This window comes from Pseudophryne corroboree, unplaced genomic scaffold (assembly GCF_028390025.1).
Source record: "Pseudophryne corroboree isolate aPseCor3 unplaced genomic scaffold, aPseCor3.hap2 scaffold_179, whole genome shotgun sequence".
Classification (NCBI taxonomy): domain Eukaryota; kingdom Metazoa; phylum Chordata; class Amphibia; order Anura; family Myobatrachidae; genus Pseudophryne; species Pseudophryne corroboree.
This window is the reverse complement of record NW_026968428.1, coordinates 1,060,266-1,193,228: the sequence shown is the minus strand read 5'-3', so window position 1 is coordinate 1,193,228 and position 132,963 is coordinate 1,060,266. Positions and strand designations below refer to the sequence as shown.

Genomic DNA, 132,963 nt, shown 5'->3' with positions numbered 1-132,963 from the left:
AGGACACTAGAAAGAAAATTTTAAAGCCTCCTGTTAGGCCATCATCTACACGGCATAGCCCTGAATTTTCCAATGCGCAGCTCTTTGCAAAAGAGAGATATTGGCAAGGAAAAGCTGTCTTGTACCTTTGCATTTTTCTCCCAAACGAAGGACACTAGAATGAAAATTTTAAAGCCTCCTGTTAGGCCATCATCTACACGGCATAGCCCTGAATTTTCCAATGCGCAGCTCTTTGCAAAAGAGAGATATTGGCAAGGAAAAGCTGTCTTGTACCTTTGCATTTTTCTCCCAAACGAAGGACACTAGAAAGAAAATTTTAAAGCCTCCTGTTAGGCCATCATCTACTCGGCATAGCCCTGAATTTTCCAATGCGTAGCTCTTTGCAAAAGAGAGATATTGGCAAGGAAAGCTGTCTTGTACCTTTGCATTTTTCTCCCAAACGAAGGACACTAGAAAGAAAATTTTAAAGACTCCTGTTAGGCCATCATCTACACGGCATAGCCCTGAATTTTCCAATGCGCAGCTCTTTGCAAAAGAGAGATATTGGCAAGGAAAAGCTGTCTTGTACCTTTGCATTTTTCTCCCAAACGAAGGACACTAGAATGAAAATTTTAAAGCCTCCTGTTAGGCCATCATCTACACGGCATAGCCCTGAATTTTCCAATGCGCAGCTCTTTGCAAAAGAGAGATATTGGCAAGGAAAAGCTGTCTTGTACCTTTGCAATTTTCTCCCAAACGAAGGACACTAGAATGAAAATTTTAAAGCCTCCTGTTAGGCCATCATCTACACGTCATAGCCCTGAATTTTCCAATGCGCAGCTCTTTGCAAAAGAGAGATATTGGCAAGGAAAAGCTGTCTTTTACCTTTGCATTTTTCTCCCAAACGAAGGACACTAGAAAGAAAATTTTAAAGCCTCCTGTTAGGCCATCATCTACACGGCATAGCCCTGAATTTTCCAATGCGCAGCTCTTTGCAAAAGAGAGATATTGGCAAGGAAAAGCTGTCTTGTACCTTTGCATTTTTCTCCCAAACGAAGGAAACTAGAATGAAAATTTTAAAGCCTCCTGTTAGGGCTTCATCTACACGGCATAGCCCTGAATTTTCCAATGCGTAGCTCTTTGCAAAAGAGAGATATTGGCAAGGAAAAGCTGTCTTGTACCTTTGCATTTTTCTCCCAAACGAAGGACACTAGAAAGAAAATTTTAAAGCCTCCTGTTAGGCCATCATCTACACGGCATAGCCCTGAATTTTCCAATGCGCAGCTCTTTGCAAAAGAGAGATATTGGCAAGGAAAAGCTGTCTTGTACCTTTGCATTTTTTTCCCAAACGAAGGACACTAGAATGAAAATTTTAAAGCCTCCTGTTAGTGCTTCATCTACACGGTATAGCCCTGAATTTTCCAATGCGTAGCTCTTTGCAAAAGAGAGATATTGGCAAGGAAAAGCTGTCTTGTACCTTTGCATTTTTCTCCCAAACGAAGGACACTAGAAAGAAAATTTTAAAGCCTCCTGTTAGGCCATCATCTACACGGCATAGCCCTGAATTTTCCAATGCGCAGCTCTCTGCAAAAGAGAGATATTGGCAAGGAAAAGCTGTTTTGTACCTTTGCATTTTTCTCCCAAACGAAGGACACTAGAAAGAAAATTTTAAAGCCTCCTGTTAGGCCATCATCTACACGGCATAGCCCTGAATTTTCCAATGCGCAGCTCTTTGCAAAAGAGAGATATTGGCAAGGAAAAGCTGTCTTGTACCTTTGCATTTTTCTCCCAAACGAAGGACACTAGAATGAAAATTTTAAAGCCTCCTGTTAGGCCATCATCTACACGGCATAGCCCTGAATTTTCCAATGCGCAGCTCTTTGCAAAAGAGAGATATTGGCAAGGAAAAGCTGTCTTGTACCTTTGCATTTTTCTCCCAAACGAAGGACACTAGAAAGAAAATTTTAAAGCCTCCTGTTAGGCCATCATCTACACGGCATAGCCCTGAATTTTCCAATGCGTAGCTCTTTGCAAAAGAGAGATATTGGCAAGGAAAGCTGTCTTGTACCTTTGCATTTTTCTCCCAAACGAAGGACACTAGAAAGAAAATTTTTAAGCCTCCTGTTAGGCCATCATCTACACGGCATAGCCCTGAATTTTCCAATGCGCAGCTCTTTGCAAAAGAGAGATATTGGCAAGGAAAAGCTGTCTTGTACCTTTGCATTTTTCTCCCAAACGAAGGACACTAGAAAGAAAATTTTAAAGCCTCCTGTTAGGCCATCATCTACACGGCATAGCCCTGAATTTTCCAATGCGCAGCTCTTTGCAAAAGAGAGATATTGGCAAGGAAAAGCTGTCTTGTACCTTTGCATTTTTCTCCCAAACGAAGGACACTAGAATGAAAATTTTAAAGCCTCCTGTTAGGCCATCATCTACACGGCATAGCCCTGAATTTTCCAATGCGCAGCTCTTTGCAAAAGAGAGATATTGGCAAGGAAAAGCTGTCTTGTACCTTTGCATTTTTCTCCCAAACGAAGGACACTAGAAAGAAAATTTTAAAGCCCCCTGTTAGGCCATCATCTACACGGCATAGCCCTGAATTTTCCAATGCGTAGCTCTTTGCAAAAGAGAGATATTGGCAAGGAAAAGCTGTCTTGTACCTTTGCATTTTTCTCCCAAACGAAGGACACTAGAATGAAAATTTTAAAGCCTCCTGTTAGGCCATCATCTACACGGCATAGCCCTGAATTTTCCAATGCGCAGCTCTTTGCAAAAGAGAGATATTGGCAAGGAAAAGCTGTCTTGTACCTTTGCATTTTTCTCCCAAACGAAGGACACTAGATAGAAAATTTTAAAGCCTCCTGTTAGGCCACATCTACACGGCATAGCCCTGAATTTTCCAATGCGCAGCTCTTTGCAAAAGAGAGATATTGGCAAGGAAAAGCTGTCTTGTACCTTTGCATTTTTCTCCCAAACGAAGGACACTAGAAAGAAAATTTTAAAGCCTCCTGTTAGGCCATCATCTACACGGCATAGTCCTGAATTTTCCAATGCGCAGCTCTTTGCAAAAGAGAGATATTGGCAAGGAAAAGCTGTCTTGTACCTTTGCATTTTTCTCCCAAACGAAGGACACTAGAAAGAAAATTTTAAAGCCTCCTGTTAGGCCATCATCTACACGGCATAGTCCTGAATTTTCCAATACGCAGCTCTTTGCAAAAGAGAGATATTGGCAAGGAAAAGCTGTCTTGTACCTTTGCATTTTTCTCCCAAACGAAGGAAACTAGAATGAAAATTTTTAAAGCCTCCTGTTAGGGCTTCATCTACACGGCATAGCCCTGAATTTTCCAATGCGTAGCTCTTTGCAAAAGAGAGATATTGGCAAGGAAAAGCTGTCTTGTACCTTTGCATTTTTCTCCCAAACGAAGGACACTAGAAAGAAAATTTTAAAGCCTCCTGTTAGGCCATCATCTACACGGCATAGCCCTGAATTTTCCAATGCGCAGCTCTTTGCAAAAGAGAGATATTGGCAAGGAAAAGCTGTCTTGTACCTTTGCATTTTTTTACCAAACGAAGGACACTAGAATGAAAATTTTAAAGCCTCCTGTTAGTGCTTCATCTACACGGTATAGCCCTGAATTTTCCAATGCGTAGCTCTTTGCAAAAGAGAGATATTGGCAAGGAAAAGCTGTCTTGTACCTTTGCATTTTTCTCCCAAACGAAGGACACTAGAAAGAAAATTTTAAAGCCTCCTGTTAGGCCATCATCTACACGGCATAGCCCTGAATTTTCCAATGCGCAGCTTTCTGCAAAAGAGAGATATTGGCAAGGAAAAGCTGTTTTGTACCTTTGCATTTTTCTCCCAAACGAAGGACACTAGAAAGAAAATTTTAAAGCCTCCTGTTAGGCCATCATCTACACGGCATAGCCCTGAATTTTCCAATGCGCAGCTCTTTGCAAAAGAGAGATATTGGCAAGGAAAAGCTGTCTTGTACCTTTGCATTTTTCTCCCAAACGAAGGACACTAGAATGAAAATTTTAAAGCCTCCTGTTAGGCCATCATCTACACGGCATAGCCCTGAATTTTCCAATGCGCAGCTCTTTGCAAAAGAGAGATATTGGCAAGGAAAAGCTGTCTTGTACCTTTGCATTTTTCTCCCAAACGAAGGACACTAGAAAGAAAATTTTAAAGCCTCCTGTTAGGCCATCATCTACTCGGCATAGCCCTGAATTTTCCAATGCGTAGCTCTTTGCAAAAGAGAGATATTGGCAAGGAAAGCTGTCTTGTACCTTTGCATTTTTCTCCCAAACGAAGGACACTAGAAAGAAAATTTTAAAGCCTCCTGTTAGGCCATCATCTACACGGCATAGCCCTGAATTTTCCAATGCGCAGCTCTTTGCAAAAGAGAGATATTGGCAAGGAAAAGCTGTCTTGTACCTTTGCATTTTTCTCCCAAACGAAGGACACTAGAAAGAAAATTTTAAAGCCTCCTGTTAGGCCATCATCTACACGGCATAGCCCTGAATTTTCCAATGCGCAGCTCTTTGCAAAAGAGAGATATTGGCAAGGAAAAGCTGTCTTGTACCTTTGCATTTTTCTCCCAAACGAAGGACACTAGAATGAAAATTTTAAAGCCTCCTGTTAGGCCATCATCTACACGGCATAGCCCTGAATTTTCCAATGCGCAGCTCTTTGCAAAAGAGAGATATTGGCAAGGAAAAGCTGTCTTGTACCTTTGCAATTTTCTCCCAAACGAAGGACACTAGAATGAAAATTTTAAAGCCTCCTGTTAGGCCATCATCTACACGTCATAGCCCTGAATTTTCCAATGCGCAGCTCTTTGCAAAAGAGAGATATTGGCAAGGAAAAGCTGTCTTTTACCTTTGCATTTTTCTCCCAAACGAAGGACACTAGAAAGAAAATTTTAAAGCCTCCTGTTAGGCCATCATCTACACGGCATAGCCCTGAATTTTCCAATGCGCAGCTCTTTGCAAAAGAGAGATATTGGCAAGGAAAAGCTGTCTTGTACCTTTGCATTTTTCTCCCAAACGAAGGACACTAGAAAGAAAATTTTAAAGCCCCCTGTTAGGCCATCATCTACACGGCATAGCCCTGAATTTTCCAATGCGTAGCTCTTTGCAAAAGAGAGATATTGGCAAGGAAAAGCTGTCTTGTACCTTTGCATTTTTCTCCCAAACGAAGGACACTAGAATGAAAATTTTAAAGCCTCCTGTTAGGCCATCATCTACACGGCATAGCCCTGAATTTTCCAATGCGCAGCTCTCTGCAAAAGAGAGATATTGGCAAGGAAAAGCTGTTTTGTACCTTTGCATTTTTCTCCCAAACGAAGGACACTAGAAAGAAAATTTTAAAGCCTCCTGTTAGGCCATCATCTACACGGCATAGCCCTGAATTTTCCAATGCGCAGCTCTTTGCAAAAGAGAGATATTGGCAAGGAAAAGCTGTCTTGTACCTTTGCATTTTTCTCCCAATTACCACTTTAATAATAGGGTAAAGAAAATTAAGTGGATTTTTGAAAGAAAACAGTACTGTCAATATACTATTAAAACAAATTAAAATGGTAAAAGTTATTGTACTTTAAGTAAAATTAAAAGAGCTAAAATATCAATCCCAGTTTTGGATTACTTTAATTAAAAAAAATGCATATAGCAAAGGATAGTTTCAATCTGCCTACCTCTGGGTTATGGGCCCAGCATGCTTCCATTGCTGTACTCTGCTGCACATGTAAGTGCAAGAGATCCCGAAGCACTCACTCATCATGGGAAAGTACCAATGTGTTTCTTCGTTGGTTGATTTAAGAAACATCTTACAAAAACTCTCCAGATTATTGACTTTTTAAAGTTTTTCTAATAAACGTTCTAGATGAATGCTTATTAGCCTTTGTCAGTATGCACTTTTGCAAAGTGTCTCTGTGGCGCAATCAGTTAGTGTGTTTGGCTGCTAACCAAAAGGTTGGTGGTTCAATCCCACCCAGGGACGTAATTGAACTTGTGATAAGATTTTGGTGATCTTTAAGTAGTCAAGTCAAAATTTCAAACCCCCTCTTATGGTGTAGGGTACCTGGCCTTCTCTGATGTAATCAGAGTTAGATTTGATTAAGTGATTTTATAAAAAACAGCTAGGAAGCACAATTTAGCAGTGGGTTGCAGAGAAAAAAAAATATGCTTGCAGAAAAATCAAATTGAGTGATTAAACAGCTCTTCATTTTCTGGCTTTATTTTTATGCTAACAAATCTGTTCTCTGAAAAGTGTCCACAAAGCCAAGTCTCTGATTAACACCTTTGTAAGGATGGTTTTTCACCTATTACTAAATTAAACTTGCTTCATTGGAAAGGCAGCAAGATGTATCCTCATTTCAATGTCTACTGAAATAATACGGGTTGACACCAGGAAACATTAACGCCAATGCATCCTTGCTGCTTTCTCATGTGGAAGTCTGTTTAATGTGAAAACAAGGTGATATCTAATTAGCACACAGGTAAGGAATTAAGACAATCTTTATTTAAGGGGGAAGATGTTTCTCACAAAATCGTTGCCCCGATGCATCATTGAAATTCAAGCTGGAAAGATGATTTTAATATATCACTTGTACATTTTGTATTGCTCTTCTGGTGACAATGTAGTTTGTTTTTGTCAATTACCATTTTAATAATAGGGTAAAGAAAATTAAGTGGATTTTTGAAAGAAAACTATACTGTCAATATACTATTAAAACAAATTAAAATGGCAAAAGTTATTGTACTTTAAGTAAAAATAAAAGAGCAAAAATATCAATCCCAGTTTTTATTACTTAAATTAACAAAAAAAACTGCATATAGCAAAGGATAGTTTCAATCTGCCTACCTCTGGGTTATGGCCAGCATGCTTCCATTGCAGTACTCTGCTGCACATGTAAGTGCAAGAGATCCTGAAGCACTCACTCATCATGGGAAAGTACCAATGTGTTTCTTCGTTGGTTTATGGAAGAAACATCTTACAAAAACTCTCCAGATTATTAACTTTTTAAAGTTTTTTTAATAAACGTTCTAGATGAATGCTTATTAGCCTTTGTCAGTATGCACTTTCGCAAAGTGTCTCTGTGGCGCAATCAGTTAGTGTGTTTGGCTGCTAACCAAAAGGTTGGTGGTTCAATCCCACCCAGGGACGTAATTGACCTTGTGATAAGATTTTGGTGATCTTTTAGTAGTCAAGTCAAAATTTCAAACCCCCTCTTATGGTGTAGGGTACCTGGCCTTCTCTAATTTAATCAGAGTTAGATTTGATTAAGTGATTTTATAAAAAACAGCTAGGAAGCACAATTTAGCAGTGGGTTGCAGAGAAAAAAAAATATGCTTGCAGAAAAATCAAATTGAGTGATTAAACAGCTCTTCATTTTCTGGCTTTATTTTTATGCTAACAAATCTGTTCTCTGAAAAGTGTCCACAAAGCCAAGTCTCTGATTAACACCTTTGTAAGGATGGTTTTTTACCTATTACTAAATTAAACTTGCTTCATTGGAAAGGCAGCAAGATGTATCCTCATTTCAATGTCTACTGAAATAATACGGGTTGACACCAGGAAACATTAACGCCAATGCATCCTTGCTGCTTTCTCATGTGGAAGTCTGTTTAATGTGAAAATAAGGTGATATCTAATTAGCACACAGGTAAGGAATTAAGAAAATCTTTATTTAAGGGGGAAGATGTTTCTCACAAAATCGTTGCCCCAATGCATCATTGAAATTCAAGCTGGAAAGATGATTTTAATATATCACTTGTACATTTTGTATTGCTCTTCTGGTGACAATGTAGTTTGTTTTTGTCAATTACCATTTTAATAATAGGGTAAAGAAAATTAAGTGGATTTTTGAAAGAAAACTATACTGTCAATATACTATTAAAACAAATTAAAATGGTAAAAGTTATTGTACTTTAAGTAAAAATAAAAGAGCAAAAATATCAATCCCAGTTTTGATTACTTAAATTAACAACAAAAAAAACTGCATATAGCAAAGGATAGTTTCAATCTGCCTACCTCTGGGTTATGGGCCCAGCATGCTTCCATTGCAGTACTCTGCTGCACATGTAAGTGCAAGAGATCCTGAAGCACTCACTCATCATGGGAAAGTACCAATGTGTTTCTTCGTTGGTTGATGGAAGAAACATCTTACAAAAACTCTCCAGATTATTGACTTTTTAAAGTTTTTCTAGGAAACGTTTTAGATGAATGCTTATTAGCCTTTGTCAGTATGGACTTTTGCAAAGAGTCTCTGTGGTGCAATCAGTTAGTGTGTACGGCTATTAACCAAAAGGTTGGTGGTTCAATCCCACCCAGGGACGTAATTGACCTTGTTATCAGATTTTGGTGATCTTTAAGTAGACAAGTCAAAATTTCAAACCCCCTGTTATGGTGTAGGGTACCTGGCCTTTTCTGATGTAATCAGAGTTAGATTTGATTCAGTGATTTTATAAAAACAGCTAGGAAGCACAATTTAGCAGTGGGTTGCAGAGAAAAAGAAATATGCTGGCAAAAAAATCAAATTGAGTGATTAAACAGCTCTTCATTTTCTGGCTTTATTTTTATGCTAACAAATCTGTTCTCTGAAAAGTGTCCACAAAGCCAAGTCTCTGATTAACACCTTTGTAAGGATGGTTTTTCACCTATTACTAAATTAAACTTGCTTCATTGGAAAGGCAGCAAGATGTATCCTCATTTCAATGTCTACTGAAATAATACGGGTTGACACCAGGAAACATTAACGCCAATGCATCCTTGCTGCTTTCTCATGTGGAAGTCTGTTTAATGTGAAAACAAGGTGATATCTAATTAGCACACAGGTAAGGAATTAAGAAAATCTTTATTTAAGGGGGAAGATGTTTCTCACAAAATCGTTGCCCCAATGCATCATTGAAATTCAAGCTGGAAAGATGATTTTAATATATCACTTGTACATTTTGTATTGCTCTTCTGGTGACAATGTAGTTTGTTTTTGTCAATTACCATTTTAATAATAGGGTAAAGAAAATTAAGTGGATTTTTGAAAGAAAACAATACTGTCAATATACTATTAAAACAAATTAAAATGGTAAAAGTTATTGTACTTTAAGTAAAAATAAAAGAGCCAAAATATCAATCCCAGTTTTGGATTATTTTAATTAACAAAAAAAAATGCATATAGCAGAGGATAGTTTCAATCTGCCTACCTCTGGGTTATGGGCCTAGCATGCTTCCATTGCTGTACTCTGCTGCACATGTAAGTGCAAGAGATCCTGAAGCACTCACTCATCATGGGAAAGTACCAATGTGTTTCTTCGTTGGTTGATGGAAGAAACATCTTACAAAAACTCTCCAGATTATTGACTTTTTAAAGTTTTTTTAGGAAACGTTTTAGATGAATGCTTATTAGCCTTTGTCAGTATGGACTAGAGATGAGCGGGTTCGGTTTCTCTGAATCCGAACCCGCCAGAACTTCATGGTTTTTTTCTCGGATCCGAGCAGACTCGGATCCTCCCGCCTTGCTCGGTTAACCCGAGCGCGCCCGAACGTCATCATGACGCTGTCGGATTCTCGCGAGACTCGGATTCTATATAAGGAGCCGCGCGTCGCCGCCATTTTCACACGTGCATTGAGATTGATAGGGAGAGGACGTGGCTGGCGTCCTCTCCATTTAGATTAGGGTTGAGAGAGAGAGAGAGATTGACCTGAGGCTGTGATACTGTAGAAGAGAATGCAGAGTTTAGTGACTGACGACCACAGTGACCACCAGACAGTGCAGTTGTTTGTTTTATTTAATATATCCGTTCTCTGCCTGAAAAAAACGATACACACAGTGACTCAGTCACATACCATATCTGTGTGCACTGCTCAGCCCAGTGTGCTGCATCAATGTATATATATATCTGACTGTGCTCAGCTCACACAGCTTATAATTGTGGGGGAGACTGGGGAGCACTGCAGTGCCAGTTATAGGTTATAGCAGGAGCCAGGAGTACATAATATTATATTAAAATTAAACAGTGCACACTTTTGCTGCAGGAGTGCCACTGCCAGTGTGACTAGTGACCAGTGACCTGACCACCAGTATATATAATATTAGTAGTATACTATCTCTTTATCAACCAGTCTATATTAGCAGCAGACACAGTACAGTGCGGTAGTTCACGGCTGTGGCTACCTCTGTGTCGGCACTCGGCAGCCCGTCCATAATTGTATATACCACCTAACCGTGGTTTTTTTTCCTTTCTTTATAGTCATACTAGTTACGAGTATACTATCTCTTTATCAACCAGTCTATATTAGCAGCAGACACAGTACAGTGCGGTAGTTCACGGCTGTGGCTACCTCTGTGTCGGCACTCGGCAGCCCGTCCATAATTGTATATACCACCTAACCGTGGTTTTTTTTTCTTTCTTTATACATACATACTAGTTACGAGTATACTATCTCTTTATCAACCAGTCTATATTAGCAGCAGACACAGTACAGTGCGGTAGTTCACGGCTGTGGCTACCTCTGTGTCGGCACTCGGCAGCCCGTCCATAATTGTATATACCACCTAACCGTGGTTTTTTTTTCTTTCTTTATACATACATACTAGTTACGAGTATACTATCTCTTTATCAACCAGTCTATATATTAGCAGCAGACACAGTACAGTGCGGTAGTTCACGGCTGTGGCTACCTCTGTGTCGGCACTTGGCAGCCCGTCCATAATTGTATATACCACCTAACCGTGGTTTTTTTTTCTTTCTTTATACATACATACTAGTTACGAGTATACTATCTCTTTATCAACCAGTCTATATTAGCAGCAGACACAGTACAGTGCGGTAGTTCACGGCTGTGGCTACCTCTGTGTCGGCACTCGGCAGCCCGTCCATAATTGTATATACCACCTAACCGTGGTTTTTTTTTCTTTCTTTATACATACATACTAGTTACGAGTATACTATCTCTTTATCAACCAGTCTATATATTAGCAGCAGACACAGTACAGTGCGGTAGTTCACGGCTGTGGCTACCTCTGTGTCGGCACTCGGCAGCCCGTCCATAATTGTATATACCACCTAACCGTGGTTTTTTTTTCTTTCTTTATACATACATACTAGTTACGAGTATACTATCTCTTTATCAACCAGTCTATATATTAGCAGCAGACACAGTACAGTGCGGTAGTTCACGGCTGTGGCTACCTCTGTGTCGGCACTCGGCAGCCCGTCCATAATTGTATATACCACCTAACCGTGGTTTTTTTTTCTTTCTTTATACATACATACTAGTTACGAGTATACTATCTCTTTATCAACCAGTCTATATATTAGCAGCAGACACAGTACAGTGCGGTAGTTCACGGCTGTGGCTACCTCTGTGTCGGCACTCGGCAGCCCGTCCATAATTGTATATACCACCTAACCGTGGTTTTTTTTTCTTTCTTTATAGTCATACTAGTTACGAGTATACTATCTCTTTATCAACCAGTCTATATTAGCAGCAGACACAGTACAGTGCGGTAGTTCATGGCTGTGGCTACCTCTGTGTCGGCACTCGGCAGCCCGTCCATAATTGTATATACCACCTAACCGTGGTTTTTTTTTCTTTCTTTATAGTCATACTAGTTACGAGTATACTATCTCTTTATCAACCAGTCTATATTAGCAGCAGACACAGTACAGTGCGGTAGTTCACGGCTGTGGCTACCTCTGTGTCGGCACTCGGCAGCCCGTCCATAATTGTATATACCACCTAACCGTGGTTTTTTTTTCTTTCTTTATACATACATACTAGTTACGAGTATACTATCTCTTTATCAACCAGTCTATATATTAGCAGCAGACACAGTACAGTGCGGTAGTTCACGGCTGTGGCTACCTCTGTGTCGGCACTCGGCAGCCCGTCCATAATTGTATACTAGTATCCAATCCATCCATCTCCATTGTTTACCTGAGGTGCCTTTTAGTTGTGCCTATTAAAATATGGAGAACAAAAATGTTGAGGTTCCAAAATTAGGGAAAGATCAAGATCCACTTCCACCTCGTGCTGAAGCTGCTGCCACTAGTCATGGCCGAGACGATGAAATGCCAGCAACGTCGTCTGCCAAGGCCGATGCCCAATGTCATAGTACAGAGCATGTCAAATCCAAAACACCAAATATCAGTAAAAAAAGGACTCCAAAACCTAAAATAAAATTGTCGGAGGAGAAGCGTAAACTTGCCAATATGCCATTTACCACACGGAGTGGCAAGGAACGGCTGAGGCCCTGGCCTATGTTCATGGCTAGTGGTTCAGCTTCACATGAGGATGGAAGCACTCAGCCTCTCGCTAGAAAAATGAAAAGACTAAAGCTGGCAAAAGCAGTAGCACCGCAAAGAACTGTGCGTTCTTCGAAATCCCAAATCCACAAGGAGAGTCCGACTCCAATTGTGTCGGTTGCGATGCCTGACCTTCCCAACACTGGACGTGAAGAGCATGCGCCTTCCACCATTTGCACGCCCCCTGCAAGTGATGGAAGGAGCACCCGCAGTCCAGTTCCTGATAGTCAGATTGAAGATGTCAGTGTTGAAGTACACCAGGATGAGGAGGATATGGGTGTTGCTGGCGCTGGGGAGGAAATTGACCAGGAGGATTCTGATGGTGAGGTGGTTTGTTTAAGTCAGGCACCCGGGGAGACACCTGTTGTCCGTGGTAGGAATATGGCCGTTGACATGCCTGGTGAAAATACCAAAAAAATCAGCTCTTCGGTGTGGAAGTATTTCACCAGAAATGCGGACAACAGGTGTCAAGCCGTGTGTTCCCTTTGTCAAGCTGTAATAAGTAGGGGTAAGGACGTTAACCACCTCGGAACATCCTCCCTTATACGTCACCTGCAGCGCATTCATAATAAGTCAGTGACAAGTTCAAAAACTTTGGGTGACAGCGGAAGCAGTCCACTGACCAGTAAATCCCTTCCTCTTGTAACCAAGCTCACGCAAACCACCCCACCAACTCCCTCAGTGTCAATTTCCTCCTTCCCCAGGAATGCCAATAGTCCTGCAGGCAATGTCACTAGCAATTCTGACGAGTCCTCTCCTGCCTGGGATTCCTCCGATGCATCCTTGCGTGTAACGCCTACTGCTGCTGGCGCTGCTGTTGTTGCTGCTGGGAGTCGATGGTCATCCCAGAGGGGAAGTCGTAAGCCCACTTGTACTACTTCCAGTAAGCAATTGACTGTTCAACAGTCCTTTGCGAGGAAGATGAAATATCACAGCAGTCATCCTGCTGCAAAGCGGATAACTGAGGCCTTGACAACTATGTTGGTGTTAGACGTGCGTCCGGTATCCGCCGTTAGTTCACAGGGAACTAGACAATTTATTGAGGCAGTGTGCCCCCGTTACCAAATACCATCTAGGTTCCACTTCTCTAGGCAGGCGATACCGAGAATGTACACGGACGTCAGAAAAAGACTCACCAGTGTCCTAAAAAATGCAGTTGTACCCAATGTCCACTTAACCACGGACATGTGGACAAGTGGAGCAGGGCAGGGTCAGGACTGTATGACTGTGACAGCCCACTGGGTAGATGTATGGACTCCCGCCGCAAGAACAGCAGCGGCGGCACCAGTAGCAGCATCTCGCAAACGCCAACTCTTTCCTAGGCAGGCTACGCTTTGTATCACCGCTTTCCAGAATACGCACACAGCTGAAAACCTCTTACGGCAACTGAGGAAGATCATCGCGGAATGGCTTACCCCAATTGGACTCTCCTGTGGATTTGTGGCATCGGACAACGCCAGCAATATTGTGTGTGCATTAAATATGGGCAAATTCCAGCACGTCCCATGTTTTGCACATACCTTGAATTTGGTGGTGCAGAATTTTTTAAAAAACGACAGGGGCGTGCAAGAGATGCTGTCGGTGGCCAGAAGAATTGCGGGACACTTTCGGCGTACAGGCACCACGTACAGAAGACTGGAGTACCACCAAAAACTACTGAACCTGCCCTGCCATCATCTGAAGCAAGAAGTGGTAACGAGGTGGAATTCAACCCTCTATATGCTTCAGAGGTTGGAGGAGCAGCAAAAGGCCATTCAAGCCTATACAATTGAGCACGATATAGTAGGTGGAATGCACCTGTCTCAAGCGCAGTGGAGAATGATTTCAACGTTGTGCAAGGTTCTGATGCCCTTTGAACTTGCCACACGTGAAGTCAGTTCAGACACTGCCAGCCTTAGTCAGGTCATTCCCCTCATCAGGCTTTTGCAGAAGAAGCTGGAGACATTGAAGGAGGAGCTAACACGGAGCGATTCCGCTAGGCATGTGGGACTTGTGGATGGAGCCCTTAATTCGCTTAACAAGGATTCACGGGTGGTCAATCTGTTGAAATCAGAGCACTACATTTTGGCCACCGTGCTCGATCCTAGATTTAAAGCCTACCTTGGATCTCTCTTTCCGGCAGACACAAGTCTGCTGGGGTTGAAAGACCTGCTGGTGACAAAATTGTCAAGTCAAGCGGAACGCGACCTGTCAACATCTCCTCCTTCACATTCTCCCGCAACTGGTGGTGCGAGGAAAAGGCTCAGAATTCCGAGCCCACCCGCTGGCGGTGATGCAGGGCAGTCTGGAGCGACTGCTGATGCTGACATCTGGTCCGGACTGAAGGACCTGACAACGATTACGGACATGTCGTCTACTGTCACTGCATATGATTCTCTCAACATTGATAGAATGGTGGAGGATTATATGAGTGACCGCATCCAAGTAGGCACGTCACACAGTCCGTACTTATACTGGCAGGAAAAAGAGGCAATTTGGAGGCCCTTGCACAAACTGGCTTTATTCTACCTAAGTTGCCCTCCCACAAGTGTGTACTCCGAAAGAGTGTTTAGTGCCGCCGCTCACCTTGTCAGCAATCGGCGTACGAGGTTACATCCAGAAAATGTGGAGAAGATGATGTTCATTAAAATGAATTATAATCAATTCCTCCGCGGAGACATTGACCAGCAGCAATTGCCTCCACAAAGTACACAGGGAGCTGAGATGGTGGATTCCAGTGGGGACGAATTGATAATCTGTGAGGAGGGGGATGTACACGGTGATATATCGGAGGGTGATGATGAGGTGGACATCTTGCCTCTGTAGAGCCAGTTTGTGCAAGGAGAGATTAATTGATTCTTTTTTGGGGGGGTCCAAACCAACCCGTCATATCAGTCACAGTCGTGTGGCAGACCCTGTCACTGAAATGATGGGTTGGTTAAAGTGTGCATGTCCTGTTTTGTTTATACAACATAAGGGTGGGAGGGCCCAAGGACAATTCCATCTTGCACCTCTTTTTTCTTTTCTTTTTCTTTGCGTCATGTGCTGTTTGGGGAGGGTTTTTTGGAAGGGCCATCCTGCGTGACACTGCAGTGCCACTCCTAGATGGGCCCGGTGTTTGTGTCGGCCACTAGGGTCGCTAGTCTTACTCACACAGTCAGCTACCTCATTGCGCCTCTTTTTTTCTTTGCGTCATGTGCTGTTTGGGGAGGGTTTTTTGGAAGGGACATCCTGCGTGACACTGCAGTGCCACTCCTAGATGGGCCCGGTGTTTGTGTCGGCCACTAGGGTCGCTAGTCTTACTCACACAGTCAGCTACCTCATTGCGCCTCTTTTTTTCTTTGCGTCATGTGCTGTTTGGGGAGTATTTTTTTGAAGGGCCATCCTGCGTGACACTGCAGTGCCACTCCTAGATGGGCCAGGTGTTTGTGTCGGCCACTTGGGTCGCTTATCTTAGTCACACAGCGACCTCGGTGCAAATTTTAGGACTAAAAATAATATTGTGAGGTGTGAGGTGTTCAGAATAGACTGAAAATTAGTATAAATTATGGTTATTGAGGTTAATAATACTATGGGATCAAAATGACCGCAAATTCAATGATTTAAGCTGTTTTTTAGTGTTTTTTGAAAAAAACACCCGAATCCAAAACACACCCGAATCCGACAAAAAAAATTCGGTGAGGTTTTGCCAAAACGCGGTCGAACCCAAAACACGGCCGCGGAACCGAACCCAAAACCAAAACACAAAACCCGAAAAATTTCAGGCGCTCATCTCTAGTATGGACTTTTGCAAAGTGTCTCTGTGGCGCAATCAGTTAGTGTGTACGGCTATTAACCAAAAGGTTGGTGGTTCAATCCCACCCAGGGACGTAATTGACCTTGTTATCAGATTTTGGTGATCTTTAAGTAGACAAGTCAAAATTTCAAACCCCCTGTTATGGTGTAGGGTACCTGGCCTTCTCTGATGTAATCAGAGTTAGATTTGATTCAGTGATTTTATAAAAACACCTAGGAAGCACAATTTAGCAATGGGTTGCAGAGAAAAAGAAATATGCTGGCAAAAAAATCCAATTGAGTGATTAAACAGCTCTTCATTTTCTGGCTTTACTTCTATGCTAACAAAGTTGTTCTCTGAAAAGTGTCCACAAAGCCAAGTCTCTGATTAACACCTTTGTAGGGATGGTTTTTCACCTATTACTAAATTAAACTTGCTTCATTGGAAAGGCAGCAAGAAACACTAGACTAATTGGAGGTGCGCCCTAAAGCAAATTACAATGTTAGGATTAGGGGGTTCGGAAAGACCTCTAGTGTATACTGTCACGATCCGGGTATCTGGACGCCATTACTTACCTTTTAGATGCCTCCTAAGGCTTGCTCAGCGCTCCAGGACCGGATCCCATCTGTTATTCAGATGTCCTTATTCCTGCCTCCTCTCCTGTCACTCTGAGACGCTGTCACAGCGGCGCCATGTTACATCTTGAATGGCATCTCCCGCGGCCTCCGCCGCCGTCCCTGAGTTTCTGCATGCAGGATGTCAGAGTGGCGCTTATGTCAGCTGCGGCCTCCGCTGTTGCCCGCGTGGTTCAAATGTGCACTCATCAGTCTGGCGTCTCCTGTTTACTGTGGCCGGCGCCGCCATTGCTGTTAAAGTTCCCACATGGATTATCAAACCAATCTTCCCTCCAAGTGTCTGCATGGGCGCAGCCATGTTGGATTCTGTCACCTGTTTATTTCCACCAATCCGCTGTTTCCATTGTAATCTGCATAATTGCCTAGCCAATCCCTTCCTTGCTGCAGGTATAAGTATTCTGTGCCTGAGCAAGGAAGGCGTCAGTGCTTTGGTTGTCAAACCTAGTTCCAGTTTGTCTCTCTCCCGTGGTTGTTTTCCAGGTTCCAGTTACCATCTCCAAACCTCCACTAAAGAGACCCGCTCTAGTCTACCACCTGTGGTGCAGCCTGACTCTCCAGTCCTCTGGGACTCATCTGTTTCCAGTTACAGATTTACCTGCTTCCAGCCTAGCTTCCAGCAGAGATCAGCTCTTCTTAAAGTGCCGGTATCATTTCCGCAGATTACCACTCACCACCGGTACTATTATTTCACCGCTCTCAAACTCCATATATCAATCATATTTCATAGCTCTCAAGCTTCATTTATTATTTGGCTGGTTCCATCCAGCAATCCACTCCGTGCTTACATCAGTCTGGTTTCAGCCAGTACCCACAGCAGCCATTTTATCCACAGCAGCCCAGCTTTTCCTGGAACACCAGCTAGTACGATCCTGGGCTATCTCCATTGCTACAGTCGGGCCTGTTAAGGACTTTCCAACTAGAAGATAAGAACTGTCTCATACTACCAGAGCCCTGTGGTCCTTGCCCTCCTGTAGTACCCAGGAACTGTATTATTTCTCTGCTGATTTTATGTTTCTCTTTTATTACTGCTGTGATGCATGGAGTTTGTCAAAATAAACATCATTGACTTTTATCCTGGTTGTCGTGGGCACGCCTTCGGGCAATTCTTCTTCATTTAACTTACATGTCCAGGGGTCTGATACAACCTCCCAGGTTCCACTACACCTCAGCCCCTACAACTGAGGCTGCCTCCAGTCAGCTCAGGCCCTCAGTTGTAACATATACACTGTATATACATTTTAAGATAGGAAGGTACAAAAAACATATTCACATTGCATCTATGGGCTGGATTCAAATGTCCCTTTCCTCCCTCAATCGTGCCCGTCAGCAGCTATTCTATTCTATATAAGGAGCCACGCGTCACCGCCATTTTCACTTGTGCATTGGAGATGATAGGGAGAGGACGTGCAGCGTTTTCTCAGTTTCTGTGTTCAGTGTGCTGCAAATATCTGTGCTCAGTGTGCTTGCAAATATCTGTGCTCAGTGTGCTGAAAATATCTACGTTCTCTGCCTGAAAAATGCTCCATATCTGTGCTGCATTGTAGTATATAGTAGGAGGACAGGGCAGAATTTTGCTGACCACCAGTATATAATATATAGCAGTACGGTACAGTAGGCCACTGCTCTACCTACCTCCGTGTCGTCAAGTATACTATCCATCCATACCTGTGGTGTATTTTAGTAGTTGTGCGCACTATATATAGTAGGAGGACAGTGCAAAATTTTGCTGACCACCAGACTTCTACTTAAGTCCAATGGTGTAGGATGTGCAAAGCCGTTTGGCTGTGCATTTATTGATCTAAGCATGCATTTTTATCAAAGCGTGATAAAATTGACACATAACGCAGCGTTCAATCAGCGTTAATTTATCTTCAGCTGATATCGATTGTGAATTGACGTTTCTTCTCTTCTTGTCACCTACAGGTAATTACAATTGACTACAACCACCAATCTATTCTGCTGCACTATATCTATATATGCAAAGCTAATTCTGCTGGGTAATTACAATTGACTACAACCACCAATCTATTCTGCTGCACTATATCTATATATGCAAAGCTAATTCTTATCTTCAGCTGATATCGATTGTGAATTGACGTTTCTTCTCTTCTTGTCGCCTACAGGTAATTACAATTGACTACAACCACCAATATATTCTGCTGCACTATATCTATATATGCAAAGCTAATTCTGCTGGGTAATGCAAATTGAAACATTATTGCATAGTATGTGATTTTGAAGTACTTTTTTAAAGTTTTGAATGATATAGACCCAGTTTAATCTTTGTGGAATGCCTGGTTGTTGTTTTTAAGGTAATTCATTGCCTGGCATTTGAGGGGGTGGGGTGTGGTTACAGATTTCAATTATTGGTTTCACTTGTAATAGTCTTCTACTTAAGTCCAATGGTGTAGGCTGTGCAAAGCCATTTGGCTGTGCATTTATTGATCTAAGCGTGCATTTTTATAAAAGCGTGATAAAATTGACACATAACAGCAGTGTTCAATTAGCGTTCAATCGAAGTGAAAAAGAAGGAAAACAGAAGCACACCAATCTAACAAAACAAAGAAAACTGAAGAACTAATAACAAATGTGAGTCACTTACTCCTCAGATCACTCACCTCCTGATTGTTGCATCTGATTACATAGCACAGAACTACCTTACTTGGACATTTCATAAACCATCCATTTCACCTACAAATACCTGTATCTGTATTATTGTAATTTTGTTTTTTAAGCACAGCTGCACCAATGCAATTTTACCTGCAAACACTTAAAACATCTAACATAATTACCATTGCTTCTTAAACCTCTCACAATCCTTTCATTTCTTACACTCCAAATACATTTCTGCACCCACTTTATCTACGCTTTTGACTCATTTCATACTAAATCTACACCCCTTGAGCCTACACTGCTTTTCTCACCTGCATTTCTACAATTCTTCTGCTCGGATTCCCTTACAGTCTCCTCTCCTACTTCCACTTTCCCTCAACCTATTTACCTACTTAACACTATGTCAATGCTTTCTTATACTCCCCACATCACTCAGTGTATACCTAATAATGTATCTTTATCCTTCCCCCCTAGTCTCCTCCACCTCCTCCTCTGTCTCCCCTCCATCCCTCTGTTTCCTTCCCCCACCTTTCCTGTTACCCCACTTTCATTCACCTCTGCCCCATGGTCCTGCTACCCCACAACTCAGCCCTGCTCCCTCTCTCCCTTCCCTGTCACCTCCCCACACCCCCATCCACATCACACTGACCTCCCTCCCTGCCCACCTCCTGCAGTTTCCCCTCCTAGCTCAGGCACCCGTACCATCACTACTCTCTCATCCCTGCCCTCAAAGTTAATCCCACCTCATCGCTACAGCAACCCTGAAAATCTAATTCACATCTCTCCCACAAACTCATACCCCCTATCCTGCGCCCTCTGGAATGCCAGATCCGTTTGTAACAAACTGGTCCCCACTCATGACCTTTTCATTTCCAACTCCCTACACCTACTAGCCATTACTGAAACTTGGATTACGCCCTCTGACACTACTACTGCTGCTGCTTTCTCTGCTGGGGGCCTTACATTCACACACACACCCCGACCTGGGGGTCGCCATGGGGGTGGTGTTGGGGTCCTTTTACCTTCTAGTTACTCCTACCAACTCATACCACCAGAACCATCCCTTATATTCTCTACATTTGAGGTCCACTCCATATGTCTCTTCCAACCAGTCCATCTTAGAGTAGCTGTCATTTACCGCCCCCCTGGCACTGCTTCCAAATTCATCGACAACTTTGCTTCCTCACTTCCTCTCTTCTGACATTCCCACCATTATCCTAGGCGATTTCAACATCCCTATTGACATCCCCACACAATCCCCTGCCTCTAAACTCCTTAACCTCACCTCTTCACTTGGTCTCTCCCAGTGGACCTCCTCACCCTCCCATGTGAATGGGAGCTCACTGGATCTGGTCTTCACTCACCGCTGTGATATTTCTGATTTTTCCAACTCCCCATTTCCCCTCTCTGACCACCACCTGCTCTCCTTAAACCTATCTCTCTCGACTTCCCCATCTCTACCTCCTAAGGCTACCATCACTAAGCGTAACATTGAAGCTATTGACACCACATTCCTTTCCTCCCTGTTTGACTCACTTCTCTCTCCTATTCTCTCTCTCTCTCTCTCATGCCCTGAACAAGCCACTTCCACATACAATGCTTCCCTTACTTCTGCTCTTGACTCTGTTGCTCCACCAACCACTATTCACCCTCGCAAATTAACACCTCAACCCTGGCACACCAAATGCATCAGATATCTGCAAAAATGCTCACGTACTGCTGAGCGACACTGGAGGAAATCACGCTCTAAGGCAGACTTCCTCCATTTCAAACTTATGCTCTCATCCTTCAGTGCTGCCCTTTCTCTTGCTAAACAGTCATACTTCAAGAACCTCATCTCCTCCCAGTCTTCCAACCCCCGGCGCCTCTTTGCCACTCTCAACTCACTCCTCTGCCCACCTCCACCTCGTCTCCCTTCCTCACTCTCTGCTCTTGACTTTGCCACTTACTTCACATCCAAAATTGACTCCATACGTCAGGACATCACATCACACCAGACTATCAGTAACCAGCTTTCTCCCATCCCTTACCAACCCTACCCATCCCTCGCACCAACTCTGTCATCTTTCTCCCATGCATCTGGAGAGGAAGTCATGGCCCTCATTCGTTCCTGTCCCCTCACCACCTCCCCACTTGACCCTATCTCCTCCCGCCTCCTCTGCCACATCTCTTCTTCTGCTTGTTCCCAACTTTCCCACCTTCTCAATCTCTACCTCTCATCAGGCACTGTCCCCTCTGCCTTCAAGCGCGCTCTCATCTCTCCTATTCTTAAAAAACCTACCCTTGATCCAAACACTCTCTCCAACTACCGACCCATCTCTCTTCTCCCTTTTGCCTCCAAACTCCTTGAGCGTATTGTCTACAACCGCCTTACTTCCTTTCTTTCCTCACACTCACTGCTTGACCCATTCCAGTCTGGCTTCCGTCCTCTCCACTCCACTGAAACTGCCCTTACAAAAGTATGCAATGACCTCCATGCTGCTAAATCTAAGGGACACTACTCTCTACTTATTCTACTTGATCTCTCTGCTGCTTTTGACACTGTGGACCACCCTCTCCTACTGCAAATCCTTCACTCCATTGGTCTGCGTAACACTGCCCTCTCTTGGTTGTCGTCCTACCTTTCTGACCGTTCATTCTCTGTCTCCTCTCATGACTCCACCTCCCCCTCACTTCCACTAACTGTAGGGGTACCCCAAGGTTCTGTCCTTGGTCCTCTTCTCTCTCTATACGTCCTCACTAGGTAAGCTCATTAGTTCTTTTGGTTTCCAATATCATCTCTATGCTGATGACACTCAAATCTATCTTTCCTCTCCAGACCTCTCCCCTACTCTCCTCACTCGTATCTCCAACTGTCTCTCTGCTATCTCTTGCTGGATGTCCCAGCGCTTTCTTAAACTTAACATGTCTAAGACCGAGCTGATCATCTTCCCTCCCTCCCGCATAACCTCACCTCCTACAATCTCAGTATCTATTGATGGCACTACTATCTCCTCTACCCCCCAAATGCGCTGTCTTGGAGTAATCCTTGACTCCTCCCTCTCCTTCAAACCACACATTCAGCACCTCTCACAAACCTGCCGTTTTCATCTAAAAAATATTTCCAGGATCAGACCCTTTCTGACCCAGGATGCTACTAAGACTCTTATCCACTCACTGGTCATCTCCAGACTGGACTACTGTAATCTCCTCCTGACTGGCATTCCTGACAAATACCTCTCTCCACTCCAATCTATCCTCAATGCTGCTGCCCGGCTCATTTTCCTCTCCAAATGCACTACGTCCACCTCTCCTCTCTTACTAGTCCTTCACTGGCTCCCCTTCCCTTTCAGAATCCATTTCAAGCTTCTCACACTTGCTTACAAAACCCTCACCTACTCCTCTCCCATCTACATCTCTGATCTTATCTCGCTTTACACTCCCACCCGTCCTCTTCGCTCTGCTAATGCACGCCGACTCTCCTGCCTACGGATTACTTCCTCCCACTCCTACCTCCAAGATTTTTCACGTGCTGCACCACTTCTCTGGAATTCCCTACCTCTCCCCCTCAGACTCTCCACCTCTCTACAAAATTTCAAACGGGCTCTCAAGACCCACTTCTTCACCAAACCCAGCCAAATCTCATCCTAAACCTCTGTTCCACACTCTCTATGTACCCCATCTGTCTCACCCCTGTCTGTCTACCCCTCCCCTTTAGAATGTAAGCTCTCATGAGCAGGGCCCTCTTCCCTCATGTGCTTACTCTTTTCTTACTTTAATAATCTTCAGCTGCACCAAATCCAGCAGTCTTCTGCCACCTGATACTTATTCCAGTGTCATCTGCTGATGTAGCTATGTTTATTTACCCTGTACTTGTCCTATATTGTCATCAACTGTAAGTTGCTGTTTTCCTGTTTGATTATTTGTTTATGTACTCTGTAATTGGGTGCTGCGGAACCCTTGTGGCGCCATATAAATAAAGGATAATAATAATAAATAATATAATATATAGCAGTACGGTACAATAGGCCACTGCTCTACCTACCTCTGTGTCGTCAAGTATACTATCCATCCATACCTGTGGATTTTAGAAAAAAAACATATCTCGGCAGAGCAATCTATAAATCCATCATTTTTCAGACAGCAACAGTGGGTATTGTAATAGTCACCCAATCCATCACTTTTATAGGGTTACATGCATCCACATGCTACAGCCTGTCTCAATAATGCTGCATTCAGACTGCAAATGCCGGATCCTACCCGGTAAGACAAACGTGTACTTACCGGGTGGGATCCGGCATTTGCACTCCGCTGCTGGCTTTCCGACCCGGCAATATACCGGGTCGGTTGCCATAACAACGGAGCGCGCAGCAGCAGCAGGGGCGGGGGTGGAGGTAGCGTCGGGAGATGAGCTCATCTCCAGCGCCGCCTCTCCCTATCTTGTGAATGGGAACCGTGTCGCATCGACACGGCTCCCATTCACACCGCACCTGACCCGGTAATCAACCCGGGTAAAACCCTTCTTTTTTACCGGGTTGATTTACCGGGTCAGGCGACCCGCTAAATCGGCCAGTGTGCTTTCACATCGCACACTGACCCGGTTCGACACGGCAATATGCCGTGTCGGTACCGGGTTATTTGTGCGATGTGAAAGGGGTATAATTTTACTGTCACGGTGTGTGTGTTTGTGTTTTTATTTGGGTATTTTTTGTTGTTGTAGAACTACAGGTACCAGCGAGCCCGTTATTTCCCCGCCTGCTGGTACTTGAGGTTCTCAAAGTACCAGCAAGTGGGGGAGGCTTGCTGGGCCTTGTAGTTCCACAACAAAAAAACAATATTCTTTTTTTACACATATGGCTATCAGCCCGGCACCCACCACCCAGGGGCTGCCTCGGGCTTCACCCCTGGCCCTTGGGTGCCTCGAAGGGAGGAACCTCTTGATTTAAGGGGTCCCCACTCCTCCAGGGAACCCCGGCCAGGGATGACTAGTTGGAGGGGAAATGCCAGGGCCGCAGGGACCTACATAAAAGTGTCCCCCGGCTGTGGCATTATCTCTCTGGCTAGTGGAGCCCGGTGCTGGTTTTAAAAATATGGGGGACCCCTACATCTTTTGTCCCACGTATTTTTGGAACCAAGACCCGTCTAAGAGCCCGGTGCTGGTTGTCTAAATACGGGGAACCTCTGTCCAATTTTTCCTCCAGTATTTAAATAACCAGGACCGGCTCAAAGAGGCTGGTTATACTAAGGAGGGGGGACCTCACACATTTTTTTTAACCCATTCAGACCCTTCTCCTTTAAGTTAATGCAGAGAGAGGTAGATTTTGGGAGAAGGAATGTCCTAGCATAACTGTTAATTGCAGTGTAATACTGTAATTCAACTGTGCAGCATTTGTGGCTAAATGTCAAAGAAGCCAGTATTTACCCTGCATGCAAAACAATAAATGTATTTGCACATACCTCCCAACTAACCCAATTTTTGCAGGACAGTCACTTTTTTTGGGAATGTCCAGCTAACCCAAACAACCCCCCCCCCCCCCAGTGTCCCATAGTCATGGGGAAGGGGGGGGGTGGAAGGCTCCCTGTAGCTTGTTGCTCTGCAAATATGCACATTGTGGGTAATTCAGACCTGATCGCTAGGGTGCGTTTTTGCATCCCTGTGATCAGGTGGTTGCCGCCTACAGCGGAAGGGAAAATTTGCTGTGCAGGTGTGTGATCACATGTGCACAAGAGCTGCACAGCTCAGCACTTACTCAGCCATTGAGGTGACGTCACAAATCCTCCCACAAAACGCCGGGTCCCTCCAGTGTTTTTCCGGACACTCCCTAGAAACATTCAGTTGCCACCCACACAAACACCCTCTTCTTGTCAATCTTCTTGTGATCTCCGGACCGTCGCACCTACGCATTGTGGCGCATACGCATGTGCAGTGCAGACCTGATTGCCCGCTGGGTGAAAATAAATTGAAGCGATCTGGTCTGAATAAGCCCCAATGTCTATTCACGGGAGACAGAGGGGCTGGGGCATGGTCAGCAGCTCACAGAGCACCTATAATGACAAAAATGGGAGACATGGCTCATGATCGCGATATACCTGCGAAGGTACGCCCTCTACTGATTGACAGGCAGAGGCATTCGCATTTTCTGCGGGGCACCCGGAGAAAATGTAGGCACATGCACAGGATGGACCCTGCGTATATGTCCCCATCCTCTTCATAGTTTTTGCGGTTGGAACGAGCAGTGTGAAAACATCAATCGATGGGGGTAATTCCAAGTTGATCGCAGCAGGAATTTTGTTAGCAGTTGGGCAAAACCATGTGCACTGCATTTACGAACAGATGATTTTTTATATAAATTTTAAAATGTTAGTAAATGTGTGTGTTTTTTTCAACCTGGAAGCCCAACATCGATTAAGATCGATCTTAAATAGACCCCTGGGTTTTAAGGATAACCATATTGAGTCCAATGGTTAATTTACATTGACCGAAGTTCTAATTAAGTAGTGATGTGCACCGGAAATTTTTCGGGTTTTGGTTTTGGGTTCGGTTCCGCGGCCGTGTTTTGGGTTTGGACGCGTTTTGGCAAAACCTCACCGAAATTTTTTTGTCGGATTCGGGTGTGTTTTGGATTCGGGTGTTTTTTTCAAAAAACCCTAAAAAACAGCTTAAATCATAGAATTTGGGGGTCATTTTGATCCCATGGTATTATTAACCTCAATAACCATAATTTCCACTCATTTTCAGTCTTTTTTGAACACCTAACACCTCACAATATTATTTTAATTGGTATTTGGTACCGGGGACACAGTACCTCAATCAAGTCTATAGTTGGCTCTGAAATCAGCATTAAACTGGATCCACACTTAGATTATCTGTCCAATTTTTTTTTCTAGTTGAAACAAAATTATGCTAATATGTGGCAGCAAATGACAATTGACCATTTGCTCCCAAACACTGGAAAACATCCAAAAATGGTCATTTAGATAAATTGGTTAAATCCATTTCATTTAGCTAATTTATCCAAACTACCTTTATTGTATCTTTGTGGGTGAATGATGTGTGGGTCAGTGTTGAGGGTGGTGGAGGAGATGGGTAATAGGCACAGCAGGGTGTGGACAGTCAAATAGTGTGCTTAGAGGTGCAGATAAATAGGGATATCTAATAATTCACCCACTATTCTATAGAATTATTAGATATCCCTATTTATCTGCATTACTCACCTAACACTCAGCATTTATCTACATGCTGATGCTATTCATAGCACTTAGCTTGCAAGTATTTTACCCATAAGGAGACACATTAGATGTTCCCTCTCTTTTCATTAAAGACGTCCCCAGCAACCATACTGTACTATACTATAACAGGAATAATTACTGTGGGGGATTATACCATTTGATCTGGAATAAAGGGAAAATATTGTGGAAAGAGTTCTGTAAGTGTATTATATGTAGAACTATTGCCAGGTTCTGACATTTGTCAAGTGAATTACTAATATACATTCAACTAATATTACATAGTGTCCAGTAATTCAGTATCAGACTAATTGATATAGTCAATTTGGATCAATAATAAAGACACAACACAGGTAGCGAACCTTGATATTAATAAATGTATTTCCATTTATTATATATGGTAATTACATTATACAAACTTATTGTACTTTATTTCGTGTTTAGACAATTTTAACGAATTTATTAAAAGTTAATTTTTAAATCATCATTTGTGCGCCAGCAAAAGAGACATTCTTTTCTCTTCTCCTTTCCTGCATAACATTACTTGTCTCTGGTAGCACCCCCGAACGTCCTACAATTAATATTTAATATAACTGATGGACATTTATTGGGGCCTCTTCTTACAAATATTTAGAATTTAATAGCTGGTGCAGAACACATCCCCTTCCCCCCATTCCCTGTATATCTGGATTCACCAAGGAAATGCTGATGCTGACTCCAAGAAGAAAGGGAGTCTCTTCCCTATGAAGGTGAAGCCTTGTTTGGCGACGGCCTAGTTAATTTGATCTCGGCAGCTCCCGCAGGTAAGTCAACCTTCTTGCACTATGTTCCCTCTCAACGGATAAAGACGCATCATTATCTGATGCAGTCATTTCGGCCCAATAGATATGCAAGAAGTTAAGATTCCCCTTTCTTTGCAGGTAGAGGAAGGAGAAGAGGGAAGAGGTCTGTAGCCTCTTCAAGATTGCAGGAGCAGAGATTGTCCTCTGCTTCTGCCAAATCCACTGCATGACGCTAGGGCTTTCTTGCAGGAGCCCGCACCAGTGGGGGCACGTCTAAAACTCTTCAGTCAGTTCTGGATTCATTCGGACCTGGACTCGTGGGTTTTATAAATAGTGTCCCAAGGGTACAAACTGGGGTTTCAAGACGTTCCCCCTCACCGATTGTTCAAATCAGCCTTAGTCAGCAGGGAGAAGGTTTTTATTCAAGCCTCTTCGTGGTCCCGAAGCCGGACGGCTCAGTCAGACCAATCTGAAATCTGAAATCCCTCAATTTCTACCTAAAGAAATTCAATTTCAAGATGGAATCTCTCACGGTAGTGATCTCCAGTCCGGAGGAAGGAGATTTCATGGTTTTGGTAAACTTAAAGGATGCCTACTTACATGTTCCCATTTAGCCACTGCATCAAGCTACCTGAGGTTTGCAATTCAGGATTGTCATTACTAATTTCAGATGTTGCCATTTGGTCTGTCCACGGCTCCGAGGATTTTCACCAGGGTGATGGCGGAAATGATGGTTCTCCTTCGCAAGCAAGGAGTCACAATTATCCCGTACTTGGATGTTCTCCTGATAAAGGCGAGATCCAGGGACCAGTTGGTGCAAAACATTGCACTCTCCCTGACAGTTCTTCAACAACATGGTTGGCTCCTAAACTTGCCAAAATCGCAGTTGGTCCCAATGACGCGGTTGTTGTTTTTGGGAGTGATACTGGACACAGAAGAGGTTTTCCTCCAGTGGAAAGGCTATGGAGATCCAGAGTCTGGTCAAACAAATTCTGAAACCAGCAAGAGTGTTAATCCATCAATGCATTCGGTTGCTTGGGAAGATGGTTTTGGCCTACGAGGCCATTCAGTTTGGCAGGTTCCATGCCAGAGTGTTCCAGTGGGACCTGTTGGACAAGTGGTCCGGATACCACCTACACATGCACCGGAGGATAACCCTGTCTTCCAAGACCAGAATATCACTCCATTGGTGGCTGCACAGTTCTCACCTCCTAGAGGGGCGATGGTTCGGGATCCTGGACTGGATTCTAGGGACCACGGATGCAACCCTTTCGAGGTGGGGAGCAGTCACACAGGGGGAAAACGTCCAAGGAAGATGGTCAAGTCAGGAAAGTTGTCTCCACATAAATGTTCTGGAGTTAAGGGCCATTTAATAACAGCAGACACAGTACACACTGGGACGGGTGCCCAGCATCCTCTACGGACTAAGAGAAAAGGATTTACCGGTAGGTATTAAAATTCTAGTTTCTCTAATGTCCTAGAGTATGCTCGGGACTCCGTAAGGACCATGGGGATAGACGGGCTCCGCAGGAGACATGGGCACTTTAAGAAAGACTTTAGTTCTGGGTGTGCAGTGGCTCCTCCCTCTATGCCCCTCCTCCATACCTCAGTTTGATACTGTGCCCAGTTGAGACTGGGTGCTTTTCAGGAGCTCTCCTGAGCTTTCTGACAGAAAGTATTTTGTTAGGTTTTTAATTTTCAGGGAGCACTGCTGGCAACAGACTCCCTGCATCGAGGGACTGAGGGGAGAGAAGCAGCCCTACTCTCTGAGTTGCAAGGTCCTGCTTCTTAGGCTACTGGACACCATTAGCTCCAGAGGGATTGGTACGCAGGATCTCACCCTCGCCGTCCGTCCCAGAGCCGCGCCGCCGTCCCCCTCGCAGATTCAGAAGATTGAAGCCGGGTGAGTATGAGAAGAAAAGAAGACTTCAGAGGCGGCAGAAGAGTTCATGATCTTCACTGAGGTAACGCACATCACTGCAGCTGTGCACCATTGCTCCCATACACCTCACATACTCCGGTCACTGTAAGGGTGCAGGGCGCAGGGGGGGCGTCCTGGGCAGCAATATAAACCTCTTTTTGGCAAAAATATAACATATATACAGCTGGGCACTGTATATGTATGAGCCCCTGCCAATTTTACAGTTTAAGCGGGACAGAAGCCCGCCGCCGAGGGGCCGGGGCTTCTCCCTCAGCACTCACCAGCGCCATTTTTTCTCCACAGCACCGCTGAGAGGAAGCTGCCCGGACTTTCCCCTGCTTATACCACGGTAGACAAGAGGGTTGAAAAGAGAGGGGGGGCACATAATTCGGCGCAAATGACATACAGCAGCGCTACTGGACAAACATTAAGTTACTGTGTTATTCCTGGGTTATATAGCGCTGGGGTGTGTGCTGGCATACTCTCTCTCTCTGTCTCTCCAATGGGCCTTGTGGGGAAACTGTCTTCAGAAAAAGCATTCCCTGTGTGTGTGGTGTGTCGGTACACGTGTGTCGACATGTCTGAGGAAGAAGGCTATATTAGAGAGGAGCGGGAGCAAATGAATGTGGTGTCTCTGCCGACACCTGATTGGATGGATATGTGGAATGTTTTAAATGCTAGTGTAAACTCATTGCACAAAAGATTAGACAAGGCTGAAGCTTTGGGACAGTCAGGGTCTCAACCCATGCCTGATCCTATGTCGCAGGGACTGTCAGGGTCTCATAAGTGCCCACTATCCCAGATTGTTGACACAGATACCGACACAGATTCTGACTCCAGTGTCGATTACGTTGATGCAAAGTTACAGCCAAAATTGGCAAAATCCATTCGATATAGGATTATGGCAATAAAAGATGTTTTGCACATCACAGAGGAACCCCCTGTCCCTGACAAGAGGGTACATATGTACAAGGGAAAGAAGCCTGAGGTAACCTTTCCCCCCTCACACGAGCTGAACGAGTTATGTGAAAAAGCTTGGGAATCTCCAGATAAAAGACTGCAGATTTCCAAAAGGATTCTTATGGCGTATCCTTTCCCATCAACGGATAGGTTACGATGGGAATCCTCCCCTAGGATGGACAAAGCATTAACACGCACAGCTACAGCTGGAAAATCAAATTTTTTACCTTATGTTCCCTCACAGCATAAGAAAGCTCCGCATTATCAAATGCAGTCCTTTCGGTCACAAAGAAACAAGAAAGTGCGAGGTGCGTCCTTTCTTGCCAGAGGTAGGGGCAGAGGAAAAAAGCTGCACAACACAGCTAGCTCCCAGGAACAGAAGTCCTCCCCGGCCTCTACAAAATCTACTGCATGACGCTGGGGCTCCACTGGCGGAGTCCGGCCCATGTGATGTTATGCAGCCGCTCTGACCACGCCTCCTGTTTCTCCGTTGCCGACCCAATATTGAAACCCTGCCCCCGCACCGCTCCATCTCCGACTTGGAAATGGAGTGTTGTTGACCCCCCTCCCCCCCCCTGCACCGATTGACAGGCAGAGGCGATCGCATTATCTGCGGGGTGCCGCAGAAAATGCAGGCGGATGCGTATGCTCTTAGCAATTTTTGCAGTTGGATTGCTTATTGCGATTGCAATCCAACCTGAATCAGGCCCTATTACCTATCACAATGCACTGCGGGTAGTACAAAATGGGGTTAATACTAATACCTAACAAAATACTTTCTGTCAGAAAGCTCAGGAGAGCTCCTGAAAAGCACCCAGTTTCCACTGGGCACAGTATCAAACTGAGGTATGGAGGAGGGGCATAGAGGGAGGAGCCACTGCACACCCAGAACTAAAGTCTTTCTTAAAGTGCCCATGTCTCCTGCGGAGCCCGTCTATCCCCATGGTCCTTACGGAGTCCCCAGCATCCTCTAGGACGTTAGAGAAAATAGGATTTTAATACCTACCGGTAAATCCTTTTCTCTTAGTCCGTAGAGGATGCTGGGCACCCGTCCCAGTGCGTACTGTGTCTGCAGTTATTAAATGGCCCTTAACTCCAGAACATTTATGTGGAGACAACTTTCCCGATTTGACCATCTTCCTTGGATGTTTTCCCCCTGTGTGACTGCTCCCCAGCCTCGGAGGGTTGCATCCGTGGTCCCTAGGATCCAGTCCTGGATCCCGAACCATCGCCCCTCTAGGAGGTGAGAACTGTGCAGCCGCCAATGGAGTGATATTCTGGTCTTGGAAGACAGGATTATCCTCCGGTGCATGTGTAGGTGGGATCCGGACTACTTGACCAACAGGTCCCACTGGAACACTCTAGCATGGAACCTGCCAAACTGAATGGCCTCGTAGGCCGCAACCATCTTCCCCAGCAACCGAATGCATTGATGGATTAACACTCTTGCTGGTTTCAGAATTTGTTTGACCAGACTCTGGATCTCCATAGCATTTCCACTGGAAGAAAACCTCTTCTGTGTCCAGTATCACTCCCAAAAACAACAACCGCGTCATTGGGACCAACTGCGATTTTGGCAAGTTTAGGAGCCAACCATGTTGTTGAAGAACTGTCAGGGAGAGTGCAATGTTTTGCAACAACTGGTCCCTGGATCTCGCCTTTATCAAGATATCATCCAAGTACGGGATAATTGTGACTCCTTGCTTGCGAAGGAGAACCATCATTTCCGCCATCACCCTGGTGAAAATCCTCGGAGCCGTGGACAGACCAAACGGCAACGTCTGAAATTAGTAATGACAATCCTGAATTGCAAACCTCAGGTAGCTTGATGCAGTGGCTAAACGGAACATGTAAGTAGGCATCCTTATGTCTACCAAAACCATGAAATCTCCTTCCTCCGGACTGGAGATCCCTACTCTGAGAGATTCCATCTTGAAATTGAATTTCTTTAGGTAGAAATTGAGGGATTTAAGATTTCAGATTGGTCTGACTGAGCCTTCCGGCTTCGGGACCACGAAGAGGCTTGAATAAAAGCCTTCTCCCTGCTGACTAATGCCGATTTGAACAATCGGTGAGGGGGAACGTCTTGAAACCCCAGTTTGTACCCTTGGGACACTATTTGTAAAACCCACGAGTCCAGGTCCAAATTAATCCAGAACTGACTGAAGTGTTTTAGACGTGCCCCCACTGGTGTGGGCTCCTCCAAGAGAGCCCCAGCGTCATGCAGTGGATTTGGCAGAAGCAGAGGACGATCTCTGCTCCTGCGATCTTGAAGAGGCTACAGACCTCTTCCCTCTTCTCCTTCCTCTACCTGCAAAGAAAGGGGAATCTTAACTTCTTGCATATCTATTGGGCCAAAATGACTGCGTTAGATAATGATGCGTCTTCATCCGTTGAGAGGGAACATAGGGCAAGAAGGTTGACTTACCTGCGGGAGCTGCCGAGATCAAATTAACTAGGCCGTCGCCAAACAAGGCTTCACCTTCATAGTGAAGAGACTCCCTTTCTTCTTGGAGTCAGCATCAGCATTCCCTTGGTGAATACACAATGCCCTCCTATCCGAGACTGCCATGAAATTGGCCCGTGAACTCAAGAGTCCTATATCCCTTGCAGTCGTAAGTATGCTGCAGTGTCCTTGATATGATCTAACGTAAGGAGCATCCCATGTCTCCAGGATATCTATATCGGATGACAAGGTATTCGACCAATTCTTGAATACTACTACTCACCCATGCGCATGTAATGGCAGGTCTAAGTAATGTACCCGTGGTAGTTCGCATTGTGCGTTGGAAGGCACAAAGTAAGCAGACAGGAGAAGTCAGGATAGTGCGCAAGGGCATAGAAGGGAGCGGCTCAAGAAAAGAGAAGTGGAAACAGACAGCAAACTAGGCTGGAGAGAGACCTGAGACAAAGAGATCTGAATAATACGAGAGCCGACCAGGGGAAACACAAATTATGCAGTCAAGTTTCCCACATTTGGGGAAATCGCAGGAGCAGCACACCCAGAGTGCAATGGGTGAGCCTTGCCCTGGGAGAAGCACCTTCATGATCATAGTATCTCACCTGGCAGGTAAGTAGGAGTTGGGCTAGAGCTGGGGAGGGTCGCTGCTCAGGCACCTCCCTGTCAAGTGAAGGAGATCCAACTGAGGCAGCACAAGGAAACTCTCGAAAGAAGAACAAGGCTAGAGGAAGATCTGAGACAAAGAAATCTGACTTTTACCAGAGCTGACCAGAGGAAAGCACAAACACAGTCCCCCACTACCACAAATAATGCAGTCAAGTTACCCACATTTGGGGAAATCACAGGGGTCAGCATACCCAGAATGCAATGAATGAACCTCACCCTGGGAGAACAATCTTCATGACCATGGTATCTCCTATGCAAAATAAGTATGATTTGGGATAGGGCTGGGGAGGGCCGCTGCTCAGGCACATCTCTGTCAAGTAAAGGAGATTCAACTGAGGCAGCACAAGGGAACTCTCATCTGGGGACAACAACTGCAGGGAGAACACATATTTTCAGATGAACATGGGAGGGCAGAAGGCTGACTAATACTGAAGCACCACCAAACAACAAACCAAATGCAACAACTAGTACAAGCATTCCTGGGGGAAGGTCTGCAGAAGACGGATTTGCATACGGTGATGTCATCCAAGCAGTGGGCCAAAGTTGGCTGGAACCCTCAACTGCATATGAAAAGAGAAAAGGGGTATGCAGGGCATGGCGGCCTTCTGCGGCGCTTGGATGACCCCTAGTTTGCATTAAACACCCCCACCCTCCTTCGGTGTGGGGCTCATGTTGGCCATGCCCCAGCCCCTGAAGCATTCAAGCTGATTTCTTGCAGCAGCTGGGCACTGTAACAGCTCCAGAGCTGCTCTGTAAGGCAAGTAAAAGGGTGTGGGCCCTGCAGCACTACCTGTAGTTTGCATTGTGCATTGTAAGGCACTAAGTAAGCAGATAGGAGGAGAAGTCAGGATAGTGCACAAGGGTATAGAAGGGAGGGGCTAAAGAAAAAAGAAGTGGAAACAGACAGCAAACTAGGCTGGAGAGAGACCTGAGACAAAGAGATCTGAATTATATGAGAGCTGACCAGGGGAAACACAAATTATGCAGTCAAGTTTCCCACATTTGGGGAAATCACAGGGGCAGCACACCCAGAGTGCAATGGGTGATCCTTGCCCTGGGAGAAGCACCTTCATGATCATAGTATCTCACCTGACAGGTAAGTAGGAGTTGAGCTAGAGCTGGGGAGGGTCGCTGCTCGGGCACCCCCCTGTCAAGTGAAGGAGATCCAACTGAGGCAGCACAAGGGAACTCTCGAAAGAAGAACAAGGCTAGAGGAAAATCTGAGACAAAGAAATCTGACTTTTACCAGAGCTGACCAGAGGAAAGCACAAACACAGTCCCCCACTACCACAAATAATGCAGTCGAGTTTGCCACATTTGGGGAAATCACAGGGGTCAGCATACCCAGAATGCAATGAATGAACCTCACCCTGGGAGAACAATCTTCATGACCATGGTATCGGCTATGCAAAATAAGTATGATTTGGGATAGGGCTGGGGAGGGCCGCTGCTCAGGCACATCTCTGTCAAGTAAAGGAGATTCAACTGAGGCAGCACAAGGGAACTCTCATCTGGGGACAACAACTGCAGAGAGAACACATATTTTCAGATGAACATGGGAGGGCAGAAGGCTGCCTAATACTGAAGCACCCCCAAACAACAAACCAAATGCAACAACTAGTGCTAGCATTCCTGGGGGAAGGCTGCAGCAGATGGATTTGCATATGGTGATGTCATCCAAGCAGTGGGTCAAAGTTGGCTTCAACCCTCGTCTGCATATGAAAAGAGAAAAGGGGCGTGCAGGGCATGGCAGCCTTTTGCAGCACTTGGATGACCCCTAGTTCGCATTAAACATCTCCACCCTCCTTCGGTGTGGGTCTCATGTTGGCTATGCACCATCCCCTAAAGTATTCAAGCTGATTTCTTGCAGCAGCTGGGCACTGTAACAGCTCCAGAGCTGCTCTGTAAGGCAAATAAAAGGGTGTGGGACCTGCAGCACTACCTGTAGTTTGCATTGTGCGTTGGAAGGCACAAAGTAAGCAGACGGGAGAAGTCAGGATAGTGCGCAAGGGCATAGAAGGGAGCGGCTCAAGAAAAGAGAAGTGTGAACAGACAGCAAACTAGGCTGGAGAGAGACCTGAGACAAAGAGATCTGAATTATACGAGAGCCGACCAGAGGAAACACAAATTATGCAGTCAAGTGTCCCACATTTGGGGAAATCACAGGAGCAGCACACCCAGAGTGCAATGGGTGAGCCTTGCCCTGGGAGAAGCACCTTCCTGATCATAGTATCTCACCTGGCAGGTAAGTAGGAGTTGGGCTAGAGCTGGGGAGGGTCGCTGCTCGGGCACCCCCATGTCAAGTGAATGAGATCCAACTGAGGCAGCACAAGGGAACTCTCGAAAGAAGAACAAGGCTAGAGGAAGATCTGAGACAAAGAAATCTGACTTTTACCAGAGCTGACCAGAGGAAAGCACAAACACAGTCCCCCACTACCACAAATAATGCAGTCGAGTTTCCCACATTTGGGGAAATCACAGGGGTCAGCATACCCAGAATGCAATGAATGAACCTCACCCTGGGAGAACAATCTTCATGACCATGGTATCTTCTATGCAAAATAAGTATGATTTGGGATAGGGCTGGGGAGGGCCGCTGCTCAGGCACATCTCTGTCAAGTAAAGGAGATTCAACTGAGGCAGCACAAGTGAACTCTCATCTGGGGACAACAACTGCAGGGAGAACACATATTTTCAGATGAACATGGGAGGGCAGAAGGCTACCTAATACTGAAGCACCCCCAAACAACAAACCAAATGCAACAACTAGTGCAAGCATTCCTGGGGGAAGGCCTGCAGCAGATGGATTTGCATATGGTGATGTCATCCAAGCAGTGGGTCAAAGTTGGCTTCAACCCTCATCTGCATATGAAAAGAGAAAAGGGGCGTGCAGGGCATGGCAGCCTTTTTCGGCGCTTGGATGACCCCTAGTTCGCATTAAACACCTCCACCCTCCTTCGGTGTGGGGCTCATGTTGGCTATGCCCCAGCCCCTGAAGCATTCAAGCTGATTCCTTGCAGCAGTTGGGCACTGTAACAGCTCCAGAGCTGCTCTGTAAGGCAAGTAAAAGGGCGTGGGACCTGCAGCACTACCTGTAGTTCGCATTGTGCGTTGGAAGGCACAAATTAAGCAGACGGGAGAAGTCAGGATAGTGCTCAAGGGCATAGAAGGGAGCGGCTCAAGAAAAGAGAAGTGGAAACAGACAGCAAACTAGGCTGGAGAGAGACCTGAGACAAAGAGATCTGAATTATACGAGAGCCGACCAGGGGAAACACAAATTATGCAGTCAAGTTTCCCACATTTGGGGAAATCACAGGAACAGCACACCCAGAGTGCAATGGGTGAGCCTTGCCCTGGTAGAAGCACCTTCCTGATCATAGTATCTCACCTGGCAGGTAAGTAGGAGTTGGGCTAGAGCTGGGGAGGGTCGCTGCTCGGGCACCCCCCTGTCAAGTGAAGGAGATCCAACTGAGGCAGCACAAGGGAACTCTCGAAAGAAGAACAAGGCTAGAGGAAGGTCTGAGACAAAGAAATCTGACTTTTACCAGAGCTGACCAGAGGAAAGCACAAACACAGTCCCCCACTACCATAAATAATGCAGTCAAGTTTCCCACATTTGGGGAAATCACAGGGGTCAGCATACCCAGAATGCAATGAATGAACCTCACCCTGGGAGAACAATCTTCATGACCATGGTATCTCCTATGCAAAATAAGTATGATTTGGGATAGGGCTGGGGAGGGCCGCTGCTCAGGCACATCTCTGTCAAGTAAAGGAGATTCAACTGAGGCAGCACAAAGGAACTCTCATCTGGGGACAACAACTGCAGGGAGAACACATATTTTCAGATGAACATGGGAGGGCAGAAGGCTACCTAATACTGAAGCACCCCCAAACAACAAACCAAATGCAACAACTAGTGCAAGCATTCCTGGGGAAGGTCTGCAGAAGACGGATTTGCATACGGTGATGTCATCCAAGCAGTGGGCCAAAGTTGGCTGGAACCCTCATCTGCATATGAAAAGAGAAAAGGAGTATGCAGGGCATGGCGGCCTTTTGCGGCGCTTGGATGACCCCTAGTTCGCATTAAACACCCCCACCCTCCTTCGGTGTGGGGCTCATGTTGGCCATGCCCCAGCCCCTGAAGCATTCAAGCTGATTTCTTGCAGCAGCTGGGCACTGTAACAGCTCCAGAGCTGCTCTGTAAGGCAAGTAAAAGGGTGTGGGCCCTGCAGCACTACCTGTAGTTTGCATTGTGAATTGTAAGGCACAAAGTAAGCAGACGGGAGGAGAAGTCAGGATAGTGCACAAGGGTATAGAAGGGAGGGGCTCAAGAAAAAAGAAGTGGAAACAGACAGCAAACTAGGCTGGAGAGAGACCTGAGACAAAGAGATCTGAATTATATGAGAGCCGACCAGGGGAAATACAAATTATGCAGTCAAGTTTCCCACATTTGGGGAAATCACTGGGGCAGCACACCCAGAGTGCAATGGGTGATCCTTGCCCTGGGAGAAGCAACTTCATGATCATAGTATCTCACCTGGCAGGTAAGTAGGAGTTGGGCTAGAGCTGGGGAGGGTCGCTGCTCGGGCACCCCCCTGTCAAGTGAAGGAGATCCAACTGAGGCAGCACAAGGAATCTCTCGAAAGAAGAACAAGGCTAGAGGAAGATCTGAGACAAATAAATCTGATTTTTACCAGAGCTGACCAGAGGAAAGAACAAACACAGTCCCCCACTACCACAAATAATGCAGTCGAGTTTCCCACATTTGGGGAAATCATATGGGTCAGCATACCCAGAATGCAATGAATGAACCTCACCCTGGGAGAACAATCTTCATGACCATGGTATCTCCTATGCAAAATAAGTATGATTTGGGATAGGGCTGGGGAGGGCCGCTGCTCAGGCACATCTCTGTCAAGTAAAGGAGATTCAACTGAGGCAGCAGAAGGGAACTCTCATCTGGGGACAACAACTGCAGGGAGAACACATATTTTCAGATGAACATGGGAGGGCAGAAGGCTACCTAATACTGAAGCACCCCCAAACAACAAACCAAATGCAACAACTAGTGCAAGCATTCCTGGGGGAAGGCCTGCAGCAGATGGATTTGCATATGGTGATGTCATCCAAGCAGTGGGTCAAAGTTGGCTTCAACCCTCGTCTGCATATGAAAAGAGAAAAGGGGCGTGCAGGGCATGGCAGCCTTTTTCGGCGCTTGGATGACCCCTAGTTCGCATTAAACACCTCCACCCTCCTTTGGTGTGGGGCTCATGTTGGCTATGCCCCAGCCCCGAAGCATTCAAGCTGAGTTCTTGCAGCAGCTGGGCACTGTAACAGCTCCAGAGCTGCTCTGTAAGGCAAATAAAAGGGTGTGGGACCTGCAGCACTACCTGTAGTTCGCATTGTGCATTGGAAGGCACAAAGTAAGCAGACGGGAGAAGTCAGGATAGTGCGCAAGGGCATAGAAGGGAGCGGCTCAAGAAAAGAGAAGTGGAAACAGACAGCAAAGTAGGCTGGAGAGAGACCTGAGACAAAGAGATCTGAATTATACGAGAGCCGACCAGGGAAAACACAAATTATGCAGTCAAGTTTCCCACATTTGGGGAAATCACAGGAGCAGCACACCCAGAGTGCAATGGGTGAGCCTTGCCCTGGGAGAAGCACCTTTCTGATCATAGTATCTCACCTGGCAGGTAAGTAGGAGTTGGGCTAGAGCTGGGGAGGGTCGCTGCTCGGGCACCCCCCTGTCAAGTGAAGGAGATCCAACTGAGGCAGCACAAGGGAACTCTCGAAAGAAGAACAAGGCTAGAGGAAGATCTGAGACAAAAAAATCTGACTTTTACCAGAGCTGACCAGAGGAAAGAACAAACACAGTCCCCCACTACCACAAATAATGCAGTCAAGTTTCCCACATTTGGGGAAATCACAGGGGTCAGCATACCCAGAATGCAATGAATGAACCTCACCCTGGGAGAACAATTTTTATGACCATTGTATCTCCTATGCAAAATAAGTATGATTTGGGATAGGGCTGTGGAGTGCCGCTGCTCAGGCACATCTCTGTCAAGTAAAGGAGATTCAACTGAGGCAGCACAAGGGAACTCTCATCTGGGGACAACAACTGCAGGGAGAACACATATTTTCAGATGAACATGGGAGGGCAGAAGGCTACCTAATACTGAAGCACCCCCAAACAACAAACCAAATGCAACAACTATTGCAAGCATTCCTGGGGGAAGGCCTGCAGCAGATGGATTTGCATATGGTGATGTCATCCAAGCAGTGGGTCAAAGTTGGCTTCAACCCTCGTCTGCATATGAAAAGAGAAAAGGGGCGTGCAGGGCATGGCAGCCTTTTTCGGCACTTGGATGACCCCTAGTTCGCATTAAACACCTCCACCCTCCTTCGGTGTGGGGCTCATGTTGGCTATGCCCCAGCCCCTGAAGCATTCAAGCTGATTTCTTGCAGCAGCTGGGCACTGTAACAGCTCCAGAGCTGCTCTGTAAGGCAAGTAAAAGGGCGTGGGCCCTGCAACACTACCTGTAGTTCGCATTGTGCGTTGGAAGGCACAAATTAAGCAGACGGGAGAAGTCAGGATAGTGCGCAAGGGCATAGAAGGGAGCTGCTCAAGAAAAGAGAAGTGGAAACAGACAGCAAACTAGGCTGGAGAGAGACCTGAGACAAAGAGATCTGAATTATACGAGAGCCGACCAGGGGAAACACAAATTATGCAGTCAAGTTTCCCACATTTGGAGAAATCACAGGAGCAGCACACCCAGAGTGCAATGGGTGAGCCTTGCCCTGGGAGAAGCACCTTCATGATCATAGTATATCACCTGGCAGGTAAGTAGGAGTTGGGCTAGAGCTGGGGAGGGTCGCTGCTCGGGCACCCCCCTGTCAAGTGAAGGAGATCCAACTGAGGCAGCACAAGGGAACTCTCGAAAGAAGAACAAGGCTAGAGGAAAATCTGAGACAAAGAAATCTGACTTTTACCAGAGCTGACCAGAGGAAAGAACAAACACAGTCCCCCACTACCACAAATAATGCAGTCGAGTTTCCCACATTTGGGGAAATCATACGGGTCAGCATACTCAGAATGCAATGAATGAACCTCACCCTGGGAGAACAATCTTCATGACCATGGTATCTCCTATGCAAAATAAGTATGATTTGGGATAGGGCTGGGGAGAGTCGCTGCTCGGGCACCCCCCTGTCAAGTGAAGGAGATCCAACTGAGGCAGCACAAGGAATCTCTCGAAAGAAGAACAAGGCTAGAGGAAGATCTGAGACAAATAAATCTGACTTTTACCAGAGCTGACCAGAGGAAAGAACAAACACAGTCCCCCACTACCACAAATAATGCAGTCGAGTTTCCCACATTTGAGGAAATCATACGGGTCAGCATACCCAGAATGCAATGAATGAACCTCACCCTGGGAGAACAATCTTCATGACCATGGTATCTCCTATGCAAAATAAGTATGATTTGGGATAGGGCTGGGGAGGGCCGCTGCTCAGGCACATCTCTGTCAAGTAAAGGAGATTCAACTGAGGCAGCACAAGGGAACTCTCATCTGGGGACAACAACTGCAGGGAGAACACATATTTTCAGATGAACATGGGAGGGCAGAAGGCTACCTAATACTGAAGCACCCCCAAACAACAAACCAAATGCAACAACTAGTGCAAGCATTCCTGGGGGAAGGCCTGCAGCAGATGGATTTGCATATGGTGATGTCATCCAAGCAGTGGGTCAAAGTTGGCTTCAACCCTCGTCTGCATATGAAAAGAGAAAAGGGGCGTGCAGGGCATGGCAGCCTTTTTCGGCGCTTGGATGACCCCTAGTTCGCATTAAACACCTCCACCCTCCTTCGGTGTGGGGCTCATGTTGGCTATGCCCCAGCCCCGAAGCATTCAAGCTGAGTTCTTGCAGCAGCTGGGCACTGTAACAGCTCCAGAGCTGCTCTGTAAGGCAAATAAAAGGGTGTGGGACCTGCAGCACTACCTGTAGTTCGCATTGTGCATTGGAAGGCACAAAGTAAGCAGACGGGAGAAGTCAGGATAGTGCGCAAGGGCATAGAAGGGAGCGGCTCAAGAAAAGAGAAGTGGAAACAGACAGCAAAGTAGGCTGGAGAGAGACCTGAGACAAAGAGATCTGAATTATACGAGAGCCGACCAGGGAAAACACAAATTATGCAGTCAAGTTTCCCACATTTGGGGAAATCGCAGGAGCAGCACACCCAGAGTGCAATGGGTGAGCCTTGCCCTGGGAGAAGCACCTTCCTGATCATAGTATCTCACCTTGCAGGTAAGTAGGAGTTGGGCTAGAGCTGGGGAGGGTCGCTGCTCGGGCACCCCCCTGTCAAGTGAAGGAGATCCAACTGAGGCAGCACAAGGGAACTCTCGAAAGAAGAACAAGGCTAGAGGAAGATCTGAGACAAAAAAATCTGACTTTTACCAGAGCTGACCAGAGGAAAGAACAAACACAGTCCCCCACTACCACAAATAATGCAGTCGAGTTTCCCACATTTGGGGAAATCACAGGGGTCAGCATACCCAGAATGCAATGAATGAACGTCAACCTGGGAGAACAATTTTCATGACCATGGTATCTCCTATGCAAAATAAGTATGATTTGGGATAGGGCTGTGGAGTGCCGCTGCTCAGGCACATCTCTGTCAAGTAAAGGAGATTCAACTGAGGCAGCACAAGGGAACTCTCATCTGGGGACAACAACTGCAGGGAGAACACATATTTTCAGATGAACATGGGAGGGCAGAAGGCTACCTAATACTGAAGCACCCCCAAACAACAAACCAAATGCAACAACTATTGCAAGAATTCCTGGGGGAAGGCCTGCAGCAGATGGATTTGCATATGGTGATGTCATCCAAGCAGTGGGTCAAAGTTGGCTTCAACCCTCGTCTGCATATGAAAAGAGAAAAGGGGCGTGCAGGGCATGGCAGCCTTTTTCGGCGCTTGGATGACCCCTAGTTCGCATTAAACACCTCCACCCTCCTTCGGTGTGGGGCTCATGTTGGCTATGCCCCAGCCCCTGAAGCATTCAAGCTGATTTCTTGCAGCAGCTGGGCACTGTAACAGCTCCAGAGCTGCTCTGTAAGGCAAGTAAAAGGGCGTGGCCCTGCAACACTACCTGTAGTTCGCATTGTGCGTTGGAAGGCACAAATCAAGCAGACGGGAGAAGTCAGGATAGTGCGCAAGGGCATAGAAGGGAGCGGCTCAAGAAAAGAGAAGTGGAAACAGACAGCAAACTAGGCTGGAGAGAGACCTGAGACAAAGAGATCTGAATTATACGAGAGCCGACCAGGGGAAACACAAATTATGCAGTCAAGTTTCCCACATTTGGAGAAATCACAGGAGCAGCACACCCAGAGTGCAATGGGTGAGCCTTGCCCTGGGAGAAGCACCTTCATGATCATAGTATATCACCTGGCAGGTAAGTAGGAGTTGGGCTAGAGCTGGGGAGGGTCGCTGCTCGGGCACCCCCCTGTCAAGTGAAGGAGATCCAACTGAGGCAGCACAAGGGAACTCTCGAAAGAAGAACAAGGCTAGAGGAAAATCTGAGACAAAGAAATCTGACTTTTACCAGAGCTGACCAGAGGAAAGAACAAACACAGTCCCCCACTACCACAAATAATGCAGTCGAGTTTCCCACATTTGGGGAAATCATACGGGTCAGCATACTCAGAATGCAATGAATGAACCTCACCCTGGGAGAACAATCTTCATGACCATGGTATCTCCTATGCAAAATAAGTATGATTTGGGATAGGGCTGGGGAGAGTCGCTGCTCGGGCACCCCCCTGTCAAGTGAAGGAGATCCAACTGAGGCAGCACAAGGAATCTCTCGAAAGAAGAACAAGGCTAGAGGAAGATCTGAGACAAATAAATCTGACTTTTACCAGAGCTGACCAGAGGAAAGAACAAACACAGTCCCCCACTACCACAAATAATGCAGTCGAGTTTCCCACATTTGAGGAAATCATACGGGTCAGCATACCCAGAATGCAATGAATGAACCTCACCCTGGGAGAACAATCTTCATGACCATGGTATCTCCTATGCAAAATAAGTATGATTTGGGATAGGGCTGGGGAGGGCCGCTGCTCAGGCACATCTCTGTCAAGTAAAGGAGATTCAACTGAGGCAGCACAAGGGAACTCTCATCTGGGGACAACAACTGCAGGGAGAACACATATTTTCAGATGAACATGGGAGGGCAGAAGGCTACCTAATACTGAAGCACCCCCAAACAACAAACCAAATGCAACAACTAGTGCAAGCATTCCTGGGGGAAGGCCTGCAGCAGATGGATTTGCATATGGTGATGTCATCCAAGCAGTGGGTCAAAGTTGGCTTCAACCCTCGTCTGCATATGAAAAGAGAAAAGGGGCGTGCAGGGCATGGCAGCCTTTTTCGGCGCTTGGATGACCCCTAGTTCGCATTAAACACCTCCACCCTCCTTCGGTGTGGGGCTCATGTTGGCTATGCCCCAGCCCCGAAGCATTCAAGCTGAGTTCTTGCAGCAGCTGGGCACTGTAACAGCTCCAGAGCTGCTCTGTAAGGCAAATAAAAGGGTGTGGGACCTGCAGCACTACCTGTAGTTCGCATTGTGCATTGGAAGGCACAAAGTAAGCAGACGGGAGAAGTCAGGATAGTGCGCAAGGGCATAGAAGGGAGCGGCTCAAGAAAAGAGAAGTGGAAACAGACAGCAAACTAGGCTGGAGAGAGACCTGAGACAAAGAGATCTGAATTATACGAGAGCCAACCAGGGGAAACACAAATTATGCAGTCAAGTTTCCCACATTTGGAGAAATCACAGGAGCAGCACACCCAGAGTGCAATGGGTGAGCCTTGCCCTGGGAGAAGCACCTTCATGATCATAGTATATCACCTGGCAGGTAAGTAGGAGATGGGCTAGAGCTGGGGAGGGTCGCTGCTTGGGCACCCCCCTGTCAAGTGAAGGAGATCCAACTGAGGCAGCACAAGGAATCTCTCGAAAGAAGAACAAGGCTAGAGGAAGATCTGAGACAAATAAATCTGACTTTTACCAGAGCTGACCAGAGGAAAGAACAAACACAGTCCCCCACTACCACAAATAATGCAGTCGAGTTTCCCACATTTGGGGAAATCATACGGGTCAGCATACCCAGAATGCAATGAATGAACCTCACCCTGGGAGAACAATCTTCATGACCATGGTATCTCCTATGCAAAATAAGTATGATTTGGGATAGGGCTGGGGAGGGCCGCTGCTCAGGCACATCTCTGTCAAGTAAAGGAGATTCAACTGAGGCAGCACAAGGGAACTCTCATCTGGGGACAACAACTGCAGGGAGAACACATATTTTCAGATGAACATGGGAGGGCAGAAGGCTACCTAATACTGAAGCACCCCCAAACAACAAACCAAATGCAACAACTAGTGCAAGCATTCCTGGGGGAAGGCCTGCAGCAGATGGATTTGCATATGGTGATGTCATCCAAGCAGTGGGTCAAAGTTGGCTTCAACCCTCGTCTGCATATGAAAAGAGAAAAGGGGCGTGCAGGGCATGGCAGCCTTTTTCGGCGCTTGGATGACCCCTAGTTCGCATTAAACACCTCCACCCTCCTTCGGTGTGGGGCTCATGTTGGCTATGACCCAGCCCCGAAGCATTCAAGCTGATTTCTTGCAGCAGCTGGGCACTGTAACAGCTCCAGAGCTGCTCTGTAAGGCAAATAAAAGTGTGTGGGACCTGCAGCACTACCTGTAGTTCGCATTGTGCGTTGGAAGGCACAAAGTAAGCAGACGGGAGGAGAAGTCAGGATAGTGCACAAGGGTATAGAAGGGAGGGGCTCAAGAAAAAAGAAGTGGAAACAGACAGCAAACTAGGCTGGAGAGAGACCTGAGACAAAGAGATCTGAATTATACGAGAGCCGACCAGGGGAAACACAAATTATGCAGTCAAGTTTCCCACATTTGGGGAAATCACAGGAGCAGCACACCCAGAGTGCAATGGGTGAGCCTTGCCCTGGGAGAAGCACCTTCCTGATCATAGTATCTCAACTGGCAGGTAAGTAGGAGATGGGCTAGAGCTGGGGAGGGTCGCTGCTCGGGCACCCCCCTGTCAAGTGAAGGAGATCCAACTGAGGCAGCACAAGGAATCTCTCGAAAGAAGAACAAGGCTAGAGGAAGATCTGAGACAAATAAATCTGACTTTTACCAGAGCTGACCAGAGGAAAGAACAAACACAGTCCCCCACTACCACAAATAATGCAGTCGAGTTTCCCACATTTGGGGAAATCATACGGGTCAGCATACCCAGAATGCAATGAATGAACCTCACCCTGGGAGAACAATCTTCATGACCATGGTATCTTCTATGTAAAATAAGTATGATTTGGGATAGGGCTGGGGAGGGCCGCTGCTCAGAAACATCTCTGTCAAGTAAAGGAGATTCAACTGAGGCAGCACAAGGGAACTCTCATCTGGGGACAACAACTCCAGGGAGAACACAAATTTTAAGATGAAAATGGGAGGGCAGAAGGCTGCCTAATACTGAAGCACCCCCAAACAACAAACCAAATGCAACAACTAGTGCAAGCATTCCTGGGGGAAGGCCTGCAGCAGATGGATTTGCATATGGTGATGTCATCCAAGCAGTGAGTCAAAGTTGGCTTCAACCCTCGTCTGCATATGAAAAGAGAAAAGGGGCGTGCAGGGCATGGCGGCCTTTTGCGGCGCTTGGATGACCCCTAGTTCGCATTAAACGCCTCCACCCTCCTTCGGTGTGGGGCTCATGTTGGCTATGCCCCAGCCCCTGAAGCATTCAAGCTGATTTCTTGCAGCAGCTGGGCACTGTAACAGCTCCAGAGCTGCTCTGTAAGGCAAGTAAAAGGGTGTGGGCCCTGCAGCACTACCTGTAGTTCGCATTGTGCGTTGGAAGGCACAAATTAAGCAGACGGGAGAAGTCAGGATAGTGCGCAAGGGCATAGAAGGGAAAGGCTCAAGAAAAGAGAAGTGGAAACAGACAGCAAACTAGGCTGGAGAGAGACCTGAGACAAAGAGATCTGAATTATACGAGAGCCGACCAGGGGAAACACAAATTATGCAGTCAAGTTTCCCACATTTGGAAAAATCTCAGGAGCAGCAGACCCAGAGTGCAATGGGTGAGCCTTGCCCTGGGAGAAGCAACTTCATGATCATAGTATCTCACCTGGCAGGTAAGTAGGAGTTGGGCTAGAGCTGGGGAGGGTCGCTGCTCGGGCACCCCCCTGTCAAGTGAAGGAGATCCAACTGAGGCAGCACAAGGAATCTCTCGAAAGAAGAACAAGGCTAGAGGAAGATCTGAGACAAATAAATTTGACTTTTACCAGAGCTGACCAGAGGAAAGAACAAACACAGTCCCCCACTACCACAAATAATGCAGTCGAGTTTCCCACATTTGGGGAAATCATACGGGTCAGCATACCCAGAATGCAATGAATGAACCTCACCCTGGGAGAACAATCTTCATGACCATGGTATCTTCTATGTAAAATAAGTATGATTTGGGATAGGGCTGGGGAGGGCCGCTGCTCAGGCACATCTCTGTCAAGTAAAGGAGATTCAACTGAGGCAGCACAAGGGAACTCTCATCTGGGGACAACAACTGCAGGGAGAACACATATTTTCAGATGAACATGGGAGGGCAGAAGGCTACCTAATACTGAAGCACCCCCAAACAACAAACCAAATGCAACAACTAGTGCAAGCATTCCTGGGGGAAGGCCTGCAGCAGATGGATTTGCATATGGTGATGTCATCCAAGCAGTGGGTCAAAGTTGGCTTCAACCCTCGTCTGCATATGAAAAGAGAAAAGGGGCGTGCAGTGCATGGCGGCCTTTTGCGGCGCTTGGATGACCCCTAGTTCGCATTAAACGCCTCCACCCTCCTTCGGTGTGGGGCTCATGTTGGCTATGCCCCAAGCCCCTGAAGCATTCAAGCTGATTTCTTGCAGCAGCTGGGCACTGTAACAGCTCCAGAGCTGCTCTGTAAGGCAAATAAAAGGGTTTGTGACCTGCAGCACTACCTGTAGTTCGCATTGTGCGTTGGAAGGCACAAAGTAAGCAGATGGGAGAAGTCAGGATAGTGCGCAAGGGCATAGAAGTGAGCGGCTCAAGAAAAGAGAAGTGGAAACAGACAGCAAACTAGGCTGGAGAGAGACCCGAGACAAAGAGATCTGAATTATATGAGAGCCGACCAGGGGAAACACAAATTATGCAGTCAAGTTTCCCACATTTGGGAAAATCGCAGGAGCAGCACACCCAGAGTGCAATGGGTGAGCCTTGCCCTGGGAGAAGCACCTTCATGATCATAGTATCTCACCTGGCAGGTAAGTAGGAGTTGGGCTAGAGCTGGGGATGGTCGCTGCTCGGGCACCCCTCTGTCAAGTGAAGGAGATCCAACTGAGGCAGCACAAGGGAACTCTCGAAAGAAGAACAAGGCTAGAGGAAGATCTGAGACAAAGAAATCTGACTTTTACCAGAGCTGACCAGAGGAAAGCACAAACACAGTCCCCCACTACCACAAATAATGCAGTCGAGTTTCCCACAATTGGGGAAATCACAGGGGTCAGCATACCCAGAATGCAATGAATGAACCTCACCCTGGGAGAACAATCTTCATGACCATGGTATCTCCTATGCAAAATAAGTATGATTTGGGATAGGGCTGGGGAGGGCCGCTGCTCAGGCACATCTCTGTCAAGTAAAGGAGATTCAACTGAGGCAGCACAAGGGAACTCTCATCTGGGGACAACAACTGCAGGGAGAACACATATTTTCAGATGAACATGGGAGGGCAGAAGGCTGCCTAATACTGATGCACCCCCAAACAACAAACCAAATGCAACAACTAGTACAAGCATTCCTGGGGGAAGGTCTGCAGAAGACGGATTTGCATACGGTGATGTCATCCAAGCAGTGGGCCAAAGTTGGCTGGAACCCTCATCTGCATATGAAAAGAGAAAAGGGGTATGCAGGGCATGGCGGCCTTTTGCGGCGATTGGATGACCCCTAGTTCGCATTAAACACCCCCACCCTCCTTCGGTGTGGGGCTCATGTTGGCCATGCCCCAGCCCCTGAAGCATTCAAGCTGATTTCTTGCAGCAGCTGGGCACTGTAACAGCTCCAGAGCTGCTCTGTAAGGCAAGTAAAAGGGTGTGGGCCCTGCAGCACTACCTGTAGTTCGCATTGTGCGTTGGAAGGCACAAAGTAAGCAGACGGGAGGAGAAGTCAGGATAGTGCACAACGGTATAGAAGGGAGGGGCTCAAGAAAAAAGAAGTGGAAACAGACAGCAAACTAGGCTGGAGAGAGACCCGAGACAAAGAGATCTGAATTATATGAGAGCCGAACAGGGGAAACACAAATTATGCAGTCAAGTTTCCCACATTTGGGGAAATCACAGGGGCAGCACACCCAGAGTGCAATGGGTGATCCTTGCCCTGGGAGAAGCAGCTTCATGATCATAGTATCTCACCTGGCAGGTAAGTAGGAGTTGGGCTAGAGCTGGGGAGGGTCGCTGCTCGGGCACCCCCCTGTCAAGTGAAGGAGATCCAACTGAGGCAGCACAAGGGAACTCTCGAAAGAAGAACAAGGCTAGAGGAAGATCTGAGACAAAGAAATCTGACTTTTACCAGAGCTGACCAGAGGAAAGTACAAACACAGTCCCCCACTACCACAAATAATGCAGTCGAGTTTCCCACATTTGTGGAAATCACAGGGGTCAGCATACCCAGAATGCAATGAATGAACCTCACCCTGGGAGAACAGTCTTCATGACCATGGTATCTCCTATGCAAAATAAGTATGATTTGGGATAGGGCTGGGGAGGGCCGCTGCTCAGGCACATCTCTGTCAAGTAAAGGAGATTCAACTGAGGCAGCACAAGGGAACTCTCATCTGGGGACAACAACTGCAGGGAGAACACATATTTTCAGATGAACATGGGAGGGCAGAAGGCTACCTAATACTGAAGCACCCCCAAACAACAAACAAAATGCAACAACTAGTGCAAGCATTCCTGGGGGAAGGCCTGCAGCAGATGGATTTGCATATGGTGATGTCATCCAAGCAGTGGGTCAAAGTTGGCTTCAACCCTCGTCTGCATATGAAAAGAGAAAAGGGGCGTGCAGGGCATGGCAGCCTTTTGCGGCGCTTGGATGACCCCTAGTTCACATTAAACACCTCCACCCTCCTTCGGTGTGGGGCTCATGTTGGCTATGCCCCAGCCCCTGAAGCATTCAAGCTGATTTCTTGCAGCAGCTGGGCACTGTAACAGCTCCAGAGCTGCTCTGTAAGGCAAATAAAAGTGTGTGGGACCTGCAGCACTACCTGTAGTTCGCATTGTGCGTTGGAAGGCACAAAGTAAGCAGACGGGAGAAGTCAGGATAGTGCGCAAGGGCATAGAAGGGAGCGGCTCAAGAAAAGAGAAGTGGAAACAGACAGCAAACTAGGCTGGAGAGAGACCTGAGACAAAGAGATCTGAATTATATGAGAGCAGACCAGGGGAAACACAAATTATGCAGTCAAGTTTCCCACATTTGGGGAAATCGCAGGAGCAGCACACCCAGAGTGCAATGGGTGATCCTTGCCCTGGGAGAAGCAACTTCATGATCATAGTATCTCACCTGGCAGGTAAGTAGGAGTTGGGCTAGAGCTGGGGAGGGTCGCTGCTCGGGCACCCCCCTGTCAAGTGAAGGAGATCCAACTGAGGCAGCACAAGGGAACTCTCGAAAGAAGAACAAGGCTAGAGGAAGATCTGAGACAAAGAAATCTGACTTTTACCAGAGCTGACCAGAGGAAAGCACAAACACAGTCCCTCACTACCACAAATAATGCAGTCCAGTTTCCCACATTTGGGGAAATCACAGGGGTCAGCATACCCAGAATGCAATGAATGAACCTCACCCTGGGAGAACAATCTTCATGACCATGGTATCTCCTATGCAAAATAAGTATGATTTGGGATAGAGCTGGGGAGGGCCGCTGCTCAGGCACATCTCTGTCAAGTAAAGGAGATTCAACTGAGGCAGCACAAGGGAACTCTCATCTGGGGACAACAACTGCAGGGAGAACACAAATTTTCAGATGAACATGGGAGGGCAGAAGGCTGCCTAATACTGAAGCACCCCCAAACAACAAACCAAATGCAACAACTAGTGCAAGCATTCCTGGGGGAAGGCCAGCAGCAGATGGATTTGCATATGGTGATGTCATCCAAGCAGTGGGTCAAAGTTGGCTTCAACCCTCGTCTGCATATGAAAAGAGAAAAGGGGCGTGCAGGGCATGGCAGCCTTTTTCGGCACTTGGATGACCCCTAGTTCGCATTAAACACCTCCACCCTCCTTCGGTGTGGGGCTCATGTTGGCTATGCCCCAGCCCCTGAAGCATTCAAGCTGATTTCTTGCAGCAGCTGGGCACTGTAACAGCTCCAGAGCTGCTCTGTAAGGCAAGTAAAAGGGCGTGGGCCCTGCAACACTACCTGTAGTTCGCATTGTGCGTTGGAAGGCACAAATTAAGCAGACGGGAGAAGTCAGGATAGTGCGCAAGGGCATAGAAGGGAGCTGCTCAAGAAAAGAGAAGTGGAAACAGACAGCAAACTAGGCTGGAGAGAGACCTGAGACAAAGAGATCTGAATTATACGAGAGCCGACCAGGGGAAACACAAATTATGCAGTCAAGTTTCCCACATTTGGAGAAATCACAGGAGCAGCACACCCAGAGTGCAATGGGTGAGCCTTGCCCTGGGAGAAGCACCTTCATGATCATAGTATATCACCTGGCAGGTAAGTAGGAGTTGGGCTAGAGCTGGGGAGGGTCGCTGCTCGGGCACCCCCCTGTCAAGTGAAGGAGATCCAACTGAGGCAGCACAAGGGAACTCTCGAAAGAAGAACAAGGCTAGAGGAAAATCTGAGACAAAGAAATCTGACTTTTACCAGAGCTGACCAGAGGAAAGAACAAACACAGTCCCCCACTACCACAAATAATGCAGTCGAGTTTCCCACATTTGGGGAAATCATACGGGTCAGCATACTCAGAATGCAATGAATGAACCTCACCCTGGGAGAACAATCTTCATGACCATGGTATCTCCTATGCAAAATAAGTATGATTTGGGATAGGGCTGGGGAGAGTCGCTGCTCGGGCACCCCCCTGTCAAGTGAAGGAGATCCAACTGAGGCAGCACAAGGAATCTCTCGAAAGAAGAACAAGGCTAGAGGAAGATCTGAGACAAATAAATCTGACTTTTACCAGAGCTGACCAGAGGAAAGAACAAACACAGTCCCCCACTACCACAAATAATGCAGTCGAGTTTCCCACATTTGAGGAAATCATACGGGTCAGCATACCCAGAATGCAATGAATGAACCTCACCCTGGGAGAACAATCTTCATGACCATGGTATCTCCTATGCAAAATAAGTATGATTTGGGATAGGGCTGGGGAGGGCCGCTGCTCAGGCACATCTCTGTCAAGTAAAGGAGATTCAACTGAGGCAGCACAAGGGAACTCTCATCTGGGGACAACAACTGCAGGGAGAACACATATTTTCAGATGAACATGGGAGGGCAGAAGGCTACCTAATACTGAAGCACCCCCAAACAACAAACCAAATGCAACAACTAGTGCAAGCATTCCTGGGGGAAGGCCTGCAGCAGATGGATTTGCATATGGTGATGTCATCCAAGCAGTGGGTCAAAGTTGGCTTCAACCCTCGTCTGCATATGAAAAGAGAAAAGGGGCGTGCAGGGCATGGCAGCCTTTTTCGGCGCTTGGATGACCCCTAGTTCGCATTAAACACCTCCACCCTCCTTCGGTGTGGGGCTCATGTTGGCTATGCCCCAGCCCCGAAGCATTCAAGCTGAGTTCTTGCAGCAGCTGGGCACTGTAACAGCTCCAGAGCTGCTCTGTAAGGCAAATAAAAGGGTGTGGGACCTGCAGCACTACCTGTAGTTCGCATTGTGCATTGGAAGGCACAAAGTAAGCAGACGGGAGAAGTCAGGATAGTGCGCAAGGGCATAGAAGGGAGCGGCTCAAGAAAAGAGAAGTGGAAACAGACAGCAAAGTAGGCTGGAGAGAGACCTGAGACAAAGAGATCTGAATTATACGAGAGCCGACCAGGGAAAACACAAATTATGCAGTCAAGTTTCCCACATTTGGGGAAATCGCAGGAGCAGCACACCCAGAGTGCAATGGGTGAGCCTTGCCCTGGGAGAAGCACCTTCCTGATCATAGTATCTCACCTTGCAGGTAAGTAGGAGTTGGGCTAGAGCTGGGGAGGGTCGCTGCTCGGGCACCCCCCTGTCAAGTGAAGGAGATCCAACTGAGGCAGCACAAGGGAACTCTCGAAAGAAGAACAAGGCTAGAGGAAGATCTGAGACAAAAAAATCTGACTTTTACCAGAGCTGACCAGAGGAAAGAACAAACACAGTCCCCCACTACCACAAATAATGCAGTCGAGTTTCCCACATTTGGGGAAATCACAGGGGTCAGCATACCCAGAATGCAATGAATGAACGTCAACCTGGGAGAACAATTTTCATGACCATGGTATCTCCTATGCAAAATAAGTATGATTTGGGATAGGGCTGTGGAGTGCCGCTGCTCAGGCACATCTCTGTCAAGTAAAGGAGATTCAACTGAGGCAGCACAAGGGAACTCTCATCTGGGGACAACAACTGCAGGGAGAACACATATTTTCAGATGAACATGGGAGGGCAGAAGGCTACCTAATACTGAAGCACCCCCAAACAACAAACCAAATGCAACAACTATTGCAAGCATTCCTGGGGGAAGGCCTGCAGCAGATGGATTTGCATATGGTGATGTCATCCAAGCAGTGGGTCAAAGTTGGCTTCAACCCTCGTCTGCATATGAAAAGAGAAAAGGGGCGTGCAGGGCATGGCAGCCTTTTTCGGCACTTGGATGACCCCTAGTTCGCATTAAACACCTCCACCCTCCTTCGGTGTGGGGCTCATGTTGGCTATGCCCCAGCCCCTGAAGCATTCAAGCTGATTTCTTGCAGCAGCTGGGCACTGTAACAGCTCCAGAGCTGCTCTGTAAGGCAAGTAAAAGGGCGTGGCCCTGCAACACTACCTGTAGTTCGCATTGTGCGTTGGAAGGCACAAATTAAGCAGACGGGAGAAGTCAGGATAGTGCGCAAGGGCATAGAAGGGAGCGGCTCAAGAAAAGAGAAGTGGAAACAGACAGCAAACTAGGCTGGAGAGAGACCTGAGACAAAGAGATCTGAATTATACGAGAGCCGACCAGGGGAAACACAAATTATGCAGTCAAGTTTCCCACATTTGGAGAAATCACAGGAGCAGCACACCCAGAGTGCAATGGGTGAGCCTTGCCCTGGGAGAAGCACCTTCATGATCATAGTATATCACCTGGCAGGTAAGTAGGAGTTGGGCTAGAGCTGGGGAGGGTCGCTGCTCGGGCACCCCCCTGTCAAGTGAAGGAGATCCAACTGAGGCAGCACAAGGGAACTCTCGAAAGAAGAACAAGGCTAGAGGAAAATCTGAGACAAAGAAATCTGACTTTTACCAGAGCTGACCAGAGGAAAGAACAAACACAGTCCCCCACTACCACAAATAATGCAGTCGAGTTTCCCACATTTGGGGAAATCATACGGGTCAGCATACTCAGAATGCAATGAATGAACCTCACCCTGGGAGAACAATCTTCATGACCATGGTATCTCCTATGCAAAATAAGTATGATTTGGGATAGGGCTGGGGAGAGTCGCTGCTCGGGCACCCCCCTGTCAAGTGAAGGAGATCCAACTGAGGCAGCACAAGGAATCTCTCGAAAGAAGAACAAGGCTAGAGGAAGATCTGAGACAAATAAATCTGACTTTTACCAGAGCTGACCAGAGGAAAGAACAAACACAGTCCCCCACTACCACAAATAATGCAGTCGAGTTTCCCACATTTGAGGAAATCATACGGGTCAGCATACCCAGAATGCAATGAATGAACCTCACCCTGGGAGAACAATCTTCATGACCATGGTATCTCCTATGCAAAATAAGTATGATTTGGGATAGGGCTGGGGAGGGCCGCTGCTCAGGCACATCTCTGTCAAGTAAAGGAGATTCAACTGAGGCAGCACAAGGGAACTCTCATCTGGGGACAACAACTGCAGGGAGAACACATATTTTCAGATGAACATGGGAGGGCAGAAGGCTACCTAATACTGAAGCACCCCCAAACAACAAACCAAATGCAACAACTAGTGCAAGCATTCCTGGGGGAAGGCCTGCAGCAGATGGATTTGCATATGGTGATGTCATCCAAGCAGTGGGTCAAAGTTGGCTTCAACCCTCGTCTGCATATGAAAAGAGAAAAGGGGCGTGCAGGGCATGGCAGCCTTTTTCGGCGCTTGGATGACCCCTAGTTCGCATTAAACACCTCCACCCTCCTTCGGTGTGGGGCTCATGTTGGCTATGCCCCAGCCCCGAAGCATTCAAGCTGAGTTCTTGCAGCAGCTGGGCACTGTAACAGCTCCAGAGCTGCTCTGTAAGGCAAATAAAAGGGTGTGGGACCTGCAGCACTACCTGTAGTTCGCATTGTGCATTGGAAGGCACAAAGTAAGCAGACGGGAGAAGTCAGGATAGTGCGCAAGGGCATAGAAGGGAGCGGCTCAAGAAAAGAGAAGTGGAAACAGACAGCAAACTAGGCTGGAGAGAGACCTGAGACAAAGAGATCTGAATTATACGAGAGCCAACCAGGGGAAACACAAATTATGCAGTCAAGTTTCCCACATTTGGAGAAATCACAGGAGCAGCACACCCAGAGTGCAATGGGTGAGCCTTGCCCTGGGAGAAGCACCTTCATGATCATAGTATATCACCTGGCAGGTAAGTAGGAGATGGGCTAGAGCTGGGGAGGGTCGCTGCTTGGGCACCCCCCTGTCAAGTGAAGGAGATCCAACTGAGGCAGCACAAGGAATCTCTCGAAAGAAGAACAAGGCTAGAGGAAGATCTGAGACAAATAAATCTGACTTTTACCAGAGCTGACCAGAGGAAAGAACAAACACAGTCCCCCACTACCACAAATAATGCAGTCGAGTTTCCCACATTTGGGGAAATCATACGGGTCAGCATACCCAGAATGCAATGAATGAACCTCACCCTGGGAGAACAATCTTCATGACCATGGTATCTCCTATGCAAAATAAGTATGATTTGGGATAGGGCTGGGGAGGGCCGCTGCTCAGGCACATCTCTGTCAAGTAAAGGAGATTCAACTGAGGCAGCACAAGGGAACTCTCATCTGGGGACAACAACTGCAGGGAGAACACATATTTTCAGATGAACATGGGAGGGCAGAAGGCTACCTAATACTGAAGCACCCCCAAACAACAAACCAAATGCAACAACTAGTGCAAGCATTCCTGGGGGAAGGCCTGCAGCAGATGGATTTGCATATGGTGATGTCATCCAAGCAGTGGGTCAAAGTTGGCTTCAACCCTCGTCTGCATATGAAAAGAGAAAAGGGGCGTGCAGGGCATGGCAGCCTTTTTCGGCGCTTGGATGACCCCTAGTTCGCATTAAACACCTCCACCCTCCTTCGGTGTGGGGCTCATGTTGGCTATGACCCAGCCCCGAAGCATTCAAGCTGATTTCTTGCAGCAGCTGGGCACTGTAACAGCTCCAGAGCTGCTCTGTAAGGCAAATAAAAGGGTGTGGGACCTGCAGCACTACCTGTAGTTCGCATTGTGCGTTGGAAGGCACAAAGTAAGCAGACGGGAGGAGAAGTCAGGATAGTGCACAAGGGTATAGAAGGGAGGGGCTCAAGAAAAAAGAAGTGGAAACAGACAGCAAACTAGGCTGGAGAGAGACCTGAGACAAAGAGATCTGAATTATACGAGAGCCGACCAGGGGAAACACAAATTATGCAGTCAAGTTTCCCACATTTGGGGAAATCACAGGAGCAGCACACCCAGAGTGCAATGGGTGAGCCTTGCCCTGGGAGAAGCACCTTCCTGATCATAGTATCTCAACTGGCAGGTAAGTAGGAGATGGGCTAGAGCTGGGGAGGGTCGCTGCTCGGGCACCCCCCTGTCAAGTGAAGGAGATCCAACTGAGGCAGCACAAGGAATCTCTCGAAAGAAGAACAAGGCTAGAGGAAGATCTGAGACAAATAAATCTGACTTTTACCAGAGCTGACCAGAGGAAAGAACAAACACAGTCCCCCACTACCACAAATAATGCAGTCGAGTTTCCCACATTTGGGGAAATCATACGGGTCAGCATACCCAGAATGCAATGAATGAACCTCACCCTGGGAGAACAATCTTCATGACCATGGTATCTTCTATGTAAAATAAGTATGATTTGGGATAGGGCTGGGGAGGGCCGCTGCTCAGAAACATCTCTGTCAAGTAAAGGAGATTCAACTGAGGCAGCACAAGGGAACTCTCATCTGGGGACAACAACTCCAGGGAGAACACAAATTTTAAGATGAAAATGGGAGGGCAGAAGGCTGCCTAATACTGAAGCACCCCCAAACAACAAACCAAATGCAACAACTAGTGCAAGCATTCCTGGGGGAAGGCCTGCAGCAGATGGATTTGCATATGGTGATGTCATCCAAGCAGTGAGTCAAAGTTGGCTTCAACCCTCGTCTGCATATGAAAAGAGAAAAGGGGCGTGCAGGGCATGGCGGCCTTTTGCGGCGCTTGGATGACCCCTAGTTCGCATTAAACGCCTCCACCCTCCTTCGGTGTGGGGCTCATGTTGGCTATGCCCCAGCCCCTGAAGCATTCAAGCTGATTTCTTGCAGCAGCTGGGCACTGTAACAGCTCCAGAGCTGCTCTGTAAGGCAAGTAAAAGGGTGTGGGCCCTGCAGCACTACCTGTAGTTCGCATTGTGCGTTGGAAGGCACAAATTAAGCAGACGGGAGAAGTCAGGATAGTGCGCAAGGGCATAGAAGGGAAAGGCTCAAGAAAAGAGAAGTGGAAACAGACAGCAAACTAGGCTGGAGAGAGACCTGAGACAAAGAGATCTGAATTATACGAGAGCCGACCAGGGGAAACACAAATTATGCAGTCAAGTTTCCCACATTTGGAAAAATCTCAGGAGCAGCAGACCCAGAGTGCAATGGGTGAGCCTTGCCCTGGGAGAAGCAACTTCATGATCATAGTATCTCACCTGGCAGGTAAGTAGGAGTTGGGCTAGAGCTGGGGAGGGTCGCTGCTCGGGCACCCCCCTGTCAAGTGAAGGAGATCCAACTGAGGCAGCACAAGGAATCTCTCGAAAGAAGAACAAGGCTAGAGGAAGATCTGAGACAAATAAATTTGACTTTTACCAGAGCTGACCAGAGGAAAGAACAAACACAGTCCCCCACTACCACAAATAATGCAGTCGAGTTTCCCACATTTGGGGAAATCATACGGGTCAGCATACCCAGAATGCAATGAATGAACCTCACCCTGGGAGAACAATCTTCATGACCATGGTATCTTCTATGTAAAATAAGTATGATTTGGGATAGGGCTGGGGAGGGCCGCTGCTCAGGCACATCTCTGTCAAGTAAAGGAGATTCAACTGAGGCAGCACAAGGGAACTCTCATCTGGGGACAACAACTGCAGGGAGAACACATATTTTCAGATGAACATGGGAGGGCAGAAGGCTACCTAATACTGAAGCACCCCCAAACAACAAACCAAATGCAACAACTAGTGCAAGCATTCCTGGGGGAAGGCCTGCAGCAGATGGATTTGCATATGGTGATGTCATCCAAGCAGTGGGTCAAAGTTGGCTTCAACCCTCGTCTGCATATGAAAAGAGAAAAGGGGCGTGCAGTGCATGGCGGCCTTTTGCGGCGCTTGGATGACCCCTAGTTCGCATTAAACGCCTCCACCCTCCTTCGGTGTGGGGCTCATGTTGGCTATGCCCCAAGCCCCTGAAGCATTCAAGCTGATTTCTTGCAGCAGCTGGGCACTGTAACAGCTCCACAGCTGCTCTGTAAGGCAAATAAAAGGGTTTGTGACCTGCAGCACTACCTGTAGTTCGCATTGTGCGTTGGAAGGCACAAAGTAAGCAGATGGGAGAAGTCAGGATAGTGCGCAAGGGCATAGAAGTGAGCGGCTCAAGAAAAGAGAAGTGGAAACAGACAGCAAACTAGGCTGGAGAGAGACCCGAGACAAAGAGATCTGAATTATATGAGAGCCGACCAGGGGAAACACAAATTATGCAGTCAAGTTTCCCACATTTGGGAAAATCGCAGGAGCAGCACACCCAGAGTGCAATGGGTGAGCCTTGCCCTGGGAGAAGCACCTTCATGATCATAGTATCTCACCTGGCAGGTAAGTAGGAGTTGGGCTAGAGCTGGGGATGGTCGCTGCTCGGGCACCCCTCTGTCAAGTGAAGGAGATCCAACTGAGGCAGCACAAGGGAACTCTCGAAAGAAGAACAAGGCTAGAGGAAGATCTGAGACAAAGAAATCTGACTTTTACCAGAGCTGACCAGAGGAAAGCACAAACACAGTCCCCCACTACCACAAATAATGCAGTCGAGTTTCCCACAATTGGGGAAATCACAGGGGTCAGCATACCCAGAATGCAATGAATGAACCTCACCCTGGGAGAACAATCTTCATGACCATGGTATCTCCTATGCAAAATAAGTATGATTTGGGATAGGGCTGGGGAGGGCCGCTGCTCAGGCACATCTCTGTCAAGTAAAGGAGATTCAACTGAGGCAGCACAAGGGAACTCTCATCTGGGGACAACAACTGCAGGGAGAACACATATTTTCAGATGAACATGGGAGGGCAGAAGGCTGCCTAATACTGATGCACCCCCAAACAACAAACCAAATGCAACAACTAGTACAAGCATTCCTGGGGGAAGGTCTGCAGAAGACGGATTTGCATACGGTGATGTCATCCAAGCAGTGGGCCAAAGTTGGCTGGAACCCTCATCTGCATATGAAAAGAGAAAAGGGGTATGCAGGGCATGGCGGCCTTTTGCGGCGATTGGATGACCCCTAGTTCGCATTAAACACCCCCACCCTCCTTCGGTGTGGGGCTCATGTTGGCCATGCCCCAGCCCCTGAAGCATTCAAGCTGATTTCTTGCAGCAGCTGGGCACTGTAACAGCTCCAGAGCTGCTCTGTAAGGCAAGTAAAAGGGTGTGGGCCCTGCAGCACTACCTGTAGTTCGCATTGTGCGTTGGAAGGCACAAAGTAAGCAGACGGGAGGAGAAGTCAGGATAGTGCACAACGGTATAGAAGGGAGGGGCTCAAGAAAAAAGAAGTGGAAACAGACAGCAAACTAGGCTGGAGAGAGACCCGAGACAAAGAGATCTGAATTATATGAGAGCCGAACAGGGGAAACACAAATTATGCAGTCAAGTTTCCCACATTTGGGGAAATCACAGGGGCAGCACACCCAGAGTGCAATGGGTGATCCTTGCCCTGGGAGAAGCAGCTTCATGATCATAGTATCTCACCTGGCAGGTAAGTAGGAGTTGGGCTAGAGCTGGGGAGGGTCGCTGCTCGGGCACCCCCCTGTCAAGTGAAGGAGATCCAACTGAGGCAGCACAAGGGAACTCTCGAAAGAAGAACAAGGCTAGAGGAAGATCTGAGACAAAGAAATCTGACTTTTACCAGAGCTGACCAGAGGAAAGTACAAACACAGTCCCCCACTACCACAAATAATGCAGTCGAGTTTCCCACATTTGTGGAAATCACAGGGGTCAGCATACCCAGAATGCAATGAATGAACCTCACCCTGGGAGAACAGTCTTCATGACCATGGTATCTCCTATGCAAAATAAGTATGATTTGGGATAGGGCTGGGGAGGGCCGCTGCTCAGGCACATCTCTGTCAAGTAAAGGAGATTCAACTGAGGCAGCACAAGGGAACTCTCATCTGGGGACAACAACTGCAGGGAGAACACATATTTTCAGATGAACATGGGAGGGCAGAAGGCTACCTAATACTGAAGCACCCCCAAACAACAAACAAAATGCAACAACTAGTGCAAGCATTCCTGGGGGAAGGCCTGCAGCAGATGGATTTGCATATGGTGATGTCATCCAAGCAGTGGGTCAAAGTTGGCTTCAACCCTCGTCTGCATATGAAAAGAGAAAAGGGGCGTGCAGGGCATGGCAGCCTTTTGCGGCGCTTGGATGACCCCTAGTTCACATTAAACACCTCCACCCTCCTTCGGTGTGGGGCTCATGTTGGCTATGCCCCAGCCCCTGAAGCATTCAAGCTGATTTCTTGCAGCAGCTGGGCACTGTAACAGCTCCAGAGCTGCTCTGTAAGGCAAATAAAAGTGTGTGGGACCTGCAGCACTACCTGTAGTTCGCATTGTGCGTTGGAAGGCACAAAGTAAGCAGACGGGAGAAGTCAGGATAGTGCGCAAGGGCATAGAAGGGAGCGGCTCAAGAAAAGAGAAGTGGAAACAGACAGCAAACTAGGCTGGAGAGAGACCTGAGACAAAGAGATCTGAATTATATGAGAGCAGACCAGGGGAAACACAAATTATGCAGTCAAGTTTCCCACATTTGGGGAAATCGCAGGAGCAGCACACCCAGAGTGCAATGGGTGATCCTTGCCCTGGGAGAAGCAACTTCATGATCATAGTATCTCACCTGGCAGGTAAGTAGGAGTTGGGCTAGAGCTGGGGAGGGTCGCTGCTCGGGCACCCCCCTGTCAAGTGAAGGAGATCCAACTGAGGCAGCACAAGGGAACTCTCGAAAGAAGAACAAGGCTAGAGGAAGATCTGAGACAAAGAAATCTGACTTTTACCAGAGCTGACCAGAGGAAAGCACAAACACAGTCCCTCACTACCACAAATAATGCAGTCCAGTTTCCCACATTTGGGGAAATCACAGGGGTCAGCATACCCAGAATGCAATGAATGAACCTCACCCTGGGAGAACAATCTTCATGACCATGGTATCTCCTATGCAAAATAAGTATGATTTGGGATAGAGCTGGGGAGGGCCGCTGCTCAGGCACATCTCTGTCAAGTAAAGGAGATTCAACTGAGGCAGCACAAGGGAACTCTCATCTGGGGACAACAACTGCAGGGAGAACACAAATTTTCAGATGAACATGGGAGGGCAGAAGGCTGCCTAATACTGAAGCACCCCCAAACAACAAACCAAATGCAACAACTAGTGCAAGCATTCCTGGGGGAAGGCCAGCAGCAGATGGATTTGCATATGGTGATGTCATCCAAGCAGTGGGTCAAAGTTGGCTTCAACCCTCATCTGCATATGAATAGAGAAGAGGGGCGTGCAGGGCATGGCGGCCTTTTGCGGCGCTTGGATGACCCCTAGTTCGCATTAAACACCTCCACCCTCCTTCGGTGTGGGGCTCATGTTGGCTATGCCCCAGCCCCTGAAGCATTCAAGCTGATTTCTTGCAGCAGCTGGGCACTGTAACAGCTCCAGAGCTGCTCTGTAAGGCAAGTAAAAGGGTGTGGGCCCTGCAGCACTACCTGTAGTTTGCATTGTGCGTTGGAAGGCACAAAGTAAGCAGACGGGAGGAGAAGTCAGGATAGTGCACAACGGTATAGAAGGGAGGGGCTCAAGAAAAAAGAAGTGGAAACAGACAGCAAACTAGGCTGGAGAGAGACCTGAGACAAAGAGATCTGAATTATATGAGAGCCGACCAGGGGTAACACAAATTACGCAGTCAAGCTTCACACATTTGGGGAAATCGCAGGATCAGCACACCCAGAGTGCAATGGGTGATCCTTGCCCTGGGAGAAGCACCTACATGATCATAGTATCTCACCTGGCAGGTAAGTAGGAGTTGGGCTAGAGCTGGGGAGGGTCGCTGCTCGGGCACCCCCCTGTCAAGTGAAGGAGATCCAACTGAGGCAGCACAAGGAAACTCTCGAAAGAAGAACAAGGCTAGAGGAAGATCTGAGACGAAGAAATCTGACTTTTACCAGAGCTGACCAGAGGAAAGCACAAACACAGTCCCCCACTACCACAAATAATGCAGTCGAGTTTCCCACATTTGTGGAAATCACAGGGGTCAGCATACCCAGAATGCAATGAATGAACCTCACCCTGGGAGAACAATCTTCATGACCATGGTATCTCATATGCAAAATAAGTATGATTTGGGATAGGGCTGGGGAGGGCCGCTGCTCAGGCACATCTCTGTCAAGTAAAGGAGATTCAACTGAGGCAGCACAAGGGAACTCTCATCTGGGGACAACAACTGCAGGGAGAACACATATTTTCAGATGAACATGGGAGGGCAGAAGGCTACCTAATACTGAAGCACCCCCAAACAACAAACAAAATGCAACAACTAGTGCAAGCATTCCTGGGGGAAGGCCTGCAGCAGATGGATTTGCATATGGTGATGTCATCCAAGCAGTGGGTCAAAGTTGGCTTCAACCCTCGTCTGCATATGAAAAGAGAAAAGGGGCGTGCAGGGCATGGCAGCCTTTTGCGGCGCTTGGATGACCCCTAGTTCGCATTAAACACCTCCACCCTCCTTCGGTGTGGGGCTCATGTTGGCTATGCCCCAGCCCCTGAAGCATTCAAGCTGATTTCTTGCAGCAGCTGGGCACTGTAACAGCTCCAGAGCTGCTCTGTAAGGCAAATAAAAGTGTGTGGGACCTGCAGCACTACCTGTAGTTCGCATTGTGCGTTGGAAGGCACAAAGTAAGCAGACGGGAGAAGTCAGGATAGTGCGCAAGGGCATAGAAGGGAGCGGCTCAAGAAAAGAGAAGTGGAAACAGACAGCAAACTAGGCTGGAGAGAGACCTGAGACAAAGAGATCTGAATTATATGAGAGCTGACCAGGGGAAACACAAATTATGCAGTCAAGTTTCCCACATTTGGGGAAATCGCAGGAGCAGCACACCCAGAGTGCAATGGGTGATCCTTGCCCTGGGAGAAGCAACTTCATGATCATAGTATCTCACCTGGCAGGTAAGTAGGAGTTGGGCTAGAGCTGGGGAGGGTCGCTGCTCGGGCACCCCCCTGTCAAGTGAAGGAGATCCAACTGAGGCAGCACAAGGGAACTCTCGAAAGAAGAACAAGGCTAGAGGAAGATCTGAGACAAAGAAATCTGACTTTTACCAGAGCTGACCAGAGGAAAGCACAAACACAGTCCCCCACTACCACAAATAATGCAGTCGAGTTTCCAACATTTGGGGAAATCACAGGGGTCAGCATACCCAGAATGCAATGAATAAACCTCACCCTGGGAGAACAATCTTCATGACCATGGTATCTCCTATGCAAAATAAGTATGATTTGGGATAGAGCTGGGGAGGGCCGCTGCTCAGGCACATCTCTGTCAAGTAAATGCGATTCAACTGAGGCAGCACAAGGGAACTCTCATCTGGGGACAACAACTCCAGGGAGAACACAAATTTTCAGATGAACATGGGAGGGCAGAAGGCTGCCTAATACTGAAGCACCCCCAAACAACAAACCAAATGCAACAACTAGTGCAAGCATTCCTGGGGGAAGGCCTGCAGCAGATGGATTTGCATATGGTGATGTCATCCAAGCAGTGAGTCAAAGTTGGCTTCAACCCTCGTCTGCATATGAAAAGAGAAAAGGGGCGTGCAGGGCATGGCGGCCTTTTGCGGCGCTTGGATGACCCCTAGTTCGCATTAAACGCCTCCACCCTCCTTCGGTGTGGGGCTCATGTTGGCTATGCCCCAGCCCCTGAAGCATTCAAGCTGATTTCTTGCAGCAGCTGGGCACTGTAACAGCTCCAGAGCTGCTCTGTAAGGCAAGTAAAAGGGTGTGGGCCCTGCAGCACTACCTGTAGTTCGCATTGTGCGTTGGAAGGCACAAATTAAGCAGACGGGAGAAGTCAGGATAGTGCGCAAGGGCATAGAAGGGAGCGGCTCAAGAAAAGAGAAGTAGAAACAGACAGCAAACTAGGCTGGAGAGAGACCTGAGACAAAGAGATCTGAATTATACGAGAGCCGACCAGGGGAAACACAAATTATGCAGTCAAGTTTGCCACATTTGGAAAAATCACAGGAGCAGCACACCCAGAGTGCAATGAGTGAGCCTTGCCCTGGGAGAAGCACCTTCATGATCATAGTATCTCACCTGGCAGGTAAGTAGGAGTTGGGCTAGAGCTGGGGAGGGTCGCTGCTCGGGCACCCCCCTGTCAAGTGAAGGAGATCCAACTGAGGCAGCACAAGGAATCTCTCGAAAGAAGAACAAGGCTAGAGGAAGATCTGAGACAAATAAATCTGACTTTTACCAGAGCTGACCAGAGGAAAGAACAAACACAGTCCCCCACTACCACAAATAATGCAGTCGAGTTTCCCACATTTGGGGAAATCATACGGGTCAGCATACCCAGAATGCAATGAATGAACCTCACCCTGGGAGAACAATCTTCATGACCATGGTATCTCCTATGCAAAATAAGTATGATTTGGGATAGGGCTGGGGAGGGCCGCTGCTCAGGCACATCTCTGTCAAGTAAAGGAGATTCAACTGAGGCAGTACAAGGGAACTCTCATCTGGGGACAACAACTGCAGGGAGAACACATATTTTCAGATGAACATGGGAGGGCAGAAGGCTACCTAATACTGAAGCACCCCCAAACAACAAACCAAATGCAACAACTAGTGCAAGCATTCCTGGGGGAAGGCCTGCAGCAGATGGATTTGCATATGGTGATGTCATCCAAGCAGTGGGTCAAAGTTGGCTTCAACCCTCGTCTGCATATGAAAAGAGAAAAGGGGCGTGCAGGGCATGGCAGCATTTTTCGGCGCTTGGATGACCCCTAGTTCGCATTAAACACCTCCACCCTCCTTCGGTGTGGGGCTTATGTTGGTTATGTCCCAGCCCCGAAGCATTCAAGCTGATTTCTTGCAGCAGCTGGGCACTGTAACAGCTCCAGAGCTGCTCTGTAAGGCAAGTAAAAGGGTGTGGGCCCTGCAGCACTACCTGTAGTTTGCATTGTTCATTGTAAGGCACTGAGTAAGCAGACGGGAGGAGAAGTCAGGATAGTGCACAAGGGTATAGAAGGGAGGGGCTCAAGAAAAAAGAAGTGGAAACAGACAGCAAACTAGGCTGGAGAGAGACCTGAGACAAAGAGATCTGAATTATATGAGAGCTGACCAGGGGAAACACAAATTATGCAGTCAAGTTTCCCACATTTGGGGAAATTGCAGGAGCAGCACACCCAGAGTGCAATGGGTGAAACTTGCCCTGGGAGAAGCACCTTCATGATCATAGTATCTCACCTCGCAGGTAAGTAGGATTTGGGATAGAGCTGGGGAGGGTCGCTGCTCGGGCACCCCCCTGTCAAGTGAAGGAGATCCAACTGAGGCAGCACAAGGAAACTCTCGATAGAAGAACAAGGCTAGAGGAAGATCTGAGACAAATAAATCTGACTTTTACCAGAGGAAAGAACAAACACAGTCCCCCACTACCACAAATAATGCAGTCGAGTTTCCCACATTTGGGGAAATCATAGGGGTCAGCATACCCAGAATGCAATGAATGAACCTCACCCTGGGAGAACAATCTTCATGACCATGGTATCTCCTATGCAAAATAAGTATGATTTGGGATAGGGCTGGGGAGGGCCGCTGCTCAGGCACATCTCTGTCAAGTAAAGGAGATTCAACTGAGGCAGCACAAGGGAACTCTCATCTGGGGACAACAACTGCAGGGAGAACACATATTTTCAGATGAACATGGTAGGGCAGAAGGCTGCCTAATACTGAAGCACCCCCAAACAACAAACCAAATGCAACAACTAGTGCAAGCATTCCTGGGGGAAGGCCTGCAGCAGATGGATTTGCATATGGTGATGTCATCGAAGCAGTGGGTCAAAGTTGGCTTCAACCCTTGTCTGCATATGAAAAGAGAAAAGGGGCGTGCAGGGCATGGCGGCCTTTTGCGGCGCTTGGATGACCCCTAGTTCGCATTAAACACCTCCACCCTCCTTCGGTGTGGGGCTATGCCCCAGCCCCTGAAGCATTCAAGCTGATTTCTTGCAGCAGCTGGGCACTGTAACAGCTCCAGAGCTGCTCTGTAAGGCAAGTAAAAGGGTGTGGGCCCTGCAGCACTACCTGTAGTTTGCATTGTGCGTTGGAAGGCACAAAGTAAGCAGACGAGAGAAGTCAGGATAGTGCGCAAGGGCATAGAAGGGAGCAACTCAAGAAAAGAGAAGTGGAAACAGACAGCAAACTAGGCTGGAGAGAGACCTGAGACAAAGAGATCTGAATTATACGAGAGCCGACCAGGGGAAACACAAATTATGCTGTCAAGTGTCCAACATTTGGGGAAACCGCAGGAGCAGCACACCCAGAGTGCAATGGGTGAGCCTTGCCCTGGGAGAAGCACCTTCATGATCATAGTATCTCACCTGGCAGGTAAGTAGGAGTTGGGCTAGAGCTGGGGAGGGTCGCTGCTCGGGCACCCCCCTGTCAAGTGAAGGAGATCCAACTGAGGCAGCACATGGAAACTCTCGAAAGAAGAACAAGGCTAGAGGAAGATCTGAGACAAATAAATCTGACTTTTACCAGAGCTGACCAGAGGAAAGCACAAACACAGTCCCCCACTACCACAAATAATGCAGTCGAGTTCCCACATTTGGGGAAATCACAGGGGTCAGCATACCCAGAATGCAATGAATGAACCTCACCCTGGGAGAACAATCTTCATGACCATGGTATCTCCTATGCAAAATAAGTATGATTTGGGATAGGGCTGGGAAGGGCCGCTGCTCAGGCACATCTCTGTCAAAAATTTATAAAGTCTATACATATATATAACCAAATGTCAATATATATATATATAGAACCCAGCGCTCCTATCAAAACTTATCTATTTCACCAATTTGTTGCTTATTTAATCTTTATACATCTATTAATTTTCACCATATATTATAAAATGCTGCTCCCATAGGTAGTACTGTTTTACCAATAATAAACCAAATTTTAAAGATAATCACACTTGTTATCAAGGGAGCGCAAAAAATAAAATATACAAGCTCTTTATTTTTAAAAAATATATATAGACAGAAGAAACCCACATTCAATAAAATACAATGGAGTCAACATATATAGGCACCACTATCCATATCTAAATGTAATAAGGATCTATTTCATATTGCCCTTGATGAAAACGGAATGTTTATTAAAGTGTCCAAAAAATCCTCCTGGATACAGCTGTTGTTATTTAATCGTTACTTTCCAATTGTAATTGATACATTAAATTCCTTCTTGTGGATGAACAGCAACAGTTGTAACCAACGCCTCTTATTTACTGCAGTTAAAGTTCATATGTAACTCACGTGAGTAATGAAAGAAAACAGGGGGAGAGCGCTGTGATGGTTGGTGAAACACAGCGGTATGCTACGACCCCCGTTAACCGTGGCTGGATCTTATTGGCACTCGCGGTCGGGATATTTCTCCCTGCCGTGGGGTAGAGACCTCCTTTTGCTCGGTCTCAAATTGCTTTTTCCCCTTCACCGCTGCCTTTACATCAGACGTCCGCCGTGATGTAGCTCGTTCATGAACGGGCTTATATCTCAGCAATCAGAGTGTCCGGAAATCACCTTTCTTACGCGTTTCTCCGCTGTTATCCAAGAGCGGTTTCGTCAGAGGATACATCAGCAGCCTAGCAGGCTCTTTTTAAAATGCACCGGACCAATAGCATTACTAATTAGTTGATTGGATACATACATGTACTAATTGGATGCATACATGTAATGACTCACATATGGAACAACTTTCTAATTGCAATTGCACATATAAAGGCATTTCATAATATAAAAATAAGCAACATGGTGATTAAAAATAATAATAAAATAAGCAACAAGGTGGTTTAAAAAATAACAGAAAATATATAATCTATATACAGATTAACCTATAATCTTTCAATCAATACCTCATATCTATAATCACATATACATAATTCAGAGACTCAGCACTAAGGATCCCCATTTACTTATATAAAACCTTTTAGGGTAACATAAATCCATGCCACTACTAAAGCAGTTCTTGTGGCGCAGGGGAAACATCACCTGCACTCTATGCAGCTAGTCCCATGTTCGAATCCAACCCGCTCAGCTTAACATCCATATTATTTATTTACTTTTAATGGGATCATTCGATCAATTCATTTTTACCTTTAATTTTTGTTAATATTATTTCTATATTTCATTATTTTAACCCCTGGAATAATTACATTGCTGTTTAAACAACAAAAAGAATTGAAGAAAAAATAAATATTAAACAGACAATTTAAGGATTCGAAGATTTAAAGATTGGAAGATTTTAAAATTTAAAACAGGGAGGGGGGGAGGGAGGGGGGCCTTTTGGGAGAATGAGGGAAAAAAAATAAAAGTAGAAAAAAAAATATATATATATAGAACCAAGAGAAAGTGTAAAAAGAGGATGGAGGAAGAAATCTGATGTTCATCATTACTAGTGGATTTTACTAAAGAACTTTAAAGGAACACACACAACAGGATTATACAGTTTCATCCTAAGAGGAAAGCTGTTTCCAAAATAGCTACTTCTAATAATTTTGTTTATTTATTAAACATACAATAAATGGATATTCAATAAATAATATATTAGGTAAATCAATAGATAAAATCTTCAGAGACTGCCAATGTTGTTCAGTTCGATGCTCTCATTCAGACCATCAGGTGTAAGGGTACCCAATGAAAAAATCCAAAATGCCGCCCTTGTCAAGTAAAGGAGATTCAACTGAGGCAGCACAAGGGAACTCTCATCTGGGGACAACAACTGCAGGGAGAACACATATTTTCAGATGAACATGGGAGGGCAGAAGGCTGCCTAATACTGAAGCACCCCCAAACAACAAACCAAATGCAACAACTAGTACAAGCATTCCTGGGGGAAGGCCTGCAGCAGATGGATTTGCATATGGTGATGTCATCCAAGCAGTGGGTCAAAGTTGGCTTCAACCCTCGTCTGCATATGAAAAGAGAAAAGGGGCGTGCAGGGCATGGCGGCCTTTTGCGGCGCTTGGATGACCCCTAGTTCGCATTAAACACCTCCACCCTACTTCGGTGTGGGGCTCATGTTGGCTATGCCCCAGCCCCTGAAGCATTCAAGCTGATTACTTGCAGCTGGGCACTGTAATAGCTCCAGAGCTGCTCTGTAAGGCAACTAAAAGGGTGTGGGCCCTGCAGCACTACCTGTAGTTCGCATTGTGCTTTGGAAGGCACAAAGTAAGCAGACGGGAGAAGTCAAGATAGTGCGCAAGGGCATAGAAGGGAGTGGCTCAAGAAAAGAGAAGTGTAAACAGACAGCAAACTAGGCTGGAGAGAGACATGAGACAAAGAGATCTGAATTATACGAGAGCCGACCAGGGGAAACACAAATTATGCAGTCAAGTTTCCCACATTTGGGGAAATCACAGGAGCAGCACACCCAGAGTGCAATGGGTGAGCCTTGCCCTGGGAGAAGCACCTTCATGATCATAGTATCTCACCTAGCAGGTAAGTAGGAATTGGGCTAGAGCTGGGGAGGGTCGCTGCTCGGGCACCCCCCTGTCAAGTGAAGGAGATCCAACTGAGGCAGCACAAGGGAACTCTCAAAAGAAGAACAAGGCTAGAGGAAGATCTGAGACAAAGAAATCAGACTTTTACCAGAGCTGACCAGAGGAAAGCACAAACACAGTCCCCCACTACCACAAATAATGCTGTCAAGTTTACCACATTTGGGGAAATAACAGGGGTCAGCATACCCAGAATGCAATGAATGAACCTCACCCTGGGAGAACAATCTTCATGACCATGGTATCTCCTATGCAAAATAAGTATGATTTGGGATAGGGCTGGAGAGGGCCGCTGCTCAGGCACATCTTTGTCAAGTAAAGGAGATTCAACTGAGGCAGCACAAGGGAACTCTCATCTGGGGACAACAACTGCAGGAGGTACACATATTTTCAGATGAACATGGTAGGGCAGAACGCTGCCTAATATGGAAGCACCCCCAAACAACAAACCAAATGCAACAACTAGTACAAGCATTCCTGGGGAAGGCCTGCAGCAGATGGATTTGCATATGGTGATGTCATCCAAGCAGTGGGTCAAAGTTGGCTTCAACCCTCGTCTGCATATGAAAAGAGAAAATTGGCATGCAGGGCATGGCGGCCTTTTGCGGTGCTTGGATGACCCCTAGTTCGCATTAAACACCTCCACCCTCCTTCGGTGTGGGGCTCATGATGGCTATGCCCCAGCCCCTGAAGCATTCAAGCTGATTTCTTGCAGCAGCTGGGCACTGTAACAGCTCCAGAGCTGCTCTGTAAGGCAAGAAAAAGGGTGTGGGCCCTGCAGCACTACCTGTAGTTTGCATTGTGCGTTGGAAGGCACAAAGTAAGCAGACGGGAGAAGTCATGATAGTGCGCAAGGGCATAGAAGGGAGCAACTCAAGAAAAGAGTAGTGGAAACAGACTGCAAACTAGGCTGGAGAGAGACCTGAGACAAAGAGATCTGAATTATACGAGAGCCGACCAGGTGAAACACAAATTATGCAGTCAAGTGTCCAACATTTGGGAAACCGCAGGAGTAGCACACCCAGAGTGCAATGGGTGAGCCTTGCCTGGGAGAAGCACCTTCATGATCATAGTATCTCACCTGGCAGGTAAGTAGGAGCTGGGCTAGAGCTGGGGAGGGTCGCTGCTCGGGCACCCCCCTGTCAAGTGAAGGAGATCCAACTGAGGCAGCACAAGGGAACTCTCGAAAGAAGAACAAGGCTAGAGGAAGATCTGAGACAAAGAAATCTGACTTTTACCAGAGCTGACCAGAGGAAAGCACAAACACAGTCCCTCACTACCACAAATAATGCTGTCCAGTTTCCCACATTTGGGGAAATCACAGGGGTCAGCATACCCAGAATGCAATGAATGGACCTCACCCTGGAAGAATAATCTTCATGACCATGGTATCTCCTATGCAAAATAAGTTTGATTTGGGATAGAGCTGGGGAGGGCCGCTACTCAGGCACATCTCTGTCAAGTAAAGGCGATTCAACTGAGGCAGCACAAGGGAACTCTCATCTGGGGACAACAACTGCAGGGAGAACACATATTTTCAGATGAACATGGGAGGGCAGAAGGCTGCCTAATACTGAAGCACCCCCAAACAACAAACCAAATGCAACAACTAGTGCAAGCATTCCTGGGGAAGGCCTGCAGCAGATGGATTTGCATATGGTGATGTCATCCAAGCAGTGGGTCAAAGTTGGCTTCAACCCTCGTCTGCATATGAAAAGAAAAAAGGGATGTGCAGGGCATGGCGGCCTTTTGCGGCGCTTGGATGACCCCTAATTCGCATTAAACATCTCCACCCTCCTTCGGTGTGGGGCTCATGTTGGCTATGCCCCAGCCCCTGAAGCATTCAAGCTGATTTCTTGCAGCAGCTGGGCACTGTAACAGCTCCAGAGCTGCTCTGTAAAGCATGTAAAAGGGTGTGGGCCCTGCAGCACTACCTGTAGTTTGCATTGTGCGTTGGAAGGCACAAAGTAAGCAGACAGGAGAGGTCAGAATAGTGTGCAAGGGCATAGAAGGGAGCGGCTCAAGAAAAGAGAAGTGGAAACAGACAGCAAACTAGGCTGGAGAGAGACCTGAGACAAAGAGATCTGAATTATACGAGAGCCGACCAGGGGAAACACAAATTATGCAGTCAAGTTTCCCACATTTGGGGAAATCACAGGGGCAGCACACCCAGAGTGCAATGGGTGAGCCTTGCCCTGGGAGAAGCACCTACATGATCATAGTATCTCACCTGGCAGGTAAGTAGGAGTTGGGCTAGAGCTGGGGAGGGTCGCTGCTCGGGCACCCCCCTGTCAAGTGAAGGAGATCCAACTGAGGCAGCACAAGGGAACTCTCGAAAGAAGAACAAGGCTAGAGGAAGATCTGAGACAAAGAAATCTGACTTTTACCAGAGCTGACCAGAGGAAAGCACAAACACAGTCCCCCACTACCACAAATAATACAGTCAAGTTTCCCACATTTGGGGAAATCACAGGGGTCAGCATACCCAGAATGCAATGAATGAACCTCACCCTGGGAGAACAATCTTCATGACCATGGTATCTCCTATGCAAAATAAGTATGATTTGGGATAGGGCTGGGGAGGGCCGCTGCTCAGGCACATCTCTGTCAAGTAAAGAAGATTCAACTGAGGCAGCACAAGGGAACTCTCATCTGGGGACAACAACTGCAGGGAGAACACATATTTTCAGATGAACATGGGAGGGCAGAAGGCTGCCTAATACTGAAGCACCCCCAAACAACAAACCAAATGCAACAACTAGTGCAAGCATTCCTGGGGAAGGCCTGCAGCAGATGGATTTGCATATGGTGATGTCATCCAAGCAGTGGGTCAAAGTTGGCTTCAACCCTCGTCTGCATATGAAAAGAAAAAAGGGATGTGCAGGGCATGGCGGCCTTTTGCGGCGCTTGGATGACCCCTAATTCGCATTAAACATCTCCACCCTCCTTCGGTGTGGGGCTCATGTTGGCTATGCCCCAGCCCCTGAAGCATTCAAGCTGATTTCTTGCAGCAGCTGGGCACTGTAACAGCTCCAGAGCTGCTCTGTAAAGCATGTAAAAGGGTGTGGGCCCTGCAGCACTACCTGTAGTTTGCATTGTGCGTTGGAAGGCACAAAGTAAGCAGACAGGAGAGGTCAGAATAGTGTGCAAGGGCATAGAAGGGAGCGGCTCAAGAAAAGAGAAGTGGAAACAGACAGCAAACTAGGCTGGAGAGAGACCTGAGACAAAGAGATCTGAATTATACGAGAGCCGACCAGGGGAAACACAAATTATGCAGTCAAGTTTCCCACATTTGGGGAAATCACAGGGGCAGCACACCCAGAGTGCAATGGGTGAGCCTTGCCCTGGGAGAAGCACCTACATGATCATAGTATCTCACCTGGCAGGTAAGTAGGAGTTGGGCTAGAGCTGGGGAGGGTCGCTGCTCGGGCACCCCCCTGTCAAGTGAAGGAGATCCAACTGAGGCAGCACAAGGGAACTCTCGAAAGAAGAACAAGGCTAGAGGAAGATCTGAGACAAAGAAATCTGACTTTTACCAGAGCTGACCAGAGGAAAGCACAAACACAGTCCCCCACTACCACAAATAATACAGTCAAGTTTCCCACATTTGGGGAAATCAAAGGGGTCAGCATACCCAGAATGCAATGAATGAACCTCACCCTGGGAGAACAATCTTCATGACCGTGGTATCTCCTATGCAAAATAAGTATGATTTGGGATAGGGCTGGGGAGGGCCGCTGCTCAGGCACATCTCTGTCAAGTAAAGAAGATTCAACTGAGGCAGCACAAGGGAACTCTCATCTGGGGACAACAACTGCAGGGAGAACACATATTTTCAGATGAACATGGGAGGGCAGAAGGCTGCCTAATACTGAAGCACCCCCAAACAACAAACCAAATGCAACAACTAGTGCAAGCATTCCTGGGGGAAGGCCTGCAGCAGATGGATTTGCATATGGTGATGTCATCCAAGCAGTGGGTCAAAGTTGGCTTCAACCCTCGTCTGCATATGAAAAGAGAAAAGGGGCATGCAGGGCATGGCGGCCTTTTGTGGCGCTTGGATGACCCCTAGTTCGCATTAAACACCTCCACCCTCCTTCGGTGTGGGGCTCATGTTGGCTATGCCCCAGCCCCTGAAGCATTCAAGCTGATTTCTTGCAGTAGCTGGGCACTGTAACAGCTCCAGAGCTGCTCTGTAAGGCAAGTAAAAGGGTGTGGGCCCTGCAGCACTACCTGTAGTTCGCATTGTGCGTTTCAAGGCACAAAGTAAGCAGATGGGAGTAGTCAGGATAGTGCGCAAGGGCATAGAAGGGAGCGGCTCAAGAAAAGAGAAGTGGAAACAGACAGCAAACTAGGCTGGAAAGAGACCTGAGACGAAGAGATCTGAATTATACGAGAGCCGACCAGGGGAAACACAAATTATGCAGTCAAATGTCCCACATTTGGGGAAATCGCAGGAGCAGCACACCCAGAGTGCAATGGGTGAGCCTTGCCCTGGGAGAAGCACCTTCATGATCATAGTATCTCACCTGGCAGGTAAGTAGGAGTTGGGCTAGAGCTGGGGAGGATCGCTGCTCAAGCACCCCCCTGTCAAGTGAAGGAGATCCAACTGAGGCAGCACAAGGGAACTCTCAAAAGAAGAATAAGACTAGAGGAAGAAATGAGACAAAGAAATCTGACTTTTACCAGAGCTGACCAGAGGAAAGCACAAACACAGTCCCCCACTACTACAAATCATGCAGTCAAGTTTCCCACATTTGGGGAAATCACAGGGGTCAGCATACCCAGAATGCAATGAATGAACCTCACCCTGGGAGAACAATCTTAATGACCATGGAATCTCCTATGCAAGATAAGTATGATTTGGGATAGGGCTGGAGAGGGCCGCTGCTCAGGCACATCTCTGTCAAGTAAAGGAGATTCAACTGAGGCAGCACAAGGGAACTCTCATCTGAGGACAACAACTGCAGGGAGAACACATATTTTCAGATGAACATGGGAGGGCAGAAGGCTGCCTAATACTGAAGCACCCCCAAATAACAAACCAAATGCAACAACTAGTGCAAGCATTCCTGGGGGAAGGCCTGCAGCAGATGGATTTGCATATGGTAATGCCATCCAAGCAGTGGGTCAAAGTTGGCTTTAACCCTCGTCTGCATATGAAAAGAGAAAAGGGGCGTGCAGGGCATGGCGGCCTTTTGCGGCGCTTGGATGACCCCTAGTTCGCATTAAACACCTCCACCCTCCTTCGGTGTGGGGCTCATGTTGGCTATGCCCCAGCCCCTGAAGCATTCAAGCTGATTTCTTGCAGCAGCTGGGCACTGTAACAGCTCCAGAGCTGCTCTGTAAGGCAAGAAAAAGGGTGTGGGCCCTGCAGCACTACCTGCAGTTTGCATTGTGCATTGGAAGGCACAAAGTAAGCAGACGGGAGAAGTCAGGATAGTGCGCAAGGGCATAGAAGGGAGCGGCTCAAGAAAAGAGAAGTGGAAACAGACAGCAAACTAGGCTGGAGAGCTCTTCTGTCTATATTTTGCAAACCTGCTCTTGTCCTCTCCAGCTGCTCCATGTAGATTTGACGTCTGGAAAGGTGCATAACCCAATGACAAGCAAACACACTCCTGCATGAGTTTTCTCTCTCACTAGCTGGATGATACACAATCATTTGCATGTGCTCCACCTCCGACACACCACCCACCCAACCACCCAGTGACCAGAGCCACCCACAAGCCAACTGGCTACGTGATTTAATTTGCACAGTGTAGTCATCCAGGCAGCATGCCCTTCTCAATGGAAGGATCTCTGGTTCCATGGAATCTTCCACATTGGAATGCTGCGGAACAAAAAGGATTTAAATATTCAGCTTGCTAGCATTCAATGTACCTGCGGCTTGGCTCTAGCACATGGGTCTTCATCCTGTGGCCCTCCAGCTGCTGTGAAACTACACATCCCAGCATGCCCTGCCACAATTTTGCTATTAAGGTATGCTAAAACTGAGGCAGGGCATGCTGGCATGTGTAGTTCCACAGCAGCTGGAGGGTCACAGGTTGAAGACCCATGTTCTAGCATGCCTGTTCTATGATGCATGTACCGTGATGTCACAATCAGCTTGGAATGGGGTGCCTAGCAGGCATTTTCTGACAGACACTTGAGGGAGACACACATCAGGAGATGCAGCATATCGGAGGTCTTCGATGCCTTTCCAGCAAATGCACACCACCTGCTGCTGGTCTGGACACAAAACAATACCCACAATCGAAGTCCCAAAATGCCCAACTACTGGATTCATGTAAGTAGTGAATTTAGGAATGAATTTAGAAGTAGGAAATTAAGTTAGTTCACAAGTACATTCAAATTCAGATCTAAAGTCTAGGTAGGCCTCACGTCCTGGCAGCCCCCAGCACTTAAAAATGCCTTGATTAGAGGTAGAGAATTAAATGTAGATAAAAAGTAGACACAAAATAAGACTCCACAGAGCAGTTATCAGGTGTCTTTATCAATTGTTGCATTTAAAAAATCAAGCAATTAGGGAACACAATGTTGCAACAATGTAACCCTATTTGCAAAATAGTACTAAATAAGTTTGTCGATGTAAGACATTTGCAAAGGCGCATCCAAAACACGCTGGAAAATGCAACTGAATCTGTTTTTGGAGGCTAGAATAGGAAATGTGCATCGGTCCTACAAGTACTGAAAGCTCTTCTACCATCTCCCTTTTCTGAAAAGCCATTTAATATATGGTTCCCAGATAGGGGACATATCAGATATTGCCTTTCAAAAGCAGCAAATATCATACCACTTCTATTGCCATCAAAGATAAAAATTGATTGTTTTCAGATATTGGATTGAAAAAGCAGTCTTTATTGACATAAAGAAGCAAAAAAACATACATAAACATTACACACATAAGTACTGTGTTGCAGCACAGATAAAACACAATACAAATGCTGTCGGTATAGTACAGTTCAAGAACTACAGCACAGGCCAGCCTACACTATAAATCATGAACTGCACTATACATTTAAACAATACAATAATACAACAGTTAATAAGGCTATGGGTGTGGAATGTAAGAGGGTGAGGGAATCACAAGCCCGAAGCTTTATTGAAAGACAGACACATATAAAGGGAGGATTAATAAATACAAAGATATCCTTTACTATAGAATGTAGTACAATCCGGTCTTTCAACTCTTCCACAACTTAAAAACGGATAGTGTTCCCAAGCCTTGTATCCTGGAATATCTTCAGTCTCTCGCCAATGAAGAAAACAATCCCTCCAGCAGACTCTTCAACCACGATACAAGATCGCAGCCAAAAGGGCGAGAAGCAACTACACTTGCGTTTAAAAAAAATAGCTAAAACTTAGTGGAGGAAAGTGCAGTGCACCAAAACATAAGCTGACACAATCATGGAGAATGTGCCAGCATATATGCTCTTCTATCTGTATTTTGCAAACCTGCTCTTTTCCCCTCCAGCTGCTCTATGTAGATTTTACATCTGGCAAGGTGCATAACCCACTGACAAGCAGGCACACTCCTGCATGAGTTTTCTCTCTCACTAGCTGGATGATACACAATCATTTGCATGTGCTTCACCTCCGACACACCACCCACCCAACCACCCAGTCACCAGAGCCACCCACAAACCAACTGGCTCCGTGATTTAATTTGCACAGTGTAGTCATCCAGGCAGCATGTCCTTCTCAATGGAAGGATCTCTGGTTCCATGGAATCTTCCACATTGGAATGCTGCGGAACAAAAAGGATTTAAATATTCAGCTTGCTAGCATTCAATGTACCTGCGGCTTGGCTCTAGCACATGGGTCTTCATCCTGTGGCCCTCCAGCTGCTGTGAAACTACACATCCCAGCATGCCCTGCCACAGTTTTGCTATTAAGGTATGCTAAAACTGAGGCAGGGCATGCTGGGATGTGTAGTTCCACAGCAGCTGGAGGGTCGCAGGTTGAAGACCCATGTTCTAGCATGCCTGTTCTATGATGCATGTACCGTAATGTCACAATCAGCTTGGAATGGGGTGTCTAGCAGGCATTTGCTGACAGACACTTGAGGGAGACACACATCAGGAGATGCAGCATATCGGAGGTCTTCGATGCCTTTCCAGCAAATGCACACCACCTGCTGCTGGTCTGGACACAAAACAATGCCCACAATCGAAGTCCCAAAATGCCCAACTACAGGATTCATGTAAGTAGTGAATTTAGGAATGAATTTAGAAGTAGGAAATTAAGTTAGTTCACAAGTACATTCAAATTCAGATCTAAAGTCTAGGTAGGCCTCACGTCCTGGCAGCCCCCAGCATTTAAAAATGCCTTGATTAGAGGTAGAAAATTAAATGTAGATAAGAAGTAGACACAAAATAAGACTCCACAGAGCAGTTATCAGGTGTCTTTATCAATTGTTGCATTTAAAAAATCAAGCAATTAGGGAACACAATGTTGCAACAATGTAACCCTATTTGCAAAATAGTACTAAATAAGTTTGTCGATGTAAGACATTTGCAAAGGCGCATCCAAAACACGCTGGAAAATGCAACTGAATCTGTTTTTGGAGGCTAGAATAGGAAATGTGCATCGGTCCTACAAGTACTGAAAGCTCTTCTCCCATCTCCCTTTTCTGAAAAGCCATTTAATATATGGTTCCCAGATAGGGGACATATCAGATATTGCCTTTCAAAAGCAGCAAATATCATACCACTTCTATTGCCATCAAAGATAAACATTGATTGTTTTCAGATATTGGATTGAAAAAGCAGTCTTTATTGACATAAAGAAGCAAAAAAACACACATAAACATTACACACATAAGTACCGTGTTGCAGCACAGCCAAAACACAATACAAATGCTGTCGGTATAGTACAGTTCAAGAACTACAGCACAGGCCAGCCTACACTATAAATCATGAACTGCACTATACATTTAAACAATACAATAATACAACAGTTAATAAGGCTATGGGTGTGGAGTGTAAGAGGGTGAGGGAATCACAAGCCCGAAGCTTTATTGAAAGACAGACACATATAAAGGGAGGATTAATAAATACAAAGACTTTACTATAGAATGTAGTCCAATCCGGTCTTTCAACTCTTCCACAACTGAAAAACGGATAGTGTTCCCAAGCCTTCCATCCTGGAATATCTTCAGTCTCTCGCCAATGAAGAAAACAATCCCTCCAGCAGACTCTTCAACCACGATACAAGATCACAGCCAAAAGGGCGAGAAGCAACTACACTTGCGTTTAACCAAAATGGCTAAAACTTAGTGAAGGAAAGTGCAGTGCACCAAAACATAAGCTGACACAATCATGGAGAATGCGCCAGCATATATGCTCTTCTATCTATATTTTGCAAACCTGCTCTTGACCCCTCCAGCTGCTCCATGTAGATTTGACGCCTTGCAAGGTGCATAACCCACTGACAAGCAGGCACACTCCTGCATGAGTTTTCACTCTCACTAGCTGGATGATACACATTCATTTGCATGTGCTCCACCTCCGACACACCGCCCACCCAACCACCCAGTCACCAGAGCCACCCACAAGCCAACTGGCTCCGTGATTTAATTTGCACAGTGCAGTCATCCAGGCAGCATGTCCTTCTCAATGGAATAATCTCTGGTTCCATGGAATCTTCCGCATTGGAATGCTGCGGAACACAAAGGATTTAAACATTCAGCTTGTCAATGTACCTGCGGCTTGGCTCTAGCACATGGGTCTTCATCCTGTGGCCCTCCAGCTGCTGTGAAACTACACATCCCAGCATGCCCTGCCACAGTTTTGCTATTAAGGTATGCTAAAACTGAGGCAGGGCATGCTGGGATGTGTAGTTCCACAGCAGCTGGAGGGTCGCAGGTTGAAGACCCATGTTCTAGCATGCCTGTTCTATGATGCATGTACCGTGATGTCACAATCTGCTTGGAATGGGGTATCTAGCAGGCATTTGCTGACAGCCACTTGAGGGAGACACACATCAGGAGATGCAGCATATCGGAGGTCTTCGATGCCTTTCCAGCAAATGCACACCACCTGCTGCTGGTCTGGACACAAAACAATGCCCACAATCGAAGTCCCAAAATGCCCAACTACAGGATTCATGTAAGTAGTGAATTTAGGAATGAATTTAGAAGTAGGAAATTAAGTTAGTTCACAAGTACATTCAAATTCAGATCTAAAGTCTAGGTAGGCCTCACGTCCTGGCAGCCCCCAGCATTTAAAAATGCCTTGATTAGAGGTAGAGAATTAAATGTAGATAAGAAGTAGACACAAAATAAAACTCCACAGAGCAGTTATCAGGTGTCTTTATCAATTGTTGCATTTAAAAAATCAAGCAATTAGGGAACACAATGTTGCAACAATGTAACCCTATTTGCAAAATAGTACTAAATAAGTTTGTCGATGTAAGACATTTGCAAAGGCGCATCCAAAACACGCTGGAAAATGCAACTGAATCTGTTTTTGGAGGCTAGAATAGGAAATGTGCATCGGTCCTACAAGTACTGAAAGCTCTTCTCCCATCTCCCTTTTCTGAAAAGCCATTTAATATATGGTTTCCAGATAGGGGACATATCAGATATTGCCTTTCAAAAGCAGCAAATATCATACCACTTCTATTGCCATCAAAGATAAACATTGATTGTTTTCAGATATTGGATTGAAAAAGCAGTCTTTATTGACATAAAGAAGCAAAAAAACATACATAAACATTACACACATAAGTACCGTGTTGCAGCACAGCCAAAACACAATACAAATGCTGTCGGTATAGTACAGTTCAAGAACTACAGCACAGGCCAGCCTACACTATAAATCATGAACTGCACTATACATTTAAACAATACAATAATACAACAGTTAATAAGGCTATGGGTGTGGAGTGTAAGAGGGTGAGGGAATCACAAGCCCGAAGCTTTATTGAAAGACAGACACATATAAAGGGAGGATTAATAAATACAAAGACTTTACTATAGAATGTAGTCCAATCCGGTCTTTCAACTCTTCCACAACTGAAAAACGGATAGTGTTCCCAAGCCTTCCATCCTGGAATATCTTCAGTCTCTCGCCAATGAAGAAAACAATCCCTCCAGCAGACTCTTCAACCACGATACAAGATCACAGCCAAAAGGGCGAGAAGCAACTACACTTGCGTTTAACCAAAATGGCTAAAACTTAGTGAAGGAAAGTGCAGTGCACCAAAACATAAGCTGACACAATCATGAAGAATGCGCCAGCATATATGCTCTACTATCTATATTTTGCAAACCTGCTCTTGTCCCCTCCAGCTGCTCCATGTAGATTTGACGCCTGGCAAGGTGCATAACCCACTGACAAGCAGGCACACTCCTGCATGAGTTTTCACTCTCACTAGCTGGATGATACACATTCATTTGCATGTGCTCCACCTCCGACACACCGCCCACCCAACCACCCAGTCACCAGAGCCACCCACAAGCCAACTGGCTCCGTGATTTAATTTGCACAGTGCAGTCATCCAGGCAGCATGTCCTTCTCAATGGAATAATCTCTGGTTCCATGGAATCTTCCGCATTGGAATGCTGCGGAAGAAAAAGGATTTAAACATTCAGCTTGCTAGCATTCAATGTACCTGCGGCTTGGCTCTAGCACATGGGTCTTCATCCTGTGGCCCTCCAGCTGCTGTGAAACTACACATCCCAGCATGCCCTGCCACAGTTTTGCTATTAAGGTATGCTAAAACTGAGGCTGGGCATGCTGGGATATGTAGTTCCACAGCAGCTGGAGGGTCGCAGGTTGAAGACCCATATTCTAGCATGCCTGTTCTATGATGCATGTTCCGTGATGTCACAATCAGCTTGGAATGGGGTGTCTAGCATGCATTTGCTGACAGCCACTTGAGGGAGACACACATCAGGAGATGCAGCATATCGGAGGTCTTCGATGCCTTTCCAGCAAATGCACACCACCAGCTGCTGGTCTGGACACAAAACAATGCCCACAATTGAAGGCTCAAAATGCCCAACTACAGGATTAATGTAAGTAGTGAATTTAGGAATGAATTTAGAAGTAGGAAATTAAGTTAGTTCACAAGTACATTCAAATTCAGATCTAAAGTCTAGGTAGGCCTCACGTCCTGGCAGCCCCCAGCATTTAAAAATGCCTTGATTAGAGGTAGGGAATTAAATGTAGATAAGAAGTAGACACAAAATAAGACTCCACAGAGCAATTATCAGGTGTCTTTATCAATTGTTGCATTTAAAAAATCAAGCAATTAGGGAACACAATGTTGCGACAATGTAACCCTATTTGCAAAATAGTACTAAATAAGTTTGTCGATGTAAGACATTTGCAAAGGCGCAAACAAAACACGCTGGAAAATGCAACTGAATCTGTTTTTGGAGGTTAGAATAGATGCAGGATCAAGTAGCTCAATGGGTCGGGTGTTTGATTAGAATTCAACAGGTTATAGGTTTGAATCCTGGGTATGATAGTTTGAGGTGTTATTTAATAAAGTATGTTTATACAGGTTGAGTATCCCATATCCAAATATTCCGAAATACGGAATATTCCGAAATACGGACTTTTTTGAGTGAGAGTGAGATAGTGAAACCTTTGTTTTTTGATGGCTCAATGTACACAAACTTTGTTTAATACACAAAGTTATTAATAATATTGTATTAAATGACCTTCAGGCTGTGTATATAAGGTGTATATGAAACATAAATGAATTGTGTGAATGTAGACACACTTTGTTTAATGCACAAAGTTATAAAAAATATTGGCTAAAATTACCTTCATGCTGTGTGTATGAGGTGTATATGTAACATAAATGCATTCTGTGCTTAGATTTAGGTCCCATCACCATGATATCTCATTATGGTATGCAATTATTCCAAAATACGGAAAAATCCCATATCCAAAATACCTCTGGTCCCAAGCATTTTGGATAAGGGATACTCAACCTGTATATTAGTCACACATGGCTTACTTGTACAAATGGCATGTCACCAGTTAGTGCTGACTGCTGATATGCCATTTGCACAAACACGCCATGTGTGACTGTATATGCATTTAAGGAGGGCACCCCGGCAATACCACAAACCATTGAGTGTCAAGTATACTAGATATATCTTCATATCTCATGTGCTTTCTCTGAGACCAATCTTGTTATGCCCCTTCCCCACAAGGCATGCGCCTTTTGTCCATATTGCACAAATGGGGTGGGTGGGGGCATATAATTCTCTGTCACAGGGCACCAAAAAGTCTAGTTATGGCTCTGGTATGCATTATGTAATCTGGCAGACCATATCTCCAACACTGGCTGGTTGGAATAGAAATCCGGTTATCTATGTGAGCAAATGACCATCAACGATTTACTCTCAAACACTAGAAAATGGACAAAAATGGTCCCCTAAACAAATTGGTTAAATTTTGGGTTTAACCAATTTGTGTAATGACCATTTTTGACCACTTTTCTAGTGTTTGGGAGCAAATGGTTAATTGAGATTTGCTCCTATACATTACCAGATTTTCATTCCATCCATCCAGACTGGATAGATAGCCTGACAGATAATTGTGTAGTGTACGCCCAGGATAACTGTCAGTTGTGCTTTCTTTTATGACGGCACATAAATGGGTGGGCAGATCCAGAGCAAGCACTGCCCACTCATGCATAGTTGTCAACTGATGTGAAGTTCCAGGGGGCAATCTCAGTTATAAAGAAAAGTATCTGGAAATTGTCCCTAGTTTAAAAAATAAAAAAAAATTGATCAACTCCATTTATTTAGTATGATATCCCAGGTGATAGGATGCCGGCAGTCAGAACAACATACTTTATTAAATAACACATCTCAAACTACCATACCCAGGATTCAAACCTATAACCTGTTGAATTCTAATCAAACACCCTACCAATTGAACTATTTGATCCTGCATAAAAATTGTGAACATTATATGAAGCTATTGGTACTTTGAAAAAAAAAAAGTATCAGCATTACAACGCAGCAGATCCATGCAGTTTGCAGCCACACACTACATGTATCTGCTCAGCCACAATGCTGACTATTTCTTCACAAAGTACAAGGTGAGCTCCAAACAGAATTCTCTAGCTTAGAATTATGCCAAACCTAGAAGTCGGGCCCCCCACCCTGGGATCCCCCAGAGGGTGGCCTGCACCGTCATGCGGCAGGCTTGTCCGTTTTGGAAGCAGGCTGATGGGCAGCCCAGGCTTGCTTCAGTCTGGGCTTGGCAGGTCTGGAAGCATGAGCTTGCTTTGGGTATGCCTGACCTTGGGTACGCTTTACCTTGAGGATGAAAGGGCCAAGGGAAAGTACTTTTAGCCTTCTGCGTGGTAGGAGTCATACGAGGTAGGCAAGCTGTTTTAGCAGTAGCCAGATCAGCTACAATCTTATTGAGGTCTTCTCCAAAGAGAGTGTCTCCCTTGAAAGGAAGCACCTCCAGGGTTTTCTTGGAATCCATATCCACCGACCAGGATCTCAACCAGCTGTATAAAGTATTACCTTGGAACTGGCTCTCCACTCCCCATTATCTGGTTATCATGGCTTCCTCCGCCAGTGTCCAGACTCGCTTGCTGAAGCTCGGCCACTTCTTCCTAGCAGCAGGCTCCTGGATCACTGGGCAGCAGAGGTGCTTGGGAGCCGGAAGGGGGTGGAGCAATCAGGCAGGCAGTTGCAGTGCTGCCCAGCTATCTGTGGTGTGAGAAGAAGCAGGGGCACCCCACCGCTGGCAGTGCTGCAGCTAGTGGTGGTGGCAGCGGCGAGGCTGCTGGGCTGGGTCTTGAAAAAGGTGGAAAGAAGGGTGTTACGGCATGGAATGTACAAACTGCGAGACCCTGCTGGTAGCGCCTTTGTCTATTTAGTAGGAAGGGCACGTAACAGCCGGAGGGCAATGGAGGAAGCCCCTTTAGGGCTGGAGCCCGGCGGCAACTGACTCCGTTGTCTCTGGCAGTTCCGCCCCTGGACTAGAGGAATGGTCAAGAACATGGCAACATTTAATGCCAAAAAATGCAAAATCATACACGTCTCAAAAATACAAAGGCTAACTATAATATTAAGGGCATTATAATGGCAAGAGGAAAGCTATCTAAGTATTACTATTTCAGGTGAGCAATGTAACAAAGCAATAGGAAAGGCAAGTCAGATGCTTGTTTGCATAGGTTAAAGAACCAGTAGCAGAAAAAAGTAATACAGGTTGAGTATCCCATATCCAAATATTCCGAAATACGGAATATTCCGAAATACGGACTTTTTTGAGTGAGACTGAGATAGTGAAACCTTATTGTATTAAATGAACTTCAGACTGTGTGTATAAGGTGTATATGACACATAAATGAATTCTGTGAATGTACACACACTTTGTTTAATGCACAAAGTTATAAAAAATATTGGCTAAAATGACCTTCAGGCTGTGTGTATATGGTATATATGAAACATAAATGCATTCTGTGCTTAGATTTAGGTCCCATCACCATAATATCTCGTTATGGTATGCAATTATTTCAAAATACAGAAAAATCCGATATCCAAAATTCCTCTGGTCCCAAGCATTTTGGATAAGGGATACTCAACCTGTAATGCCACTGTATAGGTCCTTGGTACAGCCACATTTAGAATCTTGTGTTCAGTTCCAGAAGCCATATCTCAAGCGCCTTGAGTCCTGTTGGAGAAAGAGCACTATATAAATAAATAGTATCAAAATTTGTTTCACGGCACCCCTAGGCCAACGTTTTTTTTATTGAGAAATTCAGAAAAAAATATAAAATTAAGTAAATTGTGTTTATTGCATGTCATCCTCAGGTTCAGTTATGTTGTGAGGGAATGGTTTTGCCAATTTAATAAAGTATAAATAATTTTAATTGGTCCTGGACCACCAAACTATGCTACCAGTGCAAGAACCCCAGTTTGGAAACTACTGCCATAAAATAAACCTTTTTTGTTTTTTTTTAAACTACATGTAATACACCTTAGATCTCAGTTCCTAAAAGGTTTTAAACCCTTGCATACAGTAAACTACACATATTTAAAAATCCTACACCGGGCACAAGTGCTCACGGGCCAATTTCATGGCAGTCTCGGATAGGAGGGCATTGTGGATTCACCAAGGGAATGCTGATGCTGACTCCAAGAAGAAAGGGAGTCTCTTCCCTATGAAGGTAAAGCCTTGTTTGGCGACGGCCTAGTTAATTTGATCTCGGCAGCTCCCGCAGGTAAGTCAGCCTTCTTGCCCTATGTTCCCTCTCAACGGATGAAGACGCATCATTATCTGACGCAGTCATTTCGGCCCAATAGATATACAAGAAGTTAAGATTCCCCTTTCTTTGCAGGTAGAGGAAGGAAAAGAGGGAAGAGGTCTGTAGCCTCTTCAAGATCGCAGGAGCAGAGATCGTCCTCTGCTTCTGCCAAATCCACTGCATGACGCTGGGGCTCTCTTGCAGGAGCCCACACCAGTGGGGGGCACCAGGGGCGGAACTACTGGCAGGGCAGGCAGTGCATTGCACTGGGGCCCCGCCGCACTCAAGGGCCCACAGCCGCCGGCATTACAATGAGTCACAATGACTCATTGTATCATGCCGCAGCCGCACACCAGCGCTCCCGTCGGGTCTGCGTCCTGCGACTCCCGCCGCCCGCCCGTCGTAACGAACAGATCAGGCCAGGGCACTACGGGCAGCAGCCGCAGCACCAGACACGCTGCCGCCTCTGTAACACACGAAGAGGGAGGAGGGTCGCTTGGAGATGAGAGGAGCAGCGGCACGGGGGGGAGGAGGAGGAGGAGGGAGGTGAAGGAAGGAGCCGCAGCAGCGCTTTGTTACTGGTGGAGGCGCTGCTGTTGCTGCCCCTCTGCTTCACTATAGGCTGTCTTCCGAGAACAGCCTATAGTGAAGCAGAGGGGCAGCAGCAGCAGCGCCTCCACCAATAACACAGCGCTGCTGCGGCTCCCTCCTCCACCTCCCTCCTCCTCCTTCTCTACTGCCCGGGAATCGTCAAGCTGCACGAGGAGCCTGAGCCAGCGGAGAGGGTAAGTATAATTCTTCTTTCTTTCTTTCTTTCTTTCTTTCTTTCTTTCTTTCTTTCTTTCTTTCTTTCTTTCTTTCTTTCTTTCTTTCTTTCTTTCTTTCTTTCTTTCGTTCTTTCTTTCGTTCTTTCTTTCATCTCTTTCTTTCTTTGTTGGGACTGCCTGCCGCTATGTGTAAAAAGGGGGAATCTGCCTGCCGCTATGTGTAAAAAGGGGGAATCTGCCTGCCGCTATGTGTTAAAAGGGGGACTGCCTGCCGCAATGTGTAAAAAGGGGGAATCTGCCTGCCGCTATGTGTAAAAAGGGGGAATCTGCCTGCAGCTATGTGTAAAAAGGGGGACTGCCTGCCGCAATGTGTAAAAAGGGGGAATCTGCCTGCCGCAATGTGTAAAAAGGGGGAAGCTGCTTGCCGCAATGTGTAAAAAGGGGGAATCTGCCTGCCGTAATGTGTAACAAGGGGGATGCTGTCTGCCGTAATGTGTAACAAGGGCACGCTGTCTGCCATAATGTGTAACAAGGGCAAGCTGTCTGCTGTAATGTGTAACAAGGGCAAGCTGTCTGCTGTAATGTGTAAAAAGTGTACGATGTCTGCCATTATGTGTAACAAGGGCAGGCTGACTGCTGTTATGTGAAAAAAGTGTACGCTGTCTGCCGCTATGTTTAACAAGGGCAGGCTGTCTGCCGTTATGTGTAAAAAGTGTACGCTGTCTGCCGCTATGTTTAACAAGGGCAGGCTGTCTGCCGTTATGTGAAAAAAATGTACGCTGTCTGCCGCTATGTGTAACAAGGGCACGCTGTCTGCCGTTGTGTAAAAAAGGGGGATGCTGTCTGCCGTAATGTGTAAAAAGGGGACGTTGTCTGCTGTAATGTGTAAAAAGAGGACGCTGTCTGCTGTAATGTGTAAAAAGAGGAATCTGTCCGCCGTAAGCTGTAAAAGGGTCTCTACCTGGTGTAGTGGTGCTACTGTGCGGCGTAATTTGAATAATGGAGACTACTGTGCACCGTTTATGAATTGGTATTATTTTGTGGCCACACCCCTTAACCACGAAGCCACGCCACTATGTATTTTTGCGCGCGCCTACGGCGCGCACTGCCCCTGTTTTGCATGCAGGGGTGGAGCTCCAATGCCGTTTCTTGCACACACTGCTAAAATGTCTAGTTACGGCACTGTTGCTAGGTATCCACTTCCCTGAGCAGGCGCCCCTCACCAGATCCTCTCCAGGGGTGAGGGGGTGGACTTGGATGGGATGGGATGGGGGGGGGGGCCCAAGCCATTTTGTCGCACATGGGCCCACTGCTCGCTAGTTCCGCCACTGGGGGGCACGTCTAAAACTCTTCAGTCAGTTCTGGATTAATTCGGACCTGGACTCGTGGGTTTTACAAATAGTGTCCCAAGGGTACAAACTGGGGTTTCAAGAAGTTCCCCCTCACCGATTGTTCAAATCCGCCTTAGTCAGCAGGGAGAAGGTTTTTATTCAAGCCTCTTCGTGGTCCCGAAGCCGGACGGCTCAGTCAGACCAATCTGAAATCTGAAATCCCTTAATTTCTACCTAAAGAAATTCAATTTCAAGATGGAATCTCTCAGGGTAGTGATCTCCAGTCCGGGGGATAAAGGAGATTTCATGGTTTTGGTAGACATAAAGGATGCCTACTTACATGGTCCCATTTAGCCACTGCATCAAGCTACCTGAGGTTTGCAATTCAGGATTGTCATTACCAATTTCAGACGTTGCCGTTTGGTCTGTCCACGGCTCCGAGGATTTTCACCAGGGTGATGGCGGAAATGATGGTTCTCCTTCGCAAGCAAGGAGTCACAATTATCCCGTACTTCGATGATCTCCTGATAAAGGCGAGATCCAGGTACCAGTTGGTGCAAAACATCTACTCTCCCTGACAGTTCTTTAACAACATGGTTGGCTCCTAAACTTGCCAAAATCGCAGTTGGTCCTAATGACGCGGTTGTTGTTTTTGGGAGTGATACTGGACACAGAAGAGGTTTTCTTCTAGTCGAATGGCTCTGGAGATCCAGAGTCTGGTCAAACAAATTCTGAAACCAGCAAGAGTGTTAATCCATCAATGCATTCGGTTGCTGGGGAAGATGGTTGCGGCCTACGAGGCCATTCAGTTTGGCAGGCTCCATGCCAGAGTGTTCCAGTGGGACCTGTTGGACAAGTGGTCCGGATCCCACCTACACATGCACCGGAGGATAATCCTGTCTTCCAAGACCAGAATCTCACTCCATTGGTGGCTGCACAGTTCTCACCACCTAGAGGGGCGATGGTTTGGGATCCAGGACGGGATCCTAGGGACCACGGATGCAACCCTCCGAGGCTGGGGAGCAGTCACACAGGGGGAAAACATCCAAGGAAGATGGTCAAGTCAGGAAAGTTGTCTCCACATAAATGTTCTGGAGTTAAGGGCCATTTAATAACTGCAGACACAGTACGCACTGGGACGGGTGCCCAGCATCCTCTACGGACTAAGAGAAAAGGATTTACCAGTAGGTATTAAAATCCTATTTTCTCTAACGTCCTAGAGGATGCTGGGGACTCCGTAAGGACCATGGGGATAGACGGGCTCCGCAGGAGACATGGGCACTTTAAGAAAGACTTTAGTTCTGGGTGTGCACTGGCTCCTCCCTCTATGCCAATCCTACAGACCTCAGTTTGATACTGTGCCCAGTGGAGACTGGGTGCTTTTCAGGAGCTCTCCTGAGCTTTCTGACAGAAAGTATTTTGTTAGGTTTTTAATTTTCAGGGAGCACTGCTGGCAACAGACTCCCTCATCGAGGGACTGAGGGGAGAGAAGCAGCCCTACTCTCTGAGTTGCAAGGTCCTGCTTCTTAGGCTACTGGACACCATTAGCTCCAGAGGGATTGGTACGCAGGATCTCACCCTCGCCGTCCGTCCCAGAGCCGCGCCGCCGTCCCCCTCGCAGAGCCGGAAGATAGAAGCCGGGTGAGTATGAGAAGAAAAGAAGACTTCAGAGGCGGCAGAAGACTTCATGATCTTCACTGAGGTAACGCACAGCACTGCAGCTGTGCGCCTTTGCTCCCATACACCTCACATACTCCGGTCACTGTAAGGGTGCAGGGCGCAGGGGGGGCGCCCTGGGCAGCAATATAAACCTCTTTCGCAAAAATATAACATATATACAGCTGGGCACTGTATATATGTATGAGCCCCCACCAATTTTACAGTTTAAGCGGGACAGAAGCCCGCCTCCGAGGGGGCGGGGCTTCTCCCTCAGCACTCACCAGCGCCATTTTTTCTCCACAGCACCGCTGAGAGGAAGCTCCCCGGACTCTACCCTGCTTATACCACGTCAGACAAGAGGGTTGAAAAGAGGGGGGCACATAATTCGCAAATTACATACAGCAGCACTACTGGGCAAACATTAAGTTACTGTTTTATTCCTGGGTTATATAGCGCTGGGGTGTGTGCTGGCATACTCTCTCTCTCTGTCTCTTCAAAGGGCCTTGTGGGGAAACTGTCTTCAGAAAAAGCATTCCCTGTGTGTGTGGTGTGTCGGTACACGTGTGTCGACATGTCTGAGGTAGAGATGAGCGGGTTCGGTTTCTCTGAATCCGAACCCGCACGAACTTCATGTTTTTTTCACGGGTCCGAGCAGACTCGGATCCTCCCGCCTTGCTCGGTTAACCCGAGCGCGCCCGAACGTCATCATGACGCTGTCGGATTCTCGCGAGACTCGGATTCTATATAAGGAGCCGCGCGTCGCCGCCATTTTCACACGTGCATTGAGATTGATAGGGAGAGGACGTGGCTGGCGTCCTCTCCATTTAGATTAGGGTTGAGAGAGAGAGAGAGAGATTGACCTGAGGCTGTGATACTGTAGAAGAGAGTGCAGAGTTTAGTGACTGACGACCACAGTGACCACCAGACAGTGCAGTTGTTTGTTTTATTTAATATATCCGTTCTCTGCCTGAAAAAAACCATACACACAGTGACTCAGTCACATACCATATCTGTGTGCACTGCTCAGCCCAGTGTGCTGCATCAATGTATATATATATCTGACTGTGCTCAGCTCACACAGCTTATAATTGTGGGGGAGACTGGGGAGCACTGCAGTGCCAGTTATAGGTTATAGCTGGAGCCAGGAGTGCATAATATTATATTAAAATTAAACAGTGCACACTTTTGCTGCAGGAGTGCCACTGCCAGTGTGACTAGTGACCAGTGACCTGACCACCAGTATATATAATATTAGTAGTATACTATCTCTTTATCAACCAGTCTATATTAGCAGCAGACACAGTACAGTGCGGTAGTTCACGGCTGTGGCTACCTCTGTGTCGGCACTCGGCAGCCCGTCCATAATTGTATATACCACCTAACCGTGGTTTTTTTTTCTTTCTTTATAGTCATACTAGTTACGAGTATACTATCTCTTTATCAACCAGTCTATATTAGCAGCAGACACAGTACAGTGCGGTAGTTCACGGCTGTGGCTACCTCTGTGTCGGCACTCGGCAGCCCGTCCATAATTGTATATACCACCTAACCGTGGTTTTTTTTTTTCTTTCTTTATACATACATACTAGTTACGAGTATACTATCTCTTTATCAACCAGTCTATATTAGCAGCAGACACAGTACAGTGCGGTAGTTCACGGCTGTGGCTACCTCTGTGTCGGCACTCGGCAGCCCGTCCATAATTGTATATACCACCTAACCGTGGTTTTTTTTTCTTTCTTTATACATACATACTAGTTACGAGTATACTATCTCTTTATCAACCAGTCTATATATTAGCAGCAGACACAGTACAGTGCGGTAGTTCACGGCTGTGGCTACCTCTGTGTCGGCACTCGGCAGCCCGTCCATAATTGTATATACCACCTAACCGTGGTTTTTTTTTCTTTCTTTATACATACATACTAGTTACGAGTATACTATCTCTTTATCAACCAGTCTATATATTAGCAGCAGACACAGTACAGTGCGGTAGTTCACGGCTGTGGCTACCTCTGTGTCGGCACTCGGCAGCCCGTCCATAATTGTATATACCACCTAACCGTGGTTTTTTTTTCTTTCTTTATACATACATACTAGTTACGAGTATACTATCTCTTTATCAACCAGTCTATATTAGCAGCAGACACAGTACAGTGCGGTAGTTCACGGCTGTGGCTACCTCTGTGTCGGCACTCGGCAGCCCGTCCATAATTGTATATACCACCTAACCGTGGTTTTTTTTTCTTTCTTTATACATACATACTAGTTACGAGTATACTATCTCTTTATCAACCAGTCTATATATTAGCAGCAGACACAGTACAGTGCGGTAGTTCACGGCTGTGGCTACCTCTGTGTCGGCACTCGGCAGCCCGTCCATAATTGTATATACCACCTAACCGTGGTTTTTTTTTCTTTCTTTATACATACATACTAGTTACGAGTATGCTATCTCTTTATCAACCAGTCTATATATTAGCAGCAGACACAGTACAGTGCGGTAGTTCACGGCTGTGGCTACCTCTGTGTCGGCACTCGGCAGCCCGTCCATAATTGTATACTAGTATCCAATCCATCCATCTCCATTGTTTACCTGAGGTGCCTTTTAGTTGTGCCTATTAAAATATGGAGAACAAAAATGTTGAGGTTCCAAAATTAGGGAAAGATCAAGATCCACTTCCACCTCGTGCTGAAGCTGCTGCCACTAGTCATGGCCGAGACGATGAAATGCCAGCAACGTCGTCTGCCAAGGCCGATGCCCAATGTCATAGTACAGAGCATGTCAAATCCAAAACACCAAATATCAGTAAAAAAAGGACTCCAAAACCTAAAATAAAATTGTCGGAGGAGAAGCGTAAACTTGCCAATATGCCATTTACCACACGGAGTGGCAAGGAACGGCTGAGGCCCTGGCCTATGTTCATGGCTAGTGGTTCAGCTTCACATGAGGATGGAAGCACTCAGCCTCTCGCTAGAAAAATGAAAAGACTAAAGCTGGCAAAAGCAGTAGCACCGCAAAGAACTGTGCATTCTTCGAAATCCCAAATCCACAAGGAGAGTCCGACTCCAATTGTGTCGGTTGCGATGCCTGACCTTCCCAACACTGGACGTGAAGAGCATGCGCCTTCCACCATTTGCACGCCCCCTGCAAGTGATGGAAGGAGCACCCGCAGTCCAGTTCCTGATAGTCAGATTGAAGATGTCAGTGTTGAAGTACACCAGGATGAGGAGGATATGGGTGTTGCTGGCGCTGGGGAGGAAATTGACCAGGAGGATTCTGATGGTGAGGTGGTTTGTTTAAGTCAGGCACCCGGGGAGACACCTGTTGTCTGTGGTAGGAATATGGCCGTTGACATGCCTGGTGAAAATACCAAAAAAATCAGCTCTTCGGTGTGGAAGTATTTCACCAGAAATGCGGACAACAGGTGTCAAGCCGTGTGTTCCCTTTGTCAAGCTGTAATAAGTAGGGGTAAGGACGTTAACCACCTCGGAACATCCTCCCTTATACGTCACCTGCAGCGCATTCATAATAAGTCAGTGACAAGTTCAAAAACTTTGGGTGACAGCGGAAGCAGTCCACTGACCAGTAAATCCCTTCCTCTTGTAACCAAGCTCACGCAAACCACCCCACCAACTCCCTCAGTGTCAATTTCCTCCTTCCCCAGGAATGCCAATAGTCCTAGATGGGCCCGGTGTTTGTGTCGGCCACTAGGGTCGCTTATCTTACTCACACAGCTACCTCATTGCGCCTCTTTTTTTCTTTGCGTCATGTGCTGTTTGGGGAGGGTTTTTTGGAAGGGACATCCTGCGTGACACTGCAGTGCCACTCCTAGATGGGCCCGGTGTTTGTGTCGGCCACTAGGGTCGCTTATCTTACTCACACAGCGACCTCGGTGCAAATTTTAGGACTAAAAATAATATTGTGAGGTGTGAGGTATTCAGAATAGACTGAAAATTAGTGGAAATTATGGTTTTTGAGGTTAATAATACTTTGGGATCAAAATGACCGCCAAATTCTATGATTTAAGCTGTTTTTTAGGTTTTTTGGAAAAAAACACCCGAATCCAAAACACACCCGAATCCGACAAAAAAAATTCGGTGAGGTTTTGCCAAAACGCGGTCGAACCCAAAACACGGCCGCGGAACCGAACCCAAAACCAAAACACAAAACCCGAAAAATTTCCGGCGCTCATCTCTAGTCTGAGGAAGAAGGCTATATTAGAGAGGAGCGGGAGCAAATGAATGTGGTGTCTCCACCGACAGCTGATTGGATGGATATGTGGAATGTTTTAAATGCTAGTGTAAACTCATTGCACAAAAGATTAGACAAGGCAGAAGCTTTGGGACAGTCAGGGTCTCAACCCATGCCTGATCCTATGTTGCAGGGACTGTCAGGGTCTCATAAGCGCCCACTATCCCAGTTTGTTGACACAGATACCGACACGGATTCTGACTCCAGTGTCGATTACGATGATGCAAAGTTACAGCCAAAATTGGCAAAATCCATTAGATTTATGATTATGGCAATAAAAGATGTTTTGCACATCACAGAGTAACCCCCTGTCGCTGACAAGAGGGTACATATGTACAAGGGAAAGAAGCCTGAGGTAACCTTTCCCCCCTCACACGAGCTGAACGAGTTATGTGAAAAAGCTTGGAAATCTCCAGATAAAAGACTGCAGATTTCCAAAAGGATTCTTATGGCGTATCCTTTCCCATCAATGGATAGGTTACGATGGGAATCCTCCCCTAGGGTGGACAAAGCATTAACACGCTTATCCAAGAAGGTAGCCCTCCCGTCCCAGGATACGGCTACCCTCAAAGAGTGTGCTGACCGCAAACAGGAGATTACCCTGAAGTCCATTTATACACATTCAGGTACCTTACTCAGACCGGCAATTGCGTCAACCTGGGTGTGTAGTGCTGTAGCGGCATGGATAAATGCCTTATTTGAAGGGATGGATAGCCTAGACAAGGATACTATTTTATTGACCCTGGGGCATATAAGAGATGCTGTCCTATATATGTGTGTATGCAAACTACCGGTGGTGCTGCAGGGCCCTCACCCTTTTACTTGTCTTGTAGAGCAGCTCTGAAGCTGTTACAGTGCCCAGCTGCTGCAAGAAATCAGCTTGAATGCTTCAGGGGCTTGGGCATGGCCAACATGAGCCCCACACCGAAGGAGGGTGGGGGTGTTTAATGCAAACTTGGGGTTATCCAAGCGCCGCAAAAGACCGCCATGCCCCGCATGCCCCTTTTCTCTTTTCATATACAGATGAGGGTTCCAGCCAACTTTGGCCCACTGCTTGGATGACATCACCGTATGCAAATCCGTCTGCTGCAGACCTTCCCCCAGGAATGCTTGCAATAGTTGTTGCATATGGTTTAATGTCTGAGGGTGCTTCAGTATTAGGCAGCCTTCCGCCCTCCCATGTTCATCTGAAAAGATGTGGTCTCCCTGCAGTTGTTGTCCCCAGACGAGAGTTCCCTTGTGCTTCCTCAGTTAAATCTCCTTAACTTGACGAGGGTGTGCCCGAGCAGCCGCCCTCCCCAGCCCTTTCCCAACACATACTTATCTTGCATATGAGATCTCTTGATCATGAAGATAGTTCTCACAGGTTGAGATTCATCCTGGCTCCGCTCCCCGCTGGAGAGCGCTGATGGGGACAGCAGCGGGGCTTCAGCAGCAGGGTGAGTATGTGTGGCCAGAGACCTCCCTTCCCATGTGCAGGCCTGCAGAGTGTGCCGCGCAGGATGGGGCATGTGACACTCTCCCTCCCTGGGGCTCTTCCAGATGTAGCTCCTCAGCAGTATTTTTCCCGGGCTGCGCGGCGCTCTCCCCGACTGGCATCCGCCCTGGAACACTGCCTTCCTCAACGCAACATCAGCAGGGGGCCCGGGCCTCATCACCATCCCAGGTCTTTCTCATGTATGTATCATGTATGTGTGTGTGATATATGTATGAATCATATATGTTTGTGATCTATCTATCTATCTATCTATCTATCTATCTATCTATCTATCTATCTATCTATCTATCGTATGTGTGTATATATGTATCTATCATGTATGTATGTATGTATGTATCTATCTTGTATGTATGTGTTCTATCTATCTATCTATCTATCTATCTATCTATCTATCTATCGTGTGTGTGATATATGTATGTATCTATCATGTATGTGTTATATGTATGTATCACACCTTCCTCTATACATATACATACATACATACATACATACATACATACATACACACACCTATATCTGTACTTACACTGACATACACACACCAACATCTATACATAAACACGCTGACCCCTAAACGTACACCAACGTACCCACATGTGAATCTATACATACATGTGCTGACACCTGGACATACACTGATGTACCCACACCTAACATCTATACATACACATGCTAACACCTGGACGTATACAGACGTACCCACATTTGCATCCATGCATATATAGATGTAGGTGTGTGTACGTCAGTGTACGTCCAGGTGTCAACGCGTGTATGTATAGATGCAGGTGTGGGTACGTCTGTGTATGTCCAGTTGTCAGAATGTGTATGTATAGATGCAGGTGTGGGAACGTCAGTGTAGGTTCAGGTGTCAGCGCGTGTATGTATAGATGCAGGTGCTTGTATGTCCAGATGTCAGTGCATGTATGTATAGATGCAAGTGTGGGTACGTCGGTGTATGTCCATTTGTCAGCGCGTGTATATATAGATGCAGGTGCTTGTATGTTGGTGTATGTCCAGGTGTCAGCATGTGTATGTATAGATGCAGGTGTGGGAATGTTGGTGTATGTCCAGGTGTCAGGGCGTGTATGTATGGATATTAGGTGTGGGTACATCAGTGTATGTCCAGGTGTTAGCGCATGTATGTATAGATGCAGGATAATAATCGCACAGCGTGCCCCCCACCAACCACAAACCTCCCCCACCCCCCTGTATGACATAAACACCGCTAATTCCACTTACACACAACAATTTCAGTTTGCGACCAGGAGCCGGCAATGTATGTGCACCCAAATGAAGCCACTGTACATGCCCTGCAGGCTGCTATGTACTGCACAGGTGCAACAAATTTAAATGCCCTATCTTTAAAATGGGGCATATTTTACTAAATTAAAAAAACCTGTAACTTTCTGTAAAACCTTAACCCCAAAAGGCACTACACTAACATCGGGGTGTAGAGTTGGATGTTGATCCAAGGCACCAACAGGCTAAAGCTTTGACTGTTCCCAGGATGCCTTGCACCGCCTCCTCTATAACCCTGCCCAGTGGCGTAACTAGACCTTTGTGGACCCCATAGCAAAATTCTGAATGGGCCCACCAGCACTCAACAAGAATGAGTGGCGTTTGGGGTCAGAAAAGTAGAGGGGAAGGGGTCTGACAGAGTAGGGGGCAGGACATGAATGAATAGAAACTGAGGTGTCCATTATATAAAGAAATACAGTATGTGTGTCTGTGTGTATATCACACACACACATGTAAGGGAAATTCAAATGCCCTCAATTATTGCGCCCATTACACTCTGGTTTAGGTGCACAAAGCACCTAAACCTGAATAAAGTAATGGGCGCGATCGTGAAAAGACACCGTTTGGTTGCCCAAATGGGTCTCTTTGCACACATTTCAGCTTGTTTCCCCTGGGGGTAGCGAGCTGAAATAAACATGTCGCACCCGTTGGCAGCAACATTAGAATAGCTGCTGACGGGCACGATTGAGGGAGGAAAGGGACATTTGAATCCAGCCCATAGATGCAATGTGAATATGTAATTTGTACCTTCCTATCTTAAAATGTATATAGTAGTGTATACACTAAAGGTCTTTCCGAACCCCCTAATCCTAACATTGTAATTTGCTTTAGGGCGCACCTCCAATTAGTCTAGTGTTTCGTATTTTCACATTAAATACTTTCTTGCATTGGTTGGTTAAAGATTAGATCGTATATTTTTCTAGATATAGCTGTGCATAGTCTACAAGGCTACATGCTTCTCCCCTAACTAGAGATGTGCAGCGGGCATTTTTCGTGTTTCATGTTTTGGTTTTGGTTTCGGATCCGCAGTTGTGTTTTGTATATGGACGCGTTTTGGCAAAACCACCCTTTCGGGTTTTGGATTCGGGTGATTTTTTTTTAAAACCTCAAACAGCTAAAATCATAGAATTTGGGGGTAATTTTGATCCTATAGTATTAAGCTCAATAACCATAATTTCTACTCCTTTGTTTCCAGTCTATTCTGAACACCTCACACCTCCCAATATTATTTTTAGTCCTAAAATTTGCACCAAGGTCCCTGGATGACTAAGCTATGCGACCCAAGATGGCAGCACAAACACCTGGCCCATCTAGGAGTGGCACTGCAGTGTCAGACAGGATGGCACTTAAAAAAATAGCCCCAAACAGCACATGATGCAAAGATAAATAAAAAAAGAGGCGCAAGATGAAATTGTAGTGTGTCTCTCCTGCTCAGTGTCAGTTCTCAGTAGTATCCTCATCAGTGCTCAGTATCACTGCTCATTGTCTTGTGCTGCATTGTGGTGCTCAGTATACTAGAGTACATTACTAACAGTCCAGTGCTGCATCTTGCTGCTCAGTGTCAGTTCTAGTATCCTCATCAGTGCTCAGTATCACTGCTCATTGTTTTGTGCTGCATTGTGGTGCTCAGTATACTACAGAACATTACTAACAGTCCAGTGCTGCATCTGGCTGCTCAGTGTCAGTTCTAGTAATCTCATCAGTGCTCCGTATCACTGCTCATTGTCTTGTGGTGCTCAGTATACTACAGTACATTACTAATACTCCAGTGTCTTGTGCCGCATATGGCTGCTGTAGGGTGCTGTGGTAGTGTCCTGTCACTGTGCATATGTCATCATTCCAGTCACAGTGATATCTGGTATCTATCTAGTGGTATCTAATTCCAGACATTACCACCGTCTAATTCCAGATATATTACTGGCATATAATTCCACACATTAAAATATGGAGAACAAAAAGGTGGAGGGTAAAATAGGGAAAGATCAAGATCCACTTCCACCTAGTGCTGAAGCTGCTGCCACTAGTCAAGGCAGAGACAATTCAATGCCATCAACATTATGTAATGATTATACGATACATTATATATCATATCATTGTATGGTTGTAAAATACAACTTAAAAACTTTAATGAATAAATACATAAAGTAGCTTTTATGTAACCTTTTTAAACCTATTAGCATAGACCGAATCTCATCGTGTGTATAGGCCTTTAGTTCAACAACAGCATGGGACCAGTTAGTGTGTTTTGACCACTGAACAGCACCTGGTGTTATATAGTAAGCACCACTATGGCATAGTATACAGCATTATGGGCCTGATATGAGTGTGACCAGCGGTGATGTGGAATGCAGTAGGAGGTGCTGTTTAGTAAGCACCACTTCTATATTCACCATGCAGTATATTGTGTGAATATAGAAGTGTTGGCTGTGTTATGTATTAGAGTAATTATTGCAGCTCCCAGCTAAAATTGCAACAATGTAATTTAGTGACAAACTGCAGAGATTAACCCTTTCTGTGGCTGCTGCACAACCTCTATTCATATCGCTGAATTCAATTAGGGAGATGTTCTCACCCCGCGAGCAAGCGCAGGTATATGCCACACTTATGGTAACATTGGATTTGCAGATATTTTCTTGCAGGGGTGTTTCTAAACAATTTGGCTTCAAATGCGTGCCCCCCGCCACCATTGGCATTAAAAATTGTGCCCCTCCCCCATATATATATATATAAAAAAAACTATACTTGCGTGAGCGCTCCGGACGGGATGGGGGGGCGTGACCTCGCAAAAATGGGTATGGTCTCCATAAAATGGGCGTAGCCTTGCAGGCAAAGACTACCTTACACCCCAGTTCTTGACCCTGCACCAATAGACCTCGGCCACCACAGGGAAAAAAGTACAGTAATTTCCACCATGTTAAGCCCCACACATTAATGCCCTTTGGAACATATTATGTCACTGACCACAATATCTGTGATACACTATGCCCTACAGTAAAGCTTCTAATTACTTTTACAAAAACTGCTCAATGCCAAGAGTTTCACGTGCTGGGTGTTATGCTCATTGCCAGGGGTTTCACTCTCTGGGTGTCATGCTCATTGCCAGGGGGAACGCAGTAGGAGGTGTTATATAGTAAGCACCACTATGGCATAGTATATAGCATTATATATATTGTGAGCACTGGTGATGTTGAGTGCAGTAGAGCTGCTGCTGGGTAATTACAATTGACTACAACCACCAATATATTCTGCTGCACTATATATATGCAAAGCTAATTCTGCTGGGTAATTACAACTGACTACAACCACCAATATATTCTGCTGCACTATATCTATATTTGCAAAGCTAATTCTGCTGGGTAATTACAATTGACTACAACCACCAATATATTCTGCTGCACTATATCTATATATGCAAAGCTAATTCTGCTGAGTAATTACAATTGACTACAACCATCAATATATTCTGCTGCACTATATCTATATATGCAAAGCTAATTCTGCTGGGTAATGCAAATTGAAACATTATTGCATAGTATGTAATTTTGAAGTACTTTTTTAAAGTTTTGAATGATGTAGACCCAGTTTAATCTTTGTGGAATGCCTGGTTGTTGTTTTTAAGGTAATTTATTGCCTGGCATTTAAGGGGGTGGGGTGTGGTTACAGATTTCAATTATTGGTTTCACTTGTAATAGTCTTCTACTTAAGTCCAATGGTGTAGCCTGTGCAAAGCCGTTTGGCTGTGCATTTATTGATCTAAGCGTGCATTTTTATCAAAGCGTGATAAAATTGACACATAACAGCAGCGTTCAATCAGCGTTAATTTATCTTCAGCTGATATTGATTGTGAATTGACGTTTCTTCTCTTCTTGTCACCTACAGGTAATTACAATTGACTACAACCACCAATATATTCTGCTGCACTATATCTATATATGCAAAGCTAATTCTGCTGGGTTATGCAAATTGAAACATTATTGCATAGTATGTGATTTTGAAGTACTTTTTTAAAGTTTTGAATGATATAGACCCAGTTTAATCTTTGTGGAATGCCTGGTTGTTGTTTTTAAGGTAATTTATTGCCTGGCATTTGAGGGGGTGGGGTGTGGTTACAGATTTCAATTATTGGTTTCACTTGTAATAGTCTTCTACTTAAGTCCAATGGTGTAGGCTGTGCAAAGCCGTTTGGCTGTGCATTTATTGATCTAAGCGTGCATTTTTATCAAAGCGTGATAAAATTGACACATAACAGCAGTGTTCAATCAGCATTAATTTATCTTCAGCTGATATCGATTGTGAATTGACGTTTCTTCTCTTCTTGTCACCTACAGGTAATTACAATTGACTACAACCACCAATATATTCTGCTGCACTATATCTATATATGCAAAGCTAATTCTGCTGGGTAATGCAAATTGAAACATTATTGCATAGTATGTAATTTTGAAGTACTTTTTTAAAGTTTTGAATGATATAGACCCAGTTTAATCTTTGTGGAATGCCTGGTTGTTGTTTTTAAGGTAATTTATTGCCTGGCATTTGAGGGGGTGGGGTGTGGTTACAGATTTCAATTATTGGTTTCACTTGTAATAGTCTTCTACTTAAGTCCAATGGTGTAGGCTGTGCAAAGCCGTTTGGCTGTGCATTTATTGATCTAAGCGTGCATTTTTATCAAAGCGTGATAAAATTGACACATAACAGCAGCGTTCAATCAGCGTTAATTTATCTTCAGCTGATATTGATTGTGAATTGACGTTTCTTCTCTTCTTGTCACCTACAGGTAATTACAATTGACTACAACCACCAATATATTCTGCTGCACTATATCTATATATGCAAAGCTAATTCTGCTGGGTTATGCAAATTGAAACATTATTGCATAGTATGTGATTTTGAAGTACTTTTTTAAAGTTTTGAATGATATAGACCCAGTTTAATCTTTGTGGAATGCCTGGTTGTTGTTTTTAAGGTAATTTATTGCCTGGCATTTGAGGGGGTGGGGTGTGGTTACAGATTTCAATTATTGGTTTCACTTGTAATAGTCTTCTACTTAAGTCCAATGGTGTAGGCTGTGCAAAGCCGTTTGGCTGTGCATTTATTGATCTAAGCGTGCATTTTTATCAAAGCGTGATAAAATTGACACATAACAGCAGTGTTCAATCAGCATTAATTTATCTTCAGCTGATATCGATTGTGAATTGACGTTTCTTCTCTTCTTGTCACCTACAGGTAATTACAATTGACTACAACCACCAATATATTCTGCTGCACTATATCTATATATGCAAAGCTAATTCTGCTGGGTAATGCAAATTGAAACATTATTGCATAGTATGTGATTTTGAAGTACTTTTTTAAAGTTTTGAATGATATAGACCCAGTTTAATCTTTGTGGAATGCCTGGTTGTTGTTTTTAAGGTAATTTATTGCCTGGCATTTGAGGGGGTGGGGTGTGGTTACAGATTTCAATTATTGGTTTCACTTGTAATAGTCTTCTACTTAAGTCCAATGGTGTAGGCTGTGCAAAGCCGTTTGGCTGTGCATTTATTGATCTAAGCATGCATTTTTATCAAAGCGTGATAAAATTGACACATAACAGCAGTGTTCAATCAGCATTAATTTATCTTCAGCTGATATCGATTGTGAATTGACGTTTCTTCTCTTCTTGTCACCTACAGGTAATTACAATTGACTACAACCACCAATATATTCTGCTGCACTATATCTATATATGCAAAGCTAATTCTGCTGGGTAATGCAAATTGAAACATTATTGCATAGTATGTGATTTTGAAGTACTTTTTTGAAGTTTTGAATGATATAGACCCAGTTTAATCTTTGTGGAATGCCTGGTTGTTGTTTTTAAGGTAATTTATTGCCTGGCATTTGAGGGGGTGGGTGTGGTTACAGATTTCAATTATTGGTTTCACTTGTAATAGTCTTCTACTTAATTCCAATGGTGTAGGCTGTGCAAAGCCATTTGGCTGTGCATTTATTGATCTAAGCGTGCATTTTTATCAAAGCGTGATAAAATTGACACATAACAGCAGTGTTCAATCAGCGTTCAATCGAAGTGAAAAAGAAGGAAAACAGAAGCACACCAATCTAACAAAACAAAGAAAACTGAAGAACTAATAACAAATGTGAGTCACTTACTCCTCAGATCACTCACCTCCTGATTGTTGCATCTGATTACATAGCACAGAACTACCTTACTTGGACATTTCATAAACCATCCATTTCACCTACAAATGCCTGTATCTGTATTATTGTAATTTTGTTTTTTAAGCACAGCTGCACCAATGCAATTTTACCTGCAAACACTTAAAACATCTAACATAATTACCATTGCTTCTTAAACCTCTCACAATCCTTTCATTTCTTACACTCCAAATACTTTTCTGCACCCACTTTATCTACGCTTTTGACTCATTTCATACTAAATCTACACCCCTTGAGCCTACACTGCTTTTCTCACCTGCATTTCTGCAATTCTTCTGCTCGGATTGCCTAACAGTCTCCTCTCCTACTTCCACTTTCCCTCAACCTATTTACCTACTTAACACTATGTCAAGGTTTTCTTATACTCCCCACATCACTCAGTGTCTACCTAATAATGTATCTTTAGCCTTCCCCCCTAGTCTCCTCCACCTCCTCCTCTCTCCCCTCCTCTGTCTCCCCTCCATCCCTCTGTTTCCTTCCCCCACCTTTCCTGTTACCCCACTTTCATTCACCTCTGCCCCATGGTCCTGCTACCCCACAACTCAGCCCTGCTCCCTCTCTCCCTTCCCTGTCACCTCCCCACACCCCCATCCACATCATACTGACCTCCCTCCCTGCCCACCTCCTGCAGTTTCCCCACCTAGCTCAGGCACCCGTACCATCACTACTCTCTCATCATCCCTGCCCTCAAAGTTAATCCCACCTCATCGCTACAGCAACCCAGAAAATCTAATTCACATCTCTCCCACAAACTCATACCCCCTATCCTGTGCCCTCTGGAATGCCAGATCTGTTTATAACAAACTGGTCCCCACTAATGACCTTTTCATTTCCAACTCCCTACACCTACTAGCCATTACTGAAACTTGGATTACGCCCTCTGACACTACTTCTGCTGCTGCTCTCTCTGCTGGGGGCCTTACATTCCCACACACACCCCGACCTGGGGGTCGCCATGGGGGTGGTGTTGGGGTCCTTTTACCTTCTAGTTACTCCTACCAACTCATACCACCAGAACCATCCCTTATATTCTCTACATTTGAGGTCCACGCCATATGCCTCTTCCAACCAGTAGCTGTCATTTACCGCCCCCCTGGCACTGCTTCCAAATTAATCGACAACTTTGCTTCCTGGCTTCCTCACTTCCTCTCTTCTGACATTCCCACCATTATCCTAGGTGATTTCAACATCCCTATTGACATCCCCACACAATCCCCTGCCTCTAAACTCCTTAACCTCACCTCTTCACTTGGTCTCTCCCAGTGGACCTCCTCACCCTCCCATGTGAATGGGAGCTCACTGGATCTGGTCTTCACTCACCGCTGTGATATTTCTGATTTTTCCAACTCCCCATTTCCCCTCTCTGACCACCACCTGCTCTCCTTCAACCTATCTCTCTCGACTTCCCCATCTCTACCTCCTAAGGCTACCATCACTAAGCGTAACATTGAAGCTATTGACACCACATTCCTTTCCTCCCTGTTTGACTCACTTCTCTCTCCTATTCTCTCTCTCTCATGCCCTGAACAAGCCACTTCCACATACAATGCTTCCCTTACTTCTGCTCTTGACTCTGTTGCTCCACCAACCACTATTCACCCTCGCAAATTAACACCTCAACCCTGGCACACCAAATGCATCAGATATCTGCAAAAATGCTCACGTACTGCTGAGCGACACTGGAGGAAATCACGCTCTAAGGCAGACTTCCTCCATTTCAAACTTATGCTCTCATCCTTCAGTGCTGCCCTTTCTCTTGCTAAACAGTCATACTTCAAGAACCTCATCTCCTCCCAGTCTTCCAACCCCCGGCGCCTCTTTGCCACTCTCAACTCACAGCTCTGCCCACCTCCACCTCGTCTCCCTTCCTCACTCTCTGCTCTTGACTTTGCCACTTACTTCACATCCAAAATTGACTCCATACGTCAGGACATCACATCACACCAGACTATCAGTAACCAGCCTTCTCCCACCCCTTACCAACCCTCCCCATCCCTCGCACCAACTCTGTCATCTTTCTCCCATGCATCTGGAGAGGAAGTCATGGCCCTCATTCGTTCCTGTCCCCTCACCACCTCCCCACTTGACCCAATCCCCTCCCGCCTCCTTTGCCACCTCTCTTCTTCTGCTTTTTCACCATATGCAAATCCATCTGCTGCAGGCCTTCCCCCAGGAATGCTTGCACTAGTTGTTGCATTTGGTTTGTTGTTTGGGGGTGCTTCAGTATTAGGCAGCCTTCTGCCCTCCCATGTTCATCTGAAAATGTGTTCTCCCTGCAGTTGTTGTCCCCAGATGAGAGTTCCCTTGTGCTGCCTCAGTTGAATCTCCTTTACTTGACAGAGATGTGCCTGAGCAGCGGCCCTCCCCAGCCCTATCCCAAATCATACTTATTTTGCATAGGAGATACCATGGTCATGAAGATTGTTCTCCCAGGGTGAGGTTCATTCATTGCATTCTGGGTATGCTGACCCCTATGATTTCCCCAAATGTGGGAAACTCGACTGCATTATTTGTGGTAGTGGGGGACTGTGTTTGTTCTTTCCTCTGGTCAGCTCTGGTAAAAGTCAGATTTATTTGTCTCAGATCTTCCTCTAGTCTTGTTCTTCTTTCGAGAGTTTCCTTGTGCTGCCTCAGTTGGATCTCCTTCATTTGACAGGGGGGTGCCCGAGCAGCGACCCTCCCCAGCTCTAGCCCAACTCCTACTTACCTGCCAGGTGAGATACTATGATCATGAAGGTGCTTCTCCCAGGGCAAGGCTCACCCATTGCACTCTGGGTGTGCTGCTCCTGCGATTTCCCCAAATGTGGGAAACTTGACTGCATAATTTGTGTTTCCCTGGTCGGCTCTCGTATAATTCAGATCTCTTTGTCTCAGGTCTCTCTCCAGCTTAGTTTGCTGTCTGTTTCCACTTCTCTTTTCTTGAGCCGCTCCCTTCTATGCCCTTGCGCACTATCCTGACTTCTCCCGTATGCTTAATTTGTGCCTTCCAACGCACAATGCGAACTACAGGTAGTGCTGCAGGGCCCACACCCTTTTACTTGCCTTACAGAGCAGCTCTGGAGCTGTTACAGTGCCCAGCTGCTGCAAGAAATCAGCTTTAATGCTTCAGGGGCTGGGGCATAGCCAACATGAGCCCCACACCGAAGGAGGGTGGAGGTGTTTAATGCGAACTAGGGGTCATCCAAGCGCCGCAAAAAGCCGCCATGCCCTGCATACCTCTTTTCTCTTTTCATATGCAGACGAGGGTTGAAGCCAACTTTGACCCACTGCTTGGATGACATCACCATATGCAAATCCATCTGCTGCAGGCCTTCCCCCAGGAATGCTTGCACTAGTTGTTGCATTTGGTTTGTTGTTTGGGGGTGCTTCAGTATTAGGCAGCCTTCTGCCCTCCCATGTTCATCTGAAAATATGTGTTCTCCCTGCAGTTGTTGTCCCCAGATGAGAGTTCCCTTGTGCTGCCTCAGTTGAATCTCCTTTACTTGACAGAGATGTGCCTGAGCAGCGGCACTCCCCAGCCCTATCCCAAATCATACTTATTTTGCATAGGAGATACCATGGTCATGAAGATTGTTCTCCCAGGGTGAGGTTCATTCATTGCATTCTGGGTATGCTGACCCCTATGATTTCCCCAAATGTGGGAAACTCGACTGCATTATTTGTGGTAGTGGGGGACTGTGTTTGTTCTTTCCTCTGGTCAGCTCTGGTAAAAGTCAGATTTATTTGTCTCAGATCTTCCTCTAGCCTTGTTCTTCTTTCGAGAGTTTCCTTGTGCTGCCTCAGTTGGATCTCCTTCATTTGACAGGGGGGTGCCCGAGCAGTGACCCTCCCCAGCTCTAGCCCAACTCCTACTTACCTGCCAGGTGAGATACTATGATCATGAAGGTGCTTCTCCCAGGGCAAGGCTCACCCATTGCACTCTGGGTGTGCTGCTCCTGCGATTTCCCCAATTGTGGGAAACTTGACTGCATAATTTGTGTTTCCCTGGTCGGCTCTCGTATAATTCAGATCTCTTTGTCTCAGGTCTCTCTCCAGCTTAGTTTGCTGTCTGTTTCCACTTCTCTTTTCTTGAGCCGCTCCCTTCTATGCCCTTGCGCACTATCCTGACTTCTCCCGTATGCTTAATTTGTGCCTTCCAACGCACAATGCGAACTACAGGTAGTGCTGCAGGGCCCACACCCTTTCACTTGCCTTACAGAGCAGCTCTGGAGCTGTTACAGTGCCCAGCTGCTGCAAGAAATCAGCTTGAATGCTTCAGTGGCTGGGGCATAGCCAACATGAGCCCCACACCGAAGGAGGGTGGAGGTGTTTAATGCGAACTAGGGGTCATCCAAGCGCCGCAAAAGGCCGCCATGCCCTGCATACCCCTTTTCTCTTTTCATATGCAGATGAGGGTTCCAGCCAACTTTGACCCACTGCTTGGATGACTTCACCGTATGCAAATCCGTCTTCTGCAGACCTTCCCCCAGGAATGCTTGTACTAGTTGTTGCATTTGGTTTGTTGCTTGGGGGTGCTTCAGTATTAGGCAGCCTTCTGCCCTCCCATGTTCATCTGAAAATATGTGTCCTCCGTGCAGTTGTTGTCCCCAGATGAGAGTTCCCTTGTGCTGCCTCAGTTGAATCTCCTTTACTTGACAGAGTTGTGCCTGAGCAGCGGCACTCCCCAGCCCTATCCCAAATCATACTTATTTTGCATAGGAGATACCATGGTCATGAAGATTATTCTCCCAGGGTGAGGTTCATTCATTGCATTCTGGGTATGCTGACCCCTATGATTTCCCCAAATGTGGGAAACTCGACTGCATTATTTGTGGTAGTGGGGGACTGTGTTTGTTCTTTCCTCTGGTCAGCTCTGGTAAAAGTCAGATTTATTTGTCTCAGATCTTCCTCTAGCCTTGTTCTTCTTTCGAGAGTTTCCTTGTGCTGCCTCAGTTGGATCTCCTTCATTTGACAGGGGGGTGCCCGAGCAGCATCCCTCCCCAGCTCTAGCCCAACTCCTACTTACCTGCCAGGTGAGATACTATGATCATGAAGGTGCTTCTCCCAGGGCAAGGCTCACCCATTGCACTCTGGGTGTGCTGCTCCTGCGATTTCCCCAAATGTGGGAAACTTGACTGCATAATTTGTGTTTCCCTGGTCGGCTCTCGTATAATTCAGATCTCTTTGTCTCAGGTCTCTCTCCAGCTTAGTTTGCTGTCTGTTTCCACTTCTCTTTTCTTGAGCCGCTCCCTTCTATGCCCTTGCGCACTATCCTGACTTCTCCCGTATGCTTAATTTGTGCCTTCCAACGCACAATGCGAACTACAGGTAGTGCTGCAGGGCCCACACCCTTTTACTTGCCTTACAGAGCAGCTCTGGAGCTGTTACAGTGCCCAGCTGCTGCAAGAAATCAGCTTGAATGCTTTAGGGGCTGGGGCATAGCCAACATGAGCCCCACACCGAAGGAGGGTGGAGGTGTTTAATGCGAACTAGGGGTCATCCAAGCGCCGCAAAAGGCCGCCATGCCCTGCATACCCCTTTTCTCTTTTCATATGCAGATGAGGGTTCCAGCCAACTTTGACCCACTGCTTGGATGACTTCACCGTATGCAAATCCGTCTTCTGCAGACCTTCCCCCAGGAATGCTTGTACTAGTTGTTGCATTTGGTTTGTTGTTTGGGGGTGCTTCAGTATTAGGCAGCCTTCTGCCCTCCCATGTTCATCTGAAAATATGTGTTCTCCCTGCAGTTGTTGTCCCCAGATGAGAGTTCCCTTGTGCTGCCTCAGTTGAATCTCCTTTACTTGACAGAGTTGTGCCTGAGCAGCGGCACTCCCCAGCCCTATCCCAAATCATACTTATTTTGCATAGGAGATACCATGGTCATGAAGATTGTTCTCCCAGGGTGAGGTTCATTCATTGCATTCTGGGTATGCTGACCCCTATGATTTCCCCAAATGTGGGAAACTCGACTGCATTATTTGTGGTAGTGGGGGACTGTGTTTGTTCTTTCCTCTGGTCAGCTCTGGTAAAAGTCAGTTTTATTTGTCTCAGATCTTCCTCTAGCCTTGTTCTTCTTTCGAGAGTTTCCTTGTGCTGCCTCAGTTGGATCTCCTTCATTTGATAGGGGGTTGCCCGAGCAGCGACCCTCCCCAGCTCTAGCCCAACTCCTACTTACCTGCCAGGTGAGATACTATGATCATGAAGGTGCTTCTCCCAGGGCAAGGCTCACGCATTGCACTCTGGGTGTGCTGCTCCTGCGATTTCCCCAAATGTGGGAAACTTGACTGCATAATTTGTGTTTCCCTGGTCGGCTCTCGTATAATTCAGATCTCTTTGTCTCAGGTCTCTCTCCAGCTTAGTTTGCTGTCTGTTTCCACTTCTCTTTTCTTGAGCCGCTCCCTTCTATGCCCTTGCGCACTATCCTGACTTCTCCCGTATGCTTAATTTGTGCCTTCCAACGCACAATGCGAACTACAGGTAGTGCTGCAGGGCCCACACCCTTTTACTTGCCTTACAGAGCAGCTCTGGAGCTGTTACAGTGCCCAGCTGCTGCAAGAAATCAGCTTGAATGCTTCAGGGGCTGGGGCATAGCCAACATGAGCCCCACACCGAAGGAGGGTGGAGGTGTTTAATGCGAACTAGGGGTCATCCAAGCGCCGCAAAAGGCCGCCATGCCCTACATACCCCTTTTCTCTTTTCATATGCAGATGAGGGTTACAGCCAACTTTGACCCACTGCTTGGATGACTTCACCGTATGCAAATCCGTCTTCTGCAGACCTTCCCCCAGGAATGCTTGTACTAGTTGTTGCATTTGGTTTGTTGTTTGGGGGTGCTTCAGTATTAGGCAGCCTTCTGCCCTCCCATGTTCATCTGAAAATATGTGTTCTCCCTGCAGTTGTTGTCCCCAGATGCGAATTCCCTTGTGCTGCCTCAGTTGAATCTCCTTTACTTGACAGAGTTGTGCCAGAGCAGCGGCACTCCCCAGCCCTATCCCAAATCATACTTATTTTGCATAGGAGATACCATGGTCATGAAGTTTGTTCTCCCAGGGTGAGGTTCATTCATTGCATTCTGGGTATGCTGACACCTGTGATTTCCCCAAATGTGGGAAACTTGACTGCATTATTTGTGGTAGTGGGGGACTGTGTTTGTGCTTTCCTCTGGTCAGCTCTGGTAAAAGTCTGATTTCTTTGTCTCAGATCTTCCTCTAGCCTTGTTCTTCTTTCGAGAGTTCCCTTGTGCTGCCTCAGTTGGATCTCCTTCACTTGACAGGGGGGTGCCCGAGCAGCGACCCTCCCCAGCTCTAGCCCAACTCCTACTAACCTGTCAGGTGATATACTATGATCAGGAAGGTGCTTCTCCCAGGGCAAGGCTCACCCATTGCACTCTGGGTGTGCTGATCCTGCGATTTCCCCAAATTTGGGAAACTTGACTGCATAATTTGTGTTTCCCCTGGTCGGCTCTCGTATAATTCAGATCTCTTTGTCTCAGGTCTCTCTCCAGCCTAGTTTGCTGTCTGTTTACACTTCTCTTTTCTAGAGCTGCTCCCTTCTATGCCCTTGCGCACTATCCTGACTTCTCCCGTATGCTTAATTTGTGCCTTCCAACGCACAATGCGAACTACAGGTAGTGCTGCAGGGCCCACACCCTTTTACTTGCCTTACAGAGCAGCTCTGGAGCTGTTACAGTGCCCAACTGCTGCAAGAAATCAGCTTGAATGCTTCAGGGGCTGGGGCATAGCCAACATGAGCCCCACACCGAAGGAGGGTGGAGGTGTTTAATGCGAACTAGGGGTCATCCAAGCACCGCAAAAGGCCGCCATGCCCTGCATACCCCTTTTCTCTTTTCATATGCAGACGAGGGTTGAAGCCAACTTTGACCCACTGCTTGGATGACATCACCATATGCAAATCCATCTGCTGCAGGCCTTCCCCCAGGAATGCTTGCACTAGTTGTTGCATTTGGTTTGTTGTTTGGGGGTGCTTCAGTATTAGGCAGCCTTCTGCCCTCCCATGTTCATCTGAAAATATGTGTTCTCCCTGCAGTTGTTGTCCCCAGATGAGAGTTCCCTTGTGCTGCCTCAGTTGAATCTCCTTTACTTGACAGAGTTGTGCCTCAGCAGCGGCACTCCCCAGCCCTATCCCAAATCATACTTATTTTGCATAGGAGATACCATGGTCATGAAGTTTGTTCTCCCAGGGTGAGGTTCATTCATTGCATTCTGGGTATGCTGGCACCTGTGATTTCCCCAAATGTGGGAAACTCGACTGCATTATTTGTGGTAGTGGGGGACTGTGTTTGTGCTTTCCTCTGGTCAGCTCTGGTAAAAGTAAGATTTCTTTGTCTCAGATCTTCCTCTAGCCTTGTTCTTCTTTCGAGAGTTCCCTTGTGCTGCCTCAGTTGGGTCACCTTCACTTGACAGGGGGGTGCCCGAGCAGCGACCCTCCCCAGCTCTAGCCCAACTCCTACTAACCTGCCAGGTGATATACTATGATCAGGAAGGTGCTTCTCCCAGGGCAAGGCTCACCCATTGCACTCTGGGTGTGCTGATCCTGCGATTTCCCCAAATTTGGGAAACTTGACTGCATAATTTGTGTTTCCCCTGGTCGGCTCTCGTATAATTCAGATCTCTTTGTCTCAGGTCTCTCTCCAGCCTAGTTTGCTGTCTGTTTCCACTTCTCTTTTCTTGAGCCGCTCACTTCTATGCCCTTGCGCACTATCCTGACTTCTCCCGTATGCTTAATTTGTGCCTTCCAACGCACAATGCGAACTACAGGTAGTGCTGCAGGGCCCACACCCTTTTACTTGCCTTACAGAGCAGCTCTGGAGCTGTTACAGTGCCCAGCTGCTGCAAGAAATCAGCTTGAATGCTTCAGGGGCTGGGGCATAGCCAACATGAGCCCCACACCGAAGGAGGGTGGAGGTGTTTAATGCGAACTAGGGGTCATCCAAGCGCCGCAAAAGGACGCCATGCCCTGCATACCCCTTTTCTCTTTTCATATGCAGACGAGGGTTGAAGCCAACTTTGACCCACTGCTTGGATTACATCACCATATGCAAATCCATCTGCTGCAGGCCTTCCCCCAGGAATGCTTGCACTAGTTGTTGCATTTGGTTTGTTGTTTGGGGGTGCTTCAGTATTAGGCAGCCTTCTGCCCTCCCATGTTCATCTGAAAATATGTGTTCTCCCTGCAGTTGTTGTCCCCAGATGAGAGTTCCCTTGTGCTGCCTCAGTTGAATCTCCTTTACTTGACAGAGATGTGCCTGAGCAGCGGCCCTCCCCAGCCCTATCCCAAATCATACTTATTTTGCATAGGAGATACCATGGTCATGAAGATTGTTCTCCCAGGGTGAGGTTCATTCATTGCATTCTGGGTATGCTGACCCCTATGATTTCCCCAAATGTGGGAATCTCAACTGCATTATTTGTGGTAGTGGGGGACTGTGTTTGTTCTTTCCTCTGGTCAGCTCTGGTAAAAGTCAGATTTATTTGTCTCAGATCTTCCTCTAGCCTTGTTCTTCTTTCGAGAGTTTCCTTGTGCTGCCTCAGTTGGATCTCCTTCATTTGATAGGGGGTTGCCCGAGCAGCGACCCTCCCCAGCTCTAGCCCAACTCCTACTTACCTGCCAGGTGAGATACTATGATCATGAAGGTGCTTCTCCCAGGGCAAGGCTCACCCATTGCACTCTGGGTGTGCTGCTCCTGCGATTTCCCCAAATGTGGGAAACTTGACTGCATAATTTGTGTTTCCCCTGGTCGGCTCTCGTATAATTCAGATCTCTTTGTCTCAGGTCTCTCTCCAGCTTAGTTTGCTGTCTGTTTCCACTTCTCTTTTCTTGAGCCGCTCCCTTCTATGCCCTTGCGCACTATCCTGACTTCTCCCGTATGCTTAATTTGTGCCTTCCAACGCACAATGCGAACTACAGGTAGTGCTGCAGGGCCCACACCCTTTTACTTGCCTTACAGAGCAGCTCTGGAGCTGTTACAGTGCCCAGCTGCTGCAAGAAATCAGCTTTAATGCTTCAGGGGCTGGGGCATAGCCAACATGAGCCCCACACCGAAGGAGGGTGGAGGTGTTTAATGCGAACTAGGGGTCATCCAAGCGCCGCAAAAGGACGCCATGCCCTGCATACCCCTTTTCTCTTTTCATATGCAGACGAGGGTTGAAGCCAACTTTGACCCACTGCTTGGATTACATCACCATATGCAAATCCATCTGCTGCAGGCCTTCCCCCAGGAATGCTTGCACTAGTTGTTGCATTTGGTTTGTTGTTTGGGGGTGCTTCAGTATTAGGCAGCCTTCTGCCCTCCCATGTTCTCCCAGGGCTCCTGCGATTTCCCCAAATGTGGGAAACTTGACTGCATAATTTGTGTTTCCCTGGTCGGCTCTCGTATAATTCAGATCTCTTTGTCTCAGGTGTCTCTCCAGCTTAGTTTGCTGTCTGTTTCCACTTCTCTTTTCTTGAGCCGCTCCCTTCTATGCCCTTGCGCACTATCCTGACTTCTCCCGTATGCTTAATTTGTGCCTTCCAACGCACAATGCGAACTACAGGTAGTGCTGCAGGGCCCACACCCTTTTACTTGCCTTACAGAGCAGCTCTGGAGCTGTTACAGTGCCCAGCTGCTGCAAGAAATCAGCTTTAATGCATCAGTGGCTGGGGCATAGCCAACATGAGCCCCACACCGAAGGAGGGTGGAGGTGTTTAATGCGAACTAGGGGTCATCCAAGCGCCGCAAAAGGCCGCCATGCCCTGCATACCCCTTTTCTCTTTTCATATGCAGATGAGGGTTCCAGCCAACTTTGACCCACTGCTTGGATGACTTCACCGTATGCAAATCCGTCTTCTGCAGACCTTCCCCCAGGAATGCTTGTACTAGTTGTTGCATTTGGTTTGTTGTTTGGGGGTGCTTCAGTATTAGGCAGCCTTCTGCCCTCCCATGTTCATCTGAAAATATGTGTTCTCCCTGCAGTTGTTGTCCCCAGATGAGAGTTCCCTTGTGCTGCCTCAGTTGAATCTCCTTTACTTGACAGAGTTGTGCCTGAGCAGCGGCACTCCCCAGCCCTATCCCAAATCATACTTATTTTGCATAGGAGATACCATGGTCATGAAGTTTGTTCTCCCAGGGTGAGGTTCATTCATTGCATTCTGGGTATGCTGGCACCTGTGATTTCCCCAAATGTGGGAAACTCGACTGCATTATTTGTGGTAGTGGGGGACTGTGTTTGTGCTTTCCTCTGGTCAGCTCTGGTAAAAGTCCGATTTCTTTGTCTCAGATCTTCCTCTAGCCTTGTTCTTCTTTCGAGAGTTCCCTTGTGCTGCCTCAGTTGGGTCACCTTCACTTGACAGGGGGGTGCCCGAGCAGCGACCCTCCCCAGCTCTAGCCCAACTCCTACTAACCTGCCAGGTGATATACTATGATCAGGAAGGTGCTTCTCCCAGGGCAAGGCTCACCCATTGCACTCTGGGTGTGCTGATCCTGCGATTTCCCCAAATTTGGGAAACTTGACTGCATAATTTGTGTTTCCCCTGGTCAGCTCTCGTATAATTCAGATCTCTTTGTCTCAGGTCTCTCTCCAGCCTAGTTTGCTGTCTGTTTCCACTTCTCTTTTCTTGAGCCGCTCCCTTCTATGCCCTTGCGCACTATCCTGACTTCTCCCGTAAGCTTAATTTGTGCCTTCCAACGCACAATGCGAACTACAGGTAGTGCTGCAGGGCCCACACCCTTTTACTTACCTTACAGAGCAGCTCTGGAGCTGTTACAGTGCCCAGCTGCTGCAAGAAATCAGCTTGAATGCTTCAGGGGCTGGGGCATAGCCAACATGAGCCCCACACCGAAGGAGGGTGGAGGTGTTTAATGCGAACTAGGGGTCATCCAAGCGCCGCAAAAGGACGCCATGCCCTGCATACCCCTTTTCTCTTTTCATATGCAGACGAGGGTTGAAGCCAACTTTGACCCACTGCTTGGATTACATCACCATATGCAAATCCATCTGCTGCAGGCCTTCCCCCAGGAATGCTTGCACTAGTTGTTGCATTTGGTTTGTTGTTTGGGGGTGCTTCAGTATTAGGCAGCCTTCTGCCCTCCCATGTTCATCTGAAAATATGTGTTCTCCCTGCAGTTGTTGTCCCCAGATGAGAGTTCCCTTGTGCTGCCTCAGTTGAATCTCCTTTACTTGACAGAGATGTGCCTGAGCAGCGGCCCTCCCCAGCCCTATCCCAAATCATACTTATTTTGCATAGGAGATACCATGGTCATGAAGATTGTTCTCCCAGGGTGAGGTTCATTCATTGCATTCTGGGTATGCTGACCCCTATGATTTCCCCAAATGTGGGAATCTCAACTGCATTATTTGTGGTAGTGGGGGACTGTGTTTGTTCTTTCCTCTGGTCAGCTCTGGTAAAAGTCAGATTTATTTGTCTCAGATCTTCCTCTAGCCTTGTTCTTCTTTTGAGAGTTTCCTTGTGCTGCCTCAGTTGGATCTCCTTCACTTGACAGGGGGGTGCCCGAGCAGCGACCCTCCCCAGCTCTAGCCCAACTCCTACTTACCTGCCAGGTGAGATACTATGATCATGAAGGTGCTTCTCCCAGGGCAAGGCTCACCCATTGCACTCTGGGTGTGCTGCTCCTGCGATTTCCCCAAATGTGGGAAACTTGACTGCATAATTTGTGTTTCCCCTGGTCGGCTCTCGTATAATTCAGATCTCTTTGTCTCAGGTCTCTCTCCAGCTTAGTTTGCTGTCTGTTTCCACTTCTCTTTTCTTGAGCCGCTCCCTTCTATGCCCTTGCGCACTATCCTGACTTCTCCCGTATGCTTAATTTGTGCCTTCCAACGCACAATGCGAACTACAGGTAGTGCTGCAGGGCCCACACCCTTTTACTTGCCTTACAGAGCAGCTCTGGAGCTGTTACAGTGCCCAGCTGCTGCAAGAAATCAGCTTTAATGCTTCAGGGGCTGGGGCATAGCCAACATGAGCCCCACACCGAAGGAGGGTGGAGGTGTTTAATGCGAACTAGGGGTCATCCAAGCGCCGCAAAAGGCCGCCATGCCCTGCACGCCCCTTTTCTCTGTTCATATGCAGATGAGGGTCCCAGCCAACTTTGACCCACTGCTTGGATGACTTCACCGTATGCAAATCCGTCTTCTGCAGACCTTCCCCCAGGAATGCTTATACTAGTTGTTGCATTTGGTTTGTTGTTTGGGGGTGCTTCAGTATTAGGCAGCCTTCTGCCCTCCCATGTTCATCTGAAAATATGTGTTCTCCCTGCAGTTGTTGTCCCCAGATGAGAGTTCCCTTGTGCTGCCTCAGTTGAATCTCCTATACTTGACAGAGTTATGCCTGAGCAGCGGCACTCCCCAGCCCTATCCCAAATCATACTTTTTTTGCATAGGAGATACCATGGTCATGAAGTTTGTTCTCCCAGGGTGAGGTTCATTCATTGCATTCTGGGTATGCTGACACCTGTGATTTCCCCAAATGTGGGAAACTCGACTGCATTATTTGTGGTAGTGGGGGACTGTGTTTGTTCTTTCCTCTGGTCAGCTCTGGTAAAAGTCAGATTTATTTGTCTCAGATCTTCCTCTAGCCTTGTTCTTCTTTCAAGAGTTTCCTTGTGCTGCCTCAGTTGGATCTCCTTCATTTGACAGGGGGGTGCCCGAGCAGCGACCCTCCCCAGCTCTAGCCCAACTCCTACTTACCTGCCAGGTGAGATACTATGATCATGAAGGTGCTTCTCCCAGGGCAAGGCTCACCCATTGCACTCTGGGTGTGCTGCTCCTGCGATTTCCCCAAATGTGGGAAACTTGACTGCATAATTTGTGTTTCCCTGGTCGGCTCTCGTATAATTCAGATCTCTTTGTCTCAGGTCTCTCTCCAGCTTAGTTTGCTGTCTGTTTCCACTTCTCTTTTCTTGAGCCGCTCCCTTCTATGCCCTTGTGCACTATCCTGACTTCTCCCGTATGCTTAATTTGTGCCTTCCAACGCACAATGCGAACTACAGGTAGTGCTGCAGGGCCCACACCCTTTTACTTGCCTTACAGAGCAGCTCTGGAGCTGTTACAGTGCCCAGCTGCTGCAAGAAATCAGCTTTAATGCTTCAGGGGCTGGGGCATAGCCAACATGAGCCCGACACCGAAGGAGGGTGGAGGTGTTTAATGCGAACTAGGGGTCATCCAAGCGCCGCAAAAGGCCGCCATGCCCTGCATACCCCTTTTCTCTTTTCATATGCAGACGAGGGTTCCAGCCAACTTTGACCCACTGCTTGGATGACTTCACCGTATGCAAATCCGTCTTCTGCAGACCTTCCCCCAGGAATGCTTGTACTAGTTGTTGCATTTGGTTTGTTGTTTGGGGGTGCTTCAGTATTAGGCAGCCTTCTGCCCTCCCATGTTCATCTGAAAATATGTGTTCTCCCTGCAGTTGTTGTCCCCAGATGAGAGTTCCCTTGTGCTGCCTCAGTTGAATCTCCTATACTTGACAGAGTTATGCCTGAGCAGCGGCACTCCCCAGCCCTACAAATTATGGTGTTCCGATTGCCCACTTTCCCTTGTGCTTTTCTCTCTCTCTCCTTTGTTTAGAGCATCAGTTTCTGTAGTCCACTTTATCCTTATTTTTTCCAGTGTTTCACTATCTCTCTGATGTAATGAGGATGTATGGTCTAGAGGGATCAGTAATGCATTGTACTGTATAGAGGCGTCAGGGATGTAGCGTAGGGTATAGAGGTGTCAGGGATGTAGCGTAGGTTATAGAGGCATCAGGAATGTAGCGTAGGGAATAGAGGCATCAGGGATGTAGCGTAGGGTATAGAGGCGTCAGGGATGTAGCATAGGGAATAGAGGCGTCAGGGATGTAGCGTAGGGAATAGAGGCGTCAGGGATTTAGCTTAGGGAATATAGGCATCAGGGATGTACTAGCAGGTATATAGAGGTCAGTGTACTGTATAGAGGGGTCAGTAATGCAGTGATGGTTATAGAAAGGTCAGTGATGTAGTGTAGGGTATAGAGGGGTCAGTTATGTAGTGTGGGGTACACTGCCAGCGGTGGGGTGCCCCTGCTTCTTCTCACACCACAGATAGCTGGGCAGCACTGCAACTGCCTGCCTGATTGCTCCGCCCCCTTCCGGCTCCCAAGCACCTCTGCTGCCCAGTGATCCAGGAGCCTGCTGCTAGGAAGAAGTGGCCGAGCTTCAGCAAGCGAGTCTGGACACTGGCGGAGGAAGCCATGATAACCAGATAATGGGGAGTGGAGAGCCAGTTCCAAGGTAATACTTTATACAGCTGGTTGAGATCCTGGTCGGTGGATATGGATTCCAAGAAAACCCTGGAGGTGCTTCCTTTCAAGGGAGACACTCTCTTTGGAGAAGACCTCAGTAAGATTGTAGCTGATCTGGCTACTGCTAAAACAGCTTGCCTACCTCGTATGACTCCTACCACGCAGAAGGCTAAAAGTACTTTCCCTTGGCACTTTCATCCCTCAGGTAAAGCGTACCCAAGGTCAGGCATACCCAAAGCAAGCTCATGCTTCCAGACCTGCCAAGCCCAGACTGAAGCAAGCCTGGGCTGCCCATCAGCCTGCTTCCAAAACGGACAAGCCTGCCGCATGACGGTGCAGGCCTCCCTCTGGGGGATCCCAGGGTGGGGGGCCCGACTTCTAGGTTTGGCATAGAAAGGTATAATTCTAAGCTAGAGAATTCTGTTTGGAGCTCACCTTGTACTTTGTGAAGAAATAATCAGCATTGTGGCTGAGCAGATACATGTAGTGTGTGGCTGCAAACTGCATGGATCTGCTGCGTTGTAATGCTGATACTTTTTTTTTGCAAAGTACCAATAGCTTCATATAATGTTCACAATTTTTATGCAGGATCAAATAGCTCAATAGGTAGGGTGTTTGATTAGAATTCAACAGGTTATAGGTTTGAATCCTGGGTATGGTAGTTTGAGATGTGTTATTTAATAAAGTATGTTGTTCTGACTGCTGGGATATCATACTAAATAAATGGAGTTGATCAATTTTTTTTTAATTTTTTTTTTAAACTAGGGACAATTTCCAGATACTTTTCTTTATAACTGAGATTGCCCCCTGGAACTTCACATCAGTTGACAACTATGCATGAGTGGGCAGTGCTTGCTCTGGATCTGCCCACCCATTTATGTGCCGTCATAAAAGAAAGCACAACTGACAGTTATCCTGGGCGTACACTACACAATTATCTGTCAGGCTATCTATCCAGTCTGGATGGGTGGAATGAAAATCTGGTAATGTATAGTAGCAAATGTCAATTAACCATTTGCTCCCAAACACTAGAAAAGTGGTCAAAAATGGTCATTACACAAATTGGTTAAACCCAAAATTTAACCAATTTGTTTAGGGGACCATGTTTGTCCATTTTCTAGTGTTTGAGAGTAAATCGTTGATGGTCATTTGCTCACATAGATAACCGGATTTCTATTCCAACCAGCCAGTGTTGGAGATATGGTCTGCCAGATTACATAATGCATACCAGAGCCATAACTAGACTTTTTGGTGCCCTGTGACAGAGAATTATATGCCCCCCCCCCCCCTCCCCTCCCCATTTTTGCAATATGGACAAAAGGCGCATGCCTTGTGGGGAAGGGGCATAACAAGATTGGTCTCAGAGAAAGCACATGAGATATGAAGATATATCTAGTAAACTTGACACTCAATGGTTTGTGGTATTGCCGGGGTGCCCTCCTTAACTGCATATACAGTCACACATGGGGTGTTTGTGCAAATGGCATATCAGCAGTCAGCACTAACTGGTGACATGCCATTTGTAAAAGTAAGCCATGTGTGACTAATATATAAACATACTTTATTAAATAACACCTCAAACTATCATACCCAGGATTCAAATCTATAACCTGTTGAATTCTAATCAAACACCCTACCCATTGAGCTACTTGATCCTGCATCTATTCTAACCTCCAAAAACAGATTCAGTTGCATTTTCCAGCGTGTTTTGTTTGCGCCTTTGCAAATGTCTTACATCGACAAACTTATTTAGTACTATTTTGCAAATAGGGTTACATTGTCGCAACATTGTGTTCCCTAATTGCTTGATTTTTTAAATGCAACAATTGATAAAGACACCTGATAATTGCTCTGTGGAGTGTTATTTTGTGTCTACTTCTTATCTACATTTAATTCCCTACCTCTAATCAAGGCATTTTTAAATGCTGGGGGCTGCCAGGACGTGAGGCCTACCTAGACTTTAGATCGGAATTTGAATGTACTTGTGAACTAACTTAATTTCCTACTTCTAAATTCATTCCTAAATTCACTACTTACATTAATCCTGTAGTTGGGCATTTTGAGCCTTCAATTGTGGGTATTGTTTTGTGTCCAGACCAGCAGCTGGTGGTGTGCATTTGCTGGAAAGGCATCGAAGACCTCCGATATGCTGCATCTCCTGATGTGTGTCTCCCTCAAGTGGCTGTCAGCAAATGCATGCTAGACACCCCATTCCAAGCTGATTGTGACATCACGGAACATGCATCATAGAACAGGCATGCTAGAATATGGGTCTTCAACCTGCGACCCTCCAGCTGCTGTGGAACTACATATACCAGCATGCCCTGCCTCAGTTTTAGCATACCTTAATAGCAAAACTGTGGCAGGGCATGCTGGGATGTGTAGTTTCACAGCAGCTGGAGGGCCACAGGATGAAGACCCATGTGCTAGAGCCAAGCCGCAGGTACATTGAATGCTAGCAAGCTGAATGTTTAAATCCTTTTTGTTCCGCAGCATTCCAATGCGGAAGATTCCATGGAACCAGAGATTATTCCATTGAGAAGGACATGCTGCCTGGATGACTGCACTGTGCAAATTAAATCACGGAGCCAGTTGGCTTGTGGGTGGCTCTGGTGACTGGGTGGTTGGGTGGGCGGTGTGTCAGAGGTGGAGCACATGCAAATGAATGTGTATCATCCTGCTAGTGAGAGTGAAAACTCATGCAGGAGTGTGCCTGCTTGTCAGTGGGTTATGCACCTTGCCAGGCGTCAAATCTACATGGAGCAGCTGGAGGGGACAAGAGCAGGTTTGCAAAATATAGATAGAAGAGCATATATGCTGGCGCATTCTCCATGATTGTGTCAGCTTATGTTTTGGTGCACTGCACTTTCCTCCACTAAGTTTTAGCCATTTTGGTTAAACGCAAGTGTAGTTGCTTCTCGCCCTTTTGGCTGTGATCTTGTATCGTGGTTGAAGAGTCTGCTGGAGGGATTGTTTTCTTCATTGACGAGAGACTGAAGATATTACAGGATGGACGGCTTGGGAACACTATCTGTTTTTCAGTTGTGGAAGAGTTGAAAGACAGCTTTTCCTTGCCAATATCTCTCTTTTGCAAAGAGCTACGCATTGGAAAATTCAGGGCTATACCGTGTAGATGAAGCACTAACAGGAGGCTTTAAAATTTTCATTCTAGTTTCCTTCGTTTGGGAGAAAAATGCAAAGGTACAAGACAGCTTTTCCTTGCCAATATCTCTCTTTTGCAAAGAGCTGCACATTGGAAAATTCAGGGCTATGCCGTATAGATGATGGCCTAACAGGAGGCTTTAAAATTTTCTTTCTAGTGTCCTTCGTTTGGGAGAAAAATGCAAAGGTACAAGACAGCTTTTCCTTGCCAATATCTCTCTTTTGCAAAGAGCTACGCATTGGAAAATTCAGGGCTATGCCGTGTAGATGATGGCCTAACAGGAGGCTTTAAAATTTTCTTTCTAGTGTCCTTCGTTTGGGAGAAAAATGCAAAGGTACAAGACAGCTTTTCCTTGCCAATATCTCTCTTTTGCAAAGAGCTACGCATTGGAAAATTCAGGGCTATACCGTGTAGATGAAGCACTAACAGGAGGCTTTAAAATTTTCATTCTAGTGTCCTTCGTTTGGGAGAAAAATGCAAAGGTAGCTTGTGCCATCGCCACTCTGCTCCTTGTGCCGCCTTGGCGGTTTACATGAGCCACTGCGGTGACGTTGTCTGACTGGATCAGAACCGGTTGGTCGCAAAGTAAGGTCTCCGCTTGACGTAGGGCATTGTATATGGCCCCTAGTTTCAGGATGTTGATGTGAAGACAAGTCTCTTGACTTGACCAAAGACCTTGGAAATTTCTTCCCTGTGTGACTGCTCCCCAACCTTGGAGGCTTGCATCTGTGGTCACCAGGATCCAGTCCTGAATGCCGAATCTGCGTCACTCGAGAAGGTGAGCACTCTGCAGCCACCACAGGAGTGATACCCTGACCCTGGGGGACAGGGTGATCAACCAATGCATCTGTAAATGTGACCCAGACCACTTGTCCAGTAGGTCCCATTGGAAAGTCCTCGCATGGAACCTGCCGAATGGAATGGCTTTGTATGATGCCACCATCTTTCCCAGGACTCGAGTGCAGTGATGCACTGACACAAGTTTTGGTTTCAATAGGTTCCTGACAAGAGTCATGAGTTCCTGGGCCTTTTCTATCGGGAGATAAACCCTCTTCTGGTCTGTGTCCAGAATCATGCCCAAGAAAGACAGACGAGTCGTAGGAACCAACTGCGACTTTGGGATATTGAAAATCCAGCCGTGTTGCTGTAACACTTTCAGTGAAAGTGATACGCTGTTCAGCAACTGCTCTCTTGATCTCGCTTTTATGAGATCGCTCAAGTACGGGATAATTGTGACACATTGCTTGCGCAGGAGAACCATCATTTCCACCATTACCTTGGTGAAAATTCTCTGGGCCGTGGAGAGACCAAACAGCAACGTCTGAAATTGGCAATGACAGTCCTGTACCGCAAATCTGAGGTACGACTGATGAGATGGATAAATTTGGACATGAAGGTATGCATCCTGTACACAAATGCGGACAACAGGTGTCAAGCCGTGTGTTGCCTTTGTCAAGCTGTAATAAGTAGGGGTAAGGACGTTAACCACCTCAGAACATCCTCCCTTATACGTCACCTGCAGCACATTAATCATAAGTCAGTGACAAGTTCAAAAACTTTGGATGACAGCGGAAGCAGTCCACTGACCACTAAATCCCTTCCTCTTGTAACCAAGCTCCTGCAAACCACACCACCAACTCCCTCAGTGTCAATTTCCTCCTTAGACAGGAGAGCCAATAGTCCTGCAGGCCATGTCACTGGCAAGTCTGACGAGTCCTCTCCTGCCTGGGATTCCTCCGATGCATCCTTGAGTGTAACGCCTACTGCTGCTGGCGCTGCTGTTGTTGCTGCTGGGAGTCGATCGTCATCCCAGAGGGGAAGTCGGAAGACCACTTGTACTACTTCCAGTAGGCAATTGACTGTCCAACAGTCCTTTGCGAGGAAGATGAAATATCACAGCAGTCATCCTGCTGCAAAGCGGATAACTCAGGTCTTGTCAGCCTGGGTGGTGAGAAACGTGGTTCCGGTATCCATCGTTAATTCAGAGGCAACTAGAGACTTGATTGAGGTACTGTGTCCCCGGTACCAAATGCCATCTAGGTTCCATTTCTCTAGGCAGGCGATACCGAAAATGTACACAGACCTCAGAAAAAGAGTCACCAGTGTCCTAAAAAATGCAGTTGTACCCAATGTCCACTAGTCCACATGTCCGTGGTTAAGTGGAGCAGGGCAGACTCAGGACTATATGACTGTGACAGCCCACTGGGTAGATGTATTGCCTCCCGCAGCAAGAACAGCAGCGGCGGCACCAGTAGCAGCATCTCGCAAATGCCAACTCGTTCCTAGGCAGGCTACGCTTTGTATCACCGCTTTCCATAAGAGGCACACAGCTGACAACCTCTTACGGAAACTGAGGAACATCATCGCAGAATGGCTTACCCCAATTTGACTCTCCTGGGGATTTGTGACATCGGACAACGCCACCAATATTGTGCGTGCATTACATCTGGGCAAATTCCAGCACGTCCCATGTTTTGCACATACATTGAATTTGGTGGTGCAGAATTATTTAAAAAACGACAGGGGCGTGCAAGAGATGCTGTCGGTGGCCCGAAGAATTGCGGGCCACTTTCTGCATTCAGCCACCGCGTGCCGAAGACTGGAGCATCACCAAACATTCCTGAACCTGCCCTGCCATCCTCTGAAGCAAGAGGTGGTAACGAGGTGGAATTCAACCCTCTATATGCTTCAGAGGATGGAGGAGCAGCAAAAGGCCATTCAAGCCTATACATCTACCCACGATATAGGCAAAGGAGGGGGAATGCACCTGACTCAAGCGCAGTGGAGAATGATTTCAACGTTGTGCAAGGTTCTGCAATCCTTTGAACTTGCCACACGTGAAGTCAGTTCAGACACTGCCAGCCTGAGTCAGGTCATTCCCCTCATCAGGCTTTTGCAGAAGAAGCTGGAGACATTGAAGGAGGAGCTAAAACAGAGCGATTCCGCTAGGCATGTGGGACTTGTGGATGGAGCCCTTAATTCGCTTAACCAGGATTCAATCTGTTGAAATCAGAGCAATAAATTTTGGCCACCGTGCTCGATCCTAGATTTAAAACCTACATTGTATCTCTCTTTCCTGCAGACACAAGTCTGCAGAGGTTCAAAGACCTGCTGGTGAGAAAATTGTCAAGTCAAGCGGAACGTGACCCGTCAACAGCTCCTCCTTCACATTCTCCCGCAACTGAGGGTGCGAGGAAAAGGCTAAGAATTCCGAGCCCACCCGCTGGCGGTGATGCAGGGCAGTCTGGAGTGAGTGCTGACATCTGGTCCGGACTGTAGGACCTGGCAACGATTACTGACATGTCGTCTACTGTCACTGCATATGATTCTGTCACCTTTGAAAGAATGGTGGAGGATTATATGAGTGACCGCATCCAGGTAGGCACGTCAGACAGTCCGTATGTATACTGGCAGGAAAAAGAGGCAATTTGGAGGCCCTTGCACAAACTGGCTTTATTCTACCTAAGTTGCCCTCCCTCCAGTGTGTACTCCAAAAGAGTGTTTAGTGCAGCCGCTCACCTTGTCAGCAATCGGCGTACGAGGTTACTTCCAGAAAATGTGGAGAAGATGATGATCATCAAAATGAATTATAATCAATTCCTCCGTGGAGACATTCACCAGCAATTGCCTCCAGAAAGTACACAGGGATCTGAGATGGTGGATTCCAGTGGGGACGAATTAATAATCTGTGAGGAGGGCGATGTACACAGTGAAAGGGGTGAGGAATCGGAGGATGATGAGGTGGACATCTTGCCTCTGTAGAGCCAGTTTGTGCAAGGAGAGATTGATTGCTTCTTTTTTGGTGGGGGTCCAAACCAACCAGTCATTTCAGTCAGCCGTGTGGCAGACCCTGTTGCTGAAATGATGGGTTCGTCAATGTTTTTCTTTTCAATCTAAGCCCCTGCAGTTTTCTGTAAGAATCTGCTTCGCTATGATGATCAACAAGTCACAAGGGCAAACACTCAGGGCTGGAGGCGTAGATCTTAGGACCAGCTGCTACAAGGATGGCAAAGGTGTCACTATCATTTGTGACACCCAGAGAGGCAGCGAGGGAGATTGTAATGCAGTGCGCGCAGATAAGCAGCGCAATGGTAAAATGGAGGCATGGTCTCATAGGTAGGGGTGTGGCCTGTTGGTCTGAATCTCCATTTTGGTGCTCCGGGTATCCCGGGGGTTGAGTGCTGCACCCGGGGACTAGTGTGTGAGTGGTGCTGGCTCCTGCACAGTGACAGAAACTGGGTGTTGCACGTAATGTCACAGTGAAACACCCATATTCTGTCACTGAAGAGGAGCCGGCACTTTGGTGTCACCCCCCTTGGCGGGTGACACTCGGGTGTGGGCCGCAACCCCGTTGTGATGCCACTGACCCATGGGAAGCTTTACGTGGCTTACCCATGTGTTAGTAGCCCCAAGCATCTTTTGTGTTAGTCCCTGAAGAAAAACTTCAAATATTTACAAATAAATTTTGTAATCAATGGGCCTAATTCAGTAAGGATTGCAAATTCTGCTAAGTAACAGAATTTGCAATCCTTTGGTTCGCATGCTGGGGCCACCCAGCATGCCGCCTCCCTTCTTGACCATGCTGAAATTGCAGTCGCAGTGCAGTTCAGCGTGATCATAAAAAATGGGTTAGCCTCCTGTTGGTGCAGACTGTATGTGTGCGCAGGAAGCCGCCACCATTTTTGTGATCGCAGCTGCTGCATGTGATGTCATGCAACCGCTCTGACCACGCCTCCTGTTTCTCCGTTGCCGACCCCATTTTGAAGCCCTGCCCACGCACCGCTCCATCTCCGACTTGGAAATGGAGTGTTGCTGACCCCCCCCCCCAGCACCGATTGACAGTCAGAGGCGATCGCATTAACTGCGGGGTGCCGCAGAAAATGCAGGCGCATGCTCTTAGCAATTTTTGCAGTTGGACTGCTTATTGCGATTGCAATCCAACCTGAATCAGGCTCTATTACCTATCACAATGCACTGCGGGTAGTACAAAATGGGGTTAATATAAGAGAAAACCCCCCAGAGCTGTGCTCCTTAACTGTCCCTGGTGGCTAGTGGAGCAGCTGCCCAGTAATCAGTGTCCACGCCAGTGCGCACATGGCCCGCCCCCTACAGCCACGCTGGATCACGGTATAGTGTGGGCACAGAAGTCCCTTACCTCCCTTTCATCAGCGGCCTCGTGATCCCGGAGGGCGGTGTGTGTGTGACTGACCTTAGGAAGAAACCGGAGCCTCCGCTGCAGTGACCCAGCAACCAGGGCGCGGGAGTATACTGCGCCGCTGGGAGTGATGGAGCTGCAGTAAAGATGTCTATTAGACCTAGCCTGCTGCAGCCCTTGTAGATTCTTATAAAAAAAAGTTCTTCTTTTCTTGTCAAAATTAATAGCTAAGAATAGGCTGCCTGAGGCAGCCCCCTCTTAAGTGGCCTGCTACTGAAGGCACCAACTACAAACTGAGCTCCCTGTTCATGGAAGCGAGGTTATAGAGGAGGGGGCGCTGAGCATCTTGGGAACAGTCAAAAGCTTTGAGCCTGTTGGTGCCTCAGATCAAGATCCTACTCTACACCCCAATGTGAATCCTTGTGGAGTCCAGTGTACCCCACAGAAGAAATGAATGTGTCACACCCATTGGCAGCAACATTAGAATAGCTGCTGATGGGCACAATTGAGAAAGGAAGGGGGGAAAACATTTGAATCCAGCACATATATGTAATTTGAATATGTAATTTGTACCTTCCTACTTTAAAATGTAATGGATGAACCTCACCCTGTGAGAACTATCTTCATGATCAAGAGATCTCATACGCAAGAAAAGCATGTGCTGGGATAGGGCTGTGGAGGGCGGCTGCTCGGGCACACACCCGTCAAGTTAAGGAGATTCAACTGAGGAAGCACAAGGGAACTGCAGGGAGACCACATATTTTCAGATGAACATGAGAGGGCGGAAGGCTGCCTAATACTGAAGCACCCTCAAACATCAAACCATATGCAACAACTAGTACAAGCATTCCTGGGGAAAGGTCTGCAGCAGACGGATTTGCATACGGTGATGTCATCCAAGCAATGGGCATAGTTGGCTGCAACCCTCGTCTGCATATGAAAATGGTCACGCAGGGCATGGCGGCCTTTGTGAAGTTGCGCTTGGATGACCCCTAGATTGCTTTATACACCCCCATCAGTGTGGGGCTCATGTTGGCCATGCCCAAGCCCCTGAAGCATTCAAGCTGATTTCTTGCAGCAGCTGGACCCAGTAACAGCTCCAGAGTTGCTCTACAAGACAAGTAAAAGGGTGTGAGCCCTGCAGCACCACCTGTAGTTTGCATACACACATATATAGGACAGCATCTCTTATATGCCCCAGGGGCAATAAAATAGTAGCCTTATCTAGGGTATCCGTCCATGCCGCTACAGCACTACACACCCAGGCCGACGCAATTGCCGGTCTGAGTAAGGTACCTGAATGTGTATAAATGGACTTCAGGGTAATCTCCTGTTTGCGGTCAGCAGACTCTTTGAGGGTAGCCGTATCCTGGGACGGGAGGGCTACCTTCTTGGATAAGCGTGTTAATGCTTTGTCCACCCAAGGGGAGGATTCCCATCGTAACCTATCCGTTGATGGGAAAGGGGAATCCTTTTGGAAATCTGCAGGAGATTCCCAAGCTTTTTCACATAACTCGTTCAGCTCGTGTGAGGGGGGAAAGGTTACCTCAGGCTTCTTTCCCTTGTACATATGTACCCTCTTGTCAGGGATAGGGGGCTCCTCTGTGATGTGCAAAACATCTTTTATTGCCATAATCATATATCAAATGTATTTTGCCAATTTTGGCTGTAACTTTGCATCATCGTAATCGACACTGGAGTCAGAATCCGTGTCGGTATCTGTGTCAACAATCTGGATAGTGGGCGCTTATGAGACCCTGACAGTCCCTGCGACATAGGATTAGGCATTGGTTGAGACCCTGACTGTCCCAAAGCTTCTGCCTTGTCTAATCTTTTGTGCAATGAGTTTACACTAGCATTTAAAACATTCCACATATCCATCCAATCAGGTGTCGGCGGAGACACCACGTTCATTTGCTCCCGCTCCTCTCTAATATAGCCTTCTTCCTCAGACATGTCGACACACGCGTACCGACACACCACACACACAGGGAATACTTTTACTGAAGACATTTCCCCCACAAGGCCCTTTGGAGAGACAGAGAGAGAGTATGCCAGCACATACCCCAGCGCTATATAACCCAGGAATAGCACAGTAACTTAATGTTTGAACAATCGGTGAGGGGGAACATCTTGAAACCCCAGTTTGTACCCTTGGGACACTATTTGTAAAACACACGAGTCCATGTCCGAATGAATCCAGAACTGACTGAAGAGTTTTAGACGTGCCCCCACTGGTGCGGGCTCCTGCAAGAGAGCCCCAGCGTCATGCAGTGGATTTGGCAGAAGCAGAGGATGATCTCTGCTCTTGCGATCTTGAAGAGGATGCAGACCTCTTCTCTCTTCTCCTTCCTCTACCTGCAAAGAAAGGGGAATCTTAACTTCTTGCATATCTATTGGGCCGAAATGACTGCATCAGATAATGATGCGTCTTCATCCGTTGGGAGGGAACATAGGGCAAGAAGGTTGACTTACCTGCGGGAGCTGCCGAGATCAAATTAACTAGGCAGTCACCAAACAAGGCTTCACCTTCATAGGGAAGAGACTCCCTTTCTACTTGGAGTCAGCATCAGCATTCTCTTGGTGAATCCACAATGCCCTCCTATCCGACACTGCCATGAAATTGGCCCGTGAACTCAAGAGTCCTATATCCCTTGCAGTCTCACGTAAGTATGCTGCAGTGTCCTTGATATGATACAACGTAAGGAGTATCCCATCTCTCCAGGGTATCTATATCGGATGACAAGGTATTCGACCAATTCTTGAATACTACTACTCACCCATGCACATGTAATGGCAGGTCTAAGTAATGTACCCGTGGTTACATAACTAGAAATAATGTAGCTTCCTGCATACGATCCGCTGGATTTGTGACAGGGCCCCGTGCAGAACAGGGGGTGACTCCCACTTTATTCTGTCCGCGGCGGGAAATGAATAAACAACCAGAATCCTTTTGGGGATTTGAAACCATCTTGTCGAGCTGGCCCAGACTTTCTCAAACAGAGATGGAGGAACGTTACATCAGCTTTCATTATATATCTATATATACATACATATAGACCCCTTTGTCAGGAACAGCAGGGTCTTCAGTGATTTTAATATGTCCTTAATATCCACAATCATGTACTGAATGCTCCTTGCCAATATTGGATCTAATCAGGAAACATTATGGTCGACATAAGTATCAGTATCCGTGTCAGTATCAGTGTGTAGTAACTGGGCAAAATAACATTTTTGCGACCCAGCGGGGCCTGAGGGAAAAGAAACATAGCCATGAATATCACATCTATTCTCTAAGTCTGTGTCTGGGACACAGATTTATCCAACCTTACTCTGATATTACTGAAACTTTTACCCAGTCAGTTATTGGTGGTGCCAACAGGGCCACCATCATATGTCTGCATTCCTAATATAGTTTCCTCTTGGGAAAAACATTCAGCCACCGACATGTTGACACACATATACCAAGTACCCACAGACACACCGGCTTATGGGGGACAGACCGTCAGTAAATCTGTCAGAGGGACACAGAGGATTTTTCAGCTCACAATCCAGCGCCAAAAGTACACAGTCTGGGAAATAATAAACTCTATAGTGATAGACTTGTAATGCTCTAAAGATGTTCTGGTGAGGTGAGGAAGAAGCCCCGCCGCTGTAATGGCGCGTATCTGTCCCGCTCAGAAATAATTAATTACGCTAGCGGGGTAAGGACAGTGCCCAGGCACTAATGTCCACTTTTTCCAGCCTTTTGTGAGGAATTTATGCTGCCCAGGGTGCCCCCCCCCCCGTGCCCTGCACCCTGCAGTGCCTGTGTTTGTGTGGGAGCATGGCGCGCAGCGTTCCGCTCGCTGCTCGGTACCTCAGAATGCCGTTACTGAAGAAGAAGTCTTCTGTTCTTCTGCTACTCACCTGTCTTCTGGCTCTGTAAGGGGGTGACGGCAGGCTGCGGGAGTGTGCATCTAGGCGTACCCAGCGATCAGCACCCTCAGGAGCTAATGGTGTCCTGTCAGCCTGAAGCAGAGCCATTGAACTCACTAGAAGTTGGTCATACTTCTCTCCCCTAAGTCCCACGAAGCAGGGAGACTGTTGCCAGCAGCCTCCCTGAAAATAAAAAAAACTAACAAGTCTTTTCAGAGAAACTCAGTAGAGCTCCCCTGTAGTGCATCCAGTATCACTGCGCACAATACTAAAACTGGAGTCTGGAGGAGGGGCATAGAGGGAGGAGACAGTTCACACCCTTTGAAAGTCTTAAAGTGCCCATGTCTCCTGCGGATCCCGTCTATACCCCATGGTTCTTAATGTGACCCCAGCATCCTCTAGGACGTATGAGAAAACAAATAACGCACACACGAGGAGGAGAGAACTAAGGAAACTATAAGGAGAAGAGGGGAGGGAGGGGGGGTTGAAAGGTAAGGTAGTAAAGGCATATTGGATAAACTACAACCTTATACATATTCATTAATGTACCAGTAGTTAGAAGTAGAAGAGCTCTAACAGAAACCACAAAGCTTATCTAAAGCCACACCACACTGGATATGCCCAATCTCATTTGATTTTTGAAGCAAAGCAGTATTGGACTTTGTTAATACATGGATGGGAGACTGCTTGGTAGTATCAGATTCTTTAGGTGTTTTTAAACTACCAACACCATTTTCTTAGTACATTTAATTTTTACATGTATTCTTTTATGTACCAGAAGTTAGAAGTAGAAGAGCTGTAACAGAAACCACCAGCTCATCTACAGCCACAGCACACTGGATTTGCCCAATCTCTCCTGATCATGGAAGCTGAGCAGTGTTGGTCCTGGTTTTAGTACTTGGATGGGAGACCACAAGGAAATACCAGGAGCTGTGTGTATTTTTACAATACTAACACCGTTCTCTTGATGCATTCCATTTTGAAACATTGGGGCAGATCTATTAAGCCTGGTGAACTGATAAAGTGCAAGGTGATAAAGTACCAGCCAGTCAGCTCCTAACTGTAATTTTTCAAACCCAGCCTGTGACATGGCAATTAGGAGCTGATTGGCTGGTACTTTATCACCATGCAAATTATCATTTCACCAGGTTTAATAAATCGGCTGCTTACTCATTTATGTACGAGTAGTTAGAAGTAGAAGAACTCTAACAGAAACCACTAAGCTCATCTACAGCCACACCACACTGTATATGCCCAATATCACCTGATTTTAGGCCTGGTTTGTTCTTGGATGTGAGACCACCTGGGAATACCAGGTGCTGTAGGTAGTTTTATACTACCAACACCGTTCTCTTGATGCATTCCATTTTGAAACATTGGGGCAGATCTATTAAGCCTGGTGAACTGATAAAGTGCAAGGTGATAAAGTACCAGCCAGTCAGCTCCTAACTGTCATTTTTCAAACCCAGCCTGTGACATGGCAATTAGGAGCTGATTGGCTGGTACTTTATCACAATGCAAATTATCATTTCACCAGGTTTAATAAATCGGCTGCTTACTCATTTATGTACGAGTAGTTAGAAGTAGAAGAACTCTAACAGAAACCACTAAGCTCATCTACAGCCACACCACACTGTATATGCCCAATATCACCTGATTTTAGGCCTGGTTTATTCTTGGATGTGAGACCACCTGGGAATACCAGGTGCTGTAGGTAGTTTTATACTACCAACACCGTTCTCTTGATGCATTATATTTTGAAACTTATTCATTGATGTACCAGTAGTTAGAAGTAGAAGTTAGAAACAGCAAAAATCATCTACAGCCGCATCACACTGGATATGTCCAATCTCATCTGATGTTGGAAGCTAAGCAGTGTTGTGCCTGGTTAGTTTTTGGATTTCAGGTCCTGCCTTCTGGTTTGGCCACGGCACCTCGGAAATTCACCAAGGTCATGGCCGTGATGACGACCCTTCACCATCGGTGGACCAGGGAGGAATCTCTCCTCCCGATAAACATTCTGGAATTGCGGGCAGTGTTCAATTCATTGACACTGGCCCTGCCTCTAGTACAGAACAGGCCTGTTCAAGTACAATCGGACAACGACACCACGGTAGTGTACACAAATCATCAAGGCGGCACTCGAAATTGCATGGCAAAGCTGGAAGTATCAAAAATCCTCAGTTGGGTAGAACGTCATCTGCCAGCAATATCGGCAGTGTTCATTCCCGGAGTCCTCAACTGGGAAGCGGATTTCCTCAGTCGTCAGTACGTTCACGCTGGAGAGTGGAGAGGCCGCAGCAGAAATGTCTGCACTGGTGTCAGTAGGTGACTGAGGCAGGGATGACTGGGAGATAGTGGGTGA

At 46.7% G+C, this 132,963-nt stretch overlaps 86 non-coding genes and 8 pseudogenes across 86 annotated transcripts; 22 read left to right on the top strand and 72 right to left on the bottom strand.

Annotated features, from left to right (window-relative positions):
• The first annotated feature begins 5,903 nt into the window (after positions 1-5,903).
• TRNAS-GCU (transfer RNA serine (anticodon GCU)) lies at positions 5,904-5,977 on the top strand. Its single transcript has one exon. It is a non-coding gene; the product is annotated as a tRNA-Ser (tRNA).
• Positions 5,978-7,070: 1,093 nt separating this feature from the next.
• Positions 7,071-7,144, top strand: TRNAS-GCU (transfer RNA serine (anticodon GCU)). The gene has a single exon. It is a non-coding gene; the product is annotated as a tRNA-Ser (tRNA).
• A 25,927-nt stretch (positions 7,145-33,071) lies between these two features.
• Positions 33,072-33,234, bottom strand: LOC135002608 (U1 spliceosomal RNA). The gene has a single exon (XR_010203796.1). It is a non-coding gene; the product is annotated as a U1 spliceosomal RNA (small nuclear RNA).
• Positions 33,235-33,386: 152 nt separating this feature from the next.
• Positions 33,387-33,550, bottom strand: LOC135002470 (U1 spliceosomal RNA). Its single transcript, XR_010203662.1, has one exon. It is a non-coding gene; the product is annotated as a U1 spliceosomal RNA (small nuclear RNA).
• A 695-nt stretch (positions 33,551-34,245) lies between these two features.
• LOC135002722 (U1 spliceosomal RNA) lies at positions 34,246-34,387 on the bottom strand (annotated as a pseudogene).
• Positions 34,388-34,539: 152 nt separating this feature from the next.
• On the bottom strand, positions 34,540-34,703 carry LOC135002574 (U1 spliceosomal RNA). Its single transcript, XR_010203764.1, has one exon. It is a non-coding gene; the product is annotated as a U1 spliceosomal RNA (small nuclear RNA).
• A 670-nt stretch (positions 34,704-35,373) lies between these two features.
• Positions 35,374-35,536, bottom strand: LOC135002682 (U1 spliceosomal RNA). The gene has a single exon (XR_010203866.1). It is a non-coding gene; the product is annotated as a U1 spliceosomal RNA (small nuclear RNA).
• A 152-nt stretch (positions 35,537-35,688) lies between these two features.
• On the bottom strand, positions 35,689-35,852 carry LOC135002451 (U1 spliceosomal RNA). Its single transcript, XR_010203644.1, has one exon. It is a non-coding gene; the product is annotated as a U1 spliceosomal RNA (small nuclear RNA).
• A 671-nt stretch (positions 35,853-36,523) lies between these two features.
• Positions 36,524-36,686, bottom strand: LOC135002768 (U1 spliceosomal RNA). The gene has a single exon (XR_010203944.1). It is a non-coding gene; the product is annotated as a U1 spliceosomal RNA (small nuclear RNA).
• A 152-nt stretch (positions 36,687-36,838) lies between these two features.
• Positions 36,839-37,002, bottom strand: LOC135002417 (U1 spliceosomal RNA). Its single transcript, XR_010203612.1, has one exon. It is a non-coding gene; the product is annotated as a U1 spliceosomal RNA (small nuclear RNA).
• A 701-nt stretch (positions 37,003-37,703) lies between these two features.
• LOC135002830 (U1 spliceosomal RNA) lies at positions 37,704-37,838 on the bottom strand (annotated as a pseudogene).
• Positions 37,839-37,990: 152 nt separating this feature from the next.
• Positions 37,991-38,154, bottom strand: LOC135002548 (U1 spliceosomal RNA). The gene has a single exon (XR_010203738.1). It is a non-coding gene; the product is annotated as a U1 spliceosomal RNA (small nuclear RNA).
• Positions 38,155-38,824: 670 nt separating this feature from the next.
• On the bottom strand, positions 38,825-38,987 carry LOC135002693 (U1 spliceosomal RNA). The gene has a single exon (XR_010203875.1). It is a non-coding gene; the product is annotated as a U1 spliceosomal RNA (small nuclear RNA).
• A 152-nt stretch (positions 38,988-39,139) lies between these two features.
• Positions 39,140-39,303, bottom strand: LOC135002442 (U1 spliceosomal RNA). The gene has a single exon (XR_010203635.1). It is a non-coding gene; the product is annotated as a U1 spliceosomal RNA (small nuclear RNA).
• A 671-nt stretch (positions 39,304-39,974) lies between these two features.
• On the bottom strand, positions 39,975-40,137 carry LOC135002779 (U1 spliceosomal RNA). The gene has a single exon (XR_010203954.1). It is a non-coding gene; the product is annotated as a U1 spliceosomal RNA (small nuclear RNA).
• A 152-nt stretch (positions 40,138-40,289) lies between these two features.
• On the bottom strand, positions 40,290-40,453 carry LOC135002526 (U1 spliceosomal RNA). The gene has a single exon (XR_010203717.1). It is a non-coding gene; the product is annotated as a U1 spliceosomal RNA (small nuclear RNA).
• Positions 40,454-40,605: 152 nt separating this feature from the next.
• LOC135002589 (U1 spliceosomal RNA) lies at positions 40,606-40,769 on the bottom strand. Its single transcript, XR_010203777.1, has one exon. It is a non-coding gene; the product is annotated as a U1 spliceosomal RNA (small nuclear RNA).
• Positions 40,770-41,439: 670 nt separating this feature from the next.
• LOC135002716 (U1 spliceosomal RNA) lies at positions 41,440-41,602 on the bottom strand. The gene has a single exon (XR_010203897.1). It is a non-coding gene; the product is annotated as a U1 spliceosomal RNA (small nuclear RNA).
• Positions 41,603-41,754: 152 nt separating this feature from the next.
• Positions 41,755-41,918, bottom strand: LOC135002595 (U1 spliceosomal RNA). The gene has a single exon (XR_010203783.1). It is a non-coding gene; the product is annotated as a U1 spliceosomal RNA (small nuclear RNA).
• A 670-nt stretch (positions 41,919-42,588) lies between these two features.
• LOC135002778 (U1 spliceosomal RNA) lies at positions 42,589-42,751 on the bottom strand. Its single transcript, XR_010203953.1, has one exon. It is a non-coding gene; the product is annotated as a U1 spliceosomal RNA (small nuclear RNA).
• A 152-nt stretch (positions 42,752-42,903) lies between these two features.
• On the bottom strand, positions 42,904-43,067 carry LOC135002525 (U1 spliceosomal RNA). The gene has a single exon (XR_010203716.1). It is a non-coding gene; the product is annotated as a U1 spliceosomal RNA (small nuclear RNA).
• Positions 43,068-43,219: 152 nt separating this feature from the next.
• LOC135002588 (U1 spliceosomal RNA) lies at positions 43,220-43,383 on the bottom strand. The gene has a single exon (XR_010203776.1). It is a non-coding gene; the product is annotated as a U1 spliceosomal RNA (small nuclear RNA).
• Positions 43,384-44,053: 670 nt separating this feature from the next.
• On the bottom strand, positions 44,054-44,216 carry LOC135002783 (U1 spliceosomal RNA). The gene has a single exon (XR_010203958.1). It is a non-coding gene; the product is annotated as a U1 spliceosomal RNA (small nuclear RNA).
• A 152-nt stretch (positions 44,217-44,368) lies between these two features.
• Positions 44,369-44,532, bottom strand: LOC135002561 (U1 spliceosomal RNA). Its single transcript, XR_010203751.1, has one exon. It is a non-coding gene; the product is annotated as a U1 spliceosomal RNA (small nuclear RNA).
• A 673-nt stretch (positions 44,533-45,205) lies between these two features.
• LOC135002728 (U1 spliceosomal RNA) lies at positions 45,206-45,368 on the bottom strand. The gene has a single exon (XR_010203908.1). It is a non-coding gene; the product is annotated as a U1 spliceosomal RNA (small nuclear RNA).
• A 152-nt stretch (positions 45,369-45,520) lies between these two features.
• LOC135002607 (U1 spliceosomal RNA) lies at positions 45,521-45,684 on the bottom strand. Its single transcript, XR_010203795.1, has one exon. It is a non-coding gene; the product is annotated as a U1 spliceosomal RNA (small nuclear RNA).
• A 671-nt stretch (positions 45,685-46,355) lies between these two features.
• LOC135002837 (U1 spliceosomal RNA) lies at positions 46,356-46,518 on the bottom strand. The gene has a single exon (XR_010203994.1). It is a non-coding gene; the product is annotated as a U1 spliceosomal RNA (small nuclear RNA).
• Positions 46,519-46,670: 152 nt separating this feature from the next.
• LOC135002606 (U1 spliceosomal RNA) lies at positions 46,671-46,834 on the bottom strand. Its single transcript, XR_010203794.1, has one exon. It is a non-coding gene; the product is annotated as a U1 spliceosomal RNA (small nuclear RNA).
• A 693-nt stretch (positions 46,835-47,527) lies between these two features.
• LOC135002665 (U1 spliceosomal RNA) lies at positions 47,528-47,669 on the bottom strand (annotated as a pseudogene).
• Positions 47,670-47,821: 152 nt separating this feature from the next.
• LOC135002731 (U1 spliceosomal RNA) lies at positions 47,822-47,985 on the bottom strand. The gene has a single exon (XR_010203909.1). It is a non-coding gene; the product is annotated as a U1 spliceosomal RNA (small nuclear RNA).
• Positions 47,986-48,686: 701 nt separating this feature from the next.
• On the bottom strand, positions 48,687-48,822 carry LOC135002797 (U1 spliceosomal RNA; annotated as a pseudogene).
• A 152-nt stretch (positions 48,823-48,974) lies between these two features.
• On the bottom strand, positions 48,975-49,138 carry LOC135002493 (U1 spliceosomal RNA). Its single transcript, XR_010203685.1, has one exon. It is a non-coding gene; the product is annotated as a U1 spliceosomal RNA (small nuclear RNA).
• A 671-nt stretch (positions 49,139-49,809) lies between these two features.
• LOC135002709 (U1 spliceosomal RNA) lies at positions 49,810-49,972 on the bottom strand. Its single transcript, XR_010203891.1, has one exon. It is a non-coding gene; the product is annotated as a U1 spliceosomal RNA (small nuclear RNA).
• Positions 49,973-50,124: 152 nt separating this feature from the next.
• Positions 50,125-50,288, bottom strand: LOC135002514 (U1 spliceosomal RNA). Its single transcript, XR_010203705.1, has one exon. It is a non-coding gene; the product is annotated as a U1 spliceosomal RNA (small nuclear RNA).
• A 671-nt stretch (positions 50,289-50,959) lies between these two features.
• Positions 50,960-51,122, bottom strand: LOC135002777 (U1 spliceosomal RNA). Its single transcript, XR_010203952.1, has one exon. It is a non-coding gene; the product is annotated as a U1 spliceosomal RNA (small nuclear RNA).
• A 152-nt stretch (positions 51,123-51,274) lies between these two features.
• On the bottom strand, positions 51,275-51,438 carry LOC135002524 (U1 spliceosomal RNA). The gene has a single exon (XR_010203715.1). It is a non-coding gene; the product is annotated as a U1 spliceosomal RNA (small nuclear RNA).
• A 152-nt stretch (positions 51,439-51,590) lies between these two features.
• Positions 51,591-51,754, bottom strand: LOC135002587 (U1 spliceosomal RNA). The gene has a single exon (XR_010203775.1). It is a non-coding gene; the product is annotated as a U1 spliceosomal RNA (small nuclear RNA).
• Positions 51,755-52,424: 670 nt separating this feature from the next.
• Positions 52,425-52,587, bottom strand: LOC135002715 (U1 spliceosomal RNA). The gene has a single exon (XR_010203896.1). It is a non-coding gene; the product is annotated as a U1 spliceosomal RNA (small nuclear RNA).
• Positions 52,588-52,739: 152 nt separating this feature from the next.
• LOC135002594 (U1 spliceosomal RNA) lies at positions 52,740-52,903 on the bottom strand. Its single transcript, XR_010203782.1, has one exon. It is a non-coding gene; the product is annotated as a U1 spliceosomal RNA (small nuclear RNA).
• A 670-nt stretch (positions 52,904-53,573) lies between these two features.
• On the bottom strand, positions 53,574-53,736 carry LOC135002775 (U1 spliceosomal RNA). The gene has a single exon (XR_010203950.1). It is a non-coding gene; the product is annotated as a U1 spliceosomal RNA (small nuclear RNA).
• Positions 53,737-53,888: 152 nt separating this feature from the next.
• On the bottom strand, positions 53,889-54,052 carry LOC135002523 (U1 spliceosomal RNA). Its single transcript, XR_010203714.1, has one exon. It is a non-coding gene; the product is annotated as a U1 spliceosomal RNA (small nuclear RNA).
• A 152-nt stretch (positions 54,053-54,204) lies between these two features.
• Positions 54,205-54,368, bottom strand: LOC135002586 (U1 spliceosomal RNA). Its single transcript, XR_010203774.1, has one exon. It is a non-coding gene; the product is annotated as a U1 spliceosomal RNA (small nuclear RNA).
• Positions 54,369-55,038: 670 nt separating this feature from the next.
• LOC135002782 (U1 spliceosomal RNA) lies at positions 55,039-55,201 on the bottom strand. The gene has a single exon (XR_010203957.1). It is a non-coding gene; the product is annotated as a U1 spliceosomal RNA (small nuclear RNA).
• Positions 55,202-55,353: 152 nt separating this feature from the next.
• LOC135002560 (U1 spliceosomal RNA) lies at positions 55,354-55,517 on the bottom strand. The gene has a single exon (XR_010203750.1). It is a non-coding gene; the product is annotated as a U1 spliceosomal RNA (small nuclear RNA).
• Positions 55,518-56,190: 673 nt separating this feature from the next.
• LOC135002727 (U1 spliceosomal RNA) lies at positions 56,191-56,353 on the bottom strand. Its single transcript, XR_010203907.1, has one exon. It is a non-coding gene; the product is annotated as a U1 spliceosomal RNA (small nuclear RNA).
• A 152-nt stretch (positions 56,354-56,505) lies between these two features.
• On the bottom strand, positions 56,506-56,669 carry LOC135002605 (U1 spliceosomal RNA). The gene has a single exon (XR_010203793.1). It is a non-coding gene; the product is annotated as a U1 spliceosomal RNA (small nuclear RNA).
• A 671-nt stretch (positions 56,670-57,340) lies between these two features.
• On the bottom strand, positions 57,341-57,503 carry LOC135002836 (U1 spliceosomal RNA). Its single transcript, XR_010203993.1, has one exon. It is a non-coding gene; the product is annotated as a U1 spliceosomal RNA (small nuclear RNA).
• Positions 57,504-57,655: 152 nt separating this feature from the next.
• On the bottom strand, positions 57,656-57,819 carry LOC135002604 (U1 spliceosomal RNA). Its single transcript, XR_010203792.1, has one exon. It is a non-coding gene; the product is annotated as a U1 spliceosomal RNA (small nuclear RNA).
• A 693-nt stretch (positions 57,820-58,512) lies between these two features.
• On the bottom strand, positions 58,513-58,654 carry LOC135002664 (U1 spliceosomal RNA; annotated as a pseudogene).
• A 152-nt stretch (positions 58,655-58,806) lies between these two features.
• Positions 58,807-58,970, bottom strand: LOC135002719 (U1 spliceosomal RNA). Its single transcript, XR_010203900.1, has one exon. It is a non-coding gene; the product is annotated as a U1 spliceosomal RNA (small nuclear RNA).
• A 701-nt stretch (positions 58,971-59,671) lies between these two features.
• LOC135002796 (U1 spliceosomal RNA) lies at positions 59,672-59,807 on the bottom strand (annotated as a pseudogene).
• Positions 59,808-59,959: 152 nt separating this feature from the next.
• On the bottom strand, positions 59,960-60,123 carry LOC135002492 (U1 spliceosomal RNA). The gene has a single exon (XR_010203684.1). It is a non-coding gene; the product is annotated as a U1 spliceosomal RNA (small nuclear RNA).
• A 671-nt stretch (positions 60,124-60,794) lies between these two features.
• On the bottom strand, positions 60,795-60,957 carry LOC135002708 (U1 spliceosomal RNA). The gene has a single exon (XR_010203890.1). It is a non-coding gene; the product is annotated as a U1 spliceosomal RNA (small nuclear RNA).
• A 152-nt stretch (positions 60,958-61,109) lies between these two features.
• Positions 61,110-61,273, bottom strand: LOC135002512 (U1 spliceosomal RNA). Its single transcript, XR_010203704.1, has one exon. It is a non-coding gene; the product is annotated as a U1 spliceosomal RNA (small nuclear RNA).
• Positions 61,274-61,947: 674 nt separating this feature from the next.
• On the bottom strand, positions 61,948-62,110 carry LOC135002832 (U1 spliceosomal RNA). Its single transcript, XR_010203990.1, has one exon. It is a non-coding gene; the product is annotated as a U1 spliceosomal RNA (small nuclear RNA).
• Positions 62,111-62,262: 152 nt separating this feature from the next.
• On the bottom strand, positions 62,263-62,426 carry LOC135002568 (U1 spliceosomal RNA). The gene has a single exon (XR_010203758.1). It is a non-coding gene; the product is annotated as a U1 spliceosomal RNA (small nuclear RNA).
• A 692-nt stretch (positions 62,427-63,118) lies between these two features.
• Positions 63,119-63,260, bottom strand: LOC135002750 (U1 spliceosomal RNA; annotated as a pseudogene).
• A 152-nt stretch (positions 63,261-63,412) lies between these two features.
• On the bottom strand, positions 63,413-63,576 carry LOC135002683 (U1 spliceosomal RNA). The gene has a single exon (XR_010203867.1). It is a non-coding gene; the product is annotated as a U1 spliceosomal RNA (small nuclear RNA).
• A 671-nt stretch (positions 63,577-64,247) lies between these two features.
• On the bottom strand, positions 64,248-64,410 carry LOC135002772 (U1 spliceosomal RNA). The gene has a single exon (XR_010203947.1). It is a non-coding gene; the product is annotated as a U1 spliceosomal RNA (small nuclear RNA).
• A 152-nt stretch (positions 64,411-64,562) lies between these two features.
• LOC135002559 (U1 spliceosomal RNA) lies at positions 64,563-64,726 on the bottom strand. The gene has a single exon (XR_010203749.1). It is a non-coding gene; the product is annotated as a U1 spliceosomal RNA (small nuclear RNA).
• Positions 64,727-65,420: 694 nt separating this feature from the next.
• Positions 65,421-65,562, bottom strand: LOC135002807 (U1 spliceosomal RNA; annotated as a pseudogene).
• Positions 65,563-65,704: 142 nt separating this feature from the next.
• LOC135002440 (U1 spliceosomal RNA) lies at positions 65,705-65,868 on the bottom strand. The gene has a single exon (XR_010203634.1). It is a non-coding gene; the product is annotated as a U1 spliceosomal RNA (small nuclear RNA).
• A 661-nt stretch (positions 65,869-66,529) lies between these two features.
• LOC135002823 (U1 spliceosomal RNA) lies at positions 66,530-66,692 on the bottom strand. The gene has a single exon (XR_010203988.1). It is a non-coding gene; the product is annotated as a U1 spliceosomal RNA (small nuclear RNA).
• Positions 66,693-66,844: 152 nt separating this feature from the next.
• Positions 66,845-67,007, bottom strand: LOC135002833 (U1 spliceosomal RNA). The gene has a single exon (XR_010203991.1). It is a non-coding gene; the product is annotated as a U1 spliceosomal RNA (small nuclear RNA).
• Positions 67,008-69,633: 2,626 nt separating this feature from the next.
• Positions 69,634-69,796, bottom strand: LOC135002710 (U1 spliceosomal RNA). The gene has a single exon (XR_010203892.1). It is a non-coding gene; the product is annotated as a U1 spliceosomal RNA (small nuclear RNA).
• Positions 69,797-69,948: 152 nt separating this feature from the next.
• On the bottom strand, positions 69,949-70,112 carry LOC135002543 (U1 spliceosomal RNA). Its single transcript, XR_010203733.1, has one exon. It is a non-coding gene; the product is annotated as a U1 spliceosomal RNA (small nuclear RNA).
• Positions 70,113-70,782: 670 nt separating this feature from the next.
• LOC135002806 (U1 spliceosomal RNA) lies at positions 70,783-70,943 on the bottom strand. Its single transcript, XR_010203976.1, has one exon. It is a non-coding gene; the product is annotated as a U1 spliceosomal RNA (small nuclear RNA).
• A 152-nt stretch (positions 70,944-71,095) lies between these two features.
• Positions 71,096-71,259, bottom strand: LOC135002603 (U1 spliceosomal RNA). The gene has a single exon (XR_010203791.1). It is a non-coding gene; the product is annotated as a U1 spliceosomal RNA (small nuclear RNA).
• Positions 71,260-71,929: 670 nt separating this feature from the next.
• LOC135002705 (U1 spliceosomal RNA) lies at positions 71,930-72,092 on the bottom strand. The gene has a single exon (XR_010203887.1). It is a non-coding gene; the product is annotated as a U1 spliceosomal RNA (small nuclear RNA).
• Positions 72,093-72,244: 152 nt separating this feature from the next.
• On the bottom strand, positions 72,245-72,408 carry LOC135002455 (U1 spliceosomal RNA). The gene has a single exon (XR_010203648.1). It is a non-coding gene; the product is annotated as a U1 spliceosomal RNA (small nuclear RNA).
• A 670-nt stretch (positions 72,409-73,078) lies between these two features.
• Positions 73,079-73,241, bottom strand: LOC135002704 (U1 spliceosomal RNA). Its single transcript, XR_010203886.1, has one exon. It is a non-coding gene; the product is annotated as a U1 spliceosomal RNA (small nuclear RNA).
• A 152-nt stretch (positions 73,242-73,393) lies between these two features.
• On the bottom strand, positions 73,394-73,557 carry LOC135002562 (U1 spliceosomal RNA). The gene has a single exon (XR_010203752.1). It is a non-coding gene; the product is annotated as a U1 spliceosomal RNA (small nuclear RNA).
• A 671-nt stretch (positions 73,558-74,228) lies between these two features.
• LOC135002684 (U1 spliceosomal RNA) lies at positions 74,229-74,391 on the bottom strand. Its single transcript, XR_010203868.1, has one exon. It is a non-coding gene; the product is annotated as a U1 spliceosomal RNA (small nuclear RNA).
• A 152-nt stretch (positions 74,392-74,543) lies between these two features.
• Positions 74,544-74,707, bottom strand: LOC135002528 (U1 spliceosomal RNA). Its single transcript, XR_010203719.1, has one exon. It is a non-coding gene; the product is annotated as a U1 spliceosomal RNA (small nuclear RNA).
• A 30,787-nt stretch (positions 74,708-105,494) lies between these two features.
• LOC135002439 (U1 spliceosomal RNA) lies at positions 105,495-105,658 on the top strand. The gene has a single exon (XR_010203633.1). It is a non-coding gene; the product is annotated as a U1 spliceosomal RNA (small nuclear RNA).
• A 152-nt stretch (positions 105,659-105,810) lies between these two features.
• LOC135002639 (U1 spliceosomal RNA) lies at positions 105,811-105,971 on the top strand. Its single transcript, XR_010203828.1, has one exon. It is a non-coding gene; the product is annotated as a U1 spliceosomal RNA (small nuclear RNA).
• A 672-nt stretch (positions 105,972-106,643) lies between these two features.
• LOC135002438 (U1 spliceosomal RNA) lies at positions 106,644-106,807 on the top strand. The gene has a single exon (XR_010203632.1). It is a non-coding gene; the product is annotated as a U1 spliceosomal RNA (small nuclear RNA).
• A 152-nt stretch (positions 106,808-106,959) lies between these two features.
• LOC135002667 (U1 spliceosomal RNA) lies at positions 106,960-107,120 on the top strand. Its single transcript, XR_010203853.1, has one exon. It is a non-coding gene; the product is annotated as a U1 spliceosomal RNA (small nuclear RNA).
• Positions 107,121-107,792: 672 nt separating this feature from the next.
• LOC135002491 (U1 spliceosomal RNA) lies at positions 107,793-107,956 on the top strand. The gene has a single exon (XR_010203683.1). It is a non-coding gene; the product is annotated as a U1 spliceosomal RNA (small nuclear RNA).
• Positions 107,957-108,108: 152 nt separating this feature from the next.
• On the top strand, positions 108,109-108,269 carry LOC135002638 (U1 spliceosomal RNA). The gene has a single exon (XR_010203827.1). It is a non-coding gene; the product is annotated as a U1 spliceosomal RNA (small nuclear RNA).
• Positions 108,270-108,941: 672 nt separating this feature from the next.
• LOC135002437 (U1 spliceosomal RNA) lies at positions 108,942-109,105 on the top strand. Its single transcript, XR_010203631.1, has one exon. It is a non-coding gene; the product is annotated as a U1 spliceosomal RNA (small nuclear RNA).
• Positions 109,106-109,257: 152 nt separating this feature from the next.
• On the top strand, positions 109,258-109,418 carry LOC135002701 (U1 spliceosomal RNA). The gene has a single exon (XR_010203883.1). It is a non-coding gene; the product is annotated as a U1 spliceosomal RNA (small nuclear RNA).
• A 672-nt stretch (positions 109,419-110,090) lies between these two features.
• Positions 110,091-110,254, top strand: LOC135002549 (U1 spliceosomal RNA). The gene has a single exon (XR_010203739.1). It is a non-coding gene; the product is annotated as a U1 spliceosomal RNA (small nuclear RNA).
• A 152-nt stretch (positions 110,255-110,406) lies between these two features.
• LOC135002740 (U1 spliceosomal RNA) lies at positions 110,407-110,569 on the top strand. The gene has a single exon (XR_010203919.1). It is a non-coding gene; the product is annotated as a U1 spliceosomal RNA (small nuclear RNA).
• Positions 110,570-111,240: 671 nt separating this feature from the next.
• LOC135002507 (U1 spliceosomal RNA) lies at positions 111,241-111,404 on the top strand. The gene has a single exon (XR_010203699.1). It is a non-coding gene; the product is annotated as a U1 spliceosomal RNA (small nuclear RNA).
• Positions 111,405-111,556: 152 nt separating this feature from the next.
• Positions 111,557-111,719, top strand: LOC135002759 (U1 spliceosomal RNA). The gene has a single exon (XR_010203935.1). It is a non-coding gene; the product is annotated as a U1 spliceosomal RNA (small nuclear RNA).
• Positions 111,720-112,390: 671 nt separating this feature from the next.
• LOC135002467 (U1 spliceosomal RNA) lies at positions 112,391-112,554 on the top strand. Its single transcript, XR_010203659.1, has one exon. It is a non-coding gene; the product is annotated as a U1 spliceosomal RNA (small nuclear RNA).
• A 152-nt stretch (positions 112,555-112,706) lies between these two features.
• LOC135002653 (U1 spliceosomal RNA) lies at positions 112,707-112,869 on the top strand. The gene has a single exon (XR_010203841.1). It is a non-coding gene; the product is annotated as a U1 spliceosomal RNA (small nuclear RNA).
• Positions 112,870-114,166: 1,297 nt separating this feature from the next.
• Positions 114,167-114,330, top strand: LOC135002506 (U1 spliceosomal RNA). Its single transcript, XR_010203698.1, has one exon. It is a non-coding gene; the product is annotated as a U1 spliceosomal RNA (small nuclear RNA).
• A 152-nt stretch (positions 114,331-114,482) lies between these two features.
• LOC135002751 (U1 spliceosomal RNA) lies at positions 114,483-114,645 on the top strand. Its single transcript, XR_010203928.1, has one exon. It is a non-coding gene; the product is annotated as a U1 spliceosomal RNA (small nuclear RNA).
• Positions 114,646-115,316: 671 nt separating this feature from the next.
• LOC135002465 (U1 spliceosomal RNA) lies at positions 115,317-115,480 on the top strand. Its single transcript, XR_010203657.1, has one exon. It is a non-coding gene; the product is annotated as a U1 spliceosomal RNA (small nuclear RNA).
• A 152-nt stretch (positions 115,481-115,632) lies between these two features.
• LOC135002652 (U1 spliceosomal RNA) lies at positions 115,633-115,795 on the top strand. Its single transcript, XR_010203840.1, has one exon. It is a non-coding gene; the product is annotated as a U1 spliceosomal RNA (small nuclear RNA).
• A 671-nt stretch (positions 115,796-116,466) lies between these two features.
• Positions 116,467-116,630, top strand: LOC135002580 (U1 spliceosomal RNA). Its single transcript, XR_010203769.1, has one exon. It is a non-coding gene; the product is annotated as a U1 spliceosomal RNA (small nuclear RNA).
• Positions 116,631-116,782: 152 nt separating this feature from the next.
• On the top strand, positions 116,783-116,943 carry LOC135002637 (U1 spliceosomal RNA). The gene has a single exon (XR_010203826.1). It is a non-coding gene; the product is annotated as a U1 spliceosomal RNA (small nuclear RNA).
• Positions 116,944-132,963: the final 16,020 nt, after the last annotated feature.